The sequence below is a fragment of the Ammospiza caudacuta genome, chromosome 14 (genome assembly GCF_027887145.1).
Source record: "Ammospiza caudacuta isolate bAmmCau1 chromosome 14, bAmmCau1.pri, whole genome shotgun sequence".
In the NCBI taxonomy this organism is placed as follows: Eukaryota; Metazoa; Chordata; class Aves; order Passeriformes; family Passerellidae; genus Ammospiza; species Ammospiza caudacuta.
In genome coordinates this window covers 3,625,293-3,769,471 of record NC_080606.1, presented here as the reverse complement: position 1 = coordinate 3,769,471, position 144,179 = coordinate 3,625,293, and the positions used below count along the sequence as shown (strand labels likewise).

The window sequence follows — 144,179 nt, the reverse complement described above, 5'->3', positions numbered from 1 at the left end:
GAAAAGATTCAAAATGAACCATTTAGGGGAAGCCAGAAAAGGGACACCATGCAGTTTATGGCTTGTTTCCCTTTTCCTGTTGTCAGTTGCCTCTGTCCTGGCTCACCCCATTCCCACTTTTGCAAAACAACCCATCAATAAGAAGTTCAATTTATTTTTAAAAAAGAACTCCACAACCCCTTGGAAAATGGTGTAATCTCACAATACTCTCATATACCACTTTGATTTAACTTGATTTGAAGACCCCACAAACAAGGTATGTCTAAACTATGTTCAATGTTGGGATTAGCTTGCAGAAATATATTGTACAGAGCTTGTTTCATCCATACATTGATTTGGACTGGAACTGTAAAACCATTGCAGGTTGTTAAGAAAATAGGTGGTATTTATAATTTTGTATTCTAATCAATGCAAATGCAGATGATTTTTGTACCTGCTTTCCAATTTCTATGCACAAAGCTCATAAAGACCCAAACCTGCTCTATTTGCACACCCATGGCTCCCAAGAACGCTGATGGAAAATTAGAGGGAAGCATTTGTGCCTTACTTTTGCCTGAAAAAACAAACTCTGCTTATCAACAGTATTGTTGCTTCTCATTTCAGGTTGAGTCAAGCTCAACTGCATTAAAAAATGGCAGCAAAACCACACAAAGCACTGCAACATTCATAGACAATTTTTAAATAAAAAAGAGGACCTTGTTCTTCTGTTCTCCAGATTCCATTTTAAAATGAACCACAAATTCCACTTGATGCTTTTATGCTCTTTCTATCACAGTATTTGAATATATTGCAATAAATGCAGTTTTTACTGAACACAATTCCATGTGAGGGAAGGAAGCCCTGGGTGTATTCAGGAAATGGGCCAAATAGCAATGTGGGGAAAGTCTGAAATAAATAGGAGATGTAAAACAAATGGGAAATAAGCAGGAGATCTGCTCTGTGGGAGCAGAACTCTTGGGCTAAATCAGATCAGCACAGGGCTTGAACCATCTTGTATTTCTGTAATGGATCATGCCCATAAATATCACAAATACTGGAAAGTCCTCAGAATCAACATGGACTAGCAGGGAGCAGTCAGATCTGCATTTTGTAACTCCCTGGGAACACTCCAAACCAAACACCAGGACAAAGCAATCCAGAAAGAGAAGAACTGTTAGCAATCCCATCTAAAGCTCCATTTCCTTGTAACTTGGGTCAGGAATATGTAAAGGATATGGTTTGAATGAGCTGAGGACTGACTGCAGGGACATGGGAAATACTCTGCTGCAGTATTATAGCAAAAAAAGAAAAAAAGTAATTTCTAAAGAGAGTTGAAAAAGATGGGGCACTAGGAATTACTCTGAAAAAACCCCAAATTATTTATTTCAAGCTCATGCAAAACACTTAAGACAGACACAGACAGCTAGGATGTCTCCCAAAACAGAAAGCCTTGGTGCGCCAGCAAAAATGGGAATAATCATCTCATGTCCCACAGCTCTTGCAGAAATAAACAGGATAATTCCCTACCCCAGGAGAGGGCACCCTGTGCCTCCTGCAGGTGCTTCTCCAGTGCTGCCACAGTGCCAGGGAAACATTCCCTGTTACTATTTCCCCTATTCAGAACTGACCCCGAGCCATAGAACACTTTTAAATCTACAGTGTTATTATTCCTTTAATTATAAGTGCCTGAGGCTGCAGGGAAAAGTTGCCTGTGCTGTTTTGTATGAAAATGCACAATCAGAGTTCAGCAGCACCCCAACTTCCCAACTGATCATTTTCCACTGATAGCTTCACACCAGGGCTGGAGATTAACCAAGAAAAGCCTTGAGCTCGAAGCAAATGCACATTTTTAAGGTTTGTAAAGCTGCACACTCCCAGGCTGAGGTGGGATATGAGACCTGCTGGGCTGACACAGGGTTGAGATTTATGCTGGTATATTTTACTTAAAAACCTTTGGAAGATGAAGAGCAAAGAGAGTTCCACTGCTTGTCCTTTCTGCTCAAGAAAGGACAAGGTGGCACAGAGGATGTGGAGTGGTCAAAATAGTCCCTTTTTCTACAGGTTTTTGGGGTCAATCCCTCATGGTTACAAAAGAAAATTGCCAGTTTGTTAGGTGCTGCTGCCTTATGTACACTGAGCTGGAAGTCCTTGGTTCTCTGTACTCATTTGTGCATCATTAACTCTTCAATAAGTTGTAATTATGACACAGTGAGTGTGAACTGAGCGTTCTGAGAGAAATGTGTGTGGTGCTCCTGCACACAAAGAGCCCTCCCAGTTAAATTGCCAGGAAAGTGTGGATGAACAAGTCTCCTTTCTGCTCATACCATTGCACTCGAGATGAAAATAGAGGATTTTTTTATTTCAAATAATTTCTAATCAGATCTTTCTCCTTATTCCTGCATTCATATCATGCTCAGTAAAAGAGCAACATTTCCACATTCAGATTTCTAGCAGAAAAACTGTTTTTACAATTAAAAGGAGAATTTGAATTTTCCGTGGCATTTATCAGCTTTTGGCCCTGCTACCAATACTCATTTGATGCATTTTGCTTTGAGCTAATTAGCCAGCCACATTTTTACAGACTTGAAGTAATATCTGATTATTTGCTTTATTGCCTCAAGTAGAGCCAAAATAATTATAATAATATATAATATATTATCTTATATATAATAATATATATAACAATATATATAACATAACATAACATAACATAACATAACATAACATAACATAATATAATATAATATAATATAATATAATATAATATGTAATATGTAATGTGTAATATATAATATATAATATATAATCACACATCTCCCATTTTTGCCAGTCACATGTTTGCAAAATGAGAGGGATTTTTAAATCATGATTTTTACTTATGATGCTCATGGCATCAGGCAGGTCATGCATGTTTGTTCAGTAAGAACAACCACAATTACATCCCAGATACCTGCAGGTGATATAATATCTAAAGGATGATGATAAATACTTCTAACACATTGACCAAACATAGGCTCTGACTACACTGACTCTTGGAGGGGTCAATACTGTTTAGCTGTTCATGTTATGCTCCCAAAATTCTGGTGTTTTACAGACTGATATAAACGTTGCAGATAGGACAAATACATGTGTGTGCACACACAGGGTGGCAGACACAATCACTGAGCAATTTAAAGCAAGAATAAGATGAAACTGAAAAAACCTCCCTGTTTTGTTTTTGTGGTCATTGTGTGAGACTGAATCTGTATTTCCACTTAAGTAACAGTGGAGTTGCAGGCAGGAATTAGACATCACACAGCCCAACTTGGTCTATTTACTAACAGCAAGGTAATATCTCACAATTATGAGTCTTCCCCAGAAATTTGTTCTGCACACAAGGGGGTTTGTTTTCTCATTTCTGAAGTTTGTGGCATAGGAGCAGGACATATTTGAGAAAACTCTCTGTTTTAAATTAATCCCTGCTCTCTTCCCGCTTCAAGAGTATTTTATGACAACATGATGAAATTATAGTTGATAAAGCATATAGAATTCACAATAAATACACAATAAAAAAATAAACTATTGATGCAATTTTTACAATGTTCTTATACCATTGACTTTGATTATTGTTGATTATTGATGCACCTGCATCACACTAAAATACATCCTACTGCTTTATTTTATTTTCGGAAACAGATAAGCAGCCCTTTTCCTCCATCTTTAGAAAATGGGTAGAAAAATGATAATTCAATTCACCGAGGGTAACATTGCTGGGATGCTTTTACAAATGGCTTAAAGTGACTGATTCAATTCAAACTAGTTAAATTCATGGATGTGTCTACTTGTGCATTCCTTATGATGAATAGGAGCCCAAAACACGACAATTAAAATTATTAATAAATAAGGGTTGTGCATGGCATATTTTTATTTGTTTGGTGAATTCTGTGCCACAGGAATGTGCTTAGGTATGTTACTAATGGTGATGTGCTTTTTTCTAGAAACACAGGTAAAGCACCTAAAAACAATGCAGATGGCTGAGCAGGAACAGAATGATACAGAATGAGGCAAAACCATTTTAGCAAAAATGCCAGGGCGATTTTAAGCGGGATTTTTCACTCTTCAGGACACGCAATAGAATTTATAATCTGCATGAGAAGCTGCCCTGGCTGTATGTGCATATGGGCCCTGAGCAGGTGTGAATGGCCGCCAGGACAGCCCCATCTGCATGTGGCAAACACGAATTAACCTCTCTGCATATTCATTAGGTGGCCAGGGCAGGTTTAGGTTTGAGCACCAGAGCTCCAAGGTCCAGCTGTGAGTGCCTGAAGCAACACGAAATTCGGAACTGGGAGGGTCGGGGTAAACACAACTGTCACCAGGCTGCCAAAATGTAAACTGGATTTTTTAATATTGAAATCGAGCTCCCACTCAGTGACAGCTTCCACACTGTTTAAGGAACAAACAGGGTGTGATGCACATCTGCAAAGTTTGATATCAAACTCAAATACTCATTCTGCCAGGTGAAGGATTTAATCTTGCTTATACAAATGATCTCTTCTTGTTGGCATGGTTCTCAGATTGAAAATATTCCAGTTTAGGGCACTAGCCGTGCATCAGAACAATTGTGTTGTGTCTTCCAGTTTTGCAGGAAAACACAGAATAGAACAGAAGATTCTTGGTAAAAAAAGATTTTAGAGCGACAATTGAGATCAAGTAGCAAACCATAACTAACCTGAAATGAGGCAATGCTTGCATGTGCTATGCAGTTAAAACTAATAAACTATAAACTATAAACTAAAACTATACAAAAAATGAGGTTAAAATGCCAGAAGTGTTTCAGGGGAGTTTGACAGGCAGCTTTCAGGAGCTCAAGGCACTGTGGGGAGGTGGAAGCTCAGGATATTTTATTGTAGCAGCAAACTGCATAGGGGAACTCAGGTGGGATTATACACACTCAGTTCTGAAAAAGAGAATAAATTGCCATTTGAATTCTTACTGCTTTTCAACAGCTTGCTTCTTCCTAATTAAGTTCACCCTTGAACTCAACATCTTTGCATTTTGTGTTTTTCAGCTAACCCTGCTCTGCTGTTCTGAGATTTAAATTTCACTAAGTACCTGGATGCCAATTATGTTTTTGTTGTAGGTGTCATATTACACCTACATTAGTTTGATAAGCAGTCATCCTTATTTTTATTATTATTATTATTATTATTAGAAACTTTTTGTTATTGTTATTAGATACTTTCTCTTCTCTCTGCTCACATTGTCTGCAGTATATTCCTATTGCTCTGTCACATGTGAATTTAACCTTCCTGGCCTTACAGCACCTGTTTTCTTAAAAATATTCACAGATCTTTATTTCTCATAATAGGACACCAAGTGGCAGGCTAAGAGCATTCTGATCTGAGTGTAAATCCAATGCCACAAGTGGGACTGATTAACCTACAGTCATCTCTGAAATCCAACCAGAAACTGGAATCTCCTTTCTCTTTAAATTGGATCCCGATTTTCACTGTGCATATCTACCAAAACTACAGGATTTAAGTCAGTTTTTTTTAGATAGGGGTCAGAATCGACAGCAAATTTTCAAGCAGGAATTTTCAGACTTGTTATTTAAGAAAATCTAGGCCAGGCAATGCAGGTGTGTGAGCCTCTTCCCTAGATTTACACTGCCGAGACAGAGCTCCCAGCTCTGCTCCTCTCCAGACAGACTCAAGCTCTGCAAATATAAATACAAGATGTGTTACTGAAGGATCAGACCCTTAAATCTGTTATTATGAGCTGACTTAAAAAAAATAAATTGCCTTTAAGGAAAAAAAAAATCCTCAATCATCCTTTTTACACCAAGCTGCAAACAGGAAAATTTGATTATAAAAGGAAAGTTGTGCTTTGTTTTCCTCAGCAGTTACTCACAGTCACTTTAAAGTCAGTTCACTCCCTAAAGCCACTGTTATCTATATGAAAAGAGTAACTAAATTGTAGGTGTTTCTTTATTCCACCATAAATTGACATGTTCTAACAAGACAGTCTGTTTGCTTTTATTGTTCAAAAGCCCCTAAGTCTTCACTGTCTGCTTCTCCACTTGTCTTAAATGTTTGATTAAGCACTGTGAGAATTGTCAGTATTGATAAACTTCTTTCCAGTGCATTAAGCACTCTAATCCTTTACATTCCTACTCTATCTCTATTGCCAAATCACTTAGCATTTGATTTTAGGCCAATATTTGCATTAGAAATGGCCTATAAATAAAAATTACTGTAAGAGCAGGAAACACTGTTTTTCTGCAGCTGAAGATTTCTGACAGGAACAGTATGTGAAAGGCTCTGCTTGCTCCTCTGTAATCACAGCAACTAAAGAGCTGTCTGGTGAGCTAATTAAAAGGGTAATTAAGCTCAGCACTTTTTTCCCAGTTTTCTAAAAATCTTAATTTTGAGGAGTGACAATGCTATTTATCTTTCCTTCAGGAGCCTGAAGGAAGCAGGAGGGTTTTGGTGTCCGTGCTGTATTTCAGATTAAACTGCTGTTTACTGGGATAATTCCACATTGGGACTGTTCACAACTCAGGGTGAACTCTGCTCATTTTTGGCACTGTTAGGATCAGCATTTTGGGTTTATTTTTTACTGCATTCTTTTCTCCACACCACTCCAAGACTGAAATTCTCATGTCAAATACGAGACCATGTCAAAATCTATTTCTCAGTGCTTAAGATTTCAGATTTAGAATGCAATAATTTGGTTATTTTTACTTTATTTTGGCTTTCTCTCTATGAATTTCACTCAGGTGAGTTCTGGGGATAGAGGGATAATCCAGGGCAGCAGGGACATGCTGGAAATGATGTACATCCCTATCAGGATCACACAAACATAACACTGGCAGAAAACTTTAATTTCCACATTTTGTGAAAGTAAAACTGTAAACTCAGATGAATTGGATGCCAGAATTATTTGGTATTTCAGCACTAACACAAATCTATTCAAAAATATATTGACACAAGCTTAATCATGTCACAAGGGGCACAGAACTCTGCCACTTCCAGATGAAACCCAGCATGGCCCACACTTGTTCTTAACAAAATTTGGCCAAGATGAGGGCAGCATTTGGTATTCCCCTCTTTAAAAGATGATTTGGGCATGCCACATGCAGCACAGAACAAATATCAGCGATCAAAGTGCATTTCCCAGGTCCCAGCCCTGTGATCTTGACACAGACTTTGTTTCCAGGCACAGCAATAAGTATTTTGCCTGGGTAAAGGCAAGGGGGATCAGGCTCCACAGTGCAATTTCATATGAAAATGAAGTGGATGAGATCCTTCTACCAGGCTCATTTGAAATGAAATAGGAGGGCTGCCTTTTTGTCTGTGCTGCTAATAAGAAAAATATGCTAGAATAGAAGGTAATTGTAATAAGGTATGTCCCTATTTTTCTCAATTTTACCCAGTTTTCTTTGATATTATTAAGGATGTCATATATAAATGGTATTCCTTCAGGGTGGATTCATTAATTTTGGAGCTGTACATTCTTCTAGTACATATATAAGAATTGACCATTTATAAGGGTAGAAGACCCACAGGAAACAGAGGGTGCAGCAGAGAACATTGTGTCTGCAGCTTTCTTCATAAATAACAGGAATCACACACAATTGCCAGAGATTATTTTAATGGCTCGACCCTTATGCTGTTATGGTAATTACTGAGAGAGTTTGAAGCCCCTCCACCAGGGAAATTCTGCATTAAAATAGTAAAATTTTGTGATGAGCTTCAACTGTTATTCAAAAGTCTTTATCAGCACTTCTGGGATTAATAGTTGCACTAATTTTTTTTCCTTCTGGACAACCATAAATGGAGCTTTAAAAAGGCAGCAGGAAACATGCAGGATATGTAAAATTGATGCAACTCCTATTGATTTCAGTGAAATGGGTGTGACTTCCCCCAGTGAATTCCTGGCTAATCTCTTCTAGATGTGGGAGAGAACAACTTGGGTGAGAGGCTCCTGCATGGGCAGGGATGCACTTTAAGGACACAGAAACACATTTAAGCCTAAAGTTCACCTGCTGGGTTAGGGAATCAGTTAAGTCTGGATATGTGCAGAGTTTCTCAGTGTGCCCTTCCTCTTCTTGTGGAAATATGCCCAGGGAGAATCTGCGGGATCACCCTTTTGGCTCTGATTTCAGCATCAGGTCACAGAGGCACCTGATGCACCCTGTGCCCGAGCACTGAGCCCTGCCAGGGAATCATGGACAGATCTTTGTGTCAGTGGGGGCTCATAAACCATTGGGCATTTCTGACGGTGTTCACAGGGGTCTGAGGATGAGGGAAGAGATGAGGATCTGACTCCATGTTTCAGAAGGCTGATTTATTATTTTATGATATATATTACATTAAAACTATACTAAAATAATAGAAAAAAAGGTTCTCTTCAGAAGACTAGCTAAGCTAAGAATAGAAAGGAATGAATAACAAAAGCTTGTGTCTGGGACAGAGAGTCTGAGCCAGCTGACTGTGATTGGCCATTAATTAGAAACAACCACATGAGCCAATCCCAGATGCACCTGTTGCATTCCACAGCAGCAGATAATCATTGTTTACATTTTGTTCCTGAGGCCTTTCAGCTTCTCAGGAGGAAAAATCCTAAGGAAAGGATTTTCATGAAAAGATGTCTGCGACAGGCATTTTCTGGTTAAGAGGGAAACACTGAGCAACAGGTTTTCAGTATTATTTTGACATTCTGATCTTCTGCCACAGGGTGAAGGAGTAGAACAGTGATTGTTGCCTCTGGTGTTGCTCCATCAGCACAGTTTGCCCTCACTTCTCTCAGGCTGAACTCCCTGACACTCTTTTTTTCATCAATTACCAACTAACTGCAATGCAACCCATTCATTTCAACACCAAACCTCAGTGCTATGGTCAGAGGGGTGATGCCTCAGGTTTTGGCTTTTATATTTTTCACATTCTGTGCTGCTTTAGTGTGTGGCTCTGGGCTCCACATGAGGGGATGGTGAGCTCTGTGCATAGAGCAGGGAGACAAAACAATTCCTGCTCCAGCTGGGGACCAAGGACAAATGATCCAAATCTCAGCCCAAGAGCACAAACCCCGTGGGCTGAAGAGAGGAAAACAAGCAGGGTGGGACTGCATGGGCTGGAGCTGGAATTGGACAATGAACTCCAAAATGCAAATGGAGCAGAACTGATCCAAGTTGGAGACCCCATGAGCAGGTGGGGATTTCTGTGACCATTTTGGTTCATCTTGGGTGCAGCTCTGGCTGGGCTCTTGTGCTGCCCAAGGTGAATCGATTGAGGAGATACTTTTAATAAATCCCTACGTTATTCTTTAACTCTGTCCGGTCTCTGTTCTAGGTCAGCCTTCTCAAGGCATCAGGGGGACAGCATCTGGCTCTGCAGAGCTGAGCACAAAGAATTAAAGGGTTTGTTTGCAGAGCAGGTGGGCTACAAGCAAGGTGCTCTCTGTGGGCTAACTGGAAGTGCAGATTTTCCAGGAGACAATAAGGCATTGCCTACTTGTGGATTTGGGAGCTCCTGGATTCGTATTGCAGCTTTATGCTCTCTTGCTGCCCCTCTAGACAAGCCCCAAGATAATGGTTTATATTAAAAAAAAGGGCTGTTCTTTCTTTAGCAGGAATCTCCTGTCTCTCTAAAGGAGTATATTTAGGGAGAGATTAAAGGGAAACCCTCAAAAGCTGCTGATCAGATGTAAACAAACCCACCAGGGTTATTAGCCACATGAAAATAATGATACAAGAGTTTTCCAAGCATGATAACATCACTCTTTGTACCACACTAAATTAATAACATCTCTCAAGCACCTGCCTGAACCAGAAGTCTTTCCAAGAGACTGAGCACAACCTCTCTCATTAAATCAGCATTCAGGGAGCTAACTAGCAGATGCTGCTGACATGAACCCAAATGTAATCTCTTTAACCTTGTCCTGTGGGGAGCAGACAAGTCATGACCGAGTAATTCCAACTAAATTAGATTTTATGTGAAAGTGTATAATCTAAATTAAATTTGATTAAAATGATTCACTGATTTGTGTTTGCTTTTAAAGGTCCTAATGTAGCCAAGGTGACCAGTTTTCAGTAATCTATGTAATCAGATTAATCTGTTTTTACATGGTTGGATCAAGATTCTTTTATCCCATAGATTTTTCTATATTAATCATATTGCTCGAATATCCATGGGTAGATTAAGTGTTTTCTCCTCAGAGAGAGGCTCGCCATAATTCAATTTTCACCCTGTTAATGAAATCTAACTGTGGTGACTATAAAGATATGTGATGTAAAATATCTCAAACAATCTGCAAGGAGACAATGATCAGGTCATTGAAACCAAATGCAAAATGTCAAACAATCCTATCCCCAGAATTTTCCTCTGTGGCAGATTTCGCTCAGCACAGACTCAGGGCAGCCCTAGGACTAGAATTGTGCAGCTGCCTGTTTGTGCAGTGATAAATTTCCTGGGCTTAACCCCTTCACATCCTCTTCCCCTACTGGGAATTGGTGCAAGTGGGATGAATCTTGGGCACTGCCTTAATTACATCTTGAAATCTTAATTGAATACCCCCGGTGCTGATGAGTGGCTGCATTCTCAACACTAATCACAGCCTGCAATCAGCAAACAACATAGAGCTACTAATTAAGACTTATTAAGTTAAAATGACAATTTTATCCAATGTATGAAGTCAGAGGTTGCTGTGTGCTGGATGCTTTAATGGTAAAAAAAAAGAAGATTTGGGCTCCAGGCAAGGATTTCTGTCATTTTTTTAAAGATGATGGTGTCACTTTTTCAGATAGAGTTTCTCTGTTTCTTTCTGGTATCTGATGGGGGTTTTTTGTTTGGATGTTTTTTTCTTCCTCTTTTGGGCATTATGTATTTCACAGTGTGACAGGCCTGCTGGAAATCTACAGAGAACAGGGTTTAGCAGAAGGTTTCAGGGGGAGCTTTTACAGGTCTGAAGCAGTGCCTGGTTCTGTCAGCAGGAAAAGGGTCAGGGTTGTAGGAGGAGAGGAAGGTGCAGTGTTGGTGTCACCCATGGATTTGTGCTGTAAATCCTCAGGTTAAATTTTGGGTTGCACACAGAAAGAACTGCCAGCTACTTGGTGTAACTATGGCAGAATATCAGAATAAATCAGAGGGGGTGAGATTTACCTGGCACTTGGTTGCTTTAGGTTGCTCTTCTCCCACCCTTAATTACCACAACTTCAGCTTCTTGCTCATTTTTCCTTAGCACACCAAAAAATCCTGTGTAGACCCTGAGCCTGTCCCCTGCCTGTGGAACACAAGCCTTCAGCTCAGGTTTAATTTTAGCTGTGGCAATATCTTCAGAGGCTTAAATGGGATTCTTCAGAGGTTTGTATTCCATGAGTTTCTGCTCCTTTCTGAAGGGGAACAGAGGAAACTTTCTTATTCCTCAAAGATTTTGCCTGAAATCTACTCTGGAGCACTCAGCAATTTGTTTAACATGTTATTTCTCATGACAACATCTCTGGTGTCAGAACCCTTATGAAGAGAATAAAAGCATGAGTCAGTGAACTGCTCCCTTCTCCTCATTCTCTACCTGGAGCAAAGCAAAGATGTTCCACCTCAGCACCTGCACTGGTTCTGAGCCAAGAGTTTCCTTTGTCCTGCTCCTTTTCATTGAGTGGGAGAACAGAAAACAACAGAAATTGTTTCCCTGTTCTAGAGGATCACTCCTCAATTTCTTCTTTAGTGTAATAACAAAAAGTGCACCACGATTCACTTCCACTTTTCAAGCTTTGTGTTGTCTTTCCAAATACAAATTTACCTCAGCGAGTGGAACTTAAACAGGAGTGAAGGCACTGGAGCAGTTCTACTGTTTAAAGTGAGGTTTTTCTGTCTCTGTGGTGAGTGAGGGTACAAGATCAGCTGAGTGTTGCTCCAAGGAAGGCTATAAAATCCCTTCAATCACTCTCCTTCTCTACATTTTGCATTTGACAAATGCTCTTTCACTGGATCTTGATAACTGCCCCAAAAATGAGTGAAGAAGAGAGAACCTGTAGCTCCTGAAAACAACTCTAGGCCAACCTAATAATCTCACTTATGTTCATTCATATTTAAACTGCAGTTTTATGTTTGGAAAGTTTGTGACCAGAAAGTGAAGTGCTTTCCAAGATTGTCTTAAATTAAAAAAAAAATACCAGTCATTGTGACTGTAAAGAATAGCTCCTTATTTTTCATATCTTAAAGATTGAACCCTTCACAATGATTAATAAAGTCTGGTTGTTATCTTCTTTTGTCATAAAAAATGATATACAAAAGAAACATTCTGAAAAACCACAAAGGTAAAGCACCAGCATGAACATTCCTACAGACACTGCCAATTAAAAGACTTATTAGTCTTTAAGTAGCAAAAAAAGAGAGAAACAAACAAGTATAATTTGGCAGATTAATTTTATGTTCTGTTCTATTTAATCAAACTATACCTATAGTGAAAATGACAAATCTGAGTTGTCACACTATGGATGATAAGAAAGATAAAGGTCATATATTTTAATGTCATAGAAGGTCTTATTAAAGGAACCCTAATTACATTAGGTGTCCATGAAACATTAATTAAATACTGTCTGAAATAATTAGGTCCAAGTTACTGATGATTTAATTAAACTCAGTTTTTTATTTTATAAGAAAACCACAGGTCCAGTATCAGTGTGGTGGCAGGGTAATTGATAATGTGTCAGAAGAGCACAACAGTAACCTTGATCAGCTGCATGGGAAGGACATTTTGGGGAGCAGGACACCTGGGCAGGAGCACATGGGCTGTGCTTGGGGTGTCCAGAGTGAGCAGAATCCAGAAGGAGGAATGTTTGGGTTCATATTCTCAATTTCTGTGAGCTGTCACAGCACGTGAGGGCTCATCCCTGACCTCAGTCCAACCCTGGTGAAGGTCTTTGTCTCTCCAGCACCAGGCAGATGCACACCCAAAATTCTGGGTCTATACTGGCCACCACACACTCCCACAAAATTCCAAACTCCTCTTCCCCTCTACAAAGGAACAAGGATGGAGCCAACAGTTAAAAATTCCTGAGCATGCAGGGGCTGAGCCAGCTCTGTGGTGATGGATGGATGGATGGATGATGGATGGATGGATGGATGGATGGATGGATGGATGGATGGATGATGGATGATGGATGGATGGATGGATGGATGGATGGATGGATGGATGGATGGATGATGGATGGATGGATGGATGGATGGATGGATGGATGGATGGATGATGGATGGATGGATGGATGGATGGATGGATGGATGATGGATGGATGGAGGGATGGATGAGGGATGGATGGATGGATGGATGGGTGATGGATGGATGGATGGATGGATGGATGGATGGATGGACGGATGATGGATGGATGATGGATGATGGATGGATGGATGGATGGATGGATGGATGATGGATGGATGGATGGATGATGGATGGATGGATGGATGGATGGATGGATGGGTGATGGATGGATGATGGATGGATGGATGGATGGATGGATGGATGGATGGATGATGGATGGATGAGGGATGGATGGATGGATGATGGATGGATGGATGGATGGATGGATGGATGGATGGATGGATCCATGGATGAGGGATGGATGATGGATGGATGGATGAGGGATGGATGGATGGATGAGGGATGGATGGATGGATGGATGGATGGATGGATGGATGGATGGATGGATGGATGATGGATGGATGAGGGATGGATGGATGGATGATGGATGGATGGATGGATGGATGGATGGATGGATGGATGAATGGATGAGGGATGGATGATGGATGGATGAGGGATGGATGGATGGATGGATGGATGGATGGATGGATGGATGGAGGGATGGATGAGGGATGGATGGATGGATGGATGGATGGATGGATGGATGATGGATGGATGGATGGATGGATGGATGGATGGATGGATGATGGATGGATGGATGGATGGAATGGATGGATGGATGGATGGATGGATGGATGGATGGATGGATGATGGATGGATGGATGGATGGATGGATGGATGATGGATGGATGGATGGATGGATGGATGATGGATGGATGGATGGATGGATGGATGGATGGATGGATGGATGATGGATGGATGGATGGATGGATGGATGGATGGATGGATGGAATGGATGGATGGATGGATGGATGATGGATGGATGGATGGATGGATGGATGGATGGATGGATGATGGATGGATGGATGGATGAGGGATGGATGGATGGATGGATGGATGGATGGATGGATGAGGGATGGATGGATGGATGATGGATGGATGGATGGATGGATGAGGGATGGATGGATGGATGATGGATGGATGGATGGATGATGGATGGATGGATGGATGGATGATGGATGGATGGATGGATGGATGGATGGATGGATGGATGGATGGATGGATGGATGGATAAAGAAAGTGGGACTGGAGCAGCTGGTCGGGCAAAGGGCTACCCTGGTCTTTCAGGATGAGGGAAATATTGCAGGAGTGAAGCATCATCTCCTGCTTAAAACTGTCACAGAATATATATGAGATTATCCAGGGGAAAAAAAAAAAGAGAGTTGGAACGGTGAGAAATGTGCATTTGCATGTGGAGTGAGGCAGTGAAGGAATTTGGAGGGGCAAAGAGCATTTTCCTGTCTATTCCAGGAATGGGAATGCTGGTCATTGAAACCAAATGTAAAATATGAAACAATCCTAATCCCAAAGTTTCATTTGTGGCACTGCAGGGATGGACTCTGTGACTGTGTTCTGACACCTCCAGTGGCAAGATTTAAATCTTCCTCTTCTCCCAGACTGCCTGGATGATCTCAGACCAACAAACCTCACACTTCAACCTCTCCTCTTGCAAAATGAAAAGGAACATCCTTACTCCTTCATAATTATGAGACCTGCCTGATGCCTGTGAGGGATAACTCTATAGAACAAAGCTATTGAACAGCAAAATATTGACTGAGAGCTCTAAAACTCAGAGGCAGCAGTGAGAGCCACCCTTCCCTGAGATCAGCAGCCACCCAGTGTCACACACCCAGCCCAAACACCATCCTTGATGTGCCCAACTAAGGAAAAGGTCCCGGGACATCAGCACTGCCCACATGGAAGGTTCTGGGTGATCTTCACAGGAGAATCAATTTATATTTAAAACCTTTGTGCCTCCTAAGCCTCCATTTCCACAGAGAGCCTTCTGGTTTTGAAAGGGAATTAACTTGTTGCTACACAACCAGAAAGATTTTTTTTAATTCTTAAATTTATTTTTAATTTTAATTTAAAAATTAAAAAAACATATTAGAAGCCTCCCACCGTTTGTATCGTACAGAGTAAAGCAGATTCCACAAAGGAAAACCCATTTTATCCTCTTGATAAAGCTGTGTGAGTTCAGGAATCCACTGATATAAAAAGATCACTGAACACTAACATTCCATTATTTCACTATGGAAGAGCAATAAATTCTCAAAACCAGAAGAGTTCAATACAATTATCATTGGCAGGATGTTCTGGGGTTTTAAATCAGAGCTGTCATTATGACACCTAACAAATACCTGGATTTCACAAGAGATATGGGAATGATTCCCAAGGGCCAAGGAAATGTTCAGGTATTGACTCAGTAACAGGTAAAATCTCAAAATTAAACCCAGAAAATTATTTTGCAATAGATACAACAATTGGCTGATCAGCTGGGCACCTCTGGGGAGGTGGGATGTGTTCTATTTTGGGTATTAAAACATCCCAGCTGCACTGGGCACAAATACACAAATATAAAACACAAAGTACCTCTGTGCCTGCTGCTGCTTCCCCATCTTCCTCCAGAGGTTCAGGAAACTTTTCTCTCAGGCTTTTCCAGTTGTGAATCTCCTCCCACTAAAATGAGGACTGAAATATAAAGAAAGATTGATTTTAAAGAGTAATGGAATTTTGTTTGGATTTATAGAAAGCTTTCTTTGACTAATTCAAAAGACAAAACCATATAAAGTTTTGTTCTTTCTCTGCAGCCTCTGCATGACATCAGTTCCTGATTTATGATATAAAATAATCCTACATTTACACTGCCTCAGTCCTTGTGCCACCTCTGTAATGCTGCCTACACAAAAACCCTTAATTCCTTCAGGAAAAAAAAAAAAATTAATATTAAAGATGTCATTAAATCCCCTTACTTTGACTGTTACAGTAATCAGTATAACAACAGCATGATTAGCATGTGTGCAATGTTTCAAAACTAGTAAAACTATAAATATATGAGGTATCAATGAGCAATTAAGCAAGCAAACCTTTATTATTAATGTGCTGTCCCCAAATAATCTGTTGCCACTGTTTGTGGCAGAGTACCTGTATAAGAATGGCATTTTATCCACTGAAGTTTGAATTTCCACTGAAATAAATTGCCTTTTAAGCTGTTTTCCATTCACTTTTCAAAACACAGAAAGCTTCCATGCATTTGACAAGGACATAATTGAGTAAATATCCCTAAATAAGGAGCAACTGATACATCTGCTGCTGCTTTTTTTGGTGAGGCACACAAGCACAGAGTGCAAGGTACTGGAGGGTCATTGTCTGCCTGCAGACAGGGCACAGACAAAGCAGAGCCAGCCCTGAAAGGAGAGGGGGCTTTGGCACAAAGGGACGAGCAGATGAATTAATGGGAAACTGATAACAGGGTGTCCAACAGGACAATACCTACAAATCCCACCCAGCAGGGATCCCCCCAGACAAGTTTTTGGTGCTTTGGGGGTAACTCAGCTGCAGTTGGAGTATATGAGCTAGAAACAATGTCCCTGCAGGCAGACATCCAAGGGCTTCTCCCCAGCTCAGGAGCATCAATTTGGTCATGACCAGCCAGAGCCAGAACTGGTATTATACACCTTGCTGATATTTGTTGCCTTTGGGAATTTGTCTTTTCCTTTTCTTTAGTGTAAAAACCGCAAAAAATCTAAGTAAATGCTATTAAATATGATACATGATGAAGGCATTAATTAATTTTTATATACAAGAGGATGAGCTGGATCCTGCTCTTCTAATTTAAGCAAAACACAAACTGCAAAGGAAATTCTGCTTAATTTACTTAACAGGATCAAGTCCTGTACAGCAGGATCCCTTTATGCGACTGTAGCAATCAAATAATTTAGAAAAACGACCCCTCAAATGAATTCCTTCCAAAATTACATTAACTGTCAGCAAAAGAGGTGGAGAAGGAAAGGAAAACAGCTGCCTGTGTTATACCTGTCCAGCCACCTGTTAACTGAAATGAATTAATAAACTGAGCACTGCTGGGGAACCCTTGGATTTCCTGAAGAGTGTCCAGAAAATCAGCTCCCAACCAAAGACACACTGGTGACTGGTTTTTATAAGTTAAATTACAATTACATTCTATGCAAAATAAAAATATATCAGGCTGTGAAGGCTGAGAAGCAGTTTTAAAAATAAAAAAGCTTTAAGCAGTGTTAGTAACCCAAATTCTAGACAGAACAAGCTTGAACATTGACTATAACATTGGCAAAAATCTGTTATTTGAAAAGCCCATAAGCTGTGCACACATTTGCAACATTCCCCCCCCCCCCAAGATATTTCTAAATATTGCCTTCAGACTTTAACAGCAGTGCAGATCCAGTACAAATTCCTTTGTGTGAGCAGAGATATTGTACTAGAGATGTGCCACAGCACAAAATCATGAAAAACAACATGGCAGAAGCAGATCTACAATTAACAAACAAAATTTGACAAGGCAGTTGCTGGATCTGTACTTATTTTTACGTTACAAGCACTTACCTGATGTCTTGTGCAACGTGTTATAAAGATATTTCCTAAAAGATTTTGGCAAATGAATTATGTAGCTGAAATGTAATAACGAAGGTAGAAATTTGTCCTGTTATCAGTCACACACATTCAAGCAGAAAGCCAGTGCAGCACAGTAGATAGAACTATAAGCTCTGGGATCTTCTCATTCAACCAAGATTGCTTCATACAAAAGTTGACAATACACTAGTGAAAGCCATTGTTGATATTCAACATTTTTTAAATAGCTGAACAGAATAGACAATAAGGCATGAAGGAAAACTTGGATAGGAGGCTGGCCTGGAGTCTGGGTTCAGAAAGGGAAAAAAAAGCATTAAAAATGGACAATAAATATGGGATTCTCATTTTTTGCCCTGAATGCATCAATTAATTGATCTTTACTGCGCTGAAATTCTGCTGGTTTTAAAGGGAGAGTAAAATATAAACCATATTTTTTTTAATTCCATCTGTTTAAGTCTAGGTGCAGTTTGAAATGCTGGCACTGAGAGAGACAAATGTTTTTTGTGGTTCACATACCAACTAATGTAAATTAAGGACTTTGCAAAATCACTGAAAGATCCTCCCATTGACTGTCAGACCCACCTGCCCAGGCTGAAGAGATCACACATTTCAGTCCTGATATCAGAAAAAGGATTCCTGTAAAATACTTTTCTAAACTCCTGTTTAAAAATTATTTATTTTCATACATTATATTTATTCCTGTGAAATACTTTTTTAAACAGTGAAAAATCCACTATTTATAATTCCTGTTACTGTGTCTGAACTCCCAGTTTCCTCAATAAAAAGATATCAGAGCACTGTATCCAGTCTTTGAAGGAGTTACTAACATTTCAGAGATCTTGCACATCACAGATAATGGCTTATTTTAACAACTGCTTATATTGGGGTTGTTTTGCCTAAAATTTCAGTGCCACCAGAGGAAAATCCCACCTTGTCCCACTCTGAAAAACTGCATCAGCACAAAAATATCTTATTTTTTCTAGTGGCATACCTGAAACACCTTGTTTAGACCACAGTAAAAACAGCAAAGGATGAATTTAATCAATTATATTTCTTGATAACTTAGATATGGCAGCAAAGCTTTCTACTTTACCATTACTCAGAACCGTGTTATTTCTCCACCTCTGCCTTGGTTTTCATTGTATGTTGCTTCACCCATGCAGCATAAATTCAATTTTTTAAATTTTTAATTTCTTTTATAGGAGAACAGGTTATTTCAAGCTGGACCAAGCAGTTTATGATGAATGTTGGTAGAGCAATTTAGCATGGGAGGATTTTTGTTTGTTTGTTAACACTGGTGTGTCATCCACTAACTTTGCTCCTGAGTTCAGAACATGGAATGTAACTGCATTTCATAGAGCATTTTCCCCTCTTATTTTCAGTCCTATTAGGTATGTGACTCAAATTTAGACATCACCTGCATTTTTCAGGCTTCTTGAAGAAAGGACATTGCTTGGTTTGTCTATCCCAGTAAATATCTGGAATCCAGGTGTGTCCAAAGCTTGGCACCAAGCACACTCATGTTTGTCAAACCCAGATTTGCCACTGATGTGATGAATGCCAGAAGTGGCCAGGAGATGACTCCAAGCAGAGTGCCAGGCAAGGAATTCTGAGCAGGGAAGGGTGGCCTTGATCACATCCTCCTAAATGGCTGTTCCCTGAGTCCCCCTAAAAACACTTCCCCTAAAGGCACGGACTGAAACCTGCTGAGGATCCTTTGCACTGCAGCAAAGCACAATGGCTGCAACCATTTCCATTTCCACTTCTATTACCATTTCCATTTCCATTCCCACTTCAATTTATATTTCCTCTTTCATTTCTGCTTCCATTTCAACTTTCATTTCCATTTCCCCTTCCATTTCCCCTTTCATTTCCATTCCCATTTCCACTTCCATTTCCACTTCCATTTCCACTCCCATTTCCACTTCCATTTCCATTTCCATTTCCATTTCCATTTCCATTTCCATTTCCACTTTCATTTCTCCTTCCATTTCAACTTCCATTTCAATTTCCACTTCCACTTAATTTCCATTTCCACTTCCATTTCCATTTCAATTTCCACTTCCATTTCAATTTCTACTTCCATTTCCCCTTTCATTTCCATTTTCATTTCCACCTCCAATTTCCACTTCATTTCCATTTCCACTTCCACTTCCACTTCCACTTCCACTTCCATTTCCACCTCCAATTTCCACTTCATTTCCATTTCCACTTCCACTTCCATTTCCATTTCCATTTCCATTTCCATTTCCATTTCCATTTCCATTTCCATTTTCATTTCCATTTCCATTTTCATTTTCATTTCCATTTCCATTTCTACTTCCACTTCCATGTTCAGAGGCCCCTCTAGGACAGTCCTAGGAGCCATTGCCCATTTTAGTTGTATTTTCCAATCCTGCCTTTGACCCTCACACAGCAGAGTGGAAATTGAAACTGAAGCCACTTTGGTCCGGGGTCCATTACAAGGCACCAGCACAAACCAGATTTTCTCTGACCTTGGGAGCAGAAGCTGTGAACAGAAGTGGTCAAATCTCTCAGTCCAGGAGAGTTGGAAGGAAAACTCCTGGTCCTTCCATGACTGCAGCTGGAGGTGTCTCACAGCAGCTCATCCATGTCCTTGGATGTTGGAATTTACACAGAACAGGTAGAGTTGCACCCATATTTGTAAAGCTGACTCTTACCAGGGCCAAACCCTGTGAATTGTCCAGCTCACTGTGAAATATATTTTCCAAGCTAAAAGAGAAGGGATTTGATGCCTCCATTGATATCAGAAAGAAATCAAACAAGCACAGGGCATTTTGTTTTGAAGAGGCCTTCAAGTTTAAGTCATACAACGACACCTCCAGCTCTTTCATTGCAATTATTTGCATTGATTTTCAATCAGTTCACTGATATTCCTAAACATTTTCACGTGCCAGAGGACTGGGTCTAAACCAGCTAGAGATATGACATCTATGTTGAACACTATTCCATTTTCTCTTCTTCCTATAAGATTATAAACCATCTTTCCACAAGAAATATAAACATCAAATATCAGCATAATTTGCTATACCTTTCTATCTCTTTCTTCCTTCTTGACACTTAGACTGAATCATTTTCACTATGATTTGCAATCTAAACAATTACATAAACTTCTGGGTTTCATCAGGGCAGGAAATCTCCTAAATAGCTGTGCAAGATCCTTTTATGCAGCAGTGCTCATAGGAAAAACCTGGTTCTAAATGCATTTATTGACTGTACTCCAAAGCTACGTGAGAAGAAATCAGAATGTGAACCTGAGCTGTTTTTACATCTTATCCAAAGCTGTGAATCACAGAGCGCCTCAACTTTCAAACAGGCAGAAGATTTAAATAAGGAAAGGATTCCATCACTGGTTTTCTGGGTCAGGTTCCTCCTGTGCTATTACACAGATGTTATAGACACACTGTCTGTTTAAAATTTGCCTCTTCTTAAAAGGATGAGAAATTCTCTTCTCAAGCCCCCAGTGTTTCACCCAGAGGAATTCTAAAATTGTCAGTAATAATTCTGTAAATTATGTCTACAAGAAAATTGCAGTTCTGTCCTTCTGAAGGAGAGGATTATTTTACCACACAGCTCAGTGTTCATCTCTGAAAATCACTTATTAGGCTTCCCTTGGCAAATTCACAAACTGCAGTTGTCAGGACCATCATAAAGTTGTATGCAACATCAATTTAACGATAACATTACACTGGTTTTCTCTCCAGCCTTGCATGGAGCCTGTGAATTTGTGGGAAAGAGATATTCAATACCAATGTATCCCTGAACAATGCAGAAAATGACAGATCTGTGTTCTGAGGACATAACATACACCTTGTCCACATTTCACTTGGGTCCTTTCAAACAGCTGCCAATCCTGCTTCCAGATAAGTACAGAACATTACATGTATTCAGAAACTGTTTAAATTATTTTAAAGTTTTAGGTTACTACTTTAATTGCAAAGTCTGGATTTTCCTCTTTTCCTAAAGGCACGATATGAATTCTCCTCTCATTGTTGTAATGTTCTGTGATATAAGCCTGCTATAATTTAGCACTCAACTGCACTGAATCCCATTATGAAGTCTCATCTTATATCACACAAAGTATATCTGAGTATAAAACATAAAATGCTTAGCTTGTAAGGATAGGGAGCTTGTCATCTCTTTAATTTGATCACTAAAGTGGAATTTTGGATTAAAAAAAAAAAAGTTGGACTATAATGGCAATATAATGCTAAATATCCAGATTTTTAGAATGACTGACATGCTGTGCATTGCAGAGATAGAGATATGTGTGACCTTCACAGAAGTTAATTAAAATATGGAGAAAAAAAATTCAAACTGCTTTTTTTTTCCTCTAGGAAGTGTGTATTTCAAATGTCCCTGGCCCTGAGCAATACATGGGGCAGTCCAGCCTGTCTCCTGTTTGCCACACAAGGTCCCCTTGAATAACTTCACTCTGGAGATTGTCACAGGGAGAGATTCTCTGTCACTGGTATTTACATGTTTAACAGAAATCCTCTTTTGCTGGTTCACATGTGACATTTAGGCTTCAAACCTTCACTCTGTTCTTAAGAAATCCTGGGGCAGACATTAAAAGGAACATTTGTGTTCACCTTGCCATAGATTCGTAGAAATGTTTAGGTTGGAAAAGTCCTTTATGATAATTGAGTCTAATTGCTGTTACTATCTAATGATTTCTTTCCTTAATATAATTATCTTAAATTTGCAGTAATAAGGATATTGCAGTGATAAGTACACAGACTTTCTGATTTACTGAGTTCTTTTACAGCAGTAAGAAAAAAGTGTTAGAAATGATGTAACATAAGTTTAACAAATTTATTTGCTTGATGAAATATCAGTCTGAAAATTCAATGAGTGCCTTCAAGTAATATTTGAGCAACAGTCATGAAGAAGCTTAATAAATCAATGTTTGCTTGCAGTGGCTGCTCAAATTGGAAGGAAATTACATTTTGTACACTCTCTGCTCACTGACTGCTCAATAGCTGCAATGAGTTACTTGGAAATGCCCAGACCTCTGTGATACAAGAACTGGTGAAACCTGAACAGGGAAATAATGTTCTGTGATCCACAGAGTGTTTCCAGAACTGCCCCAGGTTTGCATTCTGGGTTGGGGTGGAACAAACCTCAATTTTTCCCTCCACCCCCCAATCCCAGAGCTGTGAATCCCATGGCAAAAGCTCTTACCTATGGTATGGAAGATCCAACCCAAACCTTTGTTCTCCTACTCCGTCCCACCTTTTTTGCCATCAGAACCAGGCAGTTTAAGAGATGGAATACTGTCCTAAATTTTATTGGAGCTGTTTCCACAGGAAACAATATTGAGAAGAAACCAATAAGCCACTTTCCTGACATAGCAGGAAAAAATTCAATAAAAGCCCCAGCTACATCTAAGCAGTCTTCTGTGTCCATAGCACAGAAAGAAGCCAAAAATGAGCAAAGTCTAAATGCTACAAGTCTGAAGGAAGAACTCTTCTCCAGCCCCAAATTTGAGAGGTACAATGTGTGAATTGGGTAAAACAATAACAGAAATATTAGAGGTTTGGGAGTACTGGGGAGCTCCATCCTTTTATCATCTCTCTGAAACCTTTTCCAGGGGATCAGAGGGGAAGAGGGAGAGAAATGCTCTGAGGATGTGAGGGAGGGAGAAGCAAGGAAGGAGAAAATGATGGAAACCCTGGAAGATGGGACATTACCAAAACAACCAAACAATTTCAAATCCTTTCAACAGAATTTCTTCTCCCAGTCTGCTACCCAGGTCTGCCACAGCTCAAGAGAATGCTCCAAGCATGGCAAGAGGCCATGGAGCCCTTGGTACTCTCCCAAATCTCATCCCCAGCTGGGCTCTTGCCACATTGTCCACCCACTGCTGTCCAATTTATGTGGGTTATGAAAGTTTCACACCCTCAGCAGGGTGGGATAAAGGAAATTCATGACACAACCAGCACCAGCTTCATGGGCAGGCTGTGATGGCCCAGGTGGTGGAAGGGCAGTGCTACAAGAGAGTCGGGCTGTAAATCAAAATATTCCAACAGTCTGGTGCTCATGGAAAGTCATCTTAAACCTGAGAAGCTTTTCCCACTGAAAGTCTTTCCAAAGTGCTCTGATCCTGTCAAAAAGTTTTCATTTCAGTGAACTGACATTTTCTGATTAAAAAACCCCTTTATCTAAACATCCCTTGATAGCACTGATGGTAAATATGGGGGTGAAATAAAAGATTTGCCACTGATGGAAATAATGTTTATAAAAATGGTTGCAAACACGTTTCCACTGAGGAAAGGAAAAAATGCTAACAATGAGTGGCTAAATACTTGCTGCTCACATAAAGACACTTTTTTTTCCTAGCATAAGACATGGAGGTGGGTTTGGGGGAAAAGATGCAATAAACAGTGGACTCTTTTTTTTTTACAATAAATTTTCATAAAAATATCTACAAAAAGGCCAAGTTAGCAGTGTTGGATATTACAATGTATTTGATTAATTTTTTTCTTTTTTAATATAAAATTGTCAGATAATCTTGTCCTGTAAAAATACTACATTTTAAAATTCACCGTGGAGCTGTCAGGCTCCCACAGCCTCTTAGAGCTGGAGCTGGTACTGAGCTTGTGCTCCTTGTCAAAATTTAATGAGACGACCAGTTCTAAAATAATTGAATTTTCATATCAGAGCGAACCAGGATTACTCAGACAATAAAAATGCTGAGTCCTGTACTGTTACTGGCAAATACCTTTTGCTTTGCTCATGGAATCAGTATGTAAATGTTCAGGGTTTGTATTTAAGGCATCTTATGCATTTAGAGTTGTAGTACTGGCAATAATTTCAAATGGTGCTGTTGATAAGTAGCTGGGTTTTTCTTTTTTTAATAATGTTCAAACTGTAATTTGTTTGGTGAATCGGGATAAGCATTTGGTTTATATTTTATATAAATGTTAATGCACTTGCAGTTTAATTATATTTCTTAACTTTCAGCATTTCAAAAGTAGAATTTGAAGGCCACTCCATCAGATTGTCTTGCTTCCAGGGAATGCTTATGAGTACAGTCCCACTGACTTTTGGCTTTAAAAAGTGGAACTGTCCCCAAAGTTAATGCCAGCTCCAGAGGGTGAATATGTGTGCTGAGGCATGAAGAGCAGGACAATACTGCATGTATTCCTCAGCTTGCAGGTTGAAAAGTCAGAGACAAAAGGTCCCTCCATCAGAAGTACAAAAGGAATAAAAACCAAAGCAAAATCAAAACCCCACCCCTGGCTGGGATTATTTACATAAATGCTCCAAGGAACACTAAAATGTACTTCAGCAGTGCAGGGGTTGGTGCTGCAGAAAGGGCTCATGGAAATAATTAAAGGGGGTCTCAAGAAATCATTACATTACCAACACCTTTATATATTTCCTTTTCTTGTTTTCCAGAGATTATTAGGAGGTATAAAACTGCAGGAACGAGGATTTCTAAACTTTTCCACCTGCCCAAATGTCTGGGACTGTCTTAACATCAGAATTTTGCTTGACTCTGTGAGGCTGTATTGAGTTTCCAACATGCGGCAAGAACATATTTGACTATAATTCACAGGGAAGGAGAGCTCCTAAACAACTCCTAGCACACAAAAAGCCTTTAATCCATTTTATCATGATATTTCCCAGCCCATCTTCCTACAAAACACCCCAACAGTCTCAGCATTAACACTTAGGGCAGGGTTAATTAGACACATATAATTTTGTTTCCTTGCCCAGCTCTAATTTAACAGCCATTCATGTGTAGCTGTCTCAGACATGCTACAAAAAATCCATAGAAAAGAGAGGAATTCGAAAAATACATTTCCAACCCCAAAAAGAGTCTGTGGGACAAATTCCAAGCACTGACAAAAGAAGAAGTGAGAAGTCCCTGCAGTGAATGCTGTCCTGCACCCTTGGGGAAGGCAGGGAGGAGCCTGCACTGCTCCATGGGAGATGTAGTTCAGTCCTGAACACTGAATTTAAAAAAGGACAAAAATGCAATAAAGAGGCAATCTGAAAGGTAATGAGTGCAGCTCCTGTGTTTCACTTGATGGAATGATGGTAGTGCTGTGGTGGAGGCTTGTAAGTCATGTAGGGCCAAGTGAACATCTGGATTTTTTGGTTGTTATTACAGTAATATTGGTTGGGAAAGCTATTATTCATGATGGCATTAAATGAAATTGGGTGGTCAAGTGTATTTGTTTTTCCAGTCTGCAGTCATAACCACTTCATAGCTACCTAATTGATATTTCCATTTTTTTGTGCAGATGAAGATAACCTGTAAATAACATTATCTCTCTCAGATGAGGCTTCTTTACATCTAGAGGTGGGGTCTGTAGCCATGGTATTTTCTGAAAAATCCTTTCCTTAGGATTTTTCCTCCTGAGAAGCTGAGAGGCCTCAGGAACAAAACGTAAACAATGGTTATCTGCTGCTGTGGAATGCAACAGGTGCATCTGGGATTGGTCTCATGTGGTTGTTTCTAATTAATGGCCAATCACAGCCAGCTGGCATGGACAGAGAGTCCGAGCCACAAGCTTTTTTTATCACTCCATTCCTTTTCTATTCTTAGCCAGCCTTCTGATGAAATCCCTTCTTCTATTCTTTTAGTATAGTTTTAATGTAATATATATCATAAAATAATAAATCAGCCTTCTGAAACATGGAGTCAGATCCTTGTCTCTTCCGTCCTCCTTGGACACCTGTGAACACAGGGGTCAATTAATATGGATATTGTCCCGTTTTATGACATGTTAAACAGTCATAAAATCACAGAATTACAGAATATTTAGGGTTGGAAAGGACCTAGAAGTCAACTTGAGCACCTTCAGACTCTCTGTCATTTTCTCAGACTGTATATTCAGTGTTATTTCTGATATCATGGCACCTGAGTTCCCACTGATCCTTAAGACAGAATATCATATTTACCAGGAATTATATCCATTATTTTCCACTCTGTTCCTCCTGAGAGCTTTCCTACTCAAGTATGACTTTAACAATACCTCACATATTTCTCTCCCTCAATTATCAACAGATTTTACACTCTGAAAATTGCTGCTGGCAGGAGCTGTGTATCAGTAATTAGGTGTCACCTCTGTGCCCTGCAAAATGCTCTCAAAGACAGCAACACTGAGCAGTGGACAACTGCATCAGGTGACTCAAGAAAGCAGCAGCTTATTATTTCCTGAAATGAACTGAAAAATGTTAGTTGTAAGAGACAAATAAGAAATAAAATCCTGTGACAGTTTCTTAAAGCCTGCAAAATTGGGAAATCTTGCACAGTGAGAGCAAATTTTGTATATCAAAACATGAGTTTCTGCCCAAATAATCACTTGCAGGAAAATAAAATTGAAATAGAGGTACAAGACTGAAACTTTTCAGACAGATACAGAAGAGGAAAGGGCCCAGAGTGAAAAACTGAAATCTGCAGGTTCCAGAGCAAGCATTTCCCATTTTAGCTAAAGGATACAGCCTTGTGTCAGGAACTGTTTCTCATTTTATGGATGGCCCCATTCCCAAATTTCCATCAGGAAAAGCTACAGCAATAATGGTATTTGTGCAACTGAATATTATTGGGGGGATTATTGGTGGGGTTTTTTGTTTGCTTTTTTATTTGTTTATTTGTTTGTTGGGAGGAGTTGTTGCTTTTGTGGGGGGTTTTTTTAGGTTTTGATTGGTTTTTTTGGGTTTTGGGTTTTTTTTTAGAATGGAATTTAAAGAAAATTTGATTTAGAGTTAAAACCCTGAGAGAAGCAGCCAGCTGGTTTCACTGGCTCTGCTGCAGCACTGGCAAGATCCAGAACACCCAGGAGAAGGGCAGCTGAGCCAGTTTTGAGTTACATTTATGCCTATTGCACAGGGTGAGCCACTTCTGCAAAAATACTGAGTTCTGTTAATGTGCAAGAATGCATTTAGTGCATTGGCTTTTCAAAGCTTGCCCAAATTGTGATGCAGCAGCTGAGAAAGGGCAGGTAAAGCTCATTAATCTTATTAAACATTTAAAATTCTCTGCAGGTGAAGACTTTACAGGCTGAACCTGAAACTCAGTGTTGCTGCTGCTAGGAATGATGCTTCCCTACACCTTCCCGTCCCCTTTTGCATTTACACTGGAGCAATTGTGTACTAAAACATCATTTTTGCGTACAGTGGTGACCTCCTGGAGGGTGTGGTGACAGAATGCTCATTTATATGTAATCAGCCCCAAAATGCATTTTGTGCCACAACTTAAAAAAGGTAAGAGTCACTAATGTGCTCTTTTAGCCCAAACAGAGTTTAATATCCCAGTTTCTTTATCTGAGATCAACTTTATTATAATACAGTAATTACAGAGGGAAAAAAAAAAAAAGTGATGGTGATAATGTCAGGCACGTTTAACCTCCCTTGGTGTCCCACATTCTCAGCACTGAGGGCTCAAGGAAAGGCCTCCCCTGACTTCCTGATAACTGGATGAGTGATTATCCCCCTTGCTAATGGGCAATGATAGAGCCAAGTCCTCCATATGGGCAGAATATTCATGAGGGGGCTGCACCAGCAGAGATAAGGGTGGGAGATGCCACAAGCAATCACTTATGAGAGCACCAGGAGGGAAATATTCACGCTGGGGGACACTGGGCCAGCCCTGGGGGCTCTGGGTGAGGGTGGCAGCAGGACAGAGCCATGGCTGGCACTGGGGACAGGGACTGAGCCCAGGGCTGGGCTCTGCCAGTGATGGGTGTTTGGCACCACGTCCTCCTGGTGGAAGGTGGCCCTGCCCACCAGGCAAGGACTGGGGGATATTTAAGGTCCCCTCCAACCCAAACCATTCCATGATGCCATGACAATTTCAGCTGCCATGTGTGAGAATTTCCCCCACCCGGAATCACAGCCCCAAATCTGTGCAAGAAGGCAAAGCTCCTGTGAAGGTCCAGGTGCCACTGCTGTGGCTTTCTTTGGAAGAAGATTTGTCGCCCCACCTGAATGGCTGCCCTTTATCAGACAATCAGAGAATCTTTAGGACAAAGTTTTCAAGAGGGGAGTGGCATTACTTTCATTTTTCAGTCTATTTTAACATTTTATGAGATGGAAACACTGACATTTGTAAATATTCCCACATCAATAATCTGAAAAACACGCAATGTGCCAGTCAAATGTTCTGAGGATTTTGAGATGTGCTATTTAATTTATTTTTTGTTAGCATGTCTCAGTATTTTGAAAAATTTATTTCTTAAGGAGAAGTAAGTTACTATGAAACTAAAATGTCACGTGAAACTTCTTGACTAAATTAATACATGTCAGGCACTTTCACTTTCTGATTTTACAAATTGATATCCTCTTAGATCAATCACACTTTGGAAAATAAACTGATGATCATGGTTCTTACAAAAGCAGCTCTTCTGACCATTCCAGCCCAGTAAAATTTTCAAAAATTAGTGAGTTATGGTGATGGGAGATGTGGTATTCCATGTCATGGTTAATGGCTCCCCCATTCTATGCTGTGGTTCCTTCCATTCAAAGTCCTTTTGAATGGCAATATTATGCACTGAAATAACTTGTGTAATGTGATCAGCTCTGCCAGGACCAGCCATGATCCACATGGCTTTGACAACAATCTCACTTCCTTGACACTGCTTTTAAGCAAAAAGTGGGTTTCTTGTTACAGAGACTTAAAAAAAAAATCTATAACAGATTTTTGCTTTCATTTAAAAAAAATTTATCATAAACTCTTCCCAGCAAACATATATATTTGGGGGAAAAAAAAAAAAACAAAACCCAAACCAACAAAACAACCAAAAACTGACCTCCCAAAACGCTTTCCTTTCTAATCCTATTCCACTAAAATAAAGCACCAAAGCTGAATGCTTTTCTCCCAGCTTGGAAAATACCAAAGCTGAGAGGGTTTCATTCCAACATGAAACTAAATCTGAATTGACTGTCCTGCAGTCCTGCTGACCTCCTACCAACCTTAATCAAAACAGCTTCAGCCACCACCAAACCTGAAAGGATTTGTCTTCAAGCAGCTACAAATTGATGGAAATTCATGAAGTAACTCACATGGACAGGCAAAGCAACAGATTCTCAGTGTCAGGATGAAACCTAGATTAAAAAATGTGTGGTCACTGAATTGAAAGGTTTTTGTCTTTTTCTCCAAGAGGAAAATGCCTCCCTGGTGCAGAGGCAGCACAGAGGGGTGGCTCCACCTGCACACCTCTTGTGCACTGTTCTTCTGGCACTGCCACCAAAAGCAGACCAAAAACCAGCACAAAAACATGGCCACATTTCTCTTCACAGAGAAAAGCAAGGCACAACTTCCCAAGGATATTTTCTGCGAATCGCAGCGAGGAACCTCAGAGAAAGAAAAAACAATTTTTATCTCAGTTTCTGCTCCTCTTGTTGTGCACAAGTGGAATGCATCATGGAAGATTGTTTACCTGAAAAGAATTAGTAATTGGATTCTGGTCTGAGTGTTTTAATTCACTGACTAATTGAATCCACGTGTGTCTTGGGACTGTTGGCTGACAGTCACAAGATTTGGTTCAGTTGAGTGCTTGTGCAGATTCACAGCACGGAATAATATAGTGTAATAAAGTAATTAATTAGCCTTCTGATATCAATTCAGATACATAATTTCTCCCTTCGTTGGGGTTGCCTTGTTTTACTATATAAAAACCTTGTCCAATCCATTTTTGTGCATCTTACAGAGCCTCAGGAGATGTCACAGTTGGGATACACACATAGGGTGGGTCATGAAAGAGGCTGGAAGATTTCTCAGGATGCCAAGTCCTGAGCACTGGAGGTGCTGGGCTGAGTGTGGACATTCTGTGATGGTCAGATTGCAATGCAAGATGTATTCTATTACCATCTGTATGGCAGTTGTCTTTTGTCAAGTGGGCAGTTTTCCTTATTTCTTCCACAATCACTCCTCCCTTGAGAGGGGACATCTGCTGATAACTGCTATTGAATGTCCCTGCATGGCTGATAAGAACTACAGCATCCCATTGGGAGATGTGAGCCCAGAGGGAGGAGCCAAGCATTCCTACCCAGATATAATCCAGAGGTTTTGAGACACCAGCACGGCTTCTCCACTGGATTCCCCAGAGGAACAGCAGCTGCCTCTCCTTCCACTGGATCTTCAGAGGAAGAATCCATCCTTCTCTACAGGATTTCTGCTCTAGCAGAACCACCCCTGACACTGCAGGAGGGCTGAGCCACAATTCCAATGGGACTGCTGCCAACACCCTGACCCACAGGGTGTCAGGCTGGGTTCTGACTCTGTCAGTGTTGTTCTAGTGTACTGCATTGTTTATTTTATCCTTTTATTTTTTCCTTTCCCTATTAAAGAACTGTTATTTCCTGCTCCCATATTTTTTTGCCTGAGAGCCCCTTAATTTAAAATTTATAGTAATTCAGAGAGGCGAGGGTGTACATTTTCCATTTCAGGGGAGGCTACTGCCTTCCTTAGCATACTCCTGTCTTTCCAAACCAAGACATGTGACAATTTCCAGCATTTCAGCCCCACATCTCAGGTGGAGCTGAGGGCTCTGCAGATCCACCTGCAGCACCAACCAATACTTAACCTTTCTTTACACACAGCAAATACGTTTTATTTTTTTTCCCTGTATCAATAGAAACAAAAATTTTGTTATTGCTATTTTTAAAAGGTACTAGATTTGAAAACTATTTCTTCAGAAATCCTTTATCTGCCTCCCTTCAGAAGTGCAGCAAATCCTAATATGATTTATCGAAAGTCCTTGCTTCCAAAAGGCATTGTGGCCACTGAAATAATGAACTACTTGAAAGTCACATTTAATTTACTTCCAAAGAAACAAGCTAGCATTGCTCAAGGTTGCTGGGGAAACAGGAAAGCTGCCTTAGATCAGTTTGCAGCAGAGAAGTCTTGCTGATATTCTGCAATCTGTACATGTTCACCATAACTTTAACCATCTCTTATTTACAGAAACCCATTTCTGATTTTGTACTAAATATTAGTCTTCATTCTGACAGCATGGCCTTGTTTTCAGTTGTGGATTCAGATTCATAAATCTGACTTAAAAATAAGCTGGTTTATCACAGCTGTGTACATGTTTCTTCTTTGGGGTCCCATTTATCCAAGAATGCATCCAATTTCAGCCCAAGAGAAGCCCACAGTAGGCAGAAAAATCTCATTTCTTGGGAATCTACAGTGCCAACCTTGTTTGCAATTTAAGGTGATCAGACCCTTCCCAAAATCTTTTATTGGCTGCCCTTACACTTTCCTGCTTTAAAGAAAAGTTGTAATAATTCCCAGAGTTGTAAAATTCAGTTAGACCATTCACTTAGTGCTCTGCCATAAAGAAAAAGAAAATAACATTTGAAAGCCACTTGCACATGTGGAGTTCTGCTAATCCTTCTCCTGCAGACAAATCAGGAGCCCTTTTTCCAGCAGTTGCAGTGCGCAGATGTGATTTAACATGTACATATCCAATTTTATCCCAATTTACTCAAAGTTGCAGTAGGGGAATGAATGGACCAACAGAGAAATGGGGAAGCCTGTCCTGGGCAGTGAGGGAAGATAAACCAGGCCTGCATTGCTCCTCTCTAGAAGAGCTTTCTTGCAATATTCAGTTTTATCCAAGAGATCAATCTCCTAAAATCATGTCACATGAGTTTCATTTGTAGGGATAAAAGAATTATGCGTGCATCATTGTTTAATTATGAAATTATTTAAATTTGCAGTCCCAGGATCACAGGAAGCACAAAATAAGTTCAAAATTAACAAAGGAAAATATTAACTAAAATTGAAGTGCTTAAAATAATTGATGGTATTGAGTTCAGATTGCTTTCAGTCTCACAGAAACACAATTTAGAAAAAAGCCTAAAACAAGAGCTACAGAATATCTCTGATGTAGTTGCACATCATGTCTTGGTTTTTTACAGATGCTTAGGCAGTAGGGGATGTGTTTGGAAATATTGACCAGAAAACCCCCAGTTTTTCTACCAACACTATTTTAGTCCAGCTCTTGGATATAAAATTTCACCTCTACCCTCTTTGCTTGGTTTTATTAATTAATTTTCCTCCATATATTTCATCCAAGTGCTTTTATCTTTTTTTTTCCCTTATTCTTCCTTATTCTTTGCCTAATTACACATTTTGAGACTCTTGGTGACATTCCATCAGATGCTCAGTGATTTTTGCTCTGGTTCAAAATCACTGTCTTCTTTAAGGTACCAGAGTGACATTTTTGACTGAACACTATATTTTTAATTATATATGTAATACATAGATATAGCTATACAGATAGACAGAAATTTTATTATATACTTTTATTTTAATAAATATATTATATACAATATATACTACATTATGTAATTAATATATTATATTATATTATATTATATTATATTATATTATATTATATTATATTATACATTATATATAATATATTTTATTATATATTTTATATCTTTTTATAATATATGTTTTATTTTCTATATATTAAATATATAGAAAGAATATATAGTTCAGTCAAAAATTTCCCTCTGGTACCTTAAAGAATACAGTGATTTTAAACCAGAGCAAAATTATATATATATATATATATATATATATATATATATATATATATATATACACATTATATTTTATATATATACTTTTTTTTTAATTAATATATATATAATGGTGCTTTTACCCAGTAGGATGAACTAAAGAAAGAGGAAAGCAGAGGGATGCCAAAGCTAAGGAAGTAAGAGTGAAGGTTTGGACCAGGTCAACTTTGAATGGCCAATGAATAACAGAAACAAGGAGGATTGAGAGGAAAACTCTCTGAGAAACTGAAGATAAGGTAAAAAGGCTTGTTGAAAAACAACTTTCCAAGGCTGCAGTGCCTGGAGGGGTGCGAGCAGGAAATGTGCTCCTGCCCCAGGGCATGCATGCCAGCCTGGGCTGGGCAGGGCTGGGGCTCCCTGCCCATCCCTCCCTCATGGAAATGCAGGGATGCAGGAAAACACACCCCGCAAATCCGATAAGGCGGGAGTGGGGACCCGGGGGTGACCCTGCTCCATCTGATAATAGTTTTTATATTCAGAATAGTTATCACCTAAAACTTTCAGAGCTGGGAATGGCCTTTCCAGATTTTCATCTACAGGAAGAGATGCAGAACAGAGCTCTAGCAAGCTCTAGCAAGGAGAGCAAGGAGAAGAAAAATGGAGATGCAAAGGTGCAAAGGGATGTTTTAGGACCAAAAAAAAAAAAAAAAAGAAAAACAAAGGGGGAAAAATAAAGAGAAAGACAGTTAATAAAAGAGAAAAAGATTTAAGTCCAGTCAGTCCCCTAGATGACTCACTGAGGGTCAATGCTGCCATACTTAGGTTTATTGTACAGTAAGATCATTGTATTTTATATTGATTGTGATTTTATCTGATGTATGTTGCCTACTGTGAGGTAGTGCTCACTCTGAACAACTTATAACCTTAAAGCCTTATTGAGAAGGGTAATGCAAAAAAATGAGTTGTTTTTATGGCCACAAAAGCAAGCAGTTCCACCAAGAAAAGTGCTTCTCTGTCATCTTTAAGATAATTCATCAGATATCTGGAAGATAACCTTGTTTTCTTGAGGGAAAACCTCTCACAGCTGCCATTGCTCAGAAAGCACCATCTGACAATACCTTTTATATTCAGAACAGTTTTCACTTAAAACTTTCAGAGCTGGGAATGTCCTTTCCAGATTTTCATCTACAGGAAGAGACAGAGAACAGGGAGAGCTCTAGCAAGGAGAAGAAAAATGCAGATGCAAAAGGATGTGTTAGGACCAAATAAAAAAATCAAAGTTGCCAAGTGTAGCTTGGTTATTCACTGGTAGCTAATTTAGAGCATAATCATCTACTCCAAGCTGAAGAGTAAGCACATTAGCACTGACAAACATTACCTACAGGAATAAATACAGGTATTTATAACAGAATTAAGAGACCCTATTAAGAGATTTCTGAGAAATCTGAGGTTTATACCAGGAAAACTCCACTTATACACTGTTAAAACAAATTTATGGAGTGCAGACTCCTTCGTGGCTGTGGCCCTAAGAATTACACAACTGTGCATAATCACACTCAGAACAGGGTAAAACTGGGTAATTACTATCTCCATATTGTGTTATTGTACAAACCAGTATATCCTGCATCTCTTTGGAAGGAAAATGAGGCATATGGTTTTGTGCTGTGTTGTAGACCCAGCAGACAATAAACTGATCCCTCATGAGAACACAGCAATGCAAAGTGTTGCCTTGTGTCAACAGGAAAAAAAAAAAAAAAAGAAAAAAGGAAAAAAAAAAGGAGGAGGAAAAGAACAAAATGACCAGGGAGAGCATGAAATTCAATGGAGAAAGTGATTTAATTTCATGGAAAAAGAAATATTAATATAGGGGAAAAAAGCTCTTCTGTGAACTTGAGGGTGTAAAACAGATAAGAGAAAATATATTTATTTTTTAAAAGCCATAAATTCTCCTTAGTAATGTCAATTTAATTGAAAATGCTGCTAAATCTGCCCGTATTCCATGAGTGTGCACGTTAAGATTGGTGCGTCCATAAAGGCACTCCAAGAGGAGCACACAATGCCATGCTAATAGGGTTAGGTGCTCAGAATATAAGGTAACATAAGTGCCATTTGATGGAAGAGTTGCTAGGGAAGGCTATTTTTATTTATTTTTTTTTTTTTCCCAGCCTGTTAATTAAGGGAATGTAGTGCTTTTGAAAGGTGCCAGATTGACAATGGCGGGACTGAAGTCATCTATTGAGGGAGCAGCAGAGCCCGGGCGGAGCTGCCCCCCAGCCTTGACCCGCAGGGCTCAACCTCCAGCGTGAGCCGGGCCGGGCTCCCCGCGCTGCTGCTCCCCTCTCTGCTGATCAACCTGCTAATTAGGGCCCGATTATATTTTTATATATTTTTTTAAATTTATATATATATTTTTTTAATATATATTTATTTATATATATTTTTAAAATATATATATATGTGTGTGTGTGCGTATATGTATATGTGTATATGTATAAGTGTATATGTATATGTGTGTATATATATATGTATGTATATATATATGTGTGTGTGTATATGTATATGTATATATGTATATGTGTGTGTATATATATGTGTGTGTGTAGATATATATATATGTGTGTGTGTATATGTATATATATGTGTATATGTATATATGTTTATGTTTATGTTTATATTTTTGTATATGTATATGTCTACATATATTTAAAATTATATATAATTCATATTTATATTTAAATTATATTTATAAGTATATTTTTATTTTATATATACATATTTCTAATATATATACATATATACACACATATATAAGTATATATGTTATACACGTATATGTATATATGTTAAACATATATATATATGTATATATGTATGTATATATATGTTATATATATATGTATATATGTTCTAAATACATATATAGCAAGATACTATAATATTATACATTAAAATCTTATTTATTAAAATATAATAAATATAAAATATAAAAATATAAATACTTATTCTATATAGTTATATTTATAGACATTTTATTATTATATAGTATATATTTCCATAGCTTTTATATATTTATATTTTCTATATTTATATATTTTAAATAGAAATATATTTACATATAAATATATAGATATAAATGACTGTCTAAATTAATATAATATAATATAATATAATATAATATAATATAATATAATATAAATTATATAATATATGCTATATATAAGATATATGTCAATATATATGTATTTATATTTATTATCCATTTTTTATTTTAATTTTTTAAAATTTTCTTTAAATCATGGTGCTTTTGCCCAGGAAAATGATCTGAAGAGTGAAGAAAACAGAGTGATACCCAGGGAGGGGATAATGAGGGAGGGGATTTTCCACCACTGCTGACCCCGGGTGAAGGCAATGGGGACAGGAAAGGCAGGTGTGGGTCTCACCTAAATGTGTTTTTAAGGGAGTAAATGGGAAAAATTACTTTTTAAAAATATGATGTCCGTCCAGCTGCCTTGGTGACTCCTTTTCCAGAACTCTCCTTCTTGATTTCTGCTGTTGAAATGGCAATTCTTTCATGGCTGTTCCATTTGAAGGGGACATGGAAGGCTCAGGGCAGAACCAGAGAAAGACAATCACAATTCCAGCAAAGAATGGAATTCTTTGCTGCCTGAGGCTGATCTAAACCTGGGGAAGGACAGTGCTGGCACAGCCCCCACTTCCCTCCGCCATGGAGAAAGGGTATCTGTGCCCATTAGGAAAGGTCTGCTGCTCAATAAAACATTCCAGAGGACCAAAGCTGACTTCTGCTTGGTTTATGGGTTGTTTGAGGGCAGAGCTTACAGTACTGGTTTTGCCAGAACCACTCACAGCCCCTAAGTTTTTGGATAATTGGATGCACACAGTGATGTGTCAGATAAATTCTTTTAATTCTACTTTGATGCACCTTCTATTTCCTGGTAACCATTATCAGTCTGGAGGCAAAAACTCCCTGAAACTCTGAGCTTTTTTGAAATTTTTGCCTTTTCTTGATTTAGCAGAAGCAACTCAAATAAAAATCCTCCTTTAAATAAGTGAAGAGCTGAGTTGATGAATCTACACTGACTAATATAGCAGAGCTCACACTGAAATAAAAGATTCTTTAAATGTGTATGTTTTGGGTTGTTTTTTTTTTTATCAGAAAGGGCTGACTCCAAAGGGCTGACTCCAAGCCTTTATTCTTTTTCACCTCTGTAAAGGTGCAATAGAGATACAGCAGCTCAGTGTTCTTGACATCAGCAAACAGGCAGAAAAAACATTATCAGGAGAGAGCCAATCTCCTATAACAGCTGAATAGTACTCACCCTGGTGATAAAGGTTTGGGTGAAAGATGAAATGAAAAATGTGTCTATAGCTGCTTACAGCAAAACCTGCTTTTCTGGAGCACTTTTGCCCCCTGTCTTGAGTGTTCTATTGAATGAATAGTGGGTGCTTTATGTCACTTTGTTGCTGAATGGAGCAGTCTACTTAGCATGAACTTTTGGATGGCCCTACCTCCTGAAATGGTGTGCAGAGGTTTCACGGATTATGCATTAGTTCCATTTAACTTTCCACTTGAAGATAACACGGGCAGCAGCAGGTCTAATGAAGACTGAGCAGAGAGAGGCAAGCCAGCACCAAAACCCTGAAATTTTTGCTCACAGAAATAATTTCAAGTGTCCCCTGCATTAAAGTGCCTCACCTAAGTGTGATATGTGGCATCACCCCTGATGGGGCAGGTGTTTGGTGATATTTCTTCAATTCTTCTCAGCTCTGCTTTGAAAACTGGGAAATCTCCTCTTGGTTACTGCCCAGTGTTTTCAATCTGCAATAACTCCTGTACCTAAACATTCAAATAGTGAAAATCCTGCACTAGGTCCATTCACTCTCTTAGCTGAGGCTTCAAAAGATGGGTGCGAGTCAGGAATCCCTTTAAAACTGTGACAGCACATAAAAATTGTTTTAAAATATGCTCAGCCTGCTCAGAATGCCACTAGAATAAATACTAACTCCTGTTTCTCTTCAATCTTTTGCATCAAGGTCATGCTGGGGCATCATTCCAGGTTTTTGTTTATTTTCATGTAGCAAATCTTAAAATAGTTAAATTGAAAAAAATTACCAAACACAAAAGAAACAAACAAAAAACAAAGCAAAAAAAAAAAAAAATCCTAACAAATGGTGGGACAGAAAGCCAAGAAAACACCAATATTTTCCAGAATGTAAAACTACAGACGTGAATACTGAAATAAAATATTCATCTTCCCATTGCACAAAACCAGTCCAACTCTTATCACTGATGCTCATCCTAGGAATCATCTCATGGCATTGCTCCCCCATAATGCCCTGGGTAATTTATGGACATTCCTGGATCATGGGTTAAATTTTAGAATAAACTGACATGGAATTTTTTAGGATGGTGTTGGAAATAATGGAGTGTTCACCAGAGTAAATGATCTCCCAACAAAGAGCTGAGTAGCCTGGTGACAATTAAGAGCCATAGTGAAAATTAAGAGAGGCATTAAAGGATATCAATCCTATGAACACTGACATGGATATCTCTGCCTTCAGCTGGCAAAAACAAAGTAATTAATTGTTATAGTAAATAAGGTGATGAAAGCACACACACACACAGAGCCTGGAGCGAAAAAGCAACACATGCAGGATAAGTTCTCTCTTTAAAGAGTCATTATCAATGCTAAAGCTGACTTGATGAGGACAAAAGGAATAGCACAGATGAATCAAGGTCAGAAAGGTGAGTAAAAATAAGACAGTTATTATGTCTTTTCTGAAAGCAGAAGCAGATTAGAAAATAGGTCAGGGAGTGCAGGGAAAACGTTATTTGTATTCTGTCAATTTGCAAAGGACATGCATTTGTGAATTTGTAGTAACCTCTTATTCTAGTCCTGGGGAGTGATGTATTCCATATTATTTCTTTTTATTACTAGTGCTACATTATGTTTTAAAAAGATTTTCCTGCCAAAATCAAAAACCTGTGGTGATGAATGCTGCACAACCAAGCAGTAGGAGAAAGTTTCTGTTGTGAAGACTGTGGGACACAAACAAAAAGAAGGAGCACTGGCAGGCACTTGTCAGGAGCCATGTGGCTAAGCAGGAAATAAAGCTTTTCTCCATTTCCCAAAGCAGTGCCATACCCAGGAAAGACACAGGTACTTAACAGAGGCACTAAATATTGCTCCCCTGATGTGCCAAAATGGTTGTCTGATAACAGGCATTTCTTTAGTTGTTTGGAAATAGGTAATTCATTATTTTATCCACTTCCTGCTGTCTTCGGTTTAGCCTGCATTCCTCAAATAAATCTAAAGTGCACTGAGGGAGCTGTTTAATCTAGAGAAGAGAAGATTGAGAAAGGATCCCATTAATACACATAAATATCTCCAAAGAGTGTCAGGGGATGGTGCCAGACTCTTTTCAGTGGTGCCCAGCAACAGAACGCGGTGTAAGGTTATAAATAAAACACAAGAAGTTCCACCTCAGCACGAGGGTGAGCTTCTCTCCATGGACAGAAGACACACACACAGAGCCTGGAATGAAGCTGGCAGAGCAGTGGAACAGCTGCCCAGGGAGTCGTGGCATCTCCAGATTCATCCAATCCCACCTGGATGTGTCCCTGTGTCACCTGCCCTGGTGCAGGGGTCACTCTGGACCATCTCCAGGGATCCCTTCCAGCCCCAGCTGTTCTGGGATTCTGGGCTGCCTGGGGAGGGCCAGGGAAAAGCACTCAGGTCACTCCCTGCTCCCAAAGCTCAGACAAGTCACCCACAGTGGCAGAATTCAGGTGTTCTACATTTTCAGACTTTCATTGAGGAGGACAACCCATGTTGATGCCTTGAGAAGGCTGATGTAGAACAGAGGCTGGACAGAGTTACAGAATAAAGCAGGGATTTATTAAAAGGCCTCAATGGATGCACCTTGGGCAGCACAAGAGCCCAGCCAGAGCTGTACCCAAGACGAACCAAAATGGTCCCAAAATGCACAACCAGGCACGGGGTCTCTGACTTTGATCAGTTCTGCTCCATTTGCATATTGGTGTTAATTGTCCAGTTCCAGCTTTAGCCCATGCAGTCCCATTCTTCTTGTTTTTCTCTCTCCAGCCCATGCTGTTTGTGCTCTTGGGCTGAGATTTGGATCATTTGTCCTTGGTCCCAGCTGGAGCAGGAATTGTTTAGTCTCTGTGCAGAGCTCTGTGCAGTGCTCACCATCCCCTCATGTGAAGCCCAGACCCACCCACTAAAGCAGCACAGAATCTGAAAAATACAGAAGCAAAACCTGAGACATCAATGTAAAAAGCCCACACCTTCTTCCTCTCCAAGAGCCAGCCATCATTTCCATCTCCCACCATCACTTCCATCTTTTACAGGCATCCAGAATTTCCCACCTTTCACAGTGGAAATGCCAGGAGACTTTCTACCTCTACTGGAACTCCTTTTTCACAATAATTATTACAATAATTATTTCTGTGCACAGAAACAACCGATTTACAGCTCATAAATAAGCCTTATATGCATGTCTTCATTTAATCCAGGAGGAGGTGGTTGGGGAGAATCAGCTGCAGTTACCAATATTCTTCCATACTGATGTAGAGGGCTGAGCAAATCCTAAAATCACTGCTGCCTTTCCACCCTGTTCATTGAGGGATGTGCTCCCAGCACTGCTGGCTCTGCTCTGCTGCTGAAAACTTTATGCAGAAAATGGATGGACAGACAAACCCAAAATCTGCTGTTAACAAGTGGATGGTGAAGCAAAGCTCTCAAAATTACAGCCATAAATATATTTTTAGTGCTAAAACACCTCTTATATAAAAAGGCTTGATTAAAAAAAAAAAAAAAAACCCTGCTAATTTTGTTTTAAACATTATATTACATTAAATTACAAAATATATTACATTCACCCCAAAATACATTTTCCCTTAAAATGAAGTAACATATTTTAGGTAAACATGTAAAAAAAGGAAAATCTGTTTCAAGTAATATTTCTTTTCAAAAAATAATCATAGTAAATATATTTTAACTTGATTTGAATACCTATGTGTTGGTTTTAGAAAGCAGAGCATTTCCACAGTAAGAGACATAATTCATGATCTGATTTTGAAAACAATGCAAGGTTGCCTCAAAATTTTATTTTTCTTCAGTCACATAAGGAAAAGATAAATGCCACTAATTTTTATATACATACAAAAATGCATTAAAAGCCATAGGAATTGCATTGTTTTGCTTTCAAAGACATTTAAAATTAGTTTTGCTTTTAAGAGCTTAATGCCTTTCCCACAGACTTCCTCCAAATTCCTGCAGCATGTAGGGGAAATGCTGCCTAGAATGCAGATTTCCTGGTGGATGTGTGGATTATTCTTCCTTAATCTCAAGTATCAATGACTGGAATCTTATCCTAAATAAGGAGCTGACATGTGTAACTAATTTTCAAAAGAACTTTCTTTAAGCTTATTACCAAAGCAACTGCTTTCATTCTTAAGATTTGGGCAATATAAATAAAGGTAATTCCTTTATCACCCTGCATAAAATCCTTTACTACACTGTGTACTAGCCAAAAAAATGTGTAAATTCTGATATATTCACAAAAAATTAATTCACAAAAATTTATCACATAAGTGATAAATATATTTATAACTTAATTTCTAGTCAGTATTTATTGTGGAATAATCAGGAAAAACTTTTCAGTGTGTCACACTTGCCATCAGACATATTCAAATGAACTGTTTCTATCCTCAAAATATGCAGCCACTGTATAAAATGCAATAAAATATTGACATAGTTAAAAACCTAAATTCTTTTGGCTGCGTAGATTCTGTGTGTTTTAAATTTTATTGCTATATTTTGGCTTCCAACATCTTCATGTGAGCTTTCACAGGAGAAAACCAAAAAAGCTTTACCTGCTTCAGGTAAAGCAGAAGGGAACAAATCAAGATTGGAGCAGAATGAGAGCAGGGGCACAGTGTTCAAAATTTAATGAGTTGAGTGATTAAAAACTTCTGATCATACAATGATTTGTTACCATGAGAGATGCAGCTCTCAGAATAATTTTATAACATAATTTTTAACCATAATTTATAATACTTCACATAGTTTTGATATTAATTTTTCTCCCTTCAATACCTGTTGGTGTTAAATTTTCACAGGGTTGTGTTATTGAGCTGAGCCACAACAATGACACTTGAGGAACTTTAAGGTGGCTTTCTCTGCACTGGTTTGCCCATAAACGCTGCAGAGAAATGGAAATAGGAAATAAAACACAAACTGCTCCAGTACAGTGAAGTTATTAAAATTGTAGATACACAGCCCCCAGGTTAAGCTGCTCTATAATAACATGAGCTGAATTCAGCAGCTCCAAAGGCACAGAATAATTTCTTTTGGAGGAAAGACATTCTTGGGTGGAAAAGAGCACAGGAAAATTCTCTGCTATTAATTATTTTACTATTCCTTCATTGGGACAAAATGGGTGGAATTTTGTATAAAAATTCTTCATTTGACTCATCGTCTCAGCCACCTGGCAATAGTTCTGGCTGCTTCTGGAAGGAGCCAAGGTGAAGCTTGAGGGTTACACATCAATTTAGGAAAAAAGTAGAATAGAATAGAATAGAATAGAATAGAATAGAATAGAATAGAATAGAATAGAATAGAATAATAATATAATTTACCTCTACCCTTCCTGAAACAGTTAAATTAGAGTTGTTTACAATATCAGGCTAAAATATGAAAATATTCATAGTGAGTTGAACTTCTGGAATCTTAATTAATCAAGTACATTGTATATGAAAGTAAAAGTTTCTTGCAGGGACAGCCAGTGAAATTATCACTGCCATTTAAGTTTTTGAGATATTTTCACTTTTTAAAAATATTTTAGATATTTTACAGAAAGAAGCAGCTGAACCCTCTGGATGTAGGAATCCACAGGACCAGAAAAAAACTGAGGATTTTAGGATTTTACCCACTGCTCTCGTTTAAGGTTGAGGGATGGTAGAGAGGGATTTACCTGAAAACTCACACCAGTCAGGGAGCTCCCCTTTCTGGTTGTTTCTTTGCAGCAACAGGACTCTGAATTACTGAAAAGTGGTAAAATTCAAGTGAGATTCACTGGGCAAGCAGCTGAGCAGTAACAAGCAGGACCTGCATCAGTAGTTGCATTGCGGACTGTTTTCTCAACCTAAATATATTTATGCAAACATGCTGAAGGCTGAACCCTCTCCTTTGTTGCTGGGCCACAAATCAGTCTGCTCCTGATTTAAAATGCATGGCTAAGTTTAAAACTTTAGTAAGGGCCAATCTCTGAATAATCCTTTAAGGATTATTGTAATTAAGGGACTAATCCTTGGATGCTTCTTAATTTGTGTCCGTTTTAGAATGGAGTGCCACTTCTTTCATCACAAAAGAGAGAAGAAGAGGTGAAACTCACAAAGGTTTAAACATTAACAGCCTTTCCTGTCACCTCATGCATCTGAGCAACACAAACAGGTGGAATATTTAAAACCAGGAGGTCATTAAAACCAAACCCGAGCACAGAACCCCACCTCGCAAAAAAGCACGGTTGAAAATCAAGAGAGATTTTAAACTGGAGATGTGTTGATGGTGAGAAACATTCTGTGTGCAGATAAGGCAAACACAGTTTAAGGACAGATATTTCAACTTGTGAAAGCTCTGTGCATGGACCCTCAAAGGCTTGTTTGCATCAACTCTCCCCTATCACGTTTTTACCTTCTTTTCTTTTACTCGTCAGGATCGGGATGAAAGTGCTAGAGACCTTAGTTCGTGTTAGGGCTCAAATGTTTATTATTTCTTATCTATATCACAGTCTTGCAAGTCGTGAGTTCTCCAGCATTCTACTAACAAGCTACAAAATTGCTAACTATCCTTCTATGCATGGTCTTTTAAGGTTAAGCTATCCAATGAAATGACACTTAAATTGTTTTTACTTTTAATCCAATAACTAAACCTGAAGTTCTCAATGCAGACTTTTCTGTCCAATTACAAAATACCACCCAAACCCAGGAAGAAAGTGAAGAAGAAAAACCAGCCACTGCCCTAAAACCTCCATCTTGCCCCATATATATTGCTATATTCTAAAACCTTAAGCTCTAAGTTTTCCACCCTGTGATATCACACACTTCGAATCAAACTACACATCCACAATCACAGTTCTATCATTCCATTTTGGAAGCCTTCTCCATGGTCTGAGGTCAAATGTGGTATTCTCTTGTGGGTCTGTGCCTTTCAGCACAGAAAGTTTAAAATTCTCAGCATCCAGGGTTCCAACACTCCCTTTCTCCCCAGCAGAAGCCTGTTTGAAGAATACATCAGTGACAGCAATTTCTCTAATCATCTCAGCATTTATATTTATTGTTTATCATGGTATGAGTGAATTGGGCAACCTAAGATTGAAAATTTAGCAGAGAGGGAGATGTTAATATAATTAAATAATCACTCCAGCATTAATATTTATTATTTATCACGGAATGAGTGAATTGGGAAACCTAAGTTTGAAAATTTAGCAGAGAGGGGGATGTTAATGTAATTAAATTCTTGATGCACATGAGGGAAGCTTCATGGTCTAATCTGAGGAACGCTGAGGCTGAAGATGGTGCACAATGAGCAAGAGGAAGCAATGGGGTGGCAATGCTGGGCTGAAACCCCTGCCAGCAGTGAGGGGCTGCAGTTTGGGATCGCTGCCATTGCTTAAAGGTGCTGGTGGTCTCTGCTGGCAGCAGTCCTTGCTAAGCAGTGTGAAAAATGAGGCAGGAATACCTAGCAGCGCTACAAGGCTTGGAAACAGCCTCTCTTCCCAATTCCAGTCTTGATCTGGGCAAGATACAGACCTGGATGCCTCTGTTCCTGCATCTGTAAGGTGAGAATGTTTATAAATATTTACAAAGGGGAAAACCCCATCCTAGGGATTGTTGTTACGAGCAGAGAGTGAGAAACAAGCAGTTGATGCATCTCGTGCTGTGTTACATTTGTGTGGATGTGCAGCACTGGAAGCTGAGTGAGTTGGAACAGGGCTGAGAAATCATTAGGAGACATGGGAAAAGGCTCACTCTTGTTTATACCCCTTGGAAATAGCACATCTTATTTTCACTTCTCCCTGAAACATGCAAGTATTACAAAGATTCCATGCTGGATGCTTTGGCAAGGCTGCAGGGGCAGGCGTTCATCATTCTACGGGCTCCATGAGGATGATTGCTCCACGATACACATTTATCTTTAATATAGCTTACAGAGCTGGGATTTTTATTGTTGTTGTTGTTATTTTTTGTGGGTTTTTTTCCCCTTTCCTCCGTGACAAATTACATTGTGCTTTATGGAAATGTAACATTTTGTATGAATGGCTGGCAGCAGCCATGTTGCATAGCAATGAGCAAGACAGAGTAGCTCCACTCCTATTTGCAACTGGCTCAGACCTTTCCATTAGCAAATTAAAATCTGTTCAAATTTATTTACTAATATATTAGGAGAAGCTTCAGGATAACCCCTGTTGACCTGTATTATATAGCAAACAACTGTAGCAGAGAAAATAATTAATAGAATGTATTGCACCTCCTGCTTGTTTCTCCATCACAGCCCGGGGTCGGCCGCAGAGTGGGTTTGCCATCTGCATTCTGTTACAAGGCCACATTTACTTAAAAATTGTCAATTATATTCTGAAATTACTTCCTTTAATTGAACTCTCTCTATTCAAGGCATCCCCTGTTTTTAAGGCTTCTGAAAGCATGTACATGAAAATGTTTTCTTTTTCAAAACTTAAGGGGAACTTGCTGAATTACCTGTGGATGCAAAAGGAGCAAATATTCAACAGGAATTCCTGGTTACATCAGTTATTCATTACTATTATCATATCATACTTGTGTCATTCAGTGGAAAGTATTACAAGACCTTTTTTTTATTTTGTATTTGCTATTACAATGGTTTCCAGAGAAGCTGTGGCTGCCCCATCCCTGGAATTGTCCAAGGCTGGGTTTGACGGAGCTTGGAGCAATCTGAGATAATGGAAGGTGGAACTGGATGAGCTTTAATGTCCCTCCCCAAACCATTGGGGTGTTACCCTCATCCAGCCTTTTCACCCTGGAGAACAGCTAATTCTGAGCTCTTCATCTGATTGATAAAGGAGAAAGTGATTATGAGATGTAGAATGATAAAAAAACGGGGTGTGAGGAAAAAATGCAGTTTCCAGCTGCCCAGACTGAAGTTTAGGTGCTAATAAAAGCTGGGGATGTGTAAATGCTTCCTTTCCATCAACAAAAACAGCTACAATAAAAGCTGTGGAGGGTGGTCAGCTGGGAAGTCTTAGCCCTACACAATATATTCAAGTTTTAAGAAGGAAATCAATGTGCCATTTTAACATCTCAGTGAATTTTTTTAAAATGTATATAGATATAGAAATAAATTTGCACATTAATGGCCATGGTGACAAATTTAACAAAGTGAATGTAAGCTTATTTTATTATTATATGAACAAAACCAATCATGATCTCTGGAAAACATACAATTCTTGACAATTTACTTAGTTTTTGATAAGTTCCTTTCCATATAAAGGTGAACAGATTAATTAATGAGTGCTAGATCATCACCCTTCAAATATCTTTAGAAAAAGAGATTGTTAACAACATTATAATTATTTCTATAAACAATAGAAGATCTTCTCTAAAATAACTAGAAAATCTAGTCTGATTAACTGTTTTTATTAGAAAGTGTTTCATTTACAGGAAGAAGGGGTATTAGCCATTACAGGTCGCTGTTGACCTCTTGTGGTCCCATTCTGTGGTTACAGCAAAACCCTAAAGCCAGCCAGGAGTTGGACATCGATGTTCCTTGTGTGTCCCTTCCAAATCAGGATATTCTATAATTCTGTAACTCTCTGATAGCCAGGAAATCACTGGAATTCTCCCCTAAACCTTAAAAAGAACAAACCCAAGATTTCTTCTGCACCGTATAAATGTGCTATAAATGGAATATAAATAAAATTGAATATAAATGGAATATAAATAAAATGATTGATTAGAACAGCTTCTTTCCTGTGGAGAGGCCTAAATGCTGATTTATCAATTATTATCAATTAATTTATCAATTAATGTACCAATTTATCAATTATCAATTCTTAACAATTGTGTTTAAATACATTCAAGACTAAAAAAAAAGATTCCCATTGCCAGCAGCTAGCTCTTTCCTTTCCAAAGTGGAAAAGAACAAAAATTATTAAAAAAAAAAAAATTGAAAAGGATACAATACAACACGATGTTCTTCTTCTCTATTAAGTATTCATCTAACCACCAAGCAACAATTAGCAGCAGGAGAAAAGGCAATCAGGGATGTGCAGTGTAATTACTGTGCCCCAGGTCTCATCTGGAGAGCAGTGAATCCAGCAGGGATTGGTGCACTGCTTCCAGCAGCCTGACTGCAGTTCTGCTGGGTCAACTTATTTACACAGCAGTCTTCACCCCAGCAGGCAGGCAGACACTGAAAATCCATTATTTACTGATCACTGCTATTAATATTGTGTTAGAATGTGTTCATCTGTTGAAACAAAGCTTGTGAGGGTCAGTGCTTTGTTCTGGAGGGGAAAGGGGAGAGGAGGAAGATGAGATAAGGAAGAATGAAGATCCAGATTACTTTCAGCACTGATAAATCAGCATTTAGGCCCCTCCACAGGAAAGAGCTGTTCTAAACAATCATTCCCTCTGGAAGCTCTACATGCTCATAACTTTTTGTGCTAGTGAAAGATTATCTGATAAAAATTCAATCTCTATATTCAAGTGAAAAAAAAATGTTTAGAAACTCACCCTGGCATATTATCTGCTTTCTCACAAAACAAACCAAACCCGAACGTGTTAATAAACAGCTGAAAGAAAGCAGCACAGTTCTAATTGTTACTAAGAAAAATAAGCAGAGCAGAAGCCCTCTCCATCTCAATACCAGCAATTGGAATATTACTGAGAAAACAAAATTCTGTTGAGCTACACATATTTGTGAAGAAGATATTAATTTGCACTTTTATGCTAAGCAGGAACAAGGAGAACTGTAGGTGATCCCATGGGGTTTTTCCTCCTGAAATTTCATGTTCCTGCTACCTACGAAGACAAAACAACATTTCCCAGCATGAAAACATAGGCGTTGCTCTAAAAGCAAAGAAATATTCTATACCATTGCTAAGTGAAAAAAAAAAAAAAATTAGTTTAAAATGAATAGATGCTGTTGTGTCTGCTATCCCTGTTTTACCTTCTGGCATGTGTCCCGTTTCCTCTGGCCCACCACAATTCCAGCAGCCTCACAGCACCTGGTTCAACCACCTGTGACCTCTGTGCCACTCCGGGCTGCAGAACAGCCCCCAGCTGGTTTCCCCTGGCTGGGAGGGTGAATGGGCAAACAGGAGCCCTCTCCTGAGGAAATGAACACAATCCCAAACTGACTCCAGGAAACTGAACTGCGCTAATTCACAGAAATGCCACGAGGTGGCAAGGTAGGATTGCATTAAACCCTTGTACTCACACAACAGCAGCGAGGGAAAAATCAAACTGCAATCACTGGGATGGGAAAGGTGCATTCATAAGAAACATTTATGCAATCTAATGTTCCTATCAAAAACAAAGAGTTTTGAATAATAACAATAATTTTGGAATTATTTCCTTTCTCTGTCTTTAAACTCAGCAGGATTCTCTCAAACACTTCTGCGTGGGAAGGGTTGTCAGGCCCTGGAAGAGGATTCCAGGAAGGTGGTGGAGTCTCCATCCCTGGAACTGTTCAAAATCCATGTGGGTATGGCAGCTGAGGACACAGTTTAGTGGTGAGCATGGTGACAGTGCTGATGCTTGGTGATCCTAGAGGCCTTTTCCAACTTTGATGATTCTATAATTCTATTTCCCTCGCTAGTTTCTGGTTTCTTTTAAACAATAGCAAAAATAAAGAACCTCATATTGTCACAGACATCTTTTATGGAAAATCCTTTCCTTAAGATTCTTCCTCCTGAGAAGCTGAGAGGAACAAAATGTAAACAATGGTTATCTGCTGCTGTGGAATGCAACAGGTGCATCTGTGATTGGTCTCATGTGGTTGTTTCTAATTAATGGCCAATCACAGCCAGCTGGCTCAGACTCTGTCCAAGACAGAAGCCTTTGTTATCATTCTTTCCTATTCTTAGCCAGCCTTCTGATGAAATCCTTTCTTCTATTCTTTTAGTATAGTTTTAATGTCATATATATAATAAAATAATAAATCAAGCCTTCTGAAACATGGAGTCAGATCCTCATCTCTTCCCTCATCCTCGGACCCCTGTGAACACAGTCACATCATATCACAGGTTTTAAATATGTAACCACAAAATATATATATATGACTGTTCACTTCCAGTGAAATGGACCCAAAACTACACGACTCAAATGCAAGTAAATGTTTTTTCCTTGGGGACCAAGCCAGGGTAGCTGTGGGAATACATGCCAGGAACTGTTCAGCATCTGCATGCACACATTTGTACCTGAGGGTATGGAGGATCTCCACCCTACACCCCAATGGCTCCAGTGACAGAAATCCCATTACTTTCCTGGTACTCTGCATTTTGCACACAATATTTGTGCCTTTAATTGATGAAGGGAACCTCAGGAGCACTCCCAGCTCCTCACTGGGAGCAGGACAGCTCCTTGGTGCCACTCCACCACCAAGAGCTCGTGATTTATTGTTAAATGTGAATTTGTCCTATAACAGCACGGCGTCACTTGAAAACTGTCTTCTGGAGAAAATAAAGAGAACAAAACTGCTCTTCCAGGCTCTTTCCCTTTGTTCTGCCATGAAGATTCTTAGCTTGGTATTTTCCCTGTTTTCCAGAAAAGTGAAGCTCTGTAGCACCTGGTACAGGTGACCTTTGGGTCTGAGGAGGGACCCATGTCTCCCTCCTATCCCAGTCTCTCTCTTATCCAAGTCTCCCACATTCCCAGTTTCTCCCATTCCCATTTTTCTGCAGTCCCAGTTGCCCCATTCCCAGTCTCTCCCCATTCCCAGTTCCCCATTCCCAGTTCCGCCATTCCCAGTTCCGCCATTCCCAGCCTCTCCCCATTCCCAGTTCTCCCCATTCCCAGTCTCTCCCCATTCTCAGCCTCTCCCCATTCCCAGTTCCCCATTCCCAGTCTCTCCCCATTCCCACTTTCCACATTCCCACTTTCCCCATTCCCAGTTTCCCCATTCCCAGTCTCTCCCCATTCCCAGTTTCCCCTCATTCCCAGTCTCTCCCCATTCCCAGTTCCCTGTTCCCAGTTCCCCATTCCCAGTTTCCCCTCATTCCCAGTTTCCCCTCATTCCCAGTCTCTCCCCATTCCCAGTTTCCCCTCATTCCCAGTCTCTCCCCATTCCCAGTTTCCCCATTCCCAGTTCCCCATTCCCGGGCTCTCCCCGCCTCAGGCCCCTCAGTACCGGCCCGGCAGCGCCCCCTGGCGGTCGCGGCTCACAGCCCCGCCCCCTCCCCGCCGAGCCCCGCCCCTCAGCTCCGCCCCCACCGCCGATTGGTGGGAGCGGCCGCGGGGCGGGCAGAGGCCACGCCTCCCCGCGGTTATTGAGGGGCTGGTGGGGTCTGTGCTAAGATGGCGGCTGGGTGGGGGACGGGGAGCGGGACCGAAGCGGGGCGGCGGGGCTGGGGGTCCTGCGCACCTCGCCCTCTCCTTCTCATCCCTGGGGGAGGCGGGCAGCTCCGGCATCCTCCGCATAACCGGGATGCAGCTGCGCGACGAGCCCAGCAGCGACAGCGCGGCAGCGGGTGAGGGGGCTCCGGCAGGGACGGGGCTGCGGGGCCGTGAGGGGAGGCAGTGGAGGCGGTCAGCCCCTGTGAGGGCGGCGGGGCGGCACGGGAGCGGCCGGTGCCTGCTGTGTGAGGGTGTGGGGACAGCGGGGGCTCCGCCTTTGGGGGCTCTCCCTGCAGTTTTGCAGCGTGAGGGAAGCTCCGGATCTGGCGCTCGGGGCTGTCAGAGCTCCGAGCTGAGGTGGGGTCGGACCTGCAGGGTGTGGATCCCTTGCCGTGAAGCTGTCCCGGTCTGTCCTTCTCAGCTCAGCAGGAACATGTTCCAAGTGCCGAGGGATGCGTGATGGTAAAAGTAAACCCTGGACAGCTGCACAAGCAGGGCAAAGTAAAGCCATCCCATACAGTAGGAAAGCCCAAATGAGTAAATTTTTTGATAACATGCACGGAAAGAGCTCTTCAAATAACACCAAATGAAATTCTGGAAGAAGGGGTGATTCCTGAGTGCTAGTTATTAAAGTAACTTTTTTTTCCAAATATATTTCCCAACAGGTGGATGGTCGTGGAGAAGGGAAGCTGCCAGGGATGAGAAGATCATTGTTGAATCAGGGCACACTGCAAACATGACGTGCTCTTCCATGTTTGAAGCTGGATAAATCTCCCTGCCTCAGCAGGTGGAAAGTGAAACGCAGGCCTGGAGCAATTCTGGTGGTTAATCCCCAGGCAGTGCTCCCCACTCCTCAGAAGCTCATGGCACTTCTGGGCTTTGCTTTCTTGGTTCTGGTGATCTCAGTACCACATTTACACTGAAATGTGGTCCAAGAGCCCTGGGGCAGCTCAGAACCCTGCTCCACATTCATTGCTGGCTTTTCTTGTCTGGATGGCTTGGTTTTACATGATGCCTTGTGCTCAAATGCCATTCCTTACTCCTGCTCTTGCTGAGGACACTTAGTAGGTTGGAGCAGGAAAGGATGGGATTGCAAGGAACTTCTTTCCAAACTGGGAAAACACAAAGAGCCTGATGAGCCAGTGTGCCTGGCAGTCTGCCTTTTTCACAGCTCCAGGGACACAGCCTGCTCCTGCAGCCCCTCCCTGTCTGCCTGTCCCCTGCCCCAGGATCTGTATTTCCTGAAAATAAATGGAATTTCACCCTTCAAAAGTTTGCTTCAAAGTGACAGAGGAAAAGCTTAATAAAAATGCCAAGGTCACATTTTCTTTGCCTCCTAAAATAATATGACAGATCCAATATCTGCATTATTAACTATGACTGTGAGCTTGTTTTCTTTTTAGGGGCTTTCTAATTTACCTGGGGCTGTTTTTCTTGTGCTGCACAAGCACATGGCTGCAGCCACTCCTGAGAGCCTGTGGGCAGCAGCTCTCTGGGACCAGTAGTTATTTATTGTCTTGGCTAAAGATGCCCTCTCACTGCAGAAATAGCTCTGTGAATGCTCCTCTCTTGGCAAACATTGTATTCTGACAAAATAATGTCAGTGTTTTGCAGAAAAATCCCTTTGCAAAGGACATTTATTGTTCTGTTTTGAACTGGAGCAGTCCTCAGGCTGAGCAGAGACAAGCAGGATTTCTCCCAACATCTCCAGCACTGTCCTCACCTGCCCATTGGCAGTCCAAGATAAGGCTGAAAAATGTCACTAAAATCTTCCAGGAAGTGATTTAGCAGCAATAATACTTTAAAAAAAGCAGAATTTTGATGGAGATGTAATTTCATGCAGCAGATCACTTTGGTTTGTAGGTAAAAGCTGGTGGAACAGAGTGTGGGATCACTTGGTGTTAGAAAAAAACCCACAAAAATAGCATGTTTGGCAAATTAGCTGCAATAACTGAGGTATCAAAGACAGTTACTGATGGGGTAATTTGGGTTATTTAAGTCTGTTCTGGGAAAATGAGGATTAGGAAGAGGCATAATTAAAATATGCAAAGCCGAAGGGGAATAGAGAATAGATATTAAGTCACTTTAAATTAGTAATTCATGAGAGGGTGGAAGGGAGAGAAATGGATGAAATTATGCTCTGAAAGGGCCCTGATATTCCATTGTTGCAGAGAGAAAAGCTATTCAGAGCCTGAGCACATCTTCTGTGCGCACAGAAATTGGAGAGGAGGAGGGTTGAAGAGCTGTCTGTCCACTGAGGGAGCTGATCCTGCAGGGTTCCCTCACATCCAAGGGAATATGTTTTTGTAGGGGCATCAGGGATTTCCAAGCTCTGTGTTCTGTACATTGACAGCAGAGCTACAGGAGCTGGGCCAGGAGAGTCCTTAGCACCTCAGTGTTAGGATTGTGAGAGGCAGAGTCTTTCCCCCACAGTGTTCCCTGGTGTGCTGGAAAGTAATTCCATCAGGGTGAGGTTTTCCCTCTAATCTGACAGCAGAGACCATTTCAGCAAGATTTTGTTACTGAGCATCAAAAGTCCAGTGTTTTGTCTACCAATGGAGAAGAGATTTGTAATGGAATCAAAGAATCATCAGGAAAATGAGTTTTGTCACAGTTATATTTTCTGGAAAAATCCCTTTGCCTGGGATTTTGCTCCTGGGAAGCTGAGAAGCCTCAGAGAAAAAGGAAAACAATATTATCTTATTGCTTCTCCTCTATTTTGCTCATATGGAATGTTTGGAGATTTTTTTTATCCAACAGGTGATTGTTTCTTTGGATTCTGGTATGAATTATTTTCATTCTTTGGCCAATCAGTGTCAAGCTGTGTCAGGGCTCTGGAAAGAGTCATGAGTTTTCATTATTACCTTTTTAACCTTCTGTAAGTATCCTTTCTGTACTCTTTAGTATAGTTTAGTTTAGTATTCTTTTATATAATATAGTATCATAAAATAATAAATTAGACTTCTAAGAGCATGGAGTCAGATTCATCATTCCTTCCTTCATCTGGGAACCCTGCAAATACAGTAGAGTTTAGCCTTAAATTTTTACTCCATGGAAGTGAAGAATTGATTTCCGTGATGAGCTCCATGCAGAAATAGGAGCTTTGCATCAGGAGGAAGGTCGACATCTCACTGCCATAAAGGGATGTCAGGCTCCAGAATGAGCCAAATGGAGCATCCAGCTGCTGCAGGAGCAGCCTGGAACCATTCCACAGAGTGTGAGCCTGCAGCTGCTGCCACTGTGATGTCAGGGCCCGTTGGGGTGCCACCGAAAGGTTGGCACATCCCTGCAGTGCCAACAGGACACCGCCATTCCTGCAACCCAGACCACCTCAATGCCCCTTCTGCTGCCATTCCAGGAGGATCCTCCTCCTCCAGGAGTTCTCAGTGGGCTGCCTGCACACCAGCAAGGGTTTTAGCTGAATTTTGGGTTATGCAGCTCTGCAAGTTCTAGCACAGCTCTGCAGAAATGATCCAGCAAGTTGTTGCCACAGTGCGTGATTTTCTGTCTGCTGCATCTGCGCTGTATTTTGACCCAGATAAACCCTGGCTGCTGACAGCTCATCTGAGGAGTGAGTAGTGCTTTGCCCTAGGTGCAGCATACCTGGCTTTGGGATCACTGTGGCTTTTCTGCTCTTCCTTAGGAACTGAGCTGAGTTTGGAACAGCAATGACACTGAGATGGTGTTGGTTTGGTAGAGCTCCTGTCAACAGCTTCTGCTAAAAGGGGTGTCTCAATGGGGACAGCATTTGGAATGTGGGGAGCCCTGTGGGGGTTCCATTCCCTATGCACAACAGTTTGGGGAGTCTGTAATTCCCTCACTTTGCTCTTTCCAAAATGCAGCCTGGAAGAGCTTGTCAGAAGTGCTTACAAAAACTGTGCAATTATCTTCAGAACTGAGGGAAAAGATCTTTTTCCCCCCATAATTAAAAGATTTTACTAACCACCTGTGCTAAAATAGTGATAACCTTCATGAAGAGATGTAACTTCCCAATAGTGTATCCTCCTGAACCCAGGAGCTGTTCCTGTGCAGTATCAGAATAGAATTCACACAGCTAAGGGGATTTTGGGAAAGCTTTTCTAGGGAAGCATTTTCAGCAAACAAAAGAGAACCAACATATGCAATTTAATAGTAGGAAAACTTCTTTAGCTCTTGGGCAGAGCAGAATCATTGACTATTAAAGAACAATTTGCATTTTCTTGACTGAGTTTCTACTTATTTGCTGGTGAAGCAGCACAAAAAATAGAAAGGTATAAAAAAAAATAATCTGGTATTTTGTCCTGTTCAGTTCCTTATTGTGGAAAAGAACTGTTGCTCCTGGAGGGATTTGGTGAAATAAAAATGCTCTTTTATTTGGGCTGACTTGTTCCATGGAGGATGCCCCACAAGAGGCAGTTTTCTAACAGCATCTGGTTCATCTTCTCTTGCCCACTGCAGATCTGATCATCCAGTTATCCAGAGGTGGATACATGGCAACCTGTCCTTTGGTGAGTGGGAAAGGAACCTTTGACATTCCTAGAGTTTAAGAACTGTGGAATAAGCTGTGAATGAGCTTTGCTTCTCCAACAGCATGCCACCCTGAAAAAATGTCCGTGGCTGGTTTTGCAGCAGCAGCAAAGGGATCCCTGGCTGTTTCCTCAGTTTCTGTTCAAAGCTTTTAAACAAATTAAAGTCTGGTTTTGCTGGGGGAAGATTGTGGGTTTAGCCATGGTGGAATATCTAATTCACAGCAATTTTCAATACTGTATGATTGCCCCATTTTAATTTAGTTTTAACAACTTAGAACTCCCTTTCTAGCAAGTTTCATGATTTATCTTTAGTACAGCTGGATATATAGCTGAGCATAAATAAGGTTATAATTGATAATGTAACTCACTGGAACCATTGAAAGGAAGTTTTAAATAACAATCCACACTAATAAATGTTGGGTTGCAGTAACAATCCTAGAGAGAGGCATGACATCCACTGGCCAAATTTATTAGGGTTAATATTAAGCATTTTAAATAGAGCAACAGTGAGGTGTGAAGGTGTAAAATGGTGCCTTTGATTTGCTTCAGTTCTCTAAGTGGCCTCTAAGCTTTAAAGCAGGTGGAAACATCAAATTTGGGGCAACTTGATGTAGTGCTCTGCCCCTGCAGGGCAGCAGCTGGGGTTGTTTCAACCCCCCATAATTTATAGATATTTAAATTGTACTGGGACATGTGCAACAGAGAATTGAGGCTGTAGGACCATGTGCATGTCTAGATCAGTTTCTGATGTCAAAGCAGCTGAAAGTTGTGTGTAACTATCAAACCTCCCAAATGGCAGAAGGGAGACTCTCACTCCTGTCCCCAAGCCACAACATTGCCACCAGAACCTCAGCTGGCTCTTTCCCTTCCTGGACAAGAGGATAATGAGAAGAAGGTGGATAAGGAACCTGCAGCTGTTTCCTCAGGAGGATCAGTAAGTGCCAGCTTTGGTTACCATTGGTGCAATTCAGAGCTTCTGCCATTCAGCAGCTGCCATTCACAGCTGGAGTCCTGCCATGACATTGTGCTTCACCCCAGCCAGTGGCACCTGGAAAACTGGGTTTGAATTTCCCTTTTAGTCATTAGTTTCCCTTGCAGGATACAGGAGAAATTGTCTCCTGGATGTACCTGCCCCTCTGCACAGATTATTTGAGAAAATCCATGAAAATTGAACATGTAACTGGCCATGAACTTGCTTTGGTTTTATTCATTCAGTTTGTGATGTGGACAGCAAAAAGGTGTTTAGAGCAGTGGATATGGCTGACAGGCGTCTTCCTGAGGGTTTGCATTTGGAATACAAGCTCAGGGTATCCCTGCCAGCTCCCTTCCTGACACTGATTTCTCATCACAGATCCACACAAGCTCTCTGCTGGGAGCTGAAGATGCAGATGATGAGACACTTCTCCTGTCTGACACCCTCAGCAGAAGCTCAGGTCCTCTGGACAAACCCACGGTCCGGCTGCAGAAGAAATTCTGTGTGATAGAGGAAGTGCTGGAACAGCTGAGTACGTGCACCAAAGGGACACAGGAAGCAGAATTCTCTCTGGGCATTCCCCAGGGCAGCTCAGACTGGGTTCAGTTTCCCTGCCCTTCCATCTGTGCTGAAGGCAAAAGCAGGGATGGTTTCTGATTCAGCAGAAGGTGCTGTGACCTAGTGAATGAGCTACTGAACTCCTGAGTGCTGATGGCCTAATCAAGCAGGATATTTGGGTTCCTAAATTCTCTTTAGTCCCCTGACAAGACATTGGAGCAAAAATACTCCACAGCAACCTCTTAGACTGAAGACAAGCAGTGTGGTCCTTCAAATGGTACAGGCAAGGTTATCACCAGAAGTTAGCCTGGTAACCCATGATGAGGGTCCTGGATCCTAAAGCCCCATCATTATTGATTATAACATGAGATGCTGTTCTTTAAAATCATAAAGACGATCCTTTGGTGAACTGCTGAAAGTTGGGAAGGTCCCCTTCTCTCCTGGAAACACTTTGCACCGTTTCTTAAAAATGAATCCCAGAACCCAAGGTGCATTAAATCTTCAGAAATATTAAACCTTTTGTTGAGTCACACAAAGGGTTTATTCCCAGGAAAATAAAGGCTGTGTCGTTTTAGATCTCCTAAATATTTGTAGAAAACAAACTCTTGCTTTGGTACCTGGTCTTTCCTGTCTCTTGTGAATATTTCTGCTGGTGCTTTGTTTCTTGTCAAGGTAACTGTTCAAAAAGAAATATATGTGGAAATATCTGTGCTTTGGAGCTGCCTCTGTTGCTGTTGTTGCCCACAGAGGGCTCACAGCCAGACAGTGGGGCTGCATCTCCCATCTGCTGGAGGGTGGTGTCTGTTTGAAGTGAGCATCCTGCATTTCATTTCTTTCAGGGGGCATTGTCAACGAGGGGGACCCTAAGACGAAATACATTGATTTTGTTCAAGTTGGCCAAGGGTAAGTCCCATCCCAGTTACTCCTACAAAGCGATGGCTGGGCATTTTGCTGCTGTAATATCAAGTGTGAATCCAGGCAAGCTCCAAACATGATATGGGTTTAGATCCTCCATCTCAGTACAAGTCAGAATTAATAATTGTGGTCAGAAGCTGTTGTCAAAGAAAACTCGATGCTGGCAATGCCTCACCTGCAACAAGGAGCAGGACCTGAAAAATCTCCCATCCCTCAAACCTTATTGCCTAAAAGAACACCTTACCACCCCACAGCTGTCAGATAAAATTCTCAGTAACACTTGTTTCAAATATTTTGCTAAAAAAATATTTGGTACTCTGGATTATACACTTGCAGGACCTGCAAGATCTCTCATCCCTCAAACCTTATTGCCTAAAAGAGCACCTTACTACCCCACAGCTGTGTGATAAAAGTTCTCAATGACATTTGTTTCAAATATTTTACTTAAAAACCTTCAGTAATCCAGATTATAACCACATCGTTTAGCAATTGAAACTGGAGGTGAAATAATAAATTTTTGCACTGTCATACAAAATCCAACCCTGTGTAGTCTGCAGCATGCATTCTGTGGGAAAAAAAGACACACAGAGATACAAAAAGAAGGAAAAAACCCAATGCAATAAGGCAAAATTGATAAAATTTAAATATTTCTCAGTTTTTGTAGGCACACCCTCCCCCTGCTCTTAGGTTTTGAAGATCTGTGCTCCAGCTCTTTTTCTTCAGAGGGCTGCTGTGCTGCTGTTTGAAGAATAGATGAACCAAGGTGTTTTAAAACACTTCATGCAGCAGAGATCTCCTGTCTGGGCGGGCTTTCACCCCCAGCACCTGAACTGCTTCTCCTTTCTTCACTGCTCTTTTGTTTCCAGGGGTTTCGGGACTGTTTACAAAGCCACGGACCCAGCCACAGGAGATGTGGTGAGTGCCAGTGTGCTCCCAGCACACTGAGCGGCTCTTCAGGGCTTTCCCCTCTGCTGTGAGCTCTGCTGGAGCTTTGGGTGCCCAGTAGAGCTTTCCTGCACAGCCTTTCCTCAAGCACAGAGCAATGGCAGCCTGCAAAAAACTCATTTTGGACAAGCTTTGTTCCTACTCAGGTGCAGAAAGAATGCTAGAGGGCCAGTGGTGTCTTTAAGAGAGGGACATAATTAAGGCTTAAAATACCAGAGAATGGGTTATTTCTTTAGAAACCCAGAAAATAATTGCAAATCTGAACTGTGGAGTTCAGATTGCTTATGGAGTAGCAAAATCGAAGTTTAAGAGCTGAGAAATTTTGTGGGATCATAATTTTTTTTTGTGTGTGTGTAACTGCTATGATCTTTTAGGATGGGATTTTATCCATCATGTACACATGTGTTTGCTTTGTTATGCAACCAAGACAGGCAGCAGTTGCTGAAATAATGGCCAAACCCCATTGAATTGCTGAAGGATTCCCAGCTGTTTTGATGTATTTTCGAAGTCACTGAATCCTGCTTGCAAAAACCTGTGTGAATAACAACAGAGGTGATAAACTGAGGCCATCAGGGAAGAATGTGGGTGCAGGGTGTTGTCAGAGATCTGTGGGTGATAGTTTAGGGAAATTTTTGCAGAGTTTAGAAGGCAAAATGTGTCTGGCAAGTGTCCTGTAAGTGGCACCTAAACAAGTGGTGAAACCAGCTGTTGTCCTGTCACTTCCTGAGCCCTGGTGTGTGGTCACAGGGCAGTTGGCACAGCCTGGCCCCATCATTCCAAAAACACTCTTTCCATGGTCATTTTGCTCTATCCAAGCTAGGCACCCCCAATGCAGCAAATAATGTGCTCTGACTTCGTGATTCAGAAGGTTGAACAATTGCTTTATTAAAACTATACTATATTACACTAATACTATATTATAACTATACTAAAGAAAACCCATAACTGTCTCCAGACAAACACAGCTTTGAGCGATTGGCTAATCACTCAAAACTACTTTCACTTGTGTCCAATTAACAACTCACTTCCGGTCAACAATCTCCATAACACATTCCACATGTGAAAAAACAGGAGCAGTGAATAGGGCTAAGAATTGTTTTCTCTTCTTCTCTCTGTGCTTCTCACTGCCTTCCCCAGGAAAAATCCTTGGGGAGTTGTGCCTGCTGCTCTCTGTGAAGAGAGCTGTGGCCACAGTGCTCTCCTGCAGCAGAACTTCTGGAGCCCCTGGGCTCCACTCTCATTTCAGGTGGCCCTAAAGAAGATGCCTCTGCGCAGACGGAGCAGGAAGGAACTCCTTGTCAACGAGATTCAGATCATGAAGGAAAACAGGCATCCCAATATTGTCAATTATATAGACAGGTGAGTGGTTCTGCTGTTAGCATGGGAATGTTGTTCACACACAGCAAGGCAAAGGTTAAAAAACCCCTTTGGGCACTGGCAGAACATGGAGCTCTTTCTTATTTCTCTATTCATCTCTAGTGGATGGGTGGAGATGGCCTTGGGTCTCCATTAATCTTTTCTGGTGTTTGTAGTTGGAAACCTCTTTTCAAAAACCTGGATGTGCCATGTCTTACTGAAACAACAGCCTGTCAGTTCATTACCTCTGTGTTGTTTGGGGGGTTTGGTTTTTACAGGTTGATCATATTTTCTATGCCTTAATGACAAGTGCTGATAAACCATCATAGAAATTATCTACCTTGGGCTGTTTTCCATTTTTCATTGCTGTGGAAGCCAGGAAGACTAAATTCTCATTTGGAGATCCACATAATTTGCCAGGTTTTACATAGTTTTTCCTGTTTCTGACTGTATTTTATGCAGTGTTTTCAAAATGGTTGGCCAACAGCTGTCCTCAGTGCTCCAGAGCCTCCTCCCACGGATAACTCTGGAGTTGTGTTGCCTTGTTCCTGGAGTGAATGGTGGAAGTGATAAATTAAGACAATGATTCAGTTGATGGCAAGTGTCCTGGTTCCAGATTGGTCTCTGCTGTTACTAAATTGTATTTTTCATTTCATTTCTCATGAGCCTTTCTCATTTAGACTGCACAGGTTCCAGATACTCTGTAGCCTACAAGGAACGTCTCTCCATTTCATTCTGCCTCCATTTACAAGTGACCCAGAAACAAAACCCCCTGCAGTCTTTCCCACAAGGTAATTTAGCTGTGCACATTGATCTCCATGCCATTGCTTTCTTCTCTCAGCTACCTGGTGAATGAAGACCTGTGGCTCGTGATGGAATATGTGGATGGAGGCACTTTAACCAGTGTTCTTGTCCGAGTCTTAATGGAGGAAGGAATGATAGCTGCTATCAGCAAGGAGGTGAGGGACCCTGCTTGGGCTTCCAATAGCTTGGACAGGAGTGACTTCGTGTTCAGAGCACTTTATTTCAGTGCTGCTGTTATGAAATGTAAAATAAAAGGGTGTCTTGGTTTGAAAAGACAGGTGTCTATTAAGCAAGGCAGGAGCTTCTCTTGAAATGGAAAATGTAAACCCCTCTCTCTGAATTATTATAATTTTGAAATTAAGAGGCTCTCAGGAAAGATAGGGGAATAGGAATAACAGTTCTTTACTAGGAAAGTTAAAAATGCAAATGAAATAGTACACTGCCAACAGAACCACAGGCAGTGGAGGACAGAAAATGGGCAAAGTCTTGGAGGAGATGGGGTCACTCACAAAGATGCATTTTGTGGGAAATAGACTTAAAGAAACCCCAAAAGGCCGTGCCACAAAATCACAAAGCGTACCTAGATCCACACCTTTATTCCCTATGGCTCTTCTCCCTTAACAGAATTTCCTTTTGTCAGAAGATTTGACTAGGAAAAAATTCCATTTTTGTGAGGTGTTGTGAACTGTTTTTACTACTTGTAATAACCATCCCGGGTCTGAGTATTCCTGTAATGCAATGCCATGCAGCAGAGAACCTGTCCACTTTATAGCTTTGCTCTCAATATTTGTTACTCATTGTTTTCTCATCTAAATGTACATTTGCAAAAAGTGTGTCAACCTAAGACAAAGGGCATCTAAGTGAGCCTCCTGCCAATACAACTGCATTTCTTATACTCTGTTATTAGACACTTTTGTCAGTCTCTTTTTTTATTTATTTAACATTCTAAACTTTGCCTCATTAAACTGGAGCATGTCTGCACTGCATTCTTGGCCAGTAAAAGCAAACATGCCGGTGGCAGAATTTTAAACTAACAGCAAATTAAAACAGAGACTCATTTCTCACAGCCCTCAGCTTAAAAGGAGAGCATTGCATCCCAAATGGTGTTTGTTTCTGTAAAGTGACTAATGTGCTGCTTAATGTGCTGTTGAGGCCAACATAAAACCTCTGTCATGCAGCCTCCCACACAAAACTGATCCACCTCATAATGGAGGGAGAGATTTTTTTTTTTGGCAAACTTTCCTTTGTCACCTGGATGGAGAGAGCAGAACCACTGGCTGGGTTAGGAATGGACAGTCTATAGCAACAATTGGTGTTTCACCTAGAAATTCAATCTTTTAGAGCCATTTCCTTGTCTTGTGTGATGAAATGAGGTTAACTAACTTTTACCCTCATGGGTTTTGTCTCAGTGCCTCAAAGCCCTGGATTTTCTTCATTCAAAGAATGTGATCCACAGAGATGTCAAAAGTGACAATATTCTTCTCGGGATGGACGGCTCTGTGAAACTGAGTAGGTGTTCTTGGTCGGGCACAGCATCCCTCTGTTCTCAGACACAGAGTGGGGAATTCTTGTGCTTGGTTCCATGGTTCAAGCTAGCTTTGACAGTATTTTTGTTTTCCTCCTCAGCTGATTTTGGCCTGTGTGCTCAGCTGAGCCCGGAGCGGAGCACACGGTGCACGATGCTTGGCTCTCCTTACTGGGTAGCACCAGAAATTGTGAAAAGAAAGGAATATGACACCCAAGTGGACATCTGGGCCCTTGGGATTGTGGCCATTGAAATGCTGGAGGGAGAACCTCCATACTTTAAAGAAAGCCCCATCCAGGTAAGGTGCAAACACTGTCAGATACCACTGTCTTGCCAATCTGTCCCATTCTTTGTCTCCCATGAACCAAAATCCCACTTAAATCAGCCTGAAATAGTTCCACCAAGGCCTACTTCTAGAAATGTCCCTGCAGAGCATCTCATCAGAGGAGAAGTGACCTGTTCCAGTGCAAAAATGTGCCTTTTTTTCCTCCAGCACTGTTTGAGTTCCTCCTGCTGTGTTTGATCTCTCTCTGAGCTGGAGCTGGGAATGACAGCAGCAGGTTTCTCCAATTGGGAAATTATTATGAAAAGCATTACAAGTGTATCTGCAGGCCCAGAAGCCTCTTCAAATTCTGACCAGTGCCTTTAAGGGAGAGTCACTGGCTCTAGTGATGCCATAATTATGTATTACCATAAAAATTTCTAAAAGTATATTTGAGCAAAGCTACTTGTAGTAAACATATTTTGAAGCTTTCAGTTTTAGATCCTAATTCCTTAAAATGAAATTATGAGTTCTTATACCAAACAAGCAAGGAATAGTGGAAGAATGTATACCAGGATAAAATCTCATGGCTATTAGCTGAAACCAGGTTAAATGCTGCACAGTTAATTCCCGAGGAATACAACAGTTTTGAAGATTTCAGTCTTCTACTCTTTTTTAAAAAGTTCCTAGACTTTTCTTGGAAGACCATTTTGGATTGCTTTTGCCTTGTATAAGGCAGCAAACCCAGATGAAGAGAATGATTTCCAGATCCCAGAATATTCTGAGTTGGGAGGGATCACCAAGTCCAGCTCCTGAGAGAATGGCCCATCTGGGGATTGCTGTTACCAGCACCATGCTCTGACCAGCTCGGCTACACTCAGGCTCATTGTCAGCACTGCTCTGGAGGCTGACAGTTCCCGCCTTCCTTGCCCTCAAACGCTGATCACAGCCCCTCGAGAGGCACCAGGAGCTCTCAGACAGCCAGGAGGGGCCTGCAGTGGAGCTGTCAGCCCAGGGATGGTCAGTGGCTGTCCCGTGCTTCCTCTGTCCCCAGGCTCAGCGCCTGATTGCCCGGAACAGGTACCCCCCTCTGAGGATGCCCAGCAAGATGTCAATTCTGTTCCACGCCTTCCTGCACTCCTGCCTGGACACCAACCCCAGCATCCGCTGGACAGCCAGGGAGCTCCTGCAGGTACAGGCCCAGGGGCTGCAGGGGGAAGTCTCCTCTCCTGATAATCCCCAGTTGTGAAGGTGTTCACAGGGTTTCTTGGATGAGGGAAGAGATGGAGATCTGACTCTGTGTTTCAGAAGGTTTGATTTATTATTTTATGATATATTAAAACTATACTAAAAGAATAGAAGAAAGGATTTCATCAGAAGGCTGGCTAAGAATACAATAGGAAAGAATAACAAAGCTTCTGTCTCAGAGAGTCTGAGCCGGCTGACTGTGATTGGCCATTAATTACAAATAAACCAACATGAGCCAATCCCAGATGCACCTGTTGCATTCCACAGCAGCAGATAACCATTGTTTACATTTTGTTCCTGAGGCCTCCCAGATTCTCAGGAGGAAGAATGCTAAGGAAAAGATTTTTCAGAAAGGATGTCTGCAACACCCAATCTGGGTGCTTTGCAAAGTAGAATCATACAAGAATTTGGCTTGGAAGGGACCTTTAAAGTCCATCTGGTCCAACCTCCCTGCCATGAGTGGGGATGTCTTCAACTTGATCAGGTTGCTCAGAGCTCTGTCTGACCTGACTTTGGATGCATCCAATACCTCTCTGGACAACCTGTGCCAGCGTTTCACCACCCCTAGCATAAACAGTTTCTTCCTCAGACCTAACCTGAATCTCTCCTCTTTTCATTTAAAACCATTATCCTTTGTCCCTTTGTCCCTTTGCAACAGGCCCTACTAAAAATGGGTCCCCTTGAAGTTTTGAAAGGCTGCAGTAAGGTCTCCCTGGGGCCTTCTCTCCTCCAGGCTGAACAATCCCAGTTCTCTTGGCCTTTCCTCAGAGGAAGGGTGTTCCATCCACCCTCTGACCTTTTCTGTGTTGTATTTTGGGAGTGCATTCAGTTTTAGCTGGTGGCAAGAGAACTGCAGTAGAATGGTGCCAAAATGGTGTTGGTGGAAAAGGAACCCAGTCCCAGCCCAGCAGTCAGAGATTTGGCTGTTCTTGTCTTGGTGCTGAAAACCTGCACCTCAGTGTTCTTCAGAACAGCACAGCCCTAAATCCTCATGGGATCAGCCTTTCTTAGAGGTGCTGGAGTTCCCTGTGGAACAGCTTGCACTCATCTTTTCTGACAACTGAAGCAGCCCCTAGCTTTAGAAAAAAGGAACCTAAGTGAGTCCTTTGAGTTTCCTGAAATGGAAAAAGCCCTAAGGCAGCAAGTGGCATTCCCAGAGTGCTGGCAGGGTCAAAATCCCAGCAAGCTGAAGACACCTTGATAAATTGATTATTGCCTCTGACAGCAAGGTCTGAATATTAAGACTGAAGTAGAGATGGTCCCCTCAGTCCTATTTATGTGTATTTCTGGTAAGCAGAGAATTCATGCTTCCTCTTGTGAGAAACTGGCTTTGGAAAGTAACAGTTCCTTTCTTTCTTTCTTTTTTTCCCCTTGGGCAGCATCCATTTTTACGAACAGCCGTAAGTCTCTCTGTCCTGCCTGACTTGATCTGTATAGCCAGGAAAGTCTGTCAGACCACGGAAACAGCTCAGGACAGCAGTGCCAACACAGAGGAAAAGAAGGAATAAAATTTTCACTCCTTTGGGAGATTTGCTCCCTTCTCACCCAATGGTTCCATTCACTTCTGAATTATTGGTTGCTTCTCAAAGATGCAAAGTCCCAATTATGGGGGTTTTGGAATGGTTTGGAAATGGGGAAGGGTCTCCTTCATTCATCAGCTCCAGACCATGCTGGCTCTGAAATGCCCATGGGCTGGGATTTGCCCACTTGTGGCACTTCTGGGTGAGGGAGAAAGTGCAATGCATTTCCAGGCAAGTGGGGGAGGCAAAACATCCTGTTGGATACACACAGTCAGCTGGGACTGTGGAGTGTTTGGAGAATTCCCTGTCCTCCCTCCACCTGGCAGAACACATTGACAAAAAAAAAAATAGAGATTACAGAGGAAGATATGTATATAACATAGATTGCTAAATGGGGGGGGGGGTGCAAATGTACATAGACACGTGATATACTGGATAATTATTACATGCGTAAATATACATGTGTATAATTATTATATGTATAAATATTTATAGAATATACATACTAGTATATATACTATATATGTATAAACACTATATATATAATGTTTTTATATAATTATATGTATAGATAGCGTGTTACAGAGCTGTGGACATATATTTACCTTGTACCTTATATTGTCCCCTATGCACAAACCCCCCCCATAACTCTCCTGAACTGTAGTTCCTTATATAATGCTCCTTTTATATATATATATATATATATATATATAAGATATAAAAAATATGTATCAGTATATACATATATGGAATATATATCAGTATATACATATATATATTGGGGGTGTGTATTATAGTGTGTGAATATATGTATAAATGCATATATGTACATATATTAAAAATATATTAAATTTTTATATTCATATATGTGTATATATATATATAATTTTTATATTAACTCACAGGTGCTTCTATACCTGTTAGACAGTGTGTAGAGAGCTATAATAGCGTGTATAGGGCAACTATATAAATTAAACACCGTTTTTATTCGGGTGTGTTGCACCCACCGCGGTCAGGTGTCGGTACCTGGCCCTGGTCACACCTGTGTGGGTGGACACCGAGCGCCCTCTCGTGGCCGCAGCAGCCGCAGAAATCACTAAAATTGAATTTTTTGGTAACATTTTATTTAGGTCACTTCGTATTGAAAAGTTCCAAAATGTTGCAATGAAATATTTTACACCCTTTCCCACCTGTTTTTATTTTTGAGGTGGTTCGAGTGTGTACATAAATGCAGCCCTTCTCCCCTCCCAAAAAACCAACCCCAAGATATTTTCCCACATGCTGATATTGTTACAAAATAAACAATTTTAAGTACCAATGTTAAAAGCAGGCAGCAGCACAAGCCCCTATCAGTCTGCCCTTGCCTGGCTTCACCTGGGAAGGCAGAAGCATCTGTAAACCAGCAGAGCCAGCTGTGTTCCCAGGCTGGATCAGCTCCCCTTATGGGTAAACCAAAGAGTTTTCCCAAAAATAATCTCTGCAGAGGTGCAGGCATCCTGCTGAGCCTCCTGCAGCTCCCAGCCCTGCCAGTCCCTCAGGGCAGCACTGGCCAGCAGTGCCTGTCCCCATGCCACAGGGACAAACTGGGGCAATGTCTGGAGCTGGCACAGTGATCAAGGCCTAGAAGTCACCCTGTCTGTGCCCCCCACCCTGAATTCCCACTTTGCCAGGTTGTACATGCCTGAAAACTGCTGGTCACACTCCCTGTGTCCCACTGATGCTGGGGACAGCCCTGGACAGAGCCTGGAGCAGGCTGGTGGTGCTGGCATTGGGGCCAGGGCTGTGTGGCTGCAAGGAATGAGCCAAGGGACTCCCCTCCTGCTTGGGGCTGAGCTGGCTTTGTGCCCTCAGTGGGCTCAGGAGCCTTCTCAGCCAAATTGTGGGGCAGGCAGGCACAAACCTCTGCTTCCATCTCGGTGTGGAACGTTTTTCAGGATAAACACTGATCTTTGGGCAAGCCATGCCCTGGGAATGGCCCCCATCCCATAGGGAACACTGCAGGAAGCAGCTCCCACAGCCTGGAGCACAGTGTGAGGAAAAGTAAAGCAAACAGCTCTCAGTGCAGGACGAGGGCAGCCCTGACCTTTCCAGTTCCCCTCGTCCAAGCTCTGGTCTGCACGAGACAGTTATGCTTTATGCTTTTAAAGAGAGAAATCTCAGTTTACAAACATTTTTGGAGTCAGCAGCCCTGCAGCCATGAGATCACAGAGAATGTCACCTGCCTGTGGGGCCTGTAGTTCACACCTCTGACAAGATCTCTGTTGTGCCAAAGGGCCTGAGCCCAAACTGTCTGAAAAGAGCTGGGTTTTGGTCCTTGGTACGTGCAAGCTGATGGCACTGCAGCATCATTCACAGCCCCGCAGACCATCTCTGGCATGTCAGAGAAAGCATTTTCCTACCACAGCAGTGATCCTTTTGCAGCCCTGAGGAGACCTTTTGTGAAAACATTAGCTCTGTCAAGGGCCATTTCATAAACTGTAAAAATCGCAGTGTGGCTGAAGTGGCTACGAGGCACTAGAAATCCAAATTTCCTGGCTGTGAAAAGGCAGAATGGTCCTTCTGCTTAGAAATCCAAATTTCCTGGCTGTAAAAAGGCAGAATGGTCCCTCAGCTTCACTTTCCCACCCGGAATGTGCAGCTGTGTAAAATCCATTTCTGAGTGTGTGGCACAGAGCCCCTGCACTGCCAGGGTCACTGCCCAGCGTGCCCACCCCAGACAGCTGCTGAGGGAACCCTGCCCAGGGCTGCAGGGGAAGGGGAGAGCTGGCACCAGAGCCCTGCTATGAGGGAAATGTGAAATAACACCCATCCTCCATGGTACCCGAGTGAAACTCCAGCAAACAGCGTGCCAGCAATAAATGACTGCAAAATTTTGAGAGTGGGACCTGACAAGTGCCAGGGAACAGCATCCTGCTTTTACAAACCCACCCTTCTCATGAGCTCATTTTCTCTTTTGGGCTGGCGCTACATCCACCAAAACAAGAGGGCTGTTATCTCATTTTTAGCATTATGTGGCTTAAACAAAGCAAGGAGGCTCCCATTACTGAATCTGTGCTCTGAGCAAAGCCCCAGCTGAACTGTGAGGTGCCCTTGGATAGAAGTATCAAACTGTGAGTCATCAGCTCAAGGTGGAGAAGAGAACAATCAGAAAGTCAATCTGAGAGCCTTTGGGTGGACAAAGTTGGTATTTGCTGTGGTGTTCAAACAGGCACTGCAAGATCTGCCCCTCTATTCTAGTGTTGTCCTGGCAAGACTGGTCTTAAGGCCATGAGCTATGACTGAGCTCCTCAAGTAGTGACATTTTCACCAAGGAACAGAAACACCTAATCTGTAGTGAAATTCATCAAGAAATGTATACCCTTCTATGGGAAGGATATGGAAAAAAATCCCCACGAATCCCCCTTGTATTTGCCAGTCCCCAAGCTGCTGGTGGGTGCCGGAAGGAGCTGCAGCCATTCCTGCCTGCATCCTCAAGGATGCTCCCATCCTCACAAGCTTACCTCAGTATTCCATTTGGCCCCTCTCCTCTCACCCTGTTCTTCTAAGTTCTTCTGATGTTTACATTCTTGTAATGGAGTTTCTCACGCACTTTTATGTAAATAATTCTTGTTTTTACATTCCTCTCTGGAGGAGGAGAAATTTGATGGACTGTTGGTTTGTCCAGTGTCATTGGAGAAGTGGCACTTTCATCCTCCAATGCACTGTCACTTTTGAAAGTCTATAAATGTTAGAGTCCAGAAATAAACCACCCTTCTTCTTCCCTTGCTGGTCCACGTAGTTTTGTTTTGTGTCCTACTGCATGAGCTGTATCATAGATATTAATATGCATTAATATGTATTAATAATACATATTAATAGATATTAATAATAGATATTAATAATAGATATTAATAATAGATATTAATAATAGATATTAACATATATATTAATAATACATATTAATAGATACTAATATGTATTAATATGCATTCCCCCTTTCCCAACGGAGGGCTTTTCTTTCCTCCCTTTATAGCGATTATGCTGATGCGCTCCCCGCGCTGCCCAGCGGTGACAGCAGCTCCGCGGCGCTCAGAGCTCGCCGAGGTCATCGCTGCACAGCACGGTGACGCTGATGTGCCCCGGCACCTCGGCCGCTTCCCCGCCGCCCGTGCCCCGCAGCTTCAGCCGCTGCTGCTGGCGGGGCTCGCCGGGGGACGCTGCCAGCACCGCCTGCCCCAGGAGCCGGTCCCTCAGGAGGTTGCTGTTCCACACCTGGGCGGCGAGGGGACACAAAGAACGCGGCTGTCACGCTCCGCCGGGAAGGGTCACCCCCGATAACCCCTTGGAAAAGAGTGTGTCTAAATTTAGCTAATTGTCTAGAGAGCATGAGGGAGAGTCTGGATTTGCATGCTCATTTACATAGACTATGCAAATAAGGAGAGAAATGCAGCGTTTTGCTTTCCAGGTCAGAGCCTGCCTAGGAGAGGAATAAAAATGACCTTTATTAGCTCATCAGCAGTAAAACCTACCTAGTGTAGCCTGTCTGCTGCTCTGCCTGCCTGTGCCTACCTCTGCCCCTCCTCAGTGCTAGAGTTTTAGAGCCTGGCCCACAGACTAGGCTGAAGACAAACTTTTCCTGGACTGCATCATCTCAATGCCAGGCTCTATTTCTCCAGCTAGTGCTGAGGTAAACAGTGAGGTCTCGTTCTCACAGGACTAGAACTCAGGGTAGAAAACTTCTTAATAGCATCCTTAGCTTTGGGTTTGTTTCCAACACTGACTTGAGAGAGCACTTGGCTTTTCTTTGTCTCTGTTTCATCAGGGGCAAAAGAAATTCTGTAAATTCCTTCAAAGCCTTGGAATTAAACATTCCTTGGAAAGAAATATGCATTGGAATGAAACATTCCTTGTGATCCCCAAGTGCCATCAGCTGGTGCTTGTGGAGCAGCAGAGCTCCAGGCAGAGCCCAGCAAGGGGAGCAGAGGCTCTCACTCTTCTCTCATGGGTCACACAAAGAATAGCTGGCCCAGTGAAGCCCAGGGCTGCTGCTGTGCTGCCCCTGAGGCTGTCTCACCTGGATGGTGACAGGACTGTCGATGTCCTTCCTGTAGAAGATCACCTGGGTGTTGAACACGGGGCTGGTGGTGTCGTGCTGCACCGGGGAGCGCCGGCTCTGGTTCTCACACTTGATGAGCACGTAGGGATCTGCCCCTGGAACACAGTCAGCAGCACAGCTCTGGGCACACAGAATGGCAGCTGAGAGCTGCCCAGAAACCCAGCAGAGACAATCCCCTCCTGTGCCTGGCAGCACCAGAGCACATCACAGCCACGGCTCCCTGTCCCGGCGAAAACACAGAATCATGGAATGGTTTGGGTTGGGAGGGACCTTAAAACCCATCCAGTTCCACCCCCTGCCATGGGCAAGGACACCTTCCATTGTCCCAGATTGCTCCAAGCCCCATCCAGCCTGGCCTTGGACACTGCCAGGGATCCAGAGGCAGCCACAGCTGCTCTGGGCACCCTGTGCCAGGGCCTGCCCACCCTCACAGGGAACAATTTCTCCCTAATATCCAATCTAACCCTCATATATGACCCCCTGCAATTGTTCAACATTCTAAAAAATGTCTTGTTTAGACACTGAGCTTTTTTTCTTTCTTATTAAAGTTGATATTCTCTTTCCTTTACAATGAGGAGCAAGATCCATTTTGGAAACACCAAACACATTCAAATAGAATGGGCCATTCAATTTTCTAATTAATTTTTAATTAAACAAATGCAATACTATGTTTTTATTTCAACACAACTCTATCCCTTTCTATTGTTAATGACAGAATACCTTTTTTTCCCACACCTTGCAACTTCTTAGATACAGATTTTAAATAAACTCAGGGTATCTGTAAGTCAGGCTCGTGAGAGTTTCTAACACACTTTATTTCACCGTCGACTTGAAAATACCATTGCAGCCAGAAGGCAGCACAATTTTAGGCAACTTTAGCTTTTTAATAAACCATAGCCAGATGATTTCCCTCAAACTCATCACTCATTTACCAACACGACCAGGTACCAACACGAACAAACCACACAACAGCTGCATCCAAGGCAGACACAGAGTTTTCCATATGTTGCTCTGTGGTTACACCTGGCCAGAGCTGTTTCCCTGACAACCCCTCACAGCTCCATGGCAGGTAGCAGGATATTGGCTTTTCTGATGGGCAATTGCCTTCTGTGTCACTGAGCTGTGAATTCAGCTCTGGGGCATGGGGTGGCACCAGGCTGTGTCACCAGGGGTGGAAGAGCTGCCTTCCTTGCAAAGCAATTTGGAAAATGGATCTGGATAAAACGGGGTCTTGCCTGTTACCCCAATGGTGTTAACAGCTTTGTTTGAGGGCAAAGAGCAGAGCAGCACCCGATCATTAGCAGTAATTATGAGATAGAGAGCATAAGGAGGGGTGGGGAAAGGGCACAGAGCTAAAGAGGTGACAGGCACATCTGCTGGATGGATGAGGGAGCAGTTAATGAGGGGACTGGCTAAGTGAAGGGAAAAGGAAAGAAAATATCTGAAGGAAACATTCACATTCTCAGCAAGACCTCACAGAGGGAGGTAGAAGGGGGACACAAAATATTCCTGTAGCCATGATGCTCCAAAATGTTCTGACCCCGTGATGGCAGTGCTGGATGGGTCAGTTGTTTTAGGAAAACTGGCTCCAATTCCACAACAAAAGCAAGCAGTGGGAGAGCACATGGGGGATCAGATGTTCTCAGCTATGGATGGCCCAGTTCTGCGCCTGGTTTATTTACAGGACAAAGAAAAAACACCAAGGTCTGCTAGAGTGGAAAAGCAATGTCCTGGTATTGGCCATGAGGTGGGAGTGAAACTGGAGCTGCTGCTCAAGGGAACAGCTCTGGCAGAGGAAGGAGGGCTGGGTTCAGCTCTGGGGCACACAAATGGCTCCAGCCCTGCCCTGAACCCCGAAACAGCTCTCCTGCCTCAGCCCTGGCCATGCTGCTGCTTTGGGAAGTTGTGCAAAAGAACAGTGCAAAGGAAAAAGTTGGAATCTGTAAAAGCCAGGAACACCTGAACAGTAATGGCATTTCTAAGGCTTAAGGAAATCTGTGCTCAGTAGTCTAAGGCTTAATTTTTGGGTTTTTGAGAACTGCTCCAAGGATCTAACACCCACACCCTGCAGCACTGTACCAAGGCAAAAGGCTTTCAGGAAAACACTCCTGAGGGAACATTGCCAGCTGCATTCCCACTCCTCTGCTGCTCTTGCAGAACCTGGGGAGCTCTTACAGCCTCAGCCACTGGAAAAGGGCATGGCCCAAAGAGCAGGAACAGTGCTGAGACACAAGCACTGCCCTGGCAGTCACAGCAGGTTGTTTTGCCCCTTGCAGGTGAATCTCTGCTCCTCCTTCCTCCTGCTTCTCAGGCTGCTCCCACTAAAGATTCTCTGCCTCCAGGGCTGTCACACACCACAGATCTCAGCACTCAGTTCATATTCTAAGAGGTGAAAAACAATTCAATGTCCAAATCCAACGTGGAATGTCAGCAGGAAGACTTAAAAGTGCAAAAGGTGATTTGTTCTCAGAGAGAAACTCAGGGAAAAGGCCTGACAGACAGTAGTGAGAGCCATTTTAAAACCAGGCTGGGGAATGAGTGACAGAAAATCCTCTAGCACAGAGTTTCCTCATCATCCTGCAGACCTGCCACTGTGCCTGGCTCACAGACAGCTGGATCCACTTCAGAACACTGACTTGGAGAGAGGTACTTCCACAAGGAGCATCCAGGACTGAGTCTGGATTCATCCACTATTCCTGACAACAGCAAACCATCCATTATCTTGTCCAGACAGAGCAATGGATCAAAGACAGCACCAAGGAGGAGCTTTCCAATAAACATTTAAAATAAAAATAAAATAAATTTCCTCTGGCCTGGAACAGGGCTCTAATAACAACCAGCATTGAGCTGTGAAAAATGAAGACTATCAGACAGAGCAGGAGTAGAAAATGAAAAAGCAAATGACAACTGGGCAAGTTTCCTAATTAACTCAACATTAGGTGCTATAAAGCCATTTTGATGTCCTTCAGGACACTTCCTCTGACAGACACAGTCATGTATAAAGCATATAACCCCTGTTCTACTTTACCCAGCTGAAAATGAATGTTTGAAAACCACAAAGTCCTCCCTGAAGTGCTCTAACGAGGTAAATGTAACACACTGCATGAGTCTGTGCCATTCAGCTGCCTCCTGGAAATTTTCCATTTAGAAAACACACAGCCCTGACAGAAGAACCTTACTAATCCCCACAATTAGCTCCTCAGGAGGGTCTGGCCACTCCTGCCCATCCTGACCAGCTACGGACCTGCCCATAACTTGGTGTTATGCATTCCCATATTCATCTGATCTCTCCACTGGGGCAGGTTTTACAGCAAGATGGAAAAAACAAGTCCCATGAATCCTCAGTTTGGATAATTTCTGATTGCTAACATATCAACCCAAATCATCTTTAGAGGACCGAAAAGCCAATCCCACTCGTCCACACTCTCTTTCCACTTGCCTCCTGATCCGTCTTGTTTCTGCAAACCCTCTGCAGAGTGGACTTTGATTTGGGTGACTCTGCGTGGGTAGCCACAAAGAAGACTCCAACACGTCATTTTAGGCCTATCTTCCTTCAGCTCCCTGAAAAATCATGGAAAAAGCAACCTAAGCAAAGAGTGTCAAGCAAGCAATCAATGATTGTGGAAATCTGGCATTTTTAGAACATGAGATTTGTAGCTTTTCCTCATCTGCCGTTTTTGAAGTCTGTGGTGCAGAAATGACAGATGTAAGAAATAAAAATAGAGCAAAGCAAAGTAAAACAAATTTGTGTCATCTTTTGTGTAGAAGCAAAAATGGTGAATAAACCCGCAACTTTAAATAGTGGAAAATACTATCAAATCAAGAAATAAATGCAGCGGGCCTGATTCATGAAGCACTGGTTCTACTCTTGCAGCAGCCACTGCTTTCAGAGGAGATGGCCACAGAAACAACAAGTATCACTGTAACCACAAGCACCAGTGCTCAGGGTCCTGACCTAGAACTGGGGGCCACTGCAAGAACTGAACTAAAAAAGCCAAAAGACTCAAAGTGAATCATCCAAGATGCCCTTAACTAAACATTTCCTGACTATGTACAATAAAAACGAGAGCAGGCTCCTGGTTCTAAAGTGATTTCAGCATTTATTATAAGAAAAGAAAGGCCTAAAGCAAGGGGGCCCTGGGCAGGAGCGTTCCCGGTGCTGGGGCTGCTCAGCAGCGATGGCCCTGATGTCCCAGATGGAACAGCACATATTCAGTGGGTCAGAAGCCTCTTTTTATCCTGTTTTTTGTCCCTTTGGATTGGTTTCTTTCTGGATCCTTCATTTTCATGAAGGTTTAAAGCGCTCGATTGGCCATTACAGTTCTGTCCAGGCTGGCTGGTGCTGCACTTTACTGAGCTGTGTTCTGGTACCTTGAGTACCGTATTTCTTACAACTCCCCTTTTAACCCCCTTTACAATATAATAACCAAACTAACAGTACATCCCTAACGATCTATCAACTATTTTACAACAGCTTCTAACCTATTTTTAACAATGGACAAACCTGGATATCCTCAGAGCTGCTCATGATGTCTCCAAGGCCCAGTTCTGGAGCCATATGTGCCAGTGAGCTGCAGGACAACCTGGCAACCCCTTCATGGAGCTGCAGCCTGTGGGCTAAGGAAGACCTCCTGCAGCTGTGAGTGGCACCCACCTGAGTTTTGAAGGCACATCTGTGTAGAGCCTGAGGATGAATTTTGTGGGGACACCTGGGATGTAGGTGGTGGGGACCAGGACGTAGCGGCCTTGCTGCAGGGTCCTTCTCAGGAACACGCTGCGAGTGTTGGAATAGGGAGACGTGGCCACTCTCTCCTGCACCGTCAGCTTGTGCAGCCTGTACCTCCTGTTGTCCTCCACCTGCAGCAGGAGAGGGGTTAGGGACAGCAGGGCTAAGGGCAGGGCTCTCCCTGAGCACCACACAGCTTCTCACCCTACAAGGCAAATCCTTTGGGAAGTGTTTTCTCATCCAGTTAAGCTGTGGCAGGTGAAAGTTTGGGGCTGGCAAAGACAGGAGCCCACTGAAAGAGATGATGTGATGCTGCTGCAGAGCTTGGAACACTTCCAGAGATGGACAAACAGCCCAAGGATTGCACCTGCTCAGACAAGGGTGAGACAAGGCTGAGATTGCATGGAAGAGGTTTAACAGTGACTTCTGTAAGCCAGAGAGAAATTTAATAAGAGGATCCATGTTTGATAAGAGAATCCATGTTTACCCCTGAAAGAATTTTCTACCAAGGTCATTGACATAGAAACCAAGAAAGAAAGAAGAATAAATAAGAGAAACCTGCAACTGCCTATTCCAATGAGCATTTTCTTTGTCTTTCCTGACCAATTGTCACAGACATCTTTTATCCTTTCCCTTGGATTTTTTCCTCCTGAGAAGCTGAAAGGCCTCAGGAACAAAATGTAAACAATGGTTATCTGCTGCTGTGGAATGCAACAGGTGCATCTGGGATTGGTCTCATGTGGTTGTTTCTAATTAATGGCCAATCACAGTCAGCTGGCTCAGATTCTGTCCGAGACAGAAGCCTTTGCTATAATTCCTTCTTTTTTTTTTCTATTCTTAGCTAGCCTTCTGATGAAATCCTTTCTTCTATTCTTTTAGTATAGTTTTAATGTAATATATATCATAAAATAATAAGTCAATCCTTCTGAAACATGGAGTCAGATCCTCGTCTCTTCCCTCATCCTCAGACCCCTGTGAACACTGTCACAACCAATGAGTAAAGTGTAAACTGATGAGTTTTGTTAGGATGTATAAAAAGCATACAGGCTATAAAAACAAAAAAAAAACCAGTTTGAAGCCTTCTGAAAATGGAGTGTTGCTTTGTGTGGTCTCCATCTCAACTACAACAAGATCCCTCTGCCTCCCTCCTCTAGCCTTTCACAGCAGGCTCCCAATCCAGAAGCGCACAGCTGGATTTTCCTTGCCCTTTCCTGAATACAAAAGCCACAGAATAACCATGAATGTTTTGTTCTAAGCCTTGAAGTCGTGCTTAACTCATCCTCCTCAGAGTACTGTTATTGCCAGAGTACAGTTTAAATCTAAACCTCTCTCTCAAGCAGCTCTTGAGCAAAGGCAGCTCTTCATTCTTTTCTGGAAGCTCTCTTCCCAAGGCCTTTAGTCATGCTAATGAGCCTGGTGTGTTAGAATATATCTAAAATAGAAAAATTATTGATCAGAAATAAAAATAGAGCACTGAAGCTTTTAGGAAGGTGTGATTTTCTTTTTCAAGCCTTTCCAAATTACAGGCAAGAACAAGGGAAATTATTCTTTCTGCAACAACACATTTCAATATATGTGGTTAACAGGTGATTGGCAAATGAGTAGGTGTGATGCAGATGTCAGCAGCTCTAACCAACTGTTAAAAATTGACTTTTTTTTTTTTAGCAGGACCATAGATTTAATGTAGTCCCAGGAGCTGTGGCAACAGATGACAGGATTACCCCAATCCTCAGTGAAAGAGTAGAAAAATTGCTGTTTCTTTGCTTCCCTCCCCTGAGTTTGAGTGTTTTCATTTTACTCAATCTGCCTTGAGAGTGCAATTAAATTACCTTTTGAGATCCTGTGGTTCCTTTTCTCATATATTCATTTCCTGCTCACAAGTCCAGCTTTTGAAAAGACTTTTTTTCTAAGTGGCAAAAGACAAACTGCAGACTTTTCAACTTCATTCTCCTGGCTGTATTTGTTGGTGAAATGGAGGCAGAAGGAGGAGAAAAACCCTCCATGTTTTAAGTATTGATATAATTTTCCCTTTCTAGAGAAAGTTCTGAGGTAGGAAAAACACTTAAAATTCTTTTGCAAGGTGCAAAATTTATTTATCTCAAATAAATGAAATTTATTCAAATAGAGTTTGAGCTGAACTAAAATCAATTGAGTTCCCATGGCCTGAGTGCAGTGCCCACACAGAGTTTGAGCACAGAGCCAGAGCCTAGGATAATCCTGGTATATTATCTGAAAGATCCATTTTCAAAGTAGTAACTACCAGAGTGAGTGCCCAGCACCCACAGACAGTAACAGAAGTTATAGGTCTGAATTTTCATGTGCTGGGAGAGAGAAGGTCAGGAAGGTGGGAAAGGGAGTAGGCATGGATGAACATATCACTGATTATCTAGATTTATCTATCTAGAGATGATCTCTAGCTGCCAAAGACCTCACTGTCAGGAAGAAGCAGGACTGAGCAAACTGAACAAGCTCTGCACCAGGAGCACAGCTGGCTGCCTACCTTGAGGATTTCAAAGCCAATGGTGATGTTGTCTCCTTTGCCTTCTTTCTTGTACTTGCGGCGATCCTCCTGCTGTAAGGACACCAGCACTTTGTCCTGGGCCTTCTTAACATCAAAGAGGTACTGGGAGGAGACAGGAGAGAGAAGAGCTGTTGGAATTTTACCCTCAGGAGGCTGAGGGTAAAGCCATCATCAAGGAAATATGTTATCTTAGGTTAGAAATGGGGCTGTGTGTTCTATTTGCTATCTGTCAGAGCTGGGGCAGTTCTCTGGCGTCCATGGGCAGTTTTTCCTTTCTCTCTCCCACACCAACCCTCCCTGCAGGAGATCTCTGCTGTCCATGGCCACTGAGTGTCCCTGCAGGGCTGATCCAATGCCAGCATCCCATGGGGAGCTGCTCCGCCCAGGGGAGGAGCCAAGCATTCCTAGCTGGGCACAATCTGAGCCTGGCACAGCACAGCAGCCTCTGCCCCCTGCATTGCCAGAGGAGCAGCTTTCTGCTGCCCTGCATGGCCAGAGGGAGCCCAGGCCCATCTTACTAAATCCCACTTGAACAGTTACCTTACTAAAAATCACTACCAGACCAGTTCATAAGTATGAACAAAAGAAGGTCAGACAGATGTCTCTTTATATGATAAGGAATTTAATTAATTTGTTCATTATGAGAGAGTCCTTTAAATTTTGCTTTGTGCATGCAGAGAGCAAACTTGAGTTGTCAGGACCAGAGGAGAGGGGATAATTTACCCCAAGTTTGGACAGATGCTGTACTCTCCCATCCTCAAAAACATTTAAATGTGAAGAAAATAAATAGAAACATAAACCGGCAGCAGTGCACAGCTGGGTACCATGTGCACCACATGTTCTGATTTAAGCAGAAATTCTTTGGCAGCATAGAGAGGGATATCATCATTGGTTCAATTCTCCCTTCCCTCTTCCTTTGACTGCTGCTAAAACACAAATTATTGAGCTTTGCTTTGAGGTTGATATTGAGATTGCCTTGGTTGCAGAACCATCCACATCCCTCTGCCTTGGAGCTCTGCTGAGCAAGGCCCCATCCCAAGCTCTGATTTGTGTTTTATATCACTTACTGCAGCAGAGAAAGCACAGGGCCTGGGAGAGTCCCAGGGGTTGTAAGAGAACCTAGAAAGTGAGATATAAAATGCAGCAACACCCAGTAAGGCACATTTTAATTGTTGTCCATGTTGAGCCATGCACAGGTTACCCCCAGGATGCTCCAAGGCCATGGAGGGGTGGAAGGGCAACAAGTGGAATCAGGAAAGTTCTCCTGGTATGGTGACAGCTCTGCAGCTGTGACCTTCTTCTGATGGCACCTCAGCTGTCCCAATGGGAAATGATCTAGAATTCAGCACATGACTGTAGAATACACAAATACTCGGCTGAAACTGTCTTATCAAAGGGACTGCAAGTGGCACAGTCCCTCTCTGCCCAGATAAACCTCACAGGAGGCCTCAGAGCCAGGAGAACAGAGAGATTATCTCTAGATTATGGTGGGGTGTGCCACAGTAGCCTAAGATAACAGAAATGTGTTCCAGCACTGCTGCTAAGAGCCTTTTAATCACCTGGCCCAGAGATAATACTGGAACACAGAGGCCTTCCACTGCATCAGGCATTGCACTCAGCTGGAACTGTGCATTTTGTTCTCTGTGACAGCTAAACACTTACAAATGAGACCAGACAAGCTCTTGGAACACATCCAGAATCTCATCCAGGCCAATACCTGAATTCCATCACCCCCTGGAAATGAGGCACTGACAGAAGGCAGAGCAGTGAGGATGAGCTGGGAAGCTGAGACCTGATGTGAGCAGCAGAGGCTGCACTGCTGCAGCATCCTGCTCTGAAACAGGCTGCAGGCAGAAACCTCCCCTGCAAGTGCACAGAAGCAGATGCAAAAATATCTTTAATTAACCTGGACAGAAAAATCCATTCTCAAAGTAGTAACTACCAGAGTGAGTGCCCAGACCCCACAGACAGTAACAGAAGTTATAGGTCTGAATTTGCGTGTGCTGGGAGAGAGAAGGGCAGGAAGGTGGGAAAGGGAGTAGGCATGGATGAGTAGATCAACTGAATAGCTTGAAATGACCAGGTAGGATGAGACAAGGAAAATTCCATAATGCTGATGAGAGGGTGAGCTTGCAGAAGAGATCAGGTACTTCCAGAATCTCACAGTAATGCCAATGGATACTAACTAAATACAGTGGATCAAATCCCTGAGCTGTTTAAGGGGGTTAAGTGGGTTCTGTCATTATAAAATCAGACTTGCTGCCTTTCTATGACTGGGAAAATGAAAGAAGTCCAGGCAGGACATCAGTAATTCTGTTGTGTGTGTGACTCACCAGCCCCAAGCATGATCAGTCCTAAGTAAATACATAAACCCTTCTGAGAAATTGCACCAGAACATGCAGCACACAGCACACCCCCAGGGCAATGAGATTTTTTGTTTGGTAGTCACTGCCAACTCCTAAACAGCGTGGGTACTTCAGGAGCCCCAGTTAAAGTGGATACACTTGAATCCCTCACAAAACTTCCCACCTGGGGGTTCTGCAGGAAGGTCTCTGTTATCAAATACCCCACAAAACACAGGGGTTCCCACCTGGGGGTTCTGCAGGAAGGTCCCTTTATTATCAAATACCTCACAAAACACAGGGGCTCCCACCTGGGGGTTCTGCAGGAAGGTCTCTCTGTTATCAAAGCAGCCCCCAGATCGGTTCAGCAGGGCCTCTGGATGCTTTGCCCAAGCCCCATACATCATTTCCTTCTCCCAGGTCTTGTGGAGGCTGAAGCAGGAGGTGTTCACAGTCCTGCAGATGTCCACATCCGTGAAATTCTTACACCAGTCCTCAAACGTCATCCTGCTCCAGGCAACACCAGGGAAGAAATGGTTTGTTTAAAAATAAACAGTGATATTCACGCACAGAGCCAAAACAAAACACAAAATCTTCCAGTAATTTGAAGAGGAGGCATTGCTCAGCTGTCCAGGGGACAAACTGATTCACTGGAAAGCTTTCCATATGGAAATACTTGTGAAACCACAATCACAGAGTTTTAATTCAGAGCAGCATCACTCAGTGTGTTTGGTCAGATCAGGATCTGTCCTGTTGCATCTCCTAAGCATAAATGACTGCCTGAACCTCCAAGGTTGGATTTGATAACACATTTTACAAAGGCCAGAGAGATCACCTGCAATTAAAGCAGGATGCACTCCTCACTATTACAGTCCTTATTGTCACATCTGTCCCTGAGCACAACTCCAATCTCTGCCCTCTGGACAGAGCTTTCCTTTAACCCCATCTCGCCTGTGCCTGCTAAAGGAAGAGGCTGGACTGCAGAGCAACTGAAAACCAGCTTGGTTCTTTGAATTACCATCATGTCCTGGCTAATTCATGGCCCAGAGCCAAACCTTGCAGCTGCCAGTCCTGACAAAGCCAACAGAATGATTTCCACTGTGAGCCCTGCCAGCTCACTTGATGCAATATTGATCATCTCCTGAAGGACCTGCTGGGCTAAGGATCTAAGCTTTAAGCAAGGTCAAAATTAACAGAGCTCTAGACATTGGATAGAGAATGAACACTTGGAGAACACCAACAAATATCAAAATTCGCTGGATGCAACTCTATTTTTAGGTGCCTCAGCCATGGCTGACTGGAGACAGGCATAGTGCTCAGTAAACAAGGTGTGAAATGCACATGGTACTTTCTCAGATATTTTTGCCTATTTCAAAATTTAACTGGTCTAAACAGTGTTCAACATTGGGCATTGTGTCCTGTAAACCAGCCCATGCTCTCCTCGTTTCTGAGAGATTATCCTAAATATAGGCAATAGATTGTGAGAGCTACTAATTCTGTTCTACTAGTTTTAAATCCATTTTTATTATTCTTCCCTGTGACCCCTTGGGAGTTTGAAAGAAACAGACATTGGGATAACTTTGCCCATCTGTTTTTGAAGCTGTTAAATGGCAGATTAATGACAGTTCCTCAGTGTAGCCAGTGTCTCCAAACCTTTCTCATCACTCCCACTCACCAGAACTCTCCATCGTTCTCAACAGTGAGCCCCAAATTCTTGCGCTCAGAATCGCTGACTTTCTTCCACTCTTTAGAGCTAAAAGGAAATAATTAAAAAAAGGGGGAAAAAAATCAACAATAAAGATGATTAATAATTTAAAATAAAAACCCTCATCTGGAAAAAAAAAATGAAGCAAAAAAAAATCTCTCCTGCTCTGTGGTTTTAAAAAGAATATCAGGGTACTGAAAGGGCAGATGATATTGATGAAAGTGTGAAGCTTTCAGGAGGGGTTTTAAAACATTAATTGATTTGAAAGCTACTAAAAAAGAAAGAGATTAATAGGAAATAGGCTCAACTAGAGCAGAACTTTATTGATTTCCTTTGTCACACCCTCCATTAGGACTCTTAAACACTTGAACAGCTGGTTTCCAAGGTCACAGGAGATTGACTCCATTCCCTGAAGGCCCCTCAAATGAAACCTGGTTTTCCTCCTCGGGAGCTTATTGAACGCTTCACTTAGACCAGAGTATTCTCTTTGTCTTTTAATCACCTTAATAAAACAGCCCTGAGGTCTGAGATTTCCCCGGGGGCCTTTGAGCGGAAACTGCTGGAGCCTGAGCTCACTGTCCAGTGTGCAGAGGGGTATTCCACTGCACAGACCCTTCAGGCACACAGCCCCTGCAGGGGAGCACAGACCCTAAATTCCAGCAGCCTCCTGCTGAAACCCAACCCAGACCCTGGTCCTGATGGGTTACACCAGGCAAACAGAGCCACAACTCCTCCCTGCTCCTCCAAAAGCACCCGGAGGCTAAAGCTGGAAGAGGCCGGAAGGAGGGAAGGGAGGCTGCTCACCCTAACAGTCATTTTCTTAACCTATTTGGAAATTGTCAATTTAATTCTGCTAGACCAAAGCCATGGGCCACTTTTAGAGTGCTCAGTGCTGGCATGAGTGGCATCTGTGCCAGGCTACCGGAGAACCCCAAGGGCTTCAGCTAACAGCTCTTTTGTGCATTCTCTTCATTTCACCCAGACCAATCTCTCAAAGTAGTAGATTTTTGCTTGTTAAAGCAGGGATTATAAGAAATTAATATGCTGCTGTTCAGAGCACTGCAATTTAAATACTAAATGCTAGCTGGTGAGCCCAGTGCTGAACTGTCACATATTTTTCATGTATAAATCACCCATGATAGGAGACATCCCCTCCAGCAACAATTTCTCTTGCTGTGGATGTACCTGCCCACAAGAAAACTAATTAGAAAAAAAAAAATCACAAATATGGCACTTTTACAGCATTTTTCACCAGTCACTTAAACTATCTACAATACTTTTACCATCCTCATCAGCTGGAAATGACAGGTGAGAAACTGAGTCACAGACAAGCTCAGTGGTGAAGCTGGGAATGATCCTTGTGTTCTTGACTCCTGAGCTGTTTTTCTTCCCGTGTTCCAGTGGGCCAGAAGAATGATGTAAACAGTAAATAAGGTCGAGGGAGCCAGGACAATAAATAAGGTCCAGACTCCTCCAGGACACGCTCATTTTCTCAGAGGAAAATGGGCAGAGGTGGCAAAGAGGTCCAACCATTTCTGAGTAGGAGTGTGTCCCACAAATTGCAGTGCCCCAGCACAGCTTCACCCCTTGACACTGGGTTTGCAGCTCTTACCTGTCACTCCAAGCACCATGCCACTCCTTCTTGCCCCAGGGGTTCCTCAGCCTGATCATGAACAGCTTTTGTGCCTTGAAGGAGAGCACCATGGTCTCCCCGAGGCGCAGCTTCCTGATGGCAGTCACAGAGTAGGCATGGCCCACGATCAGCCCCTTCTCTGTCTCTGCCTCGCTGGGCCGCCCAGGGGACTCCTGGGGCATGGAAAATGACAATTAAACAAAAAGAACTCACATCTCTGAAGAACCTGATGTGGCAGCAGCTCTTAGGCCACAGAGAGAAACAGACAACTTTGCCAGGCATCATTCTGGGAAGGGCTGGGAGAAGATCAGAGAAAAGAATGAGAAACAATTCTTATCTTCACTTGCTGCACCTGGTATTGTGAACATGTGGAATGTGTTATGGAGATTTGTTTACCAAAGGGTGGTTTCTTAATTAGCCAATGGTGATGGTGTTTTAACTAAAGGACCAATTAGGTCAACCCTGTAGCAAACTAGAGTATAAAAAGTATGGGTTTCTTAATAAAGAAATTATCATCCTTCTGAAATACATACAGTTTATATCAATTATTATCTAGCTGGGGAACTGTTGTGCTGACAACCTGACAGCTCCACCTTCAAGGGGAAGGACAAGAAATATTTGTTTTTCATTCTCTTCCTGAGTGATTTTACTGTGCATAATAATGCCACTAGGAATCAGAACTAGGGGCTCACTAGCGTGGTGTTGTTAGTGCCAGACAATCCCAGGGCACGGGGGAATCCTGCCTGCTGCAGCCAGTCTGTCTCCTCCTGGCCTCAGAGTTAGAAAATCAGCCCTCCCAAAATCTTGGCATCTCTACCAAATGGCTCTTCTGGACACTGATGGCTGTGCCCAGACTGTCTGGGGTGTCCTTACCTGGGCACTCATGAATTTATTTGGCTATCCAATGCTTGTTCTTGTGTTGGAATAAATTAATAGGAAGAGCTACTGGCAGTGGGTAAAAATGGGAGAGCACAGACACAAGTAAAAAGGCTTCCAAGGCATTTGTGTCCTTCACCTCACTCACTCCTGGCAGGGCTCTCTTACATGGCAAAGGGAAGATCTTTAAGGTGCTTTAGGAACTGGGTTTGCTCATCATAAACTCCACATAAGAATCCCAGTTTCCAGCAGTGATCAGGCTGTCCCTAAACTAACCTGTTTGATGTCCCTAAACTGTCCTGTTTGATGACCTAGGCCTGATCAGATGCTGATCTAAGAATACAAAAAGTAGTCAAGCTCTGAAAAAGAGCACAGTTTCATTTAATGCATCCAAATCTCCTGATCTAAACCCAGAAAAGCAGCACCATACAAAGATGTTGGAGTTGTTTTGATGGTGCTGGATCCAGATTCTCCTCACCCTCACTGAATCCAGCCAAACCATCTTTGAGTCTCTCATCTATCACCCACAGGGCCTGGAAACACTCATTCCCTTGGACATCAAGGAAGGAAAATTTGACTCAGTGCAGATCCTTGTGTGTAAACTTGTAATTACCTAATTAATGCTCAATCAAGCCTTGGCTGGGGTGGAGAGAGCAAGAGGTGTGGTCTCTTGGTGTTACTAATGCAAATATTTAAACATAAATATGTTTTTATAATTAGGCATTCATATATTAGTATAAATATATGAATATTTAAATATAAATAAGGACTTACCACAAGTGTGAAATGCACATAGTATTTCCTCAGATATTTTTACCCATTTCAAAATTTAACTGGTCTAGACAGACAAGATCTTTGTCCTAAGGCAAATGTTGCACTGATACAACAGTGCTCAGCCCCAAATGTAAGAAATCACATTTAAAAAAAAAAAAAAAAAAAAAGAGAGGAAGGAGAAATTCCTATCAAATTGGAGCTGACAGATGGGCTGGCAACTGTGAGAGTGTCACCAAGGCCTCTGTGCCTCTCACTGACAGCAGCTCCCAGAGAATCAGCTCAAGTGCTCCCCCAGCCTGGCTGACATCCCCTGGCTCTGGGCTCCCTCCTGTGTAACACTTTCACTGGCATTTTTCACAACTAAAAGCAAACAAAGAGTCCTTGACAGCACGGGAGTCTGTAACTTCTCCTGCTGCCTTTATCACCCCCCAGGCTTTTCTCACTGCTGGCCTTTCCCACCTCATTCTGCAGATACTTATTTATTTCTTTATTCAAATGAGATATTGAAGCATCTCCTGTCTGTTCAGATTTCCAAATGGTGATGCTCAGGGCCATTCTGTAATCCAAGGCAAATGATGACATGTTTGTAAGGCAGCAATGAAGCCACTCGAGTACTGAATATTCTACACCTAGCAAGATCCACTGGGTGCATATTACATCAAAAAGTGACAAATGCAGGCAAACTTAGGAATGGCCTCTCTGCAATCAATGTTTAGAAGCATTTGTGTTTAATTTGGAAGGCAGAAACATAATGCCAGGAATTAGTGGAAGCACTACAACTGCCTAATTAATTGCTCTAAAATACAGCTCCTTGTGTCCTGGTCAATCACCTCAGTAAATTCTTGTTAACAAACAGAACTGCTCCAGCATTTGGGAGCAGCCCATCATTCTGGAAACAATGTCTGCAGCAACAATTCACACCAGGCAGTCTGCTCTGAGCAAATCAGATGGAATTCTTGCAAATAAAAATTCAGGTCTTATGAAAAAAAAGGTAAAACAAAACCCAAAGACCTTGAAGCTTTTGTTTCTGAGCTGTTTCCTGATGTTGCTGAAGGGACAGTCCCTGTTCTATCTCAGGGTAAAGTTTGTGTCCCAGAAAGTACCAAGTGTATCAAATTCAGGTGCCCCTGATGTGAGGAATGATTGGCATTGATTCAGAATGCTGAACAATTGCTTTATTAAAGCTGTACTATATTACTTAATACTGTATTATAACTATACTAAAAAGATACTATACTCTATTAAAGAGATACTAAAGAAAAATCCATAACTGTCTGAGACAGCCAGGACACAGCTTTGAGCCAATTGGCCAAGGAATGAAAACAATCCTCAGCAGAATCCAACTGACAAATCCCTCCAGGTAAACAATCTTCCTAAAACATTACACAACAGGAGCACAGAATAGAGATAAGAATTAAAAATGCTGTGTGGATTTGTGAATGTGGAAAAATCCAGTGTGGATTTGGGAAAGCTTGTGCCTCCTGCTTTCTGTGAAGAGAGCTGATGCCACACCAGATGTTCCTCTTTGGTGCCAGGCCCTGATGCAGGACCAGGGCTAGATCAACAGGTAACATTCTGAGGAACCCCCAAAACCAGCTGGTTTTCTACTGTTCTTGACAATTCCACAGCTCTCTTTATAGTAACAAGAATTTCTGAATGAATCATCTTCATTCACAGAGAGGGAAATTAAAGCAAAATGTTTAAGTGATTTAACTAAGATCAGCCTTAGCTAAGGCCTTAAACTGAAGCAGGGGTTGTGGGAAGAAGATGCTGAAATGCACTTAGACGCCAACCCTGCAGCTCCTAGAAAATGATCCCTTTTCTGTGGGCTGCTGGATTAATGGTTCATTATAAGTGATTTAAAAAAATCATTTTAAAGCGATTTTTAAGGAAATATTCAGGTGCCATTGCAGTTTGTTAGCCCTTCAGATGTGATAATAACTGTGGACCAGATGAGGATTTCAGACTCTCCAGCCAGGGTCTGACATTGCAGACTTAGGGGAATTCAGTCCAGCTGTCAATGGTTTGCCTCCTGTGGCCAGGGGCTGGGCCATAGGTGCTTTGTGAAGCACAGAGCATCCTCTGGGAGCTGTTATTCAACCATCTTCTAGCATAGGACTGGAGAGGGGTAAATCTTCCTCAGACACCATCCCCTCTCTACTGACTGCAGGAACTTCAGGGCTCCTAATGTGGGCACTGAGATACCTGAGCCCCACATGAGCCAGCGTAGGCAAGCTCTGCAGGTTAATTTCTGTGGGGAAATTATTCAATATATTGACTGTATTTAATATATTCAATAGCAAATAGCTGAAATATCAATTAAATATCAAATACCTGAATAACCAGGTGAGCTCAGCCCTTCAGCTCAGCTCCACTGTTACCCAGGGCTGCACTGGCACAACCAAAGTCAAGAGGTCTCAGCAGCTCTATGCCAGAAGTGTTTTCTCTAAAGAGATTTCTCTAAGAAATAAAGCAGTTGAATGCTGCTATCTGCTGTGTAAATTAAGGTGGATTTACCTCAGGTCAGTTCACAACTGTGACCATGCAGAAAAAAAGAATTTCAGACACACAGTGAAGTGGCAGCACAAGCAGTTGTGATTGTATTTAGTGGCTCCTGGAGCTGGAAGCACTTGCTAGATTTCTCCATACAAAGCTTTTCCAAACATGCCAAGGAAGGACATACTCAATATCCTAATAATGGTATTTCTTTCAGAGTATTTTCATTGAAATCCAGCTCTCTGTACTCACCGAAATGGAGCAGCTGATGAACCCTCCTCTTTTATGCACTTTCATCAAGTCTTCAAACAGCTTCATCTGCTCAGGAATAACCTCACCGTATTTGCCCTCCTCCAAACTGATGGATTCTGCCACTGCTCCAGTGAAATCCACCAGGGCTTCTGCAGCACAGCCCCCATCCAGGGCTTGGTAGGATCCAGCCAGCCTGGGGGCAACACAGAACATCCTCAGTTTACAGGGGGCTGGAACAAGTGCTCTGATTTGGCTTGAATGAAGGGAACATGTTTGTGTTTCACCAAGAAAATCAGAACAAAAAAGAACAGACCAAAATAGAGGTGGAGAGAGCAAGAGGTGTGGTATCTTGGTGTTATTAATGCAAATATTTAAATATAAATATGTTTTTGTCATTGCACATTAATATATTAGTATAAATATATGAATATTTAAATATAAATAAGGACTTACCGCCAGTATGAAATGCACATAGTATTTCCTCAGATATTTTTACCCATTGCAAAATTTAGGTGGTCTAAACAGACAAGGTCCCTGAATTAAGGCAAATGTTGCATTGATACAACAGTGCTCAGCCTCAAAGGTAAGAAATCACATAAGTGAACAGAATCACATATAAGAACAGAGCAAAAAAGCCTGAGCAAACTGCAGATAAACCTTCTCTGGTTTCTAGGGTCCTTAAGGATTTGGCTGCTGAAGTAAACAGAATTGCAGTAATTTATTATTTTAACAGAGATTAAAGGAGTTTGCAGTCTTTTTTTAGGTTCTCTACCAGCAGCAAAACTAAAACCTGTGGAAAGTTTGACAGAATTGAAAGACAAATCAGACAAATGGACAACACTGAGGACTACAAGGACAAGGAACCAGCTCATACTTAGCATAAGCTTTCTCCAGCAGAGCACTCCAGAATTCATTCCTCACATTGGAATGGCAGTAGATGAGCCTGCCATTCTCAGTGGGCAGCAGATCATCCACCACCACCTCTGTCCACTCTCCAAAGCGCCAGAAGCGGAAACGGAAAATCCCAGCGTACTTCCTTGGGCTTTTGGGATCCCACTCCTGCTCACTGTAGTCTGGAATCACCTGAGAAACCATGGAAGGGTTGGGAAAAGGCCAAATCACTTGGTTTTAGGATTTTAAAAGTTTAATAGTAATAAAATGGTTATGGAAAGAGTAATATAATCAGAGTAATAAAAATTTGGACAATTAGGATTTAGGTAAATACGAGACAATAAAAACAAAGAGTTATGGACAGTCTGGGTACCTCTTTTTGGGCAAAATAAGCCCAAAAAAGGACCCTCGTTAACAGAGCACTAACCCTTAAAAGCAATAGCCTGCTGCATATTCATACATCTCATACATGATGTATAAATTCCATTCAAACACAGGATTCTGTCTGGTCAGTGTCAGCTTCTTCCTCTGAATCCTGACAGCATCTTCAGAGCTGAGTAAGGTGGGGAGAAGTTCATTTCTCCTGATAAAGGAGCAATAAATTCTCTTTCTCTGAAAGATTCAGGTGTCCTATGGCTGGTATCTGGTGTGAGTACCTCATTCCTCTCTTTAAAAAAATATCTTACATACATAGTTTCTATTTTAACGTTATGTTATAACCTAAAACTATATTTAACACTCTACTTAAGAAAACTAATACAGCATAACTTTCTAACATAACAAATGTAATATTCATTTTAATATTTGTGAAAAGCCAATCATAAAATATGCATTTTTCACAGAGGGGAAGTTCAGCAAGTGCACTGTGCTGAGGTTTATTCCCAGGGCAGACTGCCCTAGAACATGTTAAAGAAAAGGAAGATTTGAATCCACCAAAATTCACCCCTTGTTAGTCTAGGGAGAAAAACAACAAAGGCTAGCTTGGTTTATCAGTTTTATTTCCTGCACCACACACTCCGATCACCCACCTGCTGCCAGAGGCTCTTCCTCAAAGCCAGGCAGGAGCACGCAGCCACAAACCAGCAGTTCCCCAGCTTGCCCTGGTGGAAGTCGTGGGAGCTCATTCCGTCCACAAGCAGGTGGGGATCGTCACAGAGGTCCTGGCAAAACAAACCAGAGATTGCTGGAGACTCCACTCCCAAAATGAGCACAGCATCCTTCTGTTGTCTTATATATTACAACAGTTCTCTTATCATTAACAGTGCAATGTTGTCTTATATGTATTGAGTTCTATTGTCATTATGGTGCAAGGATTCCATAGCTCAGAGTTGGATACCTCCTCAAAGTTTTCTGTAGGCAGCTCCTCTAAGCACTGACTGTTCTTGGTCCTTGCAGCAGCCATCTGACTCCAGTTCCCACTAATCCATTCTCTTATGCCACTTGTTTTTCTTGGCTACAGGTGTGGCCTGTAAAGATCAGTCCTGCTTCTAATCTTTAGTAATTGGTTCCAGTTGAAACTCTTTGGGGGATAAGATTACATTCTACATTACCTTCATTTATCCATACTGTGTCCCCCTACATCCTTCCAGTCAAGAAAAGCAGCGGGAATTGATGCTGCTGACACCTGAGCTCTGAGATTCTCCTTGTCAAGCCTCTAAAGGGGGGGAATGCCGCCTTAAGACTTTAGCCTTTATATTTTTCAAATCCTGTGCTACAATAGTGCATAACTCTACACTTCATATAAAGTATTAACTACTGTCTTCACACTTTGGTCAGACAAAACAATTCCTCTGGGCCTGGAACCCAAGGACAGCCTACAGCCCCAGGCCCCAAAAAAGTACAAACAAAAGTGAATTGGGGAGAAGCAAACTGAGGGAATGTGACTTCATTACCTGAAGCTGTAATTGGGGAATGAACCTCTGATATGCAAATAGACCAAACTTATATCTGTCCAAAGAACTCGTGACCATTGTCCATCTTGGGTGTAGCCTCTGCCAGGCTCCTGCACTGCCCAAGGTGTGCCTGTTAAAGGCCTTTAATAAATACCCACTTTATTATTGTAACTTCGTCCTTTGCCTTATTCTAGGCGGCCACTCCAAGGCATCATCTCCACTGCCATTCCTTTGGCTGACACATTGGAAACCCTCCTTCACCAACAGCCTGGGTCACTGCAGTGACCCCAAGAGAACATCCCTTTGTGAAGCACACTTTTCATTCTCTGGGTCTCACGGCTCTGGCTCCTGTTAGAATTATTTGTCCCTCCTTTCCTGGCTCCATTTCTCTCCACATGCAGATTCCCACCAGAATGTGGCTGGGATGTCTCCCTGCTCCTCCCTGGATTACACCTTGCACTAAAGGGAGTGTTTCATGGACCATGGGAAAGCCACAGGGGTGCATTTTGCAGCAGTGATGTGTTTGTCCCCACAAAATCCTTGGCAGAGGTGTCCTGCTGAGTGGAGAGGGAACCTCCCACCAACACTTCATCCCTAACTGGTGTGGAACCTGCAGGGTTCACCCCAGTCACTACTCCTGACACTCTCCTGTCAGTCACAGCTCCTCCTGACTGGCTGAGAAGATGGCAAAGAAGTTCTGCTCTTTCACAGTTTAATAACCCTCAATTTCAACACTGTGAAGATGATCCTGTACCCAAGCATTAGAAATGCAGAATAAGTAACTCCATCTCATCTCAAAATGGCAGGAGACCCCAGATCTCCTGCAGTCTGTCCTGTCTGCCATCAGCAGCAGAGGAAGGAGCTGTGCTCCTTAGCTATGGAATCCTCTGTGCCCTTTGGCAATTTAAGATGATGATCCCAAAATAACAGGAGTGCAACGCAAGCATGGCTACACACCACAGGCATCCATCCCTCTGATGTGACTCTGACAAATCAGTGCCAGATTAACTCATTTCCAGAGAAAGAGCCATCTCAGTGCTCAGCTGATGGTTTCAAAATCTGGGCTGGTTTGGGTGATAGATCCTGAAATCAGCTCACAGCATGGAATTCATAGAGCTGCAGCCATTCTCCTTAAGGAAATTATATTTTGGGCATGAGGCTTTTCTCAGTAAATAGCAGCTGACATTTTAAATGCCTTTTGAGAAACAAGCAACTGATCATTGCATGATCCTGCTCTCCTGTCAGGAATTCTCATGTGTCTGCATTTAGAGAAAATTCAAAGCTTATTAAGAGACCTCAACAAAAATCTGAGTAACAAACTGGTGCCCAGGAGGAAAACTGAGCATGGACAAGATGCTCATCAGCATCATGGACACATTCATTGAGCCTCCCTGGATGTTCTGACATGGAATGGCACCTCAGAGATGTGAATCCACCTGGCTGCAGGGGTGGACATCATTTGGCCACTTGGCTTTCATGGTGGTAGCACACATCCCACATCCACATGGGCCAGATTCCATTTTATATCCCATTTCCTGGCAGCTCTGGCATTAATAATTTCTAGTTTGTTTTTCCTTTCAAAATGTTATTTTCTTAGAATAGTAAATGAGGGATAAATGGAGCCATTTGGGTTAGAACTGTCCAAACTTTTCTGTCACTAGTGGAAGCCAAAGCTTTAATTGGTTTTAAAAAGAAATTAAGCACTGCTGTGTATTATGAATATCTTATTTGGTTTGTTTTGATAAAAATAACCACATTAAACTGCCATTTTTTAATTGAAGTGTGTCTTGCATCTCACAAAGTCCTCAGAGGAAAAACAGAGCAGCATGTGCCAACTGCCAAAATTTATGGATGAGATCAGCATTTGCTGAGTGCTGGGGTCCAAAGCAAACAGGGAACAGCAGAGCTCAGAAACAGAACCTCCCTGCTTCCCCCAGAGCCACCAAATCCTCCAGGATCCTGCCTGATAAACCCTTTCTGATTAAACCACCTAAGAACCCTGGAGTTCTGGGGCTAAAGAACAGTGTAAGAAAATGCCACAAATTCAGTTTCTTTTATTAATTAATAAATTAATAAATTAAAGAATTAATGTCATTATAACACCTTCTGTGGTGACTGTCACTATGTGGCTCAGATGAGACACAATAACACTGAGGCACAGCCCAGAGCTCACTTCAGCTCTTTGCTCTCTTCTGGGCTTTGGGATTTTCACCACTTATGCCATATAGTCAATTCTTAGGAATACTTTTATCTATCTAAGCCACAATTCCCCCAACACAAGTTAGAAATGTGCTATTTCAATGTATTATTCTGCAGTCCTTGTGAGGGTCTCTAAGCATTTTTGGTTGCCCTAAGCATGCAAAAATAGAAATTAAAAAGAAAATATATTAAAAAATTTAAAAATATGTTTGTCTACAATGCTCCCAGCAGTTAGTATATCTAATGTGACAGTGTTCACAGGGGTCTCAGGAAGAGGGAAGAGACGAGGATCTGACTCCATGTTTCAGAAGGCTGATTTATTATTTTATGATATATATTTTATTAAAACTATACTAAAAGAATAGAATAAAGGATTTCATCAGAAGGCTAGCTAAGAATAGAATAGGAAAGAATGATAACAAAGGTTTGTGGCTTGGCTCTCTGTCCAAGCCAGCTGACTGTGATTGGCCATTAATTAGAAACAAGCACATGAGACCAATCCCAGATGCACCTGTTGCATTCCACAGCAGCAGATAACCATTGTTTACATTTTGTACCTGAGGCCTCTCAGCTTCTCAGGAGGAAAAATCCTAAGGAAAGGATTTTTCATAAAAGATGTCTGTGACAATATAATGTTCCCAATTTAGGATAGCTGAGGATCAAGCCAGTTACTCTCAGAGGAATTCCAAGGAGGAGACACTGACAGGAGATGTGATCCAGGCACTTCAGGAGTCCCAATCCCTTCTCTCTCTTGCTGCCTGAGCACCCAAGCACTGGGGCTGGGAGTTCCACCAGAACCTCCTCCTTTGCAGACACAATGGTTTAACCCCAATCCTTTTTCTCAGGATCATCTCGCATCATCTGTGCTGTGAAGGAGAGAAATATCTTCCCATTTCCAAGGAAACATTTAATTGTAGTTACTACAGGATCCCACTACACACCATTAATGCCTGACAGCCACCCTGTTTCTGACACAGCCCCACAATAAAAGCAGTTGTTGCAGTATTTGTGCCTGCAGGGAGCATCCCAAATGGGAGAGCAGAGCTCTGCCCATTTCTCCCCTCACACAATGAAATAAACGCCATCTGCAGAGCTCTAATTGGGCTGGGCACAGTCTGGAAGTGAGGTTGGAGGTTTCAGGGCCTCCTGGCTCTGCTGAAAGCCCTGATGCCCTCATTGTCCTACCAGGCTTTGATTTGCATGGCAGAAGTCTGGTTGTGTCACCTCCCATCCTTGCTGTGCAGTTGAAATATCTGACATTCAGAAACTGATGCTGTGAGGAATAAAGTGGCTAAGAAACTCCTTTTTCCTGATTTTAAATGGTCCCTTTATTTGTAACAGAGCAACCTTGTCAGCTGGCTTGTAATCTTGTCCCAGTCTGGATCCTACAGAATTCCCATTCCTACCTTCCTAGCCCCTCATCCAAGCAGCAATGAAAATTGTGATGGGGGATTTTCCTGTAGGACTCCTGCAACACAATCTGAGAGTACTACAAGTAATTTATTTCACCAGCTATGCATCCCCATGAAGGAGTTTTGCAAAACAGTGTGAACCATGGTAGACAACAGACACTCATTTCACTGGAGCCATGAAATGGTTTGTGTGTTGTTCTGCCACAATTCCCTAAAATTAAAAAATAAATAAATAAAAAAGAAAGAATGTGCTTTTTTTGAGACCAGATGCACCACTGAAAGTCCAGCAGGTAACTGATTGTGCATTGATAAATGCATTGACTCTTGGAGTAATTTAGCTAAAGGAAAAAAATTCCCCTTAGCTCTGAACATGCATCTCCTGGTGTGAGTATTACAAATATTCATTAACTAAAGGTTATGCAGTATTGGTTAGAGATAGGGAGAAAGACATTCAGAGGGTTATTAATTAGCTATGTTTCTTCACAGGTGTTAGCTGAAGCTGCACTGTAAAAAAATGTTAATTATTGGACGATCTCAGATGTCCAAGAAAAGGGAAAGATTATTTTTAACAGACTGGGGACTGTCAACTGTCTCAGAGACAGACCCTCATTATTCAGAGAATATACAGGGTCTATATAACAGAGATTATATAGAGATTCAGTCAAAGGAAGAAAGAAGAGCAGTAATTTTTTGCAATTAAGATTTTCAAAGGTTTTTTAATATTTAGAGCTTCCTTTCTCCAGCACCCTTTAACCCAGCCCTAGCATGACAAATAATCCACCTTTGCTTGCACATGAGACCTACAGAGTCAGGCATTATCAGACTGATCTACTTAAGCCCAGTCACCATTCCCTTAAATTCTTTAAAGCAGGTTGATTTCTGTCAGAGCTGAGAATTGTTTCCATTTTGTTCCCTTCTCCCACCCTCACATCATCTTGAGACAACTCCTGTAGAGACAGTGTAGGGAGCAAGGGAAAGGCAATTCTTTCTGAACATGGATGGGAAAATTCAGCTTTGGCTGCAGCTGACACTGAACCAAACTCATCTAAAGGAGGGCAGCAAAGACAGCACCCTGTGATTGTGGAGCTGAGCAGGTAAATGGGGTTGTCCATCCTGTGATAAACCCCAGCTGTGCTGGCATGGCCACAGAAGCTCTCCCCAGAGCAGGCTGTGTGCCAAAGCATCTGCAGTTAGCCCCAAGAAGCAAAAGGACCAAGCCCAACTGCACTGGATATTCCAGTGCATGCAAAAAGACTTTTAAACCTCGTTGTGGCTGAAAAAAATCTGCCTGTGGAGTGGAAAAAGAGAAGTGACCCCACAGGAGGCATCCATAAAAACCCAGGGTCAGATGTGACCTGACTGAAACAGCCCTTGCTTCTCGGGTTGCTGTTGATAATTGCTGCCCAAGATGTGCAGGATGTCTCTGCTTCAGCCCCACAACTGAAGAACGAGTCTGGACTCTTCACTTTTCCATCTTGAGGTTGTTTATTAATTCTTATCTATAAAATTTTCTCTCTGCCCAGCCGAGGTCTGCTCAGCAGGGCAGCCACAGGCACTCTGTGTTGTCCTTTTATACTACAAACTACGTATAACATATTTACACTTAATTCCCAATACCCATCACCTGTGTTAGACAGTGCACTTCTACTCTGAACCAATCCCAAAGTGCCAACATCACTGCAGAAAATGGAGAACAAGAAGAAGAAGGAAGGCTGGACATGCCCAAGTTCCTCCATCTTGTCCCCATAAGCCCCATACCAAAAATCCTAAAATCTACATTTTCACCCTGTGATCATTTTGTTACTACACCATTCAAACCTCTGTGACTTTCAGGTCCTCATACAAAGCTGGCAACTTGCTCCAAGGGTCAAAATCAAACCCACAGGTGTTCTGGGCTGTGTGCCAGGGTCTCTGAGCCCCCTGGGCAGGGTCCCAGCAACTCGGGATGCCTGGAGGGATGCACTGAGTTCTGACACTTGCTGAGATCAGGAGGGGGCTTTGGGCAGGTTTAGCCCCAGGTTTCTGTCTGTCCACCCTGAGCCCAGGATGTGCAACTCCTCTGAAAGCTCTGAGCCCATCATCCAGCAGCATCAGTTCTTGAAAATGAGATAATGCCCAGTGCTGCTTCAAGAGAAACTGGCCAGCACAGGAGCAAGGGGGAGGACATGCCAGAGCTCTAGCCTTGTGTAAAAGAAAACTCAGATATCTGAGGATTGAGAAATGCTTCTTTCCCCTCCTCCCTCTCTGCTAAATCCTGTTACAAAACCAAATGCATCACAACATTTTTATAGTGTTCTTTTTTTCCTTTTTCAGTTTGGGGCTAATGGTGACTAATGCTCAGTCCACGGGTTTCAGCCCTGCCTTGCCTGTGGGACACGTGTGTTTGGGGAGGATCTGAATCAATGTTTTGGAAGAAAAAACCCCAAAAATTGCAATTGGGCAACATGGTGTGTGTATCTTGGCTGTCTGTGGGTTTCACGTGACCCCTGGAGCAGCTGTGCTGCTCTCTCCAGAATGCTGACAGGGCTGGGCAGGGCTCAGTGAGTGATGGGCCCTAGGGCTGACCTCCTCCTGAACCTCCTGACAAAGCCTCTGCTGAAGCTCTGCCAGCCCTCTGCCAGTGCAGCCCAGAAATCACTGCAGACTCCAGTGAGAGATTTGCTGTTCTCCCAGAGCCTTCAGACAAGGACAAACCACCTCAAATTACCTCTTGCTGCACCATCTGAGTTTGTGATGCTCCAGAACGGCAGCACATCCATAACACCTCTAGAGAAAAGCTGCCTTGTTTGAGAAGAACACTTTGATTTTCACTGAATTTACCAGAACCCAGCCTTTGCCTCCTGCCTTCTTCCCCTTGGACCTATTCCCTTCTCTAAACTCAATTTGTGTGACTTTTCCCCAGCAGCAGCAGCAGCAATCAGAGATGCCATTCTTAGGACAGGATTCACCTCAGGGAACATCAAATTCTCTCAGCCAGATGTCCAAGCTCCCCTGGAAGCAGAGCTCAGGTTCTTCCAAAGGGCAGTGCACAGACATCACCCTGCCACTGCCATGGTGCTGGGACATGGAGAGAGCCCTGGGTCTCTACTGATCATTTAAACTGTGATGGTGTTCACAGGAGTTTTCAGGTGAGGGAAGAGACGAGAATGTTGACTCCATGTTCAGAAGGCTTGATTTATTATTTTATGATATGTATTACATTAAAACTATACTAAAAAGAATAGAAGGAAAGGTTTCATCTCAGAAGGCTAGCTAAGAATAGAAAAGAAAAAAATGATAACAAAGGCAGCTGCCTCAGATTCTCTGTCTGAGTCAGCTCTGCTGTGATTGGCCATTAATTACAAACAACCACATGAGACCAATCACAGATGCACCTGTTGCATTCCACAGCAGCAGATAATCATTGTCTGCATTTTGTTCCTGAGGCCTCTCAGCTTTTCAGAAGGAAAAATCCTAAAAAAGGATTTTTAATGAAAAGATGTCTGCGACAATAAACCTAAATATAAAATTGTTCACAGCAATTCCAACCCCTATGAAACTTGATTTTCAGCTATTCCAAACTACAACAACTGTGACATGATGTGGGGAAAAAAATTAATCAAAGTCCCAATTTAATTGGCTAAAAATGTATATGTTTCAACTTTCTGGGAAAAGTGATAGGACCATTTTGGGATCACTAATCTGAAGTTTTCTTGCAAACTGCTTTTACAAGGATTCATTCTGATTTTGAGGTGGTGATGCTCCATGAAAAACAGGTAGATACAGTAGCAGTATTTGAAAGAAAATCTGAATGTAGCCATGCACCAAAGCAGGGAAAATGTTTTTGCATTAAATGCAATAAAAGAGAATGGCCAGGAACAAAGCCAGTCCTTGGAGCAACTCCCTGACATCATTTCCTAAACACCCTGATGTGGTGAGGTCAGACATGGGCTGTAAGGCCACTCATCACACTCAAAGGCCACCCACTGTTCAGCTCCAGCTTTTTACTGCTTCCTCAAAATATGTTTGTCCATCAAATTCTTGGACGAGCTTTCTCAGATGGGAAATAAAAACAATAAGAAAAGGAGGTTGGAAAAAGTCACACACGTTTTTTCACAGCACTGACATATTCAGCACTGGAGCAGTGTGGAATAAACTATTCCCAGGTCAGAACTCCTGACTGTCCAGCTCTGCCTGGGGAGGAAAATATTTGTTTGCCTGATAATGAGCATCATTTTGGCTCAGAGGCCATGATCTTGTCCAGTCTGACCTTCTGCTTTGTCTCAGGGGGCTGGCAACAGATGCAGATGGAATTCTCCATCACTGCCTTGTCTGAGGAAGGGAATTTGCTGTTTACAAAAGAGTATCAGGCAGATTTCAGCAAAGTCACATTTATTTTTTTTTATTGCATTGAGTGTTTTGTGGCAAAACTAAAGTCAAGTCATCTAAACATTGTCTGGAGTGAAAATTCAAATTAGTCTGGGAGATGATTTGTTTTTCCTTAAAGGAGATATTTCTCCCCTGCCCAGTGGCAATGCACAGACTATAAAGATTAAAAAGCATAAGTCTAAACACCACATTAAAGAGCATAAACCCCTTTAGCAAAAAGTTCTTCCTTTCCACATCCCTTTTCCAGCAGGGTTTGTTTCAGCCTAGATTCCACTATCTACCATTTATCTCAGGCACTTAAGGATAAAAATCTTCTATTCTCTTCACCCAGACTCCTCTTCTTTTTCAGGCTGCACCTTGAGGTGCTGTCCCTCTTATTTGCTTCAGGCAAAAATCTGTGAATGCCTGGGATAACAGTTCAAGGCCTATCCAGTGACACCTTGCACAGAAACCTTTGGGACTGTGATTCACCCCACACCATTCTGCACTAGATGTTTGCATCATAACACAAAAAGAGGAACTTTAAAATTACATAAAGCCCTGAGCATAAGACACAACCTTTTTAGACTATTAGTTGTAACAAATTTTGGATTTTAAAGTGGTTTTTAATAGAAATTTTGTTCTAGCCAGCACAGCACAACTTTGCTGAGCCTGTGAAGGGCAGAGTCTATGTCTCTGTCCCAACATGACACATACCAGACTTTAAATTCTAGTCTGGACATCCTTTCTGGCAAAGAGCAGCCTTAGAACATGTAAACAAGAGTATTTTTCTGTCAGGAAGATAGAGGGCTCAAATTCTAAGCTATAAAAATATTGCCTCGAAAGTGACACAGCAGCATTCATTTTACTCCTGAATACTGAAAGCACTTTTATGACTCCGCCAAATCAGTGTATCACAGACTCATAAATTCACAGGAACTACCAGGAAGGCTTTTATTTACACATCTTGAAAACAAACAGCAGCTTCTATCTATCTATCTCTAACACATCTTTTAAAACTTTGTCTTGGAAAGATTTTCATTTAGCAATTAAGTTATCAGCATGTGAGATAAGTTTCTTCAGTTTTGAGTGATGACACTGAAAAACCCACATCAGTTACTTCCAAAGAAAAATTAAGGAAAATTACAGTTGCTGTATCTGCCAGGCAATCAAGTCCATGTTTTTCCCTCTATGTAGATGATTTTGTCTTGCACAGATGGCTATTAGAGTACTAAAATGAATAAAATATGTTTGGATAACATGCTGTTGTTATACAAAGTGATCTTGAGAATTTCTTCATTCCAGCCTCAGGAGAATTTCCAGGATAAACCAGTCTGAATATGCTTTAATGTTTTTACAAACTCTGCATGTCACTTTGGATATTATTACTGTGCAACTTAAAAGCCCAAACAATTGAAAAGCCAGAGGAGCTTGGATGCTTTAATCACTTAAGGACTTGTGTAAATGTGGAGCTCTACCACTGTTTAAACAGTCAGTAAGTTTCCTAGCACCATTAATGATCATTAATTTTGGATTCTCCTTCTGCTTCAACCCAAAACAAGGACTGGAGCAGATTCAGTCAGACAGATCCATGGACAAAAGCCTTTGGCTGCCTGGGAGGACCCAGCCTGTCAGGGTGTAGTCAGAATATTTACTTGGTCATGACTTTATCCCAGCTGAAGCACAGTGAGTTTCATCTTTGTGATTAAATTGTTCAGACATTTAAGAGACTTCTTGCTTGCAAAGACAGAATAAGAAACTTTTTTTCCTTCTTTATATCAAGCTGTTTCTTTCCATAGCTCTTTCACGGCTTGAGCTAATTTTTGATTTTTTCAACTGAGTTGAATTCACCACTTCATTTCAGACAAATTTCTCTATTAAACACTAACATCAGTACCATCCATCGCTGAGAATTTACCCTCCTGATTCACCAGCTTAGAAATCTTTGGAATCCCAATTATCTCCCTCCTATCTTTTGTAATGACTGCTGGCAGCCATAGGAACATTCACAGTGCCCAACCTCACAGCACTTCCCAGAGAACACAAAGTGTTTGATTTGGAATTATGGATCTGAAGCCACATTCTGGGTAAAAGAAAAGGGATCCAGAACTCTAGCTCCTGCTGTGTGTTCAAAGCACCATAGAATTTCCTCTAAAGATGAAGATTCTCAAAGAATATCCAGGAATTGCTGTGAGAAGTTCATCATCTTTATTTAATCAGGGACTAACAGCTAAAGTGAAGTCAGTGAAAAACCTAAGGAAACATTTCTTAACTCTCAAAAGACAGGAGAAGAGCCTGTTTCTAATAATCTTGAGGTTTGTCAGTGTTGCTTTTCCCTTGTCTTACAACATAAGTATTTACAGTTCAGCCATTATGTTCATTGGGGGGGATGTTGGTTTTAATTTTTTGCAGATTTTGGGATATCTGCGCAAGCAGCTTAACCTGGTGTCTTCCAAGCACACCCTCCCCCTCAGGGTCTGCAGCTTGCGCTCCACCCCGATGCAGAGCTGCAGGGCAGATTCTGAGCTGTAAATCATCCTCACTGCAGCTAAACCATCCTCATCCTCAGATTATCAGCTCTAAATCATCCTCACTGCAGCTAAACCATCCTCATCCTCAGATTATCAGCTCTAAATCATCCTCACTTCAGCTAAACCAAGGGCTGATGGTGCTTGCAAGTCTCCTCAATCCACCTCTGTCCATAGGCACATACAGCTTTGGTTTGGTTCATGAGACATTCAGCATTTTAAGGGAATAAATGTGCTCTTTAAGATCAGGAGGGAGAAATGCCATGCTTGGGTTTCATGTGAAATATTTGGATTGAATTGGAGTTATTCCCCTTATGGTGCAGACACCAACTGTTTGAGCAGTTGGGTCATGTGCCCAAATGTGAAAAGCAGCTTTTAGGCAACTGTCACTTGTGAGGAGTTTTATTTGTGGAGAGCAGACTCAGAGAGTGAGGGAGGAGAGGCCAGAGGACAAGGACCTGCATTCACATCTCCATTTAGGGAGGAAAATCAGATGTCCAAGGCTTAAATGCCCTTATCTGAAGGGAGGAGGAAACATATAGCAGTGGTCATGCACAGCAAATGCAGCTCTGCACACAAATGGATTATCTATAGTTATCTTACTGACCTAGGGAGAGAAAATTCCTGAACTTTTGTCTTTTACAGTCCCAGAAGTGCTCCTTAAAGTTCCTGAGGTAAACTTGTGGCAGCAATAAAACTCTAAATGTGCAGACCAAGGCTCAGTCCACAGGGGGATCACTGCTAAATGAGATTTAATTTTTTACTCACCATCACGGGACTGAAGATTCAGTACAGTCTTAGGCAAAAAAACAACCCCATTTTGATAATTATTCACTGTATCGGACTGGAAAGTGCTGTGTCCAGACAAAAATCAGACCTCAGAGTGCTTTCTACAGCACTGACAATCTTTATTAAGCAGATCTTGGGAAGCCACTTGTGCATCTCCCAAGCCCAGGAGTGCCCAGATGGCTCCTGGATAGCTCCAGACACAAATTCCATTTCCTGATGCACATAAGGAGCTCAAGGTGGCCTCTGCCACCTCCAACACTGGCCAAAGTTCAGTTGTGTGAAAAATTGTGAGATAATTGTAGGATAACCCTTGCTCTTAGCAAAAAGTGTATTTTTCCAGAGGAGCAGCATTTTATTTCCTGAAAGCTGGAAAAAAAATGCAAATTCCAAATTGTTTAGTCTTTGTGATTAAGTTAGAAACATTGCCACATACAGGCAAGAAAGCAGTTCTAAAAGGTTCTTTCAGCTGTGAAGGATTTTTAAAAGCTTCTTTTTAGCCAAGAAAACATACATATTTATTTAATCTTTAAATAGAATTAATCCTGAAGGAAACATACATTTGAATCACAGGAACACAGCATGAAATTCAAACAAATTACTCTGAAAATTGAAGGCAGAATGGCTTACTAAACCTCCAATTCCTGCTCATCCCCAATACCCTTTTAAATATGGAAATAATATGACAAAAGCATGAAGCTCTTCACACAGAAAGCATTTTTTGGATATGGATGCTTTCCACTCTTGCAGAAGAGTGTTGACAGAACAATACCTCCATTTCCTTTGCAACTGGCATGTTTAGGCTGTAATTTTTGCTTCAGACAAGTCAGACATTTAATTCTTTTGGAAGACTAAATCAATGAACTACCAATTACTGTAAGAAGACTTATGCTAGCAGGGGATATGATCCTCAGGCTTTTTGTTTTACAGTCTCAAAATAAATTTTACCATGTCATTCTTGCCATCACCACATTGCCTCAGGACAAACAGAAACCAATTTTCATCTAATGACAACTGAACCAACTAAATGAAACCTGACATTTTAAACTTTAAAGAAACATTCAGAGCCTTGGAGTTGTACTGTTTGTGCTCTAGAAATGACATTAAGGTTGTTGAATATTTTTTTTTTCTTTAGAGGAAACAACCACAACGACATAAGAAAGCCTTCATCCAGTCTGAGGGAGGGAAATACAAATTGGAAAAAGTGCCAAGAGAGAAGATAACAGAATACTGGCATCTGGACAGCTGTCTGCTTGGCAAGCATGCAATGTCATTTACAAATGTTTGCCTTTAATTATAGTCCTGCAAGACTTGGGTGAATAATCCCACTGAGCAAGCTGCCACTTTCCAAAATTGCCACTCCATCCTATGGAAATAAAGGGTGGCCACTGAGGGGTTTTTGCTTCCTGTCAGGATGCAGCCAGCAAAAAAGGGCACAACTAAAACCAAAGAATTTTCTGACTGACATCAGGAGTGGGATTGAGCCATCAAATTGATGTCATATGGGGTCCACTCAGTCACCAGGCTGTACTGGAGAGCTCAGACCTCCAGGATTTATGGTGCCTTACTCAGCTCTTCTTCTGGGCAAGCCCCATCTTAACAAGACTTTCCAGGCAAAATAAAATGATAGAATTCATAGAATTAGGGTGAGCAACAGCTCAGTTCTGGGAACATTTAGGCAATTCCAGAAAGGAACATGTCACAACTTCCCCAGCTGAAAACATTAAGGACAGAATATTATGGGAGGAATGTTTTATTCAGTCAGAAACCAAGATGGAAACATGCCAAACAGTGTTTTCATGATGCCTCCCATACTCAGCCTGCTGGGGGACAGACAAGGTGACAAACAGAACACAGTGAGATTCCCAAAGCTTTGAAAGGAGCCAGGGACCAAAAACTCTGATATTAATGTACCAGCATAAATTACTGGTGGGACTAAAACTGAATTAAACTATGTTTATAAGTTTCTATTGTTTAGAAAAGACACTTCTCTAAAATAACATCTCCAAGAGAACACAACAGTATCTGTTTCAGTCTCAATAGAGCTTCTTAAATTAAACACTCATCTCAAAAAAAAGTGAGGCCCTCCCAAGTTCTGGAGCACTGTGTGCTCCCATATTTTCATTTTTCAAATTAACACACAAGATCTCTTTGGGGTGAAGCACTCTGCCAGAGCTGGGCATCACCAGCCTGCTGCAGAAAGGTGAGGAGGACACAAAATCCCAGAACAGTGTGGAATTCCTGATCCTGTTCCTGGTGGACCTTCTCAAACACAGAAATGGAATTTTATGAGGTTCTCAGGGTTTCTGGTCTAGAGCCACAGCACACTGCACTCAGTGTTAGTGTTCAGGAACACAGAATCACAGAATGTTTATATGCAGGTGCTTTTATTGAAGAGTGGGTGTCAGGGGTGCACAGACCCAAATCTGACTCCAGCATGGGTTTGGGATGAACATATTTTTATATTTTATCATTGTAAAACTTACATATTAATTATTAAACTTACATTGCTCTATTGTATACATTGATTTCAAGCATGGGTTGAAACCCAACTCATGATCCCCCTCAAACCCTTGAACACAGTTTCTCATGATTCTTCGTACAATTAAACAATAATTATATCTAATTACTAAGCAATCATCAAATTAACAATTATATCACTTATCATATACTGATTACACAGGTGCAGTTTCACATGATCTGGCAAACACAAGGCCTAACACTTCCCAGGGCCTACCCTTAACATTTTCCCAGGGCCTACTAAGCCTGACTTTCTTTCTAACTCCCCTGAATATGCCATCATTTTAGAAACATTTTATCCCTATACTATCAACCCCAGCCTGGATGTGGCCTGTAGACTCTTTCTTTCTAACTCCCCTGAATATACCATGATTTTAGACACATTTTATCCCTATACTATCAACCCCAGCCTGGATATGGCCTGTAGACCCTTTCTTTCTAACTCCCCTGAATATACCATGATTTTAGACACATTTTATCCCTATACTATCAACCCCAGCCTGGATGTGGCCTGCAGACCCTGGCCTGGGAAATGGGGCCGGGACAAGGCTCACACAGCTGGACACAACCCCTGAGAGTGGAACCCAGCCCCTGCCAGCAATAACTGCTGGGAGGGACTCAGGGAATTAAGAGATCCCTCCTTGCTTGTTTGGCTGTGTGAGAGGAGTCCTGGGGGCACCACACACATCTCCACTCCCCTTCCTGCCTCCAGGACCCAAATAGCTGGCAAAGAAAGTGCTCAACAACACATCTGCAACAACCCTTTGTGTCTGGTGCCTCCTCAGCCCAGTCACTTCTCCTTGGACCCATCCTCTTTCCCATCACTACTCTTAGTACCAAAAAAAAAAAAAAAAAAAAGTTCCTTTATAAAGCTACCACCATTGAAATTGTACAGCCCAGATTCTGGGGCTCTGCCTGCCTTCCAAATGCCTCAGATTTGCTCTGGGATGGTGTCAGAACCCAGGACATCCCTCTGGCTGCCTTGGATGGCTCAAGCACCTGCCAAGGGGCTCAGAGACCTTGGCACAGAGCCCAAAACACCTGTGACTTTGATCTTGACCCATGGAAAAAATTACCAACCTTGTATGAGGATTTAAAAGCCACGAAAGTTTGAGTAGAATGATAGTTAGTTTGTCACAGGGTGAAAAATAGATTTTTGGGATTTTTAGAATGGGGGCTCAGGGTCTCAAGATGGAGGAATTTGGATGTACCCTGTCCTTGTTATTTCTTGTTCCTAGCCTCCATGTTCTGGGTGATGCTGGCACTTTTGGATTGGTTTAAGGTAGAAACTCAGTGTGTAATATAGGTGATAGGTATTGGAAAATAATTGTAAATAATGTACACGTAGTTTTTAGTATAAAAGATAACACCACTCTGAGGGCAATCAGTGTGCCATGGACTGACCTGCTGGACAGACCTCGGCAGGTCAGAGAAAGAATGTTAGAGATAAGAGAAAATAAACAACCTTGAAAACCAGAACAGAAGAATCCTGACTCCTTCTTCGGTCTCGGGGCTGGGAAAAAGAGATTTTCTCACACCTTGGGGTCATCTTGACACCAGAGACCTCGTCAGGGTGGCAAAGCAAGCCCAAAGCCTTCACCCTTCAGCATCCTGCTTCCCAAGCCCCTGCCCCATTCATGTACACACATCCATGTGCATATATACATTTAAACAGCTCCCTGCCTGCCTGCTCTGGGTTCATGCTCTCACAGCCCACCATCCAGGCTTCATTTTCCTGTTAGAAATTGGGTTGGTGTCCTCACAGACAGAATGCTGTTGCAAATAAATCAAGATTTCAGCTTGCTGGGGGTTACATTGTGAAATTGATAATTGTATGTGAAGTTTATATTGTTCAATTTAAAATCCTCTTTAGCAAAACACAATCCAATATGAAATATTTGCTGTTAACAGGATTTTCTCACGGTCCAATGCCCATCAGATTTCCAGAGACAAGCCAGTTAATTATTACTTTGAGGCTTTGGTGACAAAGGTTACTTTAGAATAATAATAGGCCAAACCTGCAGACAAAGTCAACACACATTTTCTAGTTTGTCTGGTGACAGCAGAACACCTGCAGAAGCTGAGGCAGGGCTTGCAGCAGAGATGTCATAGCCACAGAGAAAGGATCAGTGTCATGTTGAACATGAATTAGCACAGTGGCCATGGTCTGGACATTTCAACCTTCTCATCTTCTTTTCCTGGGATCAACATAACATTTCCTCAACTGATTATTGAGTATTTTTACTATTTATAGTAAAATAAATATAATTACACATTATATATATAATTTATTTATTTATATAAATAAAGAAATAATTATATATATATAAAAAATTTATTCAACAAGGTATATTTTGTGGCAGCTCTTCTGATGTAGCAATAAGGGCCATTCCCTTTGCACTGCAGGCTGGCTCCAGAAAAGATAAGCTAACAAACACATTAATAATAATATCAGCCTGGAACACAGGAGACTCCTTTGGAATCTCCCTGGCTCCTCAGGAGATGCTCTCAGATATTGTGAGCTGTCAAGCACGTTTTACATGCCTGATGTAACAAAAATCCTCCTGTTTGGTTCTTCCTTTTCCATCCAGCTATGGGAAAAAAATCCCAAATGAACTTCCCAGTTGTGAAACACACAAACACACTCCCCAAAAAAATACACCTTTGCTATTTCTCAGCCAAGAAAGGGCAATGGTCTGTAGGAAAAAGCTTTCTGGAGCTCCCTACCTTCACCTGCCAGGGTGCTAGTAGGTGCCACATTTTCTCTTCAGAACATGTTCAGTGAAAAAAAAATAAAACAACTCAACCTCAAAATCTTAGGAGAAAATAATAATGGGAGAAGGGCAAAAATAAAACAAAGCCCACAATGTTTTCAGTGAATTGTTTGGCTGGACACCATCAGAACATGCTGTTCTAAATACCTTAAATCACCAACAAGGGATTTTCAGGGCTGAAAAATGTTTCCTTGCCTCCAAGAAAAAAAATTCAATAAATATTTCAGATTTATTAGCACATTTGGGGAAAAGTTGCAACATTAAAATTAAACCCAAAAAGTATTTTAACTGAGTATTTTTCCCCCACAGAAACCCCACTATTTCTCCCTTCCATTCTTACAAAATGCGTGTGCTCCTCAAAAAGATCAATTCCTTGGAACAGCTGGGACTGTTCTTAACTTCAAAATTATTACAGGATTGTATTAGGGTAGCATAAATAATGACAATGTTATTCTATCATGATGTGCTCTATGAGAACTTCCATTCTTGGTTGGTAAAATGAGAATTCCAGTTCCAAGGGGTTCCAGTTACTTTTTTGATCTCTGTAGATCAGTGCATCCTATATGTATTTGAGTTATGAGAACTCTTATTTAGATTAAATTTAGATTTCAAAATCCTGGCTGCTAAGTGTTGTAGAAAGTTTTGAATTTCAGTGAATTCCCATGTATCTCATGCATCAAATCACAATTGACCTCCTCTGTCTCATCATGCCAGGGCAAAACCAGGTGGGCACACTTCTCTTGAAAGTGACATTACATTTCCAGCTGCTGGTAAAAATATCCAAATAAACAAATTTCACCAAATAAAAGAAGAAAGCAGATTTTGAACCCATCTGATCCAGAATTGCAGCCATACAGGAAGGGTAAGACTTGTTTTGACCTGGATTTGACAGACCTTGCCCTCCGCTTTTGGACACCTCCTCCTAGGAGCCCAGTGCCCTGGGATCTTGGTAATCCCTGCATTTCCAGTCTGTGCATCACCAGGATGCAAGAGCAGCAGAAGATCACTCACTCCACCAAACCCACCCTCATTAAACAAATAAAGCTCCCGAGGCTGATTTTTAGTCTCTCCAACAAAAAAGCCCCCAAGGTTCAGAAGCCAAGTGCCAGCACTAATTTACCCTTAGAGAAGCCCAGAGCACGGCGAAGCCCTGCCCAGCCGGCATCTCAGAGGGGTGGCAGCTCGTTGTCCTTCCCCCACCACCCCTCCCCTTCTCTCCCAGCTCAGAATTAATTCAGACAACGTGAAGACAATTCGACTTAATTGCAGCTGCATCATCTCCTGCAGGATCCCGCTGCCAATCCCGCCCTCTGAATGTGCAGTTGCCAGGGCAACGGGCACGGAGAGGATGCTTTTGTGCTGCCACTTGCATCCTCGGGAGCCGTGCCAACCCCCTGCAGCTGGGATGGGGTTGGGTTAACGCCTTCCTGCCCGGGAGCCGTCTGTCTGTCCTTCCAGCCCTTGGCAAGCAGCTCCTTGTGAGAGTCTGACTGAAATATGCTTCATTTTTGCCTCACGATTGTCATGGAGAGACACCACCGAAAAATTAAAAACTGCTGTCTGCTGAACCAGTGTGGTGGGGAAATCATGTGCCTGATTCCTAGCTCACTGTTTCCACAGGTGTTGTTTGTTATATGCCACACTGAACTCGCAGGGGCACCCTGCCCTTTTTGCACAATGGCCCAGGAATCCTCCCCACCTCCCAGCCTGGTTGGTTTGAGCTTTGGGGTGGTCCCTCTTCCAAGAGAAGACCCCTCTCGCCCGTCCTCAACCATCGTGACAGACAAGTAGAGCTGTAGGCCTCTTCATCAAGGAACTGAGACAAGAAACCCCTGTGTGAGAAGGCCCCCTCACCTTCTTCCAGAGACTGGCACTGAAACCCCCAACTCGGGGCAGGTGTGCAGGGAGGGGGGGGAAAGCTGCCCAAAGCAAGCACAGGTGAGAGCACTGGGCCATGAAAACCATGATTCTCGCTTGCTGCCTGGCTCGACTTTGTGTACCCCTGACCAAATCCATTCTTTCCCCCCTGAAGACCTTTGTTTCGGTTGTGAAATTCACTCCCCCTTCCCCCAACAAAAAACAGTATAACTGGGGCTCAGATGAACTGTGCATCCGAGATCTCCCCGGACGTGGCCTGGTGAATTCTGTCGGCAGGATCCCAAAGGATAATGCAGTACCATGTTTGGTAGCTATAACCCACCCCTCCTCTTCCTCCCTCTTTTCCTTATTTTCTTCTTTTTTTCCCCAGTTCCCCTCACCAACACCTTTCTGTTGTGGTTATTTCAACAAAATTGCACTTGTTGATTGTTGCTGCAAATCCCCTGTGCCGTGTTGGTTCTTTGCACCCTGAGATCACCCCTACGAACCATCATGTCATCCATTCACTAGGATGGACGGTGACACTCCTCCCGCTCTGCAGTGACACCTGCATGGCAGGGACAGATGGCTGCAGCTCAGCTCGACAGCTCCGGGCACCCAGGGTGCTGGAACAGCTCCCCTCAAGCTGCAGCAGTGCCAGACCCCATTTACAGGAGCTTTGGGGTACATGGTTTGTCCTTGGTGAGGAAAGAAAAGGTGCTTCACCATCATTCAGGAATTATTTTCTTCTTGTGGTTTCCCATCTGCCTGTTGTTGTCCCCTCACCCATGCCCTCTACACTAACAGAGGACTGCACTGTCACAGACATCTTTTCATGAAAAATCTTTTCTTTAGGATTTTTCCTCCTGAGAAGCAGGAACAAAATGTAAACAATGATTATCTGCTGCTGTGGAATGCAACAGGTGCATCTGTGATTGGTCTCATGTTGGCTGTTTGTAATTAATGGCCAATCACAACCCAGCTGGCTCAGACTCTCTGTCTGAGCCACAAACCTTTGTTATCATTCCTTGCTATTCTTAGCTTAGCTAGCCTTCTGATTAAATCCTTTCTTCTGTTCTTTTACTATAATTTTAATGTAATATATATCATAAAATAATAAATCAAGCCTTCTGAAACATGGAGTCAGATCCTTCGTCTCTTCCCTCATCCACGAACCCCTGTGAACACTGTCACACTGCACCATGTCTGGAGGAGTACACGGTCCCTGCCTCCACAATTTTAACCTAAAAACCATGATTAATGTGCATAGAAACCTCCCCATCAATCTGTGATTATCTTCCAGGGCAGACTGCTTCCCAGAGCTTAGCTCTTAATAGCTTTCCTGTTTCTTTAAGATGAAGGGTTTAAACTTAGATCAGAGCCTACTTTGCCTATGACCTTTTATACCACTTTTGAGCCTGCAAGGCTTAAACCCTTCTATAAAAATTAAGGTGCACAGCAATCATCCTCTTTATACACACACACATGCAGTTAACAAAGAAATATCTGACTTTAAACTTTTCCACAGATAATGAGCTGTAGCTGAAGATCACGAGCTAAATCTGCTTTTAATGGCGAGGAAAACTATTTGCAACAATGGCAAACAGCCTCCCTGCTAGTGCACTCACAACTAATTACAGCACACAAAGTGCCTGCTGAAAGGATCACCAGTGTCCTCTAGGAACTCCTAAAATCCTCCAGTACAGCTGTACTCGTGGAGTGAATGTCTGAAAGTCACCCACTGAAGGATGCTGGACTCTCTGTGAGGACAACATTCACGGTGTTGAAATCCAGGATGTGACCAACACAGAAGGAAAAGAAACCAGTTCAGGATTGATTTCATCTTAGTGCAAAGCTGAGTCTTTCACAGCCCTTTTCTGCTACAAACAGGTCCCAGAGAAGCCCAGCAAACCACAAGACACTGGCTCACACAGCCTCCAACCTGAAACCACCTTTGTGTCCCCAGCTGTGCTTGAGGCACACGAAAGGATTTGTGAGCTCCCTCAAAGCTCAGCAGAAGTTCAGCACCTTTTGAAACACATTTCCTCATCTCCCAGATGCCACATGTGCCATTATTTCCAGTGCAAACATGAATGTCAGCACACAGAGCTTTGCAACTTGTGTTTACCTACACTTGAACAAGAGTCAATAACCACCAACAGCAGAGAAATGTGCACAATTATGGGATAGGCAGGGAAACAGAAGCCTAAACTTCTGCTTGTAGCCTTTGCAGAATAAGTAATTTTTTCAGGAAAATAATAATTCTGTTATTATACTATTAAAGAACTGTTATTTCCTGCTCCCATATTTTTGCCTGAGAGTCCCTTAATTTAAAATTTATAGCAATTGGGAGGGGTGGGGAGGGTTTACATTCCCCATTTCAGGGGAGGCTCCTGCCTTCCTTAGCAGACTGCTGTCTTTCCAAGCCAAGACAGTCATACAGAAGGCAGCAGTGTAGCTGCTCTGAGAGGAGTGCACATCACTGCCATGCCAGCTGATGGCATTTCCCTTTAATATCCACTCTCCTCCAGCTCTGGAATCCCCCCCAGGCCCCATCCTGGCAGATATCCCAGGCTGTGAGGAGCTGTCACTCCTCTTGCAGTGGTCATGCAACTGCTCAAAGCCTGACACAGAGCCAGGACACCTCCCTCTCCTGCAGGCACCACTGGGCTCCACACGAGTCCCGAACATAAGCAGATGTCTCTGGTCTTATTCAAACTGGAAAACAGGGTCAGACTGCAGTGACACAGCTACAGAGGAGACAGGAATTAAATGAAGAAGAGCATTACATCTGAGGGACATTTAACCTGACAGCCAAATCTTTCATGACCCTCTTTCCATGAAATCTATGACAACTGGGTTATTGCTGAATATTCTGGAGGACACTGAGACCACAAATCCTGTGGAATAAAGAACATTAATGCAAAAGGTAAAGCTCACCCAGACTAAATGCCTACACAGGGATTTGCCCCAAGCTTCCTCTGCCTTCCAAATGAGAGCAAAATCTTAAACAGGTAACAAGGTAGAGGAGGATTTAGGGTTTCAATCAGCACTTGTAAATATGAAGTTGTTTCAGCTCCTGAAACAATGGATCATTTTCCACCAGTTACAAGCAAACAAAGTTGGTGCTGCCTCCAGTAAACATGTGAAGGTGCAGAAGTCAGAGCCCCTGAATTCTCTGGGACCTCAGCCCTGGATAAATCAACCTGCTCATCTCACACCTCCCAATTTGAGAAGTGGGGAGACACTTGTTCCATCTATTCCTATCACTGTATCATTCCAGAACACAGTACTGCCTTATTTCCTGGACTTTTCACTTGCATGGTGATAACCACCCTGAGAAGAGTGGAGAATGGGGCCCATGGCATGCAGTGTTTCCTGGGAAAAGGGCACTGGGCTGTGCAGAGGCAACTCCCCACCTTCAGCCAGGTAGCTGTCCTTTGGAGTTAATGGGAATTTAATCAGTGGGCTGGGACACGGGAGGGGTTTCTGGGGAAGCAGATCAGCAGCCCTGTCTCACAGTGCCTTTCTGTGCTGTTTTCCTGGACACAGACCAGCTCTGTCTTCCCAGAACATCAGGGTGCAATCACAGCCCTCTCATAAAGAAAAGATGCAGATGAAGGCAGAATTAGGGCTTAAAAAACACAGGGTCAAACAGGGAAACCAGGAAAGCACATGATAAAAGTCTCATTCTGTAGGATCAGACTATTTTCCTTTGTGAATAACTAAAGAACACTGGTTATCTCTGAAGCAAGCTTACCCACTCCTTCCTCACATGCCTGCCTGCCCTGCTTGGGGGATCACTGCTGTTTGTTTAACACTGACAAAGATGTCCTTGAGATTCCATCCTTTCTGCAGGGTCAGTGGTAAAGTTCACACAAACCCGAGGTTTAGTTAAAAATAAGACAAAGCATCCATTCAGCAGGGACAGGAATTCCTGGGTATTTTCAGGCCGTGCTGAGCAGGACCACCACACAGAGGCAGTGTTAACCAGGACAGGTGGCCACGGACTCCCCTCTTGGCAGAACACAGCTGCCCCCAGCCCCACTTCAGCCTGGCAGAGCTGAAGGAAATATTTTCCAGGGAAAAGAAGATTTTTTTTTTTTCCCAGGGAAATCACAGGAAAAGAGCGGGATGATGCTAATATCAGTGGGCAGAAAGAATGTCCACCAACCAGAGGCAATGTTTCTTACCCTTTTCCCAACAAATCAGCAGGTTTTCTCCACAGAGTCTCCCCAGAAGGCTTCCTGCACGAGCTAAAGGGCTCTGGACGATGCTGCACCTTTGAAATGGTCATGCTCAGCTCAGTTATTTCACAGGTTTATCTCAGAGGAACTGGGGTATTAGCAGAGCCCAATGTTCTGAAACACCAGCAAAGGATTCACACACCAGGAGAGGCTTAGATCAGATACAAGGAGGAATTTATTTTCCAAAAGGGATGTCAAGCACTGAAACTGAAGTGTTTTTTTAGAGACCTGGTGCTAGGGACATAGCTTAGTAATGGACTCAGTAGTGTCAGAGTAAGTGTTGGACTCAGAAGGCTTTTTCAACCTAGAAGATTCTATGGTTCTGTGTTGTTGGCATCAACACCAGAATTCACCCTCTGAACTTCACCAGGGATTGGTGGGATATGGTTCAACATCTCAGGAGGGTCAGGGTTGATCTGTGCTTGGTTTTGTGATAAATGATAATAAAATTTATGTAACTAGAACATTAATTAATATGTGAGGTTTCCTACATTAGCATCATGTTTAATGGGTAATAACTGAATGCAAAGGTAATCACTGACCTACAATTAGACTTCAAACCACTGACCACCACCTTGAACAAACTCATAGGCACAAGAATGGTCCCAAATAGCATCCTTGATAGAGTTTAGCTCTTGCTTCACATCTTTTATGAAGAACAAACACTCTTCCTGACCTCACTGTGAATGGTTGCACAGTAGGAGGGGATGAAAGACTCCAATAAACAGGAAAGTGCTCAGAAATGAAAATAAACCCACAGACTTTGGAATGTCTTCTTTTTCTTTCCCAAATTACTTCTCCCCATTCTTCAGTCTCATGTCTTACTTGAAAAGCTGGAATGAGAAGCAGGGAAGCAACCCTTGAACTGCTCATTACAATTCCAGTAGAGAAACTGCTGTGAAGAATGAGTACCACCAGGAAAGAAGAAGAGAAGCAAGAAAGAGAAGCAGCCTCAGGGCATCCTGGCAAAGAGAGTCCAGCCCTGGTCAGCCTCATCTGCTGTTCCCCTGCCACAGAGGACACAGAACAGCCCCAGATGCATATGAAGGACATCACATTGGCATTGTGTTTTCTAAGGACAGACACCCAAGTCTGTGCTTCCAGAAGATTAACTCCAATCCCAAAAGTGGACATGGGTGAAGTAAAGGAGTGATTCATCTTGCTTAAGGGCAAAAATACTGCATGCATCTAGCTGGAGGCTTCCACTGTCCTCTCCATTACACTTGTCACAGTAAGAGAATAGATGACACTGATGGAAAGCCAGACTGGGGAATGGGTTTGTGTTCTTCTCAATGGTTTGCCTATGGCTGTGAACCGATTTAAAAATACATGTAAAGCATAAAACCTCAGAGTAAACCAACTAACAGACCACAGATATAGGTGGTATTAATGATTTGAAATGCCTACTACATTAGTTACAATTCAAAGCAAATGACATACTTGTTTTCCTGTTAAGATGCCAGTAAAAGTGGCAAACAGACACAAGCATTCTTGGTTACTTACAGATAATAGCTGATCATTTGGCACAGAAAATCACTAGTGAGTAATTGAGGTTCTACACAAGTCAGAGACAAAATTCACTGGGAATTCAGCACAGCCATGCAGAGACCAGAGCTGGCATTAACCAATAAAGGAGAACTTCCCACTCTTTCTGTGTAGAACTTGCTGCTAAGTCTTCACCAGAACCAAACAGCTGAGGGAGAGGGTGGCAATTCAGAACAGAACAAAGTGTTCCAGATTACAATGCAAGATGTTTTCTATTACCATCTGTATGGCAGATTATCTTTGTCAAGTGGGCACTTTGCCTTATCTCTCTCTGAGTGATCACAATCACACTCCCTGTGGAGGGGACATCTGCTGATAACAGCTATTGAATGTCACTGCATGGCTGATAAGAACTACAGCATCCCACTGGGAGATGTGAGCCCAGAGGGAGGAGCCAAGCATTCCTACCCAGATATAATCCAGAGGTTTTGAGACACCAGCACGGCTTCTCCACTGGATTCCCCAGAGGAACAGCAGCTGCCTCTCCTTCCCCTGGATCTTCAGAGGAAGAATCCATCCTTCTCTACAGGATCCCTGCTCCAGCAGAACCACCCCTGACACTGCAGGAGGGCTGAGCCACAATTCCAATGGGACTGCTGCCAACACCCTGACCCACAGGGTGTCAGGCTGGGTTCTGACTCTGTCAGTGTTGTTCTAGTGTACTGCATTGTTTATTTTATCCTTTTATTTTTTCCTTTCCCTATTAAAGAACTGTTATTTCCTGCTCCCATATTTTTGCCTGAGAGCCCCTTAATTTAAAATTTATAGCAATTTGGAGGGGTGGGGAGAGTTTCCATTCTCCATTTCAGGGGAGGCTCCTGCCTTCCTTAGCAGACTCTTGTCTTTCCAAACAAAGACACCAAGTTTTGCTCAGACCCCTCTTGGTGGAAGTGTCTCTGCTGGAGGAGCCACCAGCAGTGCAAACACGCCCATCCATTACCTTTGGCCGCTTCCATTCCACTTTCCCTTTTGCTGCTGAGTCGTAGTACAGGGATTCATCCGAGGCTGGAAACTCGGGGTCCTCAAAGGGGATCCCCTGCTGGAGGCACTGCCCCTTCAGCTCATGGTACCTCTGATCTCGGAAGAGCTGCACTGATGAGGACATCTCCTGTCTAGATAAGATCAATATTGGAAAAACCATGAAGGCTCTTGAAAGCCCATAGCTGATAGTCTTGAACAAGAGAGCATGTGACTTGTTCTAAATGAGGTCACTGATTTATTTACAATAAAACAAAAAACCCCCAGATTATAAATTAGATTAGGTTAAAGACTGGGAAAGTATAAACCCAAGAAGATCTTACAGATCCTTATAGATAAGGATCATATTTTTGTCTGAACAGACGGAATTCTTATCAGGAAAGAGCCCAGGCCAGGCCCAAACTCAACATTTTGCTTTGTCTAATTGATTGGAAAGGTAGCAGAGTGAGGCTTGGCTCTCAGTCTGCACCATGTGTGAACGGCTGGGCCATCTTCCTGTCCTACATTCTTCTTCTGGTCTCTAAAGCTCAAATTATCTACTGCAAATCTTGTGCCTAAAAAAACCAAAACCAGATTTCCACATTTCTCCATCTTAATTTAAGTGACAATACTTTGGCTTGTACTATTGTCTTTGAACTTTATGTTACTTTTCAGAGAACAGATTTCCCAGAAGGAGAAAATATTTGCAAATAATTGACGAGAACTAAAAGTATCTTTAAAAAAGCACAACAACAACAAAAAACCCAAACAATGTGTTTCAAACCATAATTCCCAGAATCCTGATAATCAAACTTGGCAGGTTTATGGTCGCGCCCACAGAACTCAAATAAATTGCTTTAAAACATTTTACAAATGAGGAATCAATTACAGAAATCACTCAGGATAGTTAGAAATTTGGAGGACATGAGGGATGCTATCTCTACTTCAAGAGAGAGAGAGGTGAGAACACCTGAGCTTACCCTGTTTGGAAAGGTCCTGTGTGTCAGTTCCTTTCCTCTTCCTTCTGGACACAGGCTGGAGTTAGAGATGTATCTCCCCTTCCTTGCCTACAGCAATAAAGACAAATGCAGGCTGAATGAACCAACATCCTGCTCTGGAGCATGGCACCACATGGTCCTGGCAGCCACCCGCTGTGTCCAGCTGCAGGGAGCTCAACTGGTGCTCCTTGAGCCACCTGCAGCACAAATTGGATGAGATTCCACAAATCTGCAGGAAACTGAACCAAGCTTTTGCAGGTGTGCAAAGTGAGCACAGCAAGAGAAATACAGAAGAGTAATGAGGAACACTTGGAAATGTCAAATTTATTGTGGTCTTTGTTCTTGTGAGTGAAAGCTCTTCGTGGGTGCCCCATCCCTGGAAGTGTCCCAGGCCAGGCTGGATGGAGCAACCTGGGATAGTGGAAGGTGGCCCTGCCCAAGGCAGGGGTGGGACTGGATGGGCTTTAAGATCCCTCCCCACCAAAGCCATTTTGTGACTCCATTGCTTTCTGCTTAATTATCTCCCTCAATAAAAACTCTCAAGGCTTCTCACTTGGCAGGTGGCCTCCCCAAGACAGGGCAAATAGATTTGCTTCCTTGTCGCAGACATCTTTTATGGAAAATCCTTTCCTTAGGATTTTTCCTCCTGAGAAGCTGAAAGGCCTCAGGAACAAAATGTAAACAATGGTTATCTGCTGCTGTGGAATGCAACAGGTGCATCTGGGATTGGTCTCGTAGAGTTGTTTCTAGTTAATAGCCAATCACAGTTAGCTGGCTCAGACTCTCTGTCCGAGACAGAAGCTTTTGTTATCATTCTTTCTGATTCTATTCTTAGCTAGCCTTCTGATTAAATCCTTTCTTCTATTCTTTTAGTATAGTTTTAATATAATATATATCATAAAATAATAAATGAAGCCTTCTGAAACATGGAGTCAGATCCTCAACTCTTACCTCATCCAAGAACCCCTGTGAACACAGTTACACTTCCCCCCACAAACCAGTTCTTCAAATTCAAGTGTAGAACAACTTGTCAATTTTACAGAGGTACCTCGGGGACCACAACAAAATAGTCTGACTAATTTGGGTGGGATATAGATTATTTCATGATAACTGGCATTCTCAATCATTAAAAATTCCGCATGAGCTATCTAACATTCTAAACCAAGCCTATTTGCTTTTAAAATAGCCCCTGGGTGATGAGGTTTCTGTCACTGCCTAATTCATTGAGACAGGTCTTTCATGACCTCATTCCCTTGCCCTTTCTCCCCACCTATCAGCCAGACAGCAACATGAGTCCTTCCAGGATTAACACTCCATTCCACAACAGCCTGCAATGTTCTGCGGCCATGCACAGAAGGTGGTGATAAAGCACTGCCTGCCTCGCCCTGGGCTGCAAGGGAAACACCAACAAGGAGGAGGCTTCTCCTGCCAGTCTCTTCTCCTGCCCCTCTCCAGGCTCCCTGTGATATCTGCAGTGTGTTTTAGGGGCTCAGGCTCCCAGGGCTGCTCATCCTGGCTGCTGAATGCTTCACTCCCACCCAAGAGGCACTGAACTGAAGTCTCATCGCCATCTGGAGGAACCCATCCACTTTCACAGGAACCCAGAGCTGCCCATTTTAAACTCAATAAAAAGATCTCTTTCTAGTTGGAAAGCCCTCCATCAAGAATGTCAGTGCAGTTTCTTTACAACAGCCTGGTGGTTTGAGTGCTGAGGATGGAGGAGCACAGCTGAGCCCACCTCTCCTGGAGGGTTCACCTACCAGGACATGGCCTGGCTCCCATTCCAAGGGTTAATTTTGAAGTAGCTCCCATTTTTTGACCCTCAGTTGATGACTGAAGCTCCCAAACTAAGAAGCACACACTCCTTCCTCCTTCCTGCAGCTGGGGCACCGTGCGGCAGAGCATCCCCTGCTCCACACCCACGGCTTTACCCTGGCTCAGCTGGCACTCCAACCTTGTAGCGCTGAGGAAACACTCCAGGGCTTGGCAGCTGCTCTGCCATGTGACACAGATCAGCTGGGCACAGTGGACTAAGAAACACAATCCTAAAAATACTGCACCCCAGCCCAGAGACACTGTTGTTCTGCAGAGAAAAGGGACAGAGGAGAAAAGAAGGGGAAAAAACGCTGAAGAGCTCTACAGGTCACCCAATCCCCTGGGGTATCAGCAGAAGTATGGTAGGTCTCACATTACTGAGCTTTCAACCTCACAGCTTTTAAGTCCTTCTCTGCCTCTCTGTTTTTCCAGAGAATTTCCCATTTTGATTAGGAAAAGGAATTCAGCAGAAGAGTGGAGCTGGTGCAGAGTCCCCTCTTCAGCCTGACCACAGAACAATCTCAGTTTTACTTACAGTTTATTCTCAGAGATGATTCCTCTGCCAGAGCACAGCTAAATCCCATTCAGCACTGGGCAAATACCAGCTCCTGGCCTTAGCAGCAGCATAAATTAAAGGGACATTCACTTGAAATCCAGGTATTCACCAGAGCATTAAGGTAAGCTTCGAGTGTTAAACTTCCCAACAGTGTTTCTTTACACTCACATTTCCCTGTCTTAACCTTTCTGTCCCCCAGCTGCTGCACAGGAGATCCAAACAAACAGCACTGACTGTCCAGACCGGCATGTGAGGGAGAACTACACCCTCCTTATCCTTGAATTCATGCAATAAACACACAAACCTGAACAGAATTCACCTGCTCTCATCCCAGTTTGGTTACTCTGTGTGACCAAGTGACACGCAGGGTAAAAACCCAGGCAGAGCAGTTATTGCAGTTGCTCAGCCCAGCCATCCCTCCCACTCCCATCCTGGCCCAAGGGGCTCAGGAACAGCAGGGCTGGGTTTTTCCTAACCAAACCCAGCAGTTTCAGCCCCAAATCCAAGCAGCTGCAGAGGGTCCTCAGTGCCAGATGAAACTCTCTGCAAGGAGGAGGCTTGATGTGTTGTAACACATAAATTCTATCACACACCCCACTTTGCTGTTCCAGCTGCAGGATTCCAAGGAATTTCCATGCACAGCACCAGGACTAAAAGGGCAAAGTGCATTTCCAGGCAGGATTTAAGGTCACAGTTGGACAAAACATTGAAAATGAAACTGCTCCTTCCTGAGAATCCTGAGTTCAGGCCCACATTCCTGCTGGTTCAGGAGCCCCTGCCTGGGAAGGCCATGGAGGGATGCCAGGAATGATGCACACAGCATATTCCATGCTCTGAGGCAGCCTCCCAGGCTGAGAGAGCTGGGGTGCCTCAGCCTGCACAAGAGAAGGCTCCAGGGAAACCTTAGAGCAGCCTTTCAGTTCCTAAAGGGAGTTTATAAAAAAAGAGGGAGAGCAACTATTCACATGGGCAGAGAGTGGCTTTAAATTGAAAGAGGGGAGGTTTAGATTAGGATACCAGGAAGAAATTCTTTCATGAGAACTGGCACAGGTTGCTCAGGGAAGCTGTGGACTCCCCATCCCAGGAAGTGTTCAAGGCCAGGCTGGACTGGATTTTGAGCAGCCTGGAAGATATCCCTGCCCAGGGTGGTGGGATGAGATGAGCTCTCCAACCCAAAGCATTCTGTTATTGTATGAACCAAGTTTGAGGATTATTGTCCATTTGCAGGTACCAAGTTGTCACCTTAGCAGGACTAACAGCCACACCTGGTTCTCAGGTTTCTCTTTTGTACCTGCAATTGTGTGATGGTGTTGACTGGGGTCTTGTGTTGAAGGAAGAGTGTCGTAGACATCTTTTTGTGAAAATCTTTTCTTAAGATCTTTTTCTCTTCTGAGAAGCTGAGGCTTCAGAAACAAAATGTAAACGATAGATATCTGCTGCTGTGGAATGCAACAGGTAGATTTTTGATTGGCCCATCTTAGATGTTTATAATTAATGGCCAATCAAGGCTGAGCAATCTCAGACAGTCTGAGAGAGCTGCCTTTTGTTATCATTCTTTTCTATTCTATTCTTAGCTTAGCTAACCTTCTGAGAAGAAACTCTTCTTTCTATTCTTTAGTATAGTTATAACGTAATATATATATATCATAAAATAATAAATCAAGCCTTCTGAAACATAGATTCAACATTCTCATCTCTTCCCTCATCCAAGAACCCCTGTGAACACCATCACAGAAGAGACAGAGATCTGATTCCATGTTTCAGTAGGCTTGATTTATTATTTTATGATCTATATTACATTAAAATTAAAAGAATAGAAGAAAAGTTCTCCTCAGAAGGCTAGCTAAGCTAAGAATAGAATCAGAAAGAACGATAACAAAGGCAGCTGTCCCAGACTCTGTCCGAGCCAGCTGACTGTGATTGGCCATTAATTACAAACATCCAACATGGGCTAATCAAAGATCCACCTCTTGCGTTCCACAGCAGCAGATAATCAATGTTTACATTTTGTTCATGAGGCCTCTCAGCTTCTCAGGAGGAAAAAATCCTAAGGAAAGGATTTTTCATGAAAAGATGTTTGCGACACAGTTGTCTGCCTGTCTTGACAGCACACAAAAACATCCCAGCCCCAAACTCCGCTCCTTCAACACTGACTCCTCACCAAACCTCAAAGCCACTGTTTGAACTATGAGAGCAAAAGAGGGACTCAAGTATTTCACTGTTTGCAAACATAGTTTTGTATTTTCCCAAACATCTCTGTCTCCAGAGTTTGCTTCAGAACAATCAAACCAGTGAATGCCTCCAAAAAAGCAGCCCTGCAGCCAAAAGCTTTAAATTACTCTGAACTGGGTTTCTGTTAAACTAATTAAAGGAACTTCCAGATCTCCAGCTGGAAAAGGTTATTGCTCTTTCTTGCTGTGCAGAGTGATCACAGGTCCTTACAACACAGTGACTTTGCAAATCTGTATTAAGTGCAGGGAAACTTAAAGCAGTTGAAAATCTTCCACTTCATAAACACTGTGGTTTCATGATCTTGGCTATTCCACTGCTACTGCTGCAGTAGAAGCATCATTTCTGGAGAAATTTACTCATTCAAATTCTTTAAACAGTCCAAGACATTCACTGGGAGACTTTGTACTGGACTGGATCTCCTCTCTTCCTCTGCATAAGCCAATAAAAATGTATAAAGTCAGTGTTAAATCTGTGTTGTGTGGATGTGCAATTGCATTAGTAAGAATATATTCAATGTTGATCAAATTTGCTGCACAGGATAATTTAATAGCCCCCTGTCCAGTATAAATGACTGTGATCCAGGATCACAGCAGTTTTGGATGGCAGTGCTCTCCCTGACTGGGTGAAACACCAAGTTCATTGTGTGCTCTGAGGATGCCAGGATTGTGCAGCATTAGCCCTTCTTTCATCCAGTATTTGGGTTTTCCAACAAAATAGGGTTAGTTTGACTATAGCCTCTGTAACTCAGGACTTTTATAGGCATAGAAAGAAGGTTTCTCTCTTAGCTCAGCTCAAAAATTAGCTATGGGAAGGAGATACAAGCATTTGCCTTCTTGCAGAAACAGGACCATGCCAACCTTATTCTGCTGGGCAGTTTTGCCACACTTAAAATCGAGAAAGAAAACCGCATATTTTCATCTGGGAGTATCCGAGCCCATATCCTATCAATTCTGAGCAGGAATGTGGGGGAGAGCAACTGGACAGCCCACAAGCTGTTTTCTTTCACCGACAGCATCACGGCCTGGCAGAATCAACAGGCTATCAACCAAAGTTTTTCCACAATAAAATTAATTACAACATTTGTACTGCAACAGCACAGTGCTTAACCAGGTTCTTCTTTCACATCTCACTGGGATAGGAGAGGTTGTGTGATGTCACAGACATCTCTTGTGAAAAATCCTTTCTTTAGGATTTTTCCTCCTGAGAAGCTGAGAGGCTTCAGGAACAAAATGTAAACAATGGTTATCTGCTGCTGTGGAATGCAACAGGTGCATCTGGGATTGGCCCATGTTGGATGTTTGTAATTAATGGCCAATCACAGTCAGCTGGCTTGGACAGAGAGCTGAGCCACAAACATTTGTCATCGTTCCTTGCTATTCCTAGCTTAGCTAGCCTTCTGATGAAATCCTTTCTTCTATTCTTTTAGTATAGTTTTAATATAATATATATAATAAAATAATAAATCAAGCCTTCTGAAACACGGAGTCAGGTCCTTGTCTCTTCCCTCATCCAAGAACCCCTGTGAACAGTGTGGTACTTCAGAATTCTGGGGGTCAGAATTCAGATTGCACTGCAGAGGGTGGGTGCTGGGTCAGGACCAGGCTGACATTTGCTAAGCCCAGGAGTGGAGCAGGAGCTCTGCCAAGAACTGATTTTCACAGCTTGTTCTCTCTCTCCATCTCTCCAGTCCTCGGTGAGATCAAGTGCAAACTCATTCTGACCCTTCAGGATGGGAGTACAGAAGCAAACAGCTGCTGAGGAAAGCTGCCCTCGCAGGTGAGTGTGCCCAAGGGGGAACAGCTGCACCTGGCAGGAGCAGAAACACCCCAGATTTGTAGGGCTGGCTGATGGTCAGGGGGTGTGCGATCCTTTCAGCTTGAGAACAGAGTGATATCAATATACACCTGTGATTGTTCAGCAGTACAATGCCGACTCCATAGTCAAAGCCACTCAAAGCCCTGGCAGAACACACTCAGAGGGGATAAACTCTGGCTGGACTCCCTCTCTCCCCTCCTTGCCTTTCCCATGGGAGTTTATCCACAGTAGCTGAAACACTTGAACTGCTCTCTCTTCCCCTCAGGCAAGGGCAAAGATTTAAATAGCAATGAGTTTAAATCATCAGAGCAGACTTTTGCCTCCACCTGACTTCCAGGTGAAACCTCCAACAAAATCCTGGAATTCTTAAAGATCACTGCAAGCAGAGACAAAACCCATGGCTCCTTTTAGGATTTTCCAAAGTGCACAGGTGTCCTCATGTTTTAAGAAACCTTGTCCTTCAGTGGCTTCCAGTATAGCCTCAAAATCAGACACATTTTCAGTTAACATCAGAGAGGTACAATTCCAGTTAGATTTTTTTAAAAAGTCATTTAGTACAATGGCAATGGTTACAATTAACATTAATCCAATCAAGTGACCTATAAAAAGCTCTGAAGAAAATGCAAACAGCTTTGTCACTTAATGCATTCAAGCCAAAGTTTTGTGCTGAAACCACAGGAACAGCTTTCTTCAGAATTCCAGTACCTCTCCATTTTGCCTTTTCATAAAAGTTAGTTTAAATAAAGAGGGTAAAAAGAGATTGCAAATTAATCAGTAACTCCTTATCAGGCCAGTCCATTATTTTATATATCCCCTTATCAATTATTTTAGATACAGTACAAAAATCTCTCCTTCACAAGACCAATGAAATAAAGTAAAAAAAAAAAAAACCACAAAAAAACCCCTTGAATTTCACAGTGAAAGAATCCATGGATAGAACTGACAATATTTTGGAAGATCAGAGACAGGATGGCAAATGGAATTATATGAGCAGAGATCAAACCACGCTTTCTCAGCCTGGCCCCTTTCTTTGGAATAACTGTAAAGGATGCCTGTAGAGAGAAGAGTAGAACTGGTTATCCCAGAAGAAAGGAGAGCACCCACGCTTTGGTAATAAATCCTGCAATAAATTTGGCTCGGAGTTGGCACAGACTTTCTGAAAGAACTATATATTAAACAAACGGAAGTAATCCAAGGCATTTTCTGCCTGTGTTCACACAGAGCTTTCGTTCCTGGTGACAAAGGTGTTAATCAGTAAACACCGGTCAGGCACTCACCTGGCTGGGGTCAGACCCTGCTGCTGGGGCACATCCAACTCCAAAGCAGCTCCTGCAAACAGTGATCCCTCGGCTTCTCAACGAGGAATTCTCTGGGCTGTACCACGGTCACATCTCTAGGGGCGTGTGTGTTGGGATAACTCTTCCAGGGATGTCCCAGGGAAAGCTCCGAGCTGACCAAAAGTGCAGAGGCTCATGTGCTCCTGACACACAAACCATCAGTGCGGCTGTGCCTGGAACTGTGAATGAACTCTTAAAGAAGGAGATAAGGCCAGGCTGTTTGGCAAGAGTTGCAGTGTTTGTTTGGATTTTTTAATTTTTTTTTTTTTTTTCGGTAGGGAAAGCAACAGATTAATGCGCACCGTGAAAAAAAAAAAAAAGTTACATTCCTTATTAGACTGCACAGCACTCATTCTTTTCTCTCTGTCCTAGTAAAGGAATTGGTATCACTTCATGGGGATAACAAAGTTTAGAACACAGAAAATAATACATTTCTCAGTGCTGTAGCAAAATCAAAAGCAGGACACAAAGAAATTCTCAACAAGAAATGGTTTTGGAAAAACAAGCTTCTCTCCATACTTTGCTCAGCCTCAACTTCCTCTTGGGTAAATCCTAAACATCTGGGTTAATTTGACTTGAATTTTTTCTGATTTGAGGACTATAATACCTTTATTTTGCCATTATGTGGCTTTTATTTGTGTTTTAGTAAACGTAGTCCCATTTTTGAACAAGCACCATTTCAAAATGCATTACAAAATTTCATCTGTACCACAGTTTTATATATTCTCCCCAGTTTTTTCCTCCAGTTAATCCTCATTTTAGCATAACTGGTCTAAGTTTACGAATAGGTTAATTCCTTCTCCTCAACATTATTATTGAGCAAATTTCCTAGAGGAGATTGGACCTCAGGGGATGAGTTACATCCACAAACTACTCTGAAGATGATTAAGAAGTATCACAAATTTCTGTACTGCAAGGTTCACCGCAGGAATATTTGCTCTTTTACCCCAATTCCTTTAGAACTCACGCTGAAATTTGGACTGAAAGTCCCTGGAAGCTGCCACTACAGTTTTACCATTTCATGAGTAAAAAAGCCTTACAAACTAAAGCCATGTGTTTCCAATTCCTGATTGAGTAAGTAGCTCAGAGTTTAAATCATAATAAAAAGCTGATGCCTGTACATTACACGCACACTGTGATTCATTTGCACAGTTGAGGGAAGAACACGAAAACTCCCACAAGAGCACAACAAAATTCCACTCTGAGCTGATAATAATATTCACAGCTTATAAGAAGCATTCTCGCAGTAGCTGCCTTTGCTTTGATCCAGTGCAGAACAAAACCATGAGAACTTTTTGATGTGAGCGGTGTAATCCAAGAACTAGATGGGATTTGTCTGGGCTGAGGAGGAGCTCCTGCTGGAAGTCTTGTCAGAAACAGAAATTCCTTTGGACAGGCAGCAAGATCAGCTACACAGATGGCAACTAATGGAAAAAAAAAAAAAAAAAAACAACCTGGAAAAGAGGTCTCAGTTATTGTGAACCAATTAACCTTACAACATCGTACCTGACATCCTTGAATGAACCCTGCAGCCTTTGGCTTCCTCGATGGATGCGTCACCTGCTCTGGACTGGTTTCCATCCATGACTGTGCTGCATCTCCTGGTGTCCCCAGTTTTCTCAGTGCTCTCCTGCCCAGCCTGCAGGCCCTCCCTGAGCAGTGCCCCACCACAGACTTGCTGCTTTCCAAACCTGACTCCTCCTGCGCCCTCAGCAGCAAACCAGAGCCCAGAGCCAGCCTGGTTTGTAAAGAGACACCACAGTGCAAGGAAACCCCAGAACTTGCTCCTTCACAAGGTTTTCTACACCCCATATCTGTGTGTTCATCACCTTGAGCTCAGAGCCCATCACGGCTTCAGAAATTCCTGCCTGTCACCTTGCCAGGTTCTTGTGTCCCGCCAGAGATATGTTCATCTATTATTCACTTAATTTCATGGGGCAATTTATTAATAAAGCATGAGGTGGTTTCCAGCAGAGATTCAACTTAAATCCTACATGTTTACTCTACCCTTTCTAATTTAAGCAGTTTGAATAGAGAAATCTGAAAACTAAGCAAGATTCACTGAAAATTTTCAGAGCTGTGTGTCCAGTCATGCCTGATTTTGCTCAACAACAGCATTTTGAACCTGGATCACTCATCCTTCACATTGTGGAATTTTGATGACAGGTTCCTTCCTGCTTTGTCCTAAAGCATAAATGACGTGAAGGGTTGGAGTAAGGGATCAGTCCCAGACTGGTGGCTTGCCAGCACTGAGTTAAAGGAAGACAATCCCTAAAACAAAACTCACAGAAGGGGCTGTGCTTTGCCTCTGTCTACAGCTGCGACAGAGGCTGAATGTGTACAGAGCAGCCTTTATCCCCCCAACCACCTTAACCACAATCAGAAGAAAAAATTCTAAAAAGACAAGGGAGCACTGCCCTGCAGGGTTTGAAGTGGGGTTTGGAGTTATCTTCCAGCAAGACTGGTCACAGGGGGAAGGAGGAGCAGGGGAACAGCCCTGGAGCGAGGGAAGGGCCCCGGGATTTATTTCTCCGCAGGACACACGAAATCCTCCCTCCCTCCTGTGAGCCCGGGGAGGGGGAACGCGGCCGCGAGGTGGCGGCATCAACCAGGGATGGGAACGACAAGGAATGGGTGAGAAAAACGAGGCAAGGGAGAGGTGGGAAAGGCAAGGATGGGGAGGGAAAGGCAAGGGAGAGGTGGGAAAGGCAAGGATGGGGAGGGAAAGGCAAGGGAAGGGACGAGTAGCTGAGGTGTGATAGCTCCCCTGCCTTACCTCGCATATTCTTCCCTTGCTTTGTGTTCCCTTTCCTTAATGCCCCTTCTCTTGCTTTGCCTACTGCTCCCTTGCTTTGCCTTCCCTTCCCCTCTTGCCTTTCTTTGCCAGCCCAGCCCCACCATGAGCTCTGCCACTACAGCTGTTCTCCCATCCCAACCCCACAGTTATTTCAGCTCCAGCCTCACAAGCTTTACTTCACTGCCACCTCAGTTTCCACCCCAGCTCTCCATCTCCCCGCTGCTGTCAGGTGAAGCTGCTCCAGGTCCTTGGCAGCATCTTTATTTTATCTCCAACCCTCCAGTCCCAACCCTGGCCCTGCCCCACAGGGGTTTCACCCCCAGCCATAACCATGTTTATGTCTTGCCAGCTGTGCTGCCTCTGCCTCCAGCTAAAAGCTGCTCCTGGTTCTCACTGCAGCCCAGGGCTGTTGACAAGGACACAAACCAGTCACTGCCATTGCCACTTCAGTATCTCCATGGGCTGTCACACCCATCCCAAATGGGCTCTGCTAATGAGATCTGATCCCAAACACACATTCCATCTCATCCCAGATGGCAACAGGGGCAAGGAACAGCCACTGTGCTCCCCAAGGTTTCCCATCCCAAAATGTGCCCTTGGGCTGGTTCTGAGCCCCAGGAACCCACCCCTGGGCAGCTCCATCTCCTTCCCTGTGGCATTTATTTCAGCTCCACATGGGTTTGGGTCTGCCTCCAGTGCCAAGCCCTTTATGTTCCCTGTGGCCCCAGTCCTACAACATTTATTTCATAAACACTACTCATCTAGTAAAAGAATAGAAATTACAATAAAAATACTCTATTGCAAAACATTAGTGGAACATAAAAGCAACATAATAACAGAAGAAAACAACTTTATTGGTTATATTTTTAATACTACTTCAAGCTCTACTGGGCCGTATCTCGCAAACCCCTCATTCAAGGGCAACTCTCCACACACAGGCTCTGCACCAGCCTCCAGTGGCACCCAGGGTTAGGGTTGTGCCTAGGTTAGGCTTCTGAAAACCACAAAGCCCAGAGCTCCAGGCACACTGCAGATGCAAAAGGCATCCCAAGGGGGACAAAAACCAGGATGCGTCCCAGACCCAAGCTGGCACCAGTGCCAACTTGGGCTGGTTTGAGAGTCTCAACTGCCTCCTGCAATCTGCCATCAGGAACCTGGACTGGTGAGTTTTGTTTCCTATGGAAAAGCGCTCATGTTTTTGTTCAGGGCCCTGTGGCTGTGAATGCCCAGTCGTCTGCTAGGGTTCTGAAAACCCCCAAGCCCAGAGCTCCAGGCACACTGCAGCTGCAAAAGGCATCCCAAGGGGAGCACAGTGGCTGTTCCTTGCCCCTGTTGCCATCTGGGATGAGATGGAATGTGTGTTTGGGATCAGGTCTCATTAGCAGAGCCCATTTAGGATGGGTGTGACAGCCCATGGAGATACTGAAGTGGCAATGGCAGTGACTGGTTTGTGTCCTTGTCAACAGCCCTGGGCTGCAGTGAGAACCAGGAGCAGCTTTTAGCTGGAGGCAGAGGCAGCACAGCTGGCAAGACATAAACATGGTTATGGCTGGGGTGAAACCCCTGTGGGGCAGGGCCAGGGTAGGGACTGAAGGGCTGGAGATAAAATAAAGATGCTGCCAAGGACCTGGTGCAGCTTCAGCTGACAGCAGCAGGGAGATGGAGAGCTGGGGTGGAAACTGAGGTGGCAGTGAAGTAAAGCTTGTGAGGCTGGAGCTGAAATAACTGCGAGGTTAGCATGGGAGAGCAGCTGCAGTGGCAGAGCTCATGGTGGGGCTGGGCTGGAGCTATGGCCAAGATCCTGCTGTGAGAACCTACCTGATGGCAGTGGGAAGAAGTAGAATGAGCTGAATGGGCAGAGCTGGCAGTGAAATAAAGCTTGTGAGGCTAGGATGTTGTCATTATAGTGCAAGAGTTCTATTGCCATTACATTGCAAGGGTTCCATATTGCTAGTTTCATACCTCCTTGATGGTTCTTGTAGGCAGTTCCTCTAAGCACTGACTATTCCTTGTCATCACAGCAGCCCACTAACTCTAGTTCCCACCAATCCACTCTTTTATAACACTGTTCTTATTGGCTACAGGTGTGGCCTGTTCACATCAGGCCTGCTCCTATTCTTTAGTAATTGGTTCAGCTGCAACTCATTGGGGGATAAGATTGCATTTTATACCACCTTCATTTACCCACACTGTATCCCCCTGCACTGGGACAGGGATTGAAGGAGCTGAGATCACCAGTTCTTCCCCACTTTTCTGGCAGTGAAGGCCCTGTGCAGCAGAGCAGGATGGATGTTTTTGGGGCACACGGGACACATCCCTGCTGCCATCTGCCCTCTGTGTGGGCAGGCATCAATCAAGCAGAAAAACACACATGAAGAGAAAACTCCCTGAGGAGCTCACAGAGACAGGAGTTCCCTTCCCTTTGAATTGCCATTCGTATTCCGAGTGTTGTGTAAACATTAAATATTTAAAACATTGCCTGTAGCACTCTTGTTTCGCGGTGGGATTTGGATAAAGCCATTCCTGTCTCAGGGTCATGAGAAATGTGCTCAGGCTTAGCATGTTCCCCTTCTCCATCAGAGATTCCAGGGCCTCCAGGAGCGCTGCCCTTCTCACACAGCCTGAAATCAGAGCCTTGTTTAATGCTGTCAGGAGCTGGACGGGGTTTGGCTCATGTTTGCCCTGTCATTCCTGGTCTGTGGGATGCTGGAAAACTGTCCAAACCTCCCTCAGCATAGGAGCAGCTCTGCACTCCCAAACACAACCCACTGCACCAAGCTTTAGGGTTGTTTTGCAGTGCCCAGGCCATGCTCCCTGCAGTTCTACATCTGCATTGAGCACTGGGATGTTCCACCTTGGAACATGCCATTTTTGGTGGCGTGTTGATCATGCAATGACATTTTTTTATTTAGTGAAGGTTTGTCTTCTTGCAGTTTCAGGTGCCAGCTCTGCTCTCACAGTGCTGGTGATTTCTTGTGCTGTTGTAGATTTCCAGGTGAAACTCTTCACGTGGAGCCTGAAGGTGTGATTATCCCCATCCTGCTGGTGCCTGGAGACCAAAGAAGTTCTAAGCCCATTTTGAGCACTCGCTGTGTTTTTTCTGTGGTCCCAGGTGATTCCCTAAGTGACACAGAAACCTGTGGCCACATCAAGAGCTAAAAGTCTCCTGAGTTTTATCCTACTGCTCTAAACAGTCTTTTCCTAGTTCTGGTGCCTGGCATTTAGATGATCTACTTTTCTGACCAGAAAAGCAGAGTATGGTGAGTCATTTTAAAAAGTTAAGGATATTAAGGGCAGGCTTGATTTTGTGTACCTAAATCTGTGTCAAGGGGACAGAAAGGTGTTTTTTAGTTTCTGTTTTAATGGGGTATGCCTTGTGGGGATGCTGCACTGGCCTGTGTGTGCCTGGAGCCTGTTCCAGGGTACCTTGTCACAAAACACAGGAATAAGGGAATTGTCCTTTAAGAGGAGAGCATGGGAGGACACGTTTGCCCTTGTCCTCAAGTTCTCCAGCACGTAACTACATTCCCCCATCTCGTGTCCCCTCCCCACCCAAAGCCTGACCCTTTCATTTGCAGAGCTACAAAAGCTTGGCCTCATCTCCCTGCACTTGGCTCCTGCTCCTGCTGTGTGTGCACAAGCAGTGCCTGGGTGGGCGACCTCATTTGAGAGCTGATTTCATTTTAGATCAGCTGTGTTCCTCCCCTCATGGATCTCACAGTTATCTTCCTCCCTGATGAGGGCTTCTTAATTAAAGCATGGACAATTTGTGACAGAATGGCATTTTCCAAAGATTTTCTTTCCTGCTTGTACAAATGTGTCTCTCTCTCCAGAGGCCAGGCTGGTCATGTGTTAATTTAAAATGAAGGTTTTATTGCTGCACCCTGCTCTAGGTGCTGCTCACCTTTCTAGGCAGCACTGGAAGAAACACCATTTACAGGCTGATTTGGCTGTAGATTATTCCAGGCTTCTGTCCTGTCCTAATTCCACCTTACGTTGACATTGTGCCTTATTTTTCAGCAAAACTGAGGCCGTGTCAGAGTGGCATCTTTGTCCCCCTCCTCTTCCCAAGAAGAGTAATTGACTTCTCCTGTTCCACCAACCCTGAAGACCTGAGCAGATCCCAGGAAGGTCTTTCTGCTTCCCCCAGTGTTATCTTCTATGGGCTGTGGCACTCACAGGGACCCTGCTGTGTCCCCAAATTCACCGAGGCCACATCAGAGGGAGAGGGAGCTGTGCTGCCTCCCAGCAGGGCTGCGCAGCTCAGGCCCTGCCCTGGCACACTGGGGATGATCTCAGTGGCCTGGTTTAACCCCATCCCCTGTTTAACTCCATCCCCTGCTTTAACCCCAACCCCACACAGCCACTCACTCACTGCCTTCCCAGGGTTTGACAGTGCTCACAGGGGTTCTTGGATGAGGGAAGAGACATGGATCTGACTCCATGTTTCAGAAGGCTTGATTTATTATTTTATGATGTATATTATATTAAAACTATACTAAAAGAATAGAAGAAAGGATTTCATCAGAAGGCTAGCTAAGAATAGAATCAGAAAGAATGATAACAAAGGCTTGTTGGCTCGGACAGAGAGTCTGAGCCAGCTGACTGTGATTGGCCGTTAATCACAAACAAACTAACATAAGCCAATCACAGATCTATCTGTTGCATTCCACAGCAGCAGATAATCAATGTTTACATTTTGTTCCTGAGGCCTTTCAGCTTCTCAGGAGGAAAAAGCCTAAAGAAAGGATTTTTCATGAAAAGATGTCTGGGACACCAGAGGATGGGGAGGAGTCAGAGGGGTAAAAGTGAGAGAACTCGTGGGTTGAGATAAAGATAATTTAATGCATCAGAAATTAAGAAACTAATGGTGATGATGATAAAAGAGAATTACAATGTGCAAAGCAAGTGATGCACAATGCAGTTGTCCAGCCCATGGATGGCTTTCCCTCAGTTTATGTGATAAGCATGACTCCAGATGGTCTGCAATATCCCTGGGTCAGTTGGGGTCAGCTGTCCTGACTGTGACCCCTCCATGCTCCTTGTGCCCCGAATCTCCACACTGGCAGGGCATGAGAGGCTGAAAAGTCTGAGCACAGACACTGCTTAGCCATGGCTGAAAACAAGTGTGTTACCAACATTATCCTCACACCAACTCCAAACCACAACAGTTGAGGCTACTGGGAAGAAAATTAACTCTCTCCCAGCCAAAACCAGGCCAGGGAACTCTTAGTCAGGTCTCTCATGTTCAGAATATGAATATTAAAAGCTTTTGCACAAGTTTTTAAGGTAGCTAAATATGCAGGTCAGGCTGATGAGGCTGACAAAGCACTGACACAATTAAAGCAGTGCCACTGGGATGTTCATCCCACTCAGGTGTTTTCACAGCTCCCTGGAGAATCTCCTCATTGTTTTGGTCACTCCCACCCTTTGGGACACCTCTGCTTTAGAACATGGTCCAGCGCTGCCTGGTGTGTTGTGTGGAGCACAGCACAGAGCCAGCCTGGGGTGACAACCTGGAAAAAGCTTTTTAAATCACAAGATTTGATGGCAGATTGTGAAAGGGAGCAGCAGAAAGTGGGGTCAGACTCTGGATTTGATGGCTCAGGAAGCCCAAAATCTGAACACAGATGCTGAGCATCATTTCCAGGGGTCTAAAATCCTCCTCTGTGTTGCCTTCACAAACCAGGAAAAGTAGAAGACAGCAGCCAAGGGGTTTTGAACCAGGCCAGAAGTTACTTCAGTCCAAGCAACTGATACTACATAAAGGCTGACACACTTGGACTGAGACTTTCCAGGAGCAAACACTCTTGCTGCTCTGATGTACCAACATATTCCAGGATCCCTGATGTTCATTTCTGTCTAGATCCAGGCTGATGCAGCAGGAAGTCCAGGCTGTGGAAGCTGGATTTTTTGCTCTCACTGACACAACAATAAATCTGGAGTGATTCCACATGTGCCAGAGGAGTTCCTGCTAAGACAGCAGCATCATTTCCAATGGCTTGCAGCGCTGCTTGGGGGTGCCACACTACCATTTAGATTCCCTTTTAACTCTCTCTCCAGAGTCCCTGGGATAGCTGTGATAGATGCACACAGCAGGTTTTTCAGAACATTTTGCATGGGCAGGAGCGCTTCCTCCAGGATTTTATTGACCTGATCCAACACACAGTCCCTGAAAGAGACACCAGGCTGCTTTGTTGCTGGCTCCTCGAGTGCACAGGGACACAAGCAGAGAGTTTTCTAAAGCACTCGTTCTGCTTTTCTGATAACATTTCCTTCAGTTTCAGCCCATGCACATTCACATAAAGGCTGCCCTGAGTGTGGTTCTCTCCTGGTTTCATGATGGGAACTGCATATTTTTCCACGAGGCCTTTCCCTGCCAACAGAACTGCACTGTCTGTGCTGCCCTGGCCTGTCCAGGCACCAGTGGGTGCCAGCACTTTGCCAAGAGGGGCCATGGGTTGGTGGCCCAAGCTTTATTGTCATTTCTCAGGGCTCACAGGGAAGAAAGCTTTTGTCCTCACTGTGGTTCTGACAGAGAGGCCGGGAAAGGAAAACTTGGAGCTTTGTCAGGCCTGTGTGGGAAGGCAGGACAAACACAGTGCAGCTCTCAAATGTCACCAAACTTCCCCAAACTTATGTGGGACTGCACAGGCCTTGCCCAGGCTCTGGATGCCAGGGCAAAGTTCAGATGGGGGCCACGTTTGCTGCTCTGAATCTGCAGTTTTATCTGCAGGGCTCACACAGGGAAAGATTTGCCCCTATTTCCCCCTTTTCTCCCAGAGTGGGACGCACATAGAGCTCATCCCTTTAGGCAAAAGGATGGGTCCTGCACAGGTTGGGCTGCTTCAGTCAGCAGATTTGTATCGTAACTAATTCAGGGGCATCAAATTCCCTCCCCAGCCTCTTTTTTTTTCTGCCTTTATACAAGTGGGGCAGATTGGGAAAGCTGAGGTACCACAGTGAATGAGTGTTCTATAATTCACAAGTCACGGTCAACACACACTCGACAAATAAAAGCCTCAGAAAGGTTTTTATCGGCCTAAATATTGAAACCAAATTTTATTTTTTGAAAATGACATTACACACATCTTGCAAATGTACATTTAGATGAGAAAACAATGAGTAACAAATATTGAGAGCAAAGCTATAAAGTGGACAGGTTCTCTGCTGCATGGCATTGAGTTACAGGAATACTCAGACCTGGGATGGTTATTACAAATAGTAAAAACAGTTCACAACACCTCACAAAAATGGAATTTTTTCCTAGTCAAATCTTCTGACAAAAGGAAATTCTTTTAAGGGAGAAGAGCCATAGGGAATAGAGGTGTGGATCTAGGTACGCTTTGTGATTTTGTGGCACGGCTTTTTGGGGTTTCTTTAAGTCCATTTCTCACAAAACGCATCTTTGTGAGTGACCACATCTTTTCCAAGGCTTTGCCCATTTTCTGTCTTCCACTGCCAACAGAACCACAGCTAACAAACAAGAAGCCCCTTGTACTCAACTCAGAGCTCAGGAGTGTGGAGAAGGAGTTGTTTACAGGCCCCCCAACAACACAATTCCCGTATCCCATCCCCACCCCCTTGCTGTGTATCCAGGAAAATCAAAAGTGTGTGCAAACTCCGCAAATCAGGGGCCGTGGGACGCGTCCCAGGGACATCACCCCCACCACCACCAGCAGCAGGAGTGGAGGCCACGGCCTGCGCCGCCCGCGCCTCTTGCCTCAGCTGCAGAGGCCCAGCAGCGCCTCACCCTCCAGCAGAGCCAGCCTCCCCAAGGCTGCACTGGCCCCCCAGCTCGGGCACAGGCACCGGGGGCTGAGCTCCTGCTCCTGCTGGGTCCTGCAGGTTGGATCTGATCAACGTGCCAAGGCAAGGCACCGCGAGAAGTACGTTCCCCCAGAGAACCTGTTGAGAACTGCTTTTCAAACCTGGTCGTTCACCATTTTATTTATGCCCAAATCTGTACTTTACAACCACGAGAGAGAGAGAGACAAAGACAGAGTAAGAGAGAGGGAGAGAGAGAGAATCTTTCCAGGAGGAAAGGAAGAGCTAATTAAGAAAAGAGAGGTACAGGACCATGCATTTACTCTCAAGAGCTTGTTCACGAGCAAGCCAACATTTCTAACACTACAACCACTCATCTACATCTGTTTGCTAAGTAACTGAGTTCTACCTACAACTAGAAAGCAGAAGGGGTCTTTTTATTTTCTTCCCCCTCCCTTTAAAATGTCAATAAAAATGTTTTCTGTACAAGTTGAATGGCACAAAAGGTGGTTAAAATGCTAAGTAACTCACCACAAATGGAGAATGCAAAATTAGTTCAAAACATGCATGGACTGTGTACAGGTAAGCAAGGAATCATTGGCATAAAGCTGCAATATATTACAAGATGATACAGTTGAGATCTTTTGGAATAACCTCTGCTTGTTCTGTCCCTTTGAAGAGACCTTCACATAAAAACTCAGCATAAAGGGAATTCAAGGTACATATCCAAGCAGGAAGTTAACTATGGGCAACGTTATTTGTCTGAAGAGAAAAGCGTTTCCCCTCCCCTTCCACACACTCCCCCAAGGTACAAAAGTCAATATGATCAGCATTGCTGCAGGCTTGCCAAAAAGAAAGGTTAGACAGGTCTGGGGTAGGAGAACAAAAGCACCATTTAAATTAATAACTCTTTGTACAATGTCATTAATTAAATACCTTACTCTTTAAACAAAAACATCCTGAAGTTTACCAATCCCACCAAAATAACCACGGACCCCTTCCCACCCCCGTGTCCTCCAAGGTTATGTACACAGAGTTTAAAGTATACCAGCTAAACTTTAAACCCAGCTGCCCCTCCAACCCCCACCCTCTGAACCACGAGAGAAAATCCATGGTGGCCTCTCAGTTCTGTTATATTATATTGCAGCTTTGTCGTTAATGAGGAAATCATATGAACTCAATGCATGGTCTGAGACAGAAATCCACCATCAGGTTCCAGCTGAGCTGCACATCTCCCTCCCTCAGCACTGCTGGGTGCTGGCTCTGAGCTCTGGGTCCTGAGCAAAGGCAGCTCCTGGTCTCCAGACAGGAAGGATCCTGCTTGGGACAGGGTTTGTCACTGAAAAAGCAGACAAAGGCTGGTGACAGCAAAGCCAGCAGGCTGATCCTCCTTTCCCGTGCTTCCAGGCTAGCTTTGTGACACTTCTGTGTCACAAAATCCAGAGGATTATGGAGGGGAATGTGTCATTTCAGAGAACAGAAGAGTTTTGGCTAGACAGGTTTCCTCTTTCCAAAAGACCCTGGGTGTCTTCTAATTGCTAATCACAGCTGTGCTAGGACTGCCACGGTGCTCAAGCTGCTTGGATCACCCATCATTTAAATAAGAAGCAAACTAACAACAATTTCACATGTCAGAATTCAGCATGTAATTATAACTCACAGGCTCCCTTGTTCTTACATTCAATACTCCTGCTTCACCATATCTAAAAACACCAATTAAGTGCAATTAATTCCCTAGACATTCTTCTTTTTAGGCAGATGCATCATTAGACATCACACTAAATCTGGAAAAAGCTCCTCTGTCTTAAAGAGAGGGAGAGAAAGGAAAAAAAAAGCTGTGTGTTCTGTAACCCCCCTGTGACTGTATGGTCAGCATGAGAGGGAAACAGAATATCACAGGATGTCACCTGCCACCTGCTAAGGAAAGTGAATTACAAGTCCATCAATACATGCTCTGCAGTGATTGGAAGCAGATAGAGAAAAGCAGCCATGCTGTAATTTAAAAAAACTGACAAAATATTCCATCAACATAACCCCAAAAACCCAAACAACAACAAAAACAAACCCCACAAAAATGTTTCTCAGGTATTCTCTGAAAATAAAATCTGTCATGTTAAGAACTGGGCCTGGACCCAAGGTTGGGATCCTTTGGTCCCTTTCAGGTATTTCCCAAGTCTCACCCTGTGCATGGGTTTCCCAGAGCTCAGGTTTGGTTCTGGCTGTCTCTGACCAGGTGCCACCATGTGTTCCATCCTGCCTGCATGTCCAGGTGAGTCCCAGTGCTCTGCAACAACCCCCCTGTGCAAGTGTGACTCCAATTTAGCTCCATTTCCTATCTATAACTCCTGCAAAGAGAGATGGAAGAACCAGCTTGGATAAAACTCAAAAGCAGCCTTGAGTGTAGATGAGTCACCTAAAATGAACCCAACCTTCCTTTTTATTTCAGAGGCATTTGGCAATGCTTTTCTCTAAAAACCAAGCCAACCACAAATCTCTATTCTGCCTGGTACTAGCTGGGACTGGAGTAGAAAAATACTGGTAAAAATAGAAATACTACTTCTAGTCCCATAAACCTGCTGGGTTCAGGGCATGTCTGTTGGTAGACTGAGTGAGAGTGAAGTGAGATAAAGTCAACACTCTTTAGAAGCAAAAGATATGGAGTAGGCCCTGATTTTACGAGGTTCCTTATTTAATTTTCAATTCTAAAACTTGTAATGTATTTCAGCAAACTATTTCAGTAACTATAATTTTATCAGTAACTATAATTAAACTATACAAAATATCTCCCATCTACAACTTGCTATTCAAGGTCCATACAAGAGATCACTTGATAACTGGGGTCAGTGAGCTTTTCTCTGCAAAGGCTGCAGCTGTCACCCAGGAAACTGAATCTGCACTCAAGTAATCAATCACACAAGAATTATCAACTGCAATCAATCTTTGAAACAGGAGACCAACCTTGGACCAGATAGATTCATAAATTAATTACAGAGGAGCTTCTGCCTGGTTAAAGCAGCAGAAAATTAGGTGTATTGGGTTCTGTTTGCATTGTATTGAGTGTCTGAGAATTTATGGAAATAAAAGAGATGCAATCTTTATGCCACAAAACGAATAATCTGAGATTGTACAGCAAAAAAAGTGTTTGCATGAGTCAGTTATTTTGTGGTTTAGGATTAAATTCACAAGTAACTCAACTGAATTTAGGAAAAAGGTTTGGCTTTACTTCTGCCAAGGGGAGAGGGACAGACACTGCTGTGGACAGACACCACCCCCTGGCCCAGGTACCTGCAGGGACATCACTCTCAACAATAGCCAGGAGCTGCTGCTGCTCTTCTGTCCACACCAAGCTGATCCTCAGTGAGCCCCGGCCTCCTTCTTTGTTTGTCCCTGGAATTTCTTGCCTTTTGTCTCTCATTATTCCCATACATCAGTGGCACTGACATGTCCCAGTGCCCTCTCTGCCATTGGAGTTTCTCTGAAGCTCCAGCTCATTTCATGACTCACCACCTACCTCCTAACAAACATCTCCCACCATTCCTCTAAGAACAGGCTTTCCCCTTCATTCCCTGTGTTTTCCATCATGACATCTTTCCCTGATGATGCCAGCTTTCTCTTTTTCAGCTGACACATTAATTACTGCCAAGATTTGTTAATTCCCTTTGGGCATCCTCCTTTTTCTTCACTTTGAGTGATAAACTGTCAGACCTAGGGACCCTCCAAACTGGCTCAAGAGCTCTGAGTTCAAGAGGGAAACAGAATATCACAGGATTTCACCTGCTACCTGCTAAGGTGATAAAGAGCAAGAGTCACAAGAGGTGAGTTCAGGTGCACTAAGCAGGGACACTGCTCTCTCCCGTGCAGACATCTGACCATGAACAATTTCTAAACAAGAAGGTTTCCAACATCTGGTCCACTGTTTTCTTGCTAGAAAGCCACTGAAATAATTAGACTTATTCACTGTTTATAAACATAAGGCCCATATTTTGACTACTAGCACGAATTGACCTGATATGTGCAAGTACATCTAACAAAAAGAGGGGCAGTGGGGGCTGTATGAGGCAGGAAAGAAATGGGCTGCTGGATGAGGGTATCTCCTTCCTCCCAGGGATGCTGCTGGCTCCCCCATGGTTTCAATGGGGAACTAAAAATGAGGTGTCTCTCTTTCCCCATGACTGAAATACTTATTTACAGCAGAGTTTTGAGGGAGCCAGAGTTCTGTGAGAGACTTGCCAGTTTGCTTCTGTAACATGCTCAGAATTGCTGAGCAATAAATACATTTTAAAATCAAGCTCTTTGTATCAGCTTATCTCAAAGCAAGCTACAGATGGAGGGAAGTATTGGGCCCACCCCTCTGTGCACTGGCACAAGAAGAAGTGATCTGTCCAGAGTAGTGCCACACCCCAACAGCTCTGAAACCCCAATGGCTCTGAAACCCCACTGCTGAATCCACTAGGTTTGATTCTCATTTGCCCAGAAGCTCATCTGTTGGCCAGAAATAGGTGTTGATGTGTTTAACCTCCTCTAAGCATTGTCCTGAGGGGTGGACAGTGGTCTGTGATCCCAAAGCTCCACATTTTCCTCTGCAGGTATAGTACTCACACCTGCCCTGCAGCTGGGATCCTGTCAGAGCAGCTGTGCAATGGCATTGCAGGAAAAACCCTTTCCACCCACCTACCTAAATTCCCTGAAAATCTCCCCTCTCCCTGTTAAAATGTGGGCTTGTCACCTTGGCCTCAAACCTTCAGCCATCACTGACTAGAGCTGTTCCAGAGGAAACAAAACAAAGCAAAGAGGGGTCTGTACATTGCTGCTCCCAGCCTTTCACCTGCAGGCACCAGGAGAAGCCAGCTCTCGAGCCAGGAGCAGAGGAGGAGGAGGATGAAGAACATCTGAACAGCAGAATCAACAACCACTGCAGCAGAACCCAGCCCTGTTCTCTCCACACTGAGGAGCAGCTGTGAGACACAAGGCTCAGCTGTAACATTTCCTGAGATACTGTGGAGAAGCTCAGATTCATGCAGATGGGACAGCCAGAAGAATTCTGTGGTTCTGGAGACAGCAATATTTAAGAGATGTGCTAAACACCTCGAGAATTGAAGTGTGCCCTGTCTCCTGTGGTCAAGGCCATTGAACCCCAGGCCTTGCTGGGCACATGCACAGTGCTGCTTTTCTGAAGCCCAGGGCGTGTTAGAAGGCACTTAAGTCTTCACCTTCCTGCTCTCATCACAGCAGGGTGGGGTTCCAGCTGGATCCCTTCCAGGTGTCTTGTTGAGTGTCCCTTCCAGGTGTCTTGATGAGTGTCTTGTCCAACACTCATCCTGTTGTATGGACTGGCCTGACTCTTTAGATACACTGAAAAAAAGATCCTCATCTCCTGCCATCCATTTGCTTCTACAAAGAACCTCACCAGTCCCAAACACTGTCCCAGCCTGCTTCCATCAGCAACCAGAAAATTGACCTGGAGCCTAAGTCACCACGTGGAAAAAAAAGCTGTTTTATTCCATCGTGGCCATGATCAGCACCTGGCGTGTGGCAAACACACCACTACAGAGCTTTCCTCTGGTTATGGATTGTCTTGGCTTGAGGAGACACTTTCTAGGCTAATTTTATATCTACTTGGCTATTTTTTATCTCTTTCTCTAAAAATGATTCTGCCTCTGCTACAGTGGAAGAGAGCCCTTGGTTACTTTGCATGGCTGTGGGGCACCACAGAGGTCAGCGGTAAAATCACTCCAGTGCTCTCAGCACACTGGAGAGGGCTCAGGCTGCAAAATCCACACTGGAGCCCTGCAGAGAAAATGTCACTTCCAGGGATGGCTGTCCCTGGAACAGTGTCTGGGTAGGGATCCAGCCTGGAATGCCAGAGCATCCCACAGGCTATGCTGGGAATCTTCAGGAAGAGCAGCACTGACCTCAAAGGCATGAAAAGGCAAAGTCAAGGCATCCTAGGAAATGTTATCCATGTGGTTAAAGAGAAACCAACACTTCAAAGCCCTTGCTTCACATTGGAAATGCCTAGGTGTGACACTGCTTTGCTGTTTGCCACAATTTTTGGTTCTGCCTCCTTTTTTTCCCCTTCAAAAGTACTGAACAAGCAAATGAGAGAGAAATGGCAGCTCGACCAAGTGTGTGGATTTTTATGTGCCTATACATGTGTTAGCTGAGGGTGAGAGAGATGTGGAAGCTGTTTTCTAAGCAGGATTCTTCTATTATCTATGGAAATAACACAATTTGGGTTTCTAACTCCTGAGAAGACAATAAATAATGTGCAGATATTGGAAACACAGACAGCGGTAGGGAAAAGCTGCTCCCAACTCCCACCAAAAAGTAAAATCTCATTATCAAACTCTTTCCAAATCACTTCAAGATATTTAGCTGGTGGAACTGAACTAGCTCCAAATCATATACCAGATGAGGCTTTAAACCAGAAACTTCAGGATTATAAATGCTTTTCAAGTGATAAAAATCCCAAGGCTGAAGGTTTTGCTGCATTGCTCTCATCTTCTACAGTCAAGACCATCACCTGAGTGTAAAAATGCTAAACCTTTCTGTCTGTACAATTCCTTCCTAATGACTGTGCCTGAAACAGGGATCTTAATATGCAAATTTGCTAAATTATTCTGAATAAAGACAGATTTCAAAGAAACAAAGCCCTGCTATTTCAAGAGTTTCTCCAATTTGTTTTTAAATACTGTATTGTTTTAAAACAATATAGTCTCAGTGATTCAATTAGGCTTTGAAAGCACTAAAGGCAGCCTCATGAGGCAAATTAGACAGGGTTTTTATAGCAGAATTAATATGGCAAATCCTCATATCATGTGGAGCTTTATGTGCTTGTAAGTGTAAAAAAAATATAAAAATATGAAAGGTGAACTGTGGAGTATATAGTGGAATTACTATCATTGCTCCAGGATCTCACAGGGTCTGGAATTGCCATAGTAAATTGGAAGTAATTACTAATTCACAGCAGTTCAGGAAAGCTTTCTGACCAAATCGAAGCTTAATCTCATGAAAAGTCAACAGGAGTAAAGCACGTGCTAAAATTTAAGCTTTTAGGTTTTTTTCCTGAATCACAGCTGTTCTTCTGGTTCAGTGACTAAGGTCTGATGCCTGTGCACTGTTTCTCTTTGTATTCAAATCTAGATGAGGGATCCTACAAAGCCGAAGATAACTAGTTCTGAATGTGTGTCACATTCCACATGCATTTCTGTACAAGAACTCATGCAATATTGGCATTAATACAGACTTCACTCTATGCTACAGCTGAAATGCTCACTGACTTCTACTGCCCAGGCATTTCTACCTAGAAAATTGCTTCTTAAAACTTGGGAGTCTGACCTCATACCCTGTTTTCTTTGTGGCTTCTGCTGGTTTGAATGGCTATTTTTCCCACTGAACAATTAAATTTAATCCTTTTAGGCCTTTTCAAGGTCCCCCTAATTCCCTGAAGGAATTGCTGGGCTCAGCCCCACCACAGGATGATCCTGATGCAAACAAAGCTGCATTCCCAAGGGAGATCAGGTCTGGGATGTGTCACCAGGTGCAGCTCAGGAAGAAGAGCTCAGTGATTCCTCAGTGATGCTGCACCAGGATAAGCATCTCCAAATAACCAAACAGAGCTTTTGGCAGGAAGGAAAGGAGCCCCTGCTCAACAACCATCCAAACAAAGCATCACTCCTCCCTTGGGATCCTGCTTTCTCTTACACAAACTGGGTGAGAGCATCTCCCAGATTCCTTTCGTCCCACCAGCAGCTCAGGCTGCAGAGAGCAGCCCAGATTTGGGTGTCCTGCTGGATCTGTGGTGAGCATCCTGCACTGAGCAGCACGAGAACCTGGGTGGGACTGCATGGCTGGTCTCCTATCTGAGGAAAGGTGGCAGGACAGGCTCTCCCTGACTGTGACAGGAGTGGCCTCTGTCACAGTGTGACAACACCCTGGGCTGCAGCTCCAGTCCATCCATGGAGACTGCTCAGGGTCCCTGCACAGGCAGAGACTCAGGGAGGGACTCTGAGATTTCCACCAGCACAACAGAGGAGAGGGTAAAAGCATGTCAAGTTATCTGTCCCACTAAAGCTTTCCCTAAGACAAAAGCTCTGATGAATAATATTGTTATTAGCATAACAAAGGCCTTTGACATCCTTATGCTGAAAAAAATCCTTTTTGCTCATGACCAGCTTCTGCAGTAGCACTCACAGGATTAAACAGCCAAAAATTAGCACCCATAACCAACTCTGCACCCAGAATATTTCAGCACCTTCTGTTAGAGGATCTGAAAGCACTTGACAAATGTTAACCAACATTTGGCCTCACAACCCCCAGTGAGGTAGAACAGAGCTGTCCCTGCAGGGACAGACAGACAGATTGAGGCACAGGGTTACTCAGAGACCTGCTCCCATTCAGACACAAAATTCAGCAGTGCCAAGGGCTTAGAGGTGTGCTGACTGCTGCACCCAAGCTTTGTCCACAGCACCATCTTTCCCCCCCACAAACCCTCAACGAGCCCTTAGCCTGTGAACTAACCCCAGATTCTATTTACAATATTTAAAATGACCATTTAGCAGTTGTGCAGTCAGAGAAGTTATTCAATCAAATGAAGCTATCAGTGAGAACAAATGGCTCCTTGTGCAAAACTCTGGCTGTAAATGATCATGCACTAAGACCACTGGGTGCAAATTTGGTGCATGATAACTCTGACCCCTTGACAATTCCCAATCCTGGCCTCTCTCTGATAAATCTCTTTTAAAAAGTTGCATTGTAAGTATGATCACACGAGCCTCAAAAGATGCAGCCTGCACAGATTGTTTCATCCCAGCAATGCAAGCAAACAAAACATGGAGTGGCTTTGGGAACAACCCAGCATTCATGGAGCATCAAACATCACGAGGATGAAATCCATCCTAACCACAAGGGGCTGCAAGGCAACAGGGAGTAGGTGTCTATGTTGGGGAAAAAAAATAGAAAA

At 42.8% G+C, this 144,179-nt stretch overlaps 2 protein-coding genes across 4 annotated transcripts; one reads left to right on the top strand and one right to left on the bottom strand.

Annotated features, from left to right (window-relative positions):
* The first annotated feature begins 61,026 nt into the window (after positions 1-61,026).
* LOC131563791 (serine/threonine-protein kinase PAK 3-like) lies at positions 61,027-65,530 on the top strand. Its single transcript, XM_058813942.1, has 4 exons — positions 61,027-61,125; positions 62,380-62,479; positions 62,597-62,793; positions 65,385-65,530. The coding sequence occupies exons 1-4, from the start codon at positions 61,039-61,041 to the stop codon at positions 65,511-65,513; spliced, it is 513 nt and encodes a 170-aa protein (XP_058669925.1). The 5' UTR covers positions 61,027-61,038; the 3' UTR covers positions 65,514-65,530.
* Positions 65,531-66,667: 1,137 nt separating this feature from the next.
* Positions 66,668-124,813, bottom strand: LOC131563790 (calpain-5-like). 3 transcript variants are annotated; one of them, XM_058813938.1, is made up of 14 exons: positions 124,594-124,813; positions 116,881-116,967; positions 115,884-116,055; positions 89,865-89,996; positions 88,820-89,028; positions 87,946-88,138; positions 83,527-83,720; positions 81,885-81,962; positions 80,521-80,716; positions 77,847-77,969; positions 75,275-75,477; positions 74,060-74,181; positions 70,579-70,715; positions 66,668-69,776 (listed from the first exon to the last, which is right to left on the bottom strand). In XM_058813938.1, exons 3-14 carry the CDS (start codon positions 116,046-116,048, stop codon positions 69,594-69,596), a joined length of 1,935 nt encoding a protein of 644 aa, XP_058669921.1. In that variant the 5' UTR covers positions 116,049-116,055; positions 116,881-116,967; positions 124,594-124,813; the 3' UTR covers positions 66,668-69,593. The 3 variants fall into 3 exon arrangements, with proteins under 3 accessions (XP_058669921.1, XP_058669923.1, XP_058669922.1); XM_058813940.1 differs by having other exon boundaries at positions 70,579-70,709; XM_058813939.1 differs by lacking the exon at positions 124,594-124,813 and adding an exon at positions 119,249-119,313.
* Between the last annotated feature and the right edge of the window lie 19,366 nt (positions 124,814-144,179).

Excerpts from the sequence above, each read along its gene's own strand:
- LOC131563791 (XM_058813942.1), top strand. The coding sequence starts at position 61,039 with ATGGAATATGTGGATGGAGGCACTTTAACCAGTGTTCTTGTCCGAGTC. Across the intron at positions 61,126-62,379 it reads TAGCTGCTATCAGCAAGGAG|TGCCTCAAAGCCCTGGATTT; the intron begins GTGAGGGACCCT and ends GTTTTGTCTCAG. Across the intron at positions 62,794-65,384 it reads TTAAAGAAAGCCCCATCCAG|CATCCATTTTTACGAACAGC; the intron begins GTAAGGTGCAAA and ends CCCCTTGGGCAG.
- LOC131563790 (XM_058813938.1), bottom strand. The coding sequence starts at position 116,048 with ATGTCCTCATCAGTGCAGCTCTTCCGAGATCAGAGGTACCATGAGCTG. Across the intron at positions 89,997-115,883 it reads TGGAATGGAAGCGGCCAAAG|GACCTCTGTGACGATCCCCA; the intron begins GTAATGGATGGG and ends TTGTTTTGCCAG. Across the intron at positions 70,716-74,059 it reads GAAACAAGACGGATCAGGAG|GGGCAGATCCCTACGTGCTC; the intron begins GCAAGTGGAAAG and ends ACTGTGTTCCAG.